The 142434-nt window shown below is 47.0% G+C and overlaps 5 protein-coding genes across 9 annotated transcripts in view; 3 read left to right on the top strand and 2 right to left on the bottom strand.

The window, feature by feature from the left end:
• Positions 1–4313, top strand: part of ADORA2A (adenosine A2a receptor) — a 35315-nt gene extending 31002 nt beyond the window's left edge. For both annotated transcript variants that reach the window (XM_026660541.2, XM_029913681.1), the window contains one exon: positions 1811–4313. In XM_026660541.2, coding sequence (XP_026516326.1) covers positions 1811–2777 — 967 coding nt within the window. In that variant the 3' untranslated portion in view covers positions 2778–4313. The remainder of the gene's footprint in view (positions 1–1810) is intronic.
• Positions 4314–33600: 29287 nt separating this feature from the next.
• On the top strand, positions 33601–79482 carry UPB1 (beta-ureidopropionase 1). Of its 3 annotated transcripts, none has more exons than XM_026660531.1 (11): positions 33601–33635; positions 37436–37606; positions 37907–38078; positions 40953–41040; positions 42565–42659; positions 48841–49002; positions 52825–52994; positions 58979–59060; positions 62453–62495; positions 69977–70131; positions 72203–73047. In XM_026660531.1, exons 2-11 carry the CDS (start codon positions 37506–37508, stop codon positions 72284–72286), a joined length of 1152 nt encoding a protein of 383 aa, XP_026516316.1. In that variant the 5' UTR covers positions 33601–33635; positions 37436–37505; the 3' UTR covers positions 72287–73047. The 3 variants fall into 3 exon arrangements, with proteins under 3 accessions (XP_026516316.1, XP_026516315.1, XP_026516317.1); XM_026660530.2 differs by lacking the exon at positions 33601–33635 and adding an exon at positions 76604–79482 and having other exon boundaries at positions 72203–72326; XM_026660532.1 differs by lacking the exons at positions 33601–33635; positions 37907–38078.
• On the bottom strand, positions 77293–87810 carry GUCD1 (guanylyl cyclase domain containing 1). Of its 2 annotated transcripts, none has more exons than XM_024197965.2 (6): positions 87611–87810; positions 84747–84831; positions 83064–83229; positions 82198–82289; positions 80106–80347; positions 77293–79597 (listed from the first exon to the last, which is right to left on the bottom strand). In XM_024197965.2, the coding sequence occupies exons 1-6, from the start codon at positions 87651–87653 to the stop codon at positions 79506–79508; spliced, it is 720 nt and encodes a 239-aa protein (XP_024053733.1). In that variant the 5' UTR covers positions 87654–87810; the 3' UTR covers positions 77293–79505. The 2 variants fall into 2 exon arrangements, with proteins under 2 accessions (XP_024053733.1, XP_024053734.1); XM_024197966.2 differs by lacking the exon at positions 87611–87810 and adding an exon at positions 86834–87079.
• Positions 87811–88287: 477 nt separating this feature from the next.
• On the top strand, positions 88288–93800 carry SNRPD3 (small nuclear ribonucleoprotein D3 polypeptide). The gene is made up of 4 exons (XM_024197967.3): positions 88288–88426; positions 90662–90811; positions 92178–92370; positions 93475–93800. The coding sequence occupies exons 2-4, from the start codon at positions 90686–90688 to the stop codon at positions 93534–93536; spliced, it is 381 nt and encodes a 126-aa protein (XP_024053735.1). The 5' UTR covers positions 88288–88426; positions 90662–90685; the 3' UTR covers positions 93537–93800.
• An 18947-nt stretch (positions 93801–112747) lies between these two features.
• LRRC75B (leucine rich repeat containing 75B) overlaps positions 112748–142434 on the bottom strand; it is a 33495-nt gene continuing 3808 nt past the window's right edge. The window contains exons 3-5 of the mRNA XM_024198037.1: positions 138857–138985; positions 130906–131018; positions 112748–113279 (exon numbers count right to left, since the gene is read on the bottom strand). Coding sequence (XP_024053805.1) covers positions 112748–113279; positions 130906–131018; positions 138857–138985 — 774 coding nt within the window. The remainder of the gene's footprint in view (positions 113280–130905; positions 131019–138856; positions 138986–142434) is intronic.

The raw sequence follows: 142434 nt of genomic DNA, 5'->3' as shown, positions 1-142434 counted from the left end.
GGTTTTTTTTAAAGCTTCACGTGCCATCCTCCAATCTCTTGTTCCCTCTTTGTGATTTTAAATATACATTTTGAAGCACAGGTATAACTCCACTCATGTCGGTTCGATCTGAATTTAAGAGTAACTCCACTTTTCTCCTCCTGGATAGGCAGTATTCTTGACACTTTCTGAGGATTCACACAACTGTCACCAGTTTCTAGAGAAACCTTCTCTATCTTCCAGATCTGGATTGAGTCCTCTCGCCAGCTTGTAGAGAAAAGAGTTGCACCATGCTTCTGTTTTTTCCCCCAGTCTCCCACTTTTTATGCTTTTGAAAGGCGATTAAAGAATGTCTGAATGATCAGCCTGCCCTCCCATCTCATGCCCAGGGGCTAAGAACACATGCCACCGCCCAGTTCTGTTCTCTGGCTGAGACAAGCAGCATCCCTCCTCCCCTTCCCTGCAGGACTTTAGTTCGCTTTAGGAGAGGAGCGTGTGTGGGAAGAACAAACCCATTGAGAAAGAGAGTGAGTTCTGGGTGGGTTTTTTTAAGTTTGTTTGTTAAAAGAATCCGACATGGGGAAAGAAGTAGTGCAACTACTGGAGAACATGGGAGCAGCCCAGAGTCAGATCACGCACGCACAGGGTCAAGTATAGTGTGGGACCCAGCAACGGACAATGTGGGAATCCTGCCATTCCCTTTCTGTGTGAATACTACGCGGGGAAAAGAGATTGTACTCACATGTGACACATTACTACAACTTACATTTTCAAAGCGTACAGCTGGTGCCTTCAGCTGAGGGCTTCCAGCAGCATGCTAGACCCATGGATCAGCTAATATTTGAAACAAACAAAGGCCTTTTGGTGGTGTGTCAGGTTCTTACTGCGCTTCAGTTTTTTCTCTCAAAATAGCTGGGTGGATTTATTGCCGAAAGCACTGGCGTGAGGGGTAGAGTGACATGTTGACCACAGAGTTCTGCCAGACCACAGTACGTCCTGTTATTCAGAGTCCTTGATCTTTCTTCAGCTGAGGCAGCCAGGCATGCTGAATCGGTTATTTTGGGAAAGGCACAACTGTCAGCGTTGCTTAGCTTGGTTATGGATCCCGTCTCCGTTGATCAGCTTTGGGTTGGCAATACTGAATTCCCTGTGACTGCCATCAAAGGCGTGGTGTGCAGCCTGAGCTCTGATACTGAGCTAAGGGTGCCCTTTCTCTGAGACCCTCATCTAAGCTCTATGACATTGGGCGACTAGCACAGTATCCTAGAGCTCTGTGGTACTGGGCAGTTGTACTGTACTTGCACTCAGATAGGGAGCAAGCAACACTACACTACAGGGATGCTCAGTAGCTATTTCTGCCTCTGGCAGTGCATAGAGATAAAGTTAGAGCGGCAGCTCTGGGTGTTTCCGTTCCCTGCGGGCGGAGGGGCAGAGCAGGACGGTTGCTTCCTCTATGCTTTGGCAAGCAGGCTCATAACCATGAGTGAGAATTTGTAAGGCAGAGAAGGGAATTGCTGATCGGCTTTATTTGTTGGGAGCTGACCGGTGCTGCTGGCACCCACCCTTCGCCGCCCAAGAGTGGATAGGATAGTTCAGAAGGGCTCCTTGTCCAGGTCCAACATCACTCTTGCCTTCACTGGGTTGAGGGAAATGGGCTCAGCACTGCAGTTCAGTGATGCTTCTGATAAGCACATTTCAGTGAGCTGGAGTATTCCCTGAAAGGCTTTACCTCCCCCATACCTTCCATGGAGAGGAGCATTGGGAAGTTACGTGGGCATCAGGTGCTTGTACCAGTTACACTGTTGTAATCCTCCTCTCCTCTGCTTTCCAGGTACAATGGTTTGGTGACCAGCTCGCGAGCCAAAGGTATCATTGCCATCTGCTGGGTCTTATCCTTCATCATCGGCCTGACGCCCATGCTGGGCTGGAACAAATGCTCCCAGAGGGAAGCTCAGGACACCAATAACTCCTCGCTCAGCAACTGCAGTAAAAGCATGGTAGCTTGTCTCTTCGAGACAGTGGTCACCATGGAGTACATGGTCTACTACAATTTCTTTGCCTGTGTGTTGGTGCCCCTCCTCCTCATGTTTGGCATCTACTTGAAAATCTTTCTGGCAGCCAGGCGGCAGCTCAAACAGATGGAGAACAAGATGGTACATGGGGAACGCTCACGCTCTACTTTGCAGAAGGAAGTCCATGCGGCCAAGTCTTTGGCCATCATCGTTGGGTTGTTTGCCGTCTGTTGGCTTCCACTCCACATTATAAACTGCTTCACACTCTTTTGCCCGGGTTGTGCCCGTCCTCCCCTCTGGCTGATGTACCTGGCCATTATCCTGTCTCATGCCAACTCCGTAGTGAACCCATTGATTTATGCCTACCGGATCAGGGAATTCCGACTCACCTTCCGTAAAATTCTCCGGCAGCATATTGTAGGCAAGAAGCAGTTCAAGACTGGTACTGCCAGTACTAGGACTTCCACTTATGGTGGGGATGGAGAGAATGCCAGCATTAGGATCAGTGAGTACGCTCTGAACATATACGCCAATGGGGAGCTGGGTGCTATCCACAAAGATACTGACATCCAGGACTTGAGTAAATGCAAGGCAGGTTTGGAATGGCACCACAATGGGAATTCACTAGACATGGAAATAAATGGGCATCTCCCACATTCCTGCAAAAATGGGGACCTTTCAGATGCATGCGGGAACATGGAACTTCTTACTGAAGAGCTAATTGGCATACGTGTCTCTTACTCTGAACTGGAGAATTCAACCTTGGCAGCAGCTGACATTTCCTGATGACTCTCACGTCTTCCCACTGGAATGAAATCTGTTGGGGGTTTTTTTTGTTTGTTTTTTTCTATTGGCTGCCTCTGCTATGGCAGAAAGGGAGGATGAGGGGAAAAGAGGAGTGAGGCCAGGTCACTATCACGTAGGGGGTCCCTACCCAGGACTGATGGGAAGATCCGAAGAACTAGACTGGAGAAAGATTGAGAGGCACCGTTTTGAACAAAGGAAGAGGAGGGACACTATAGCTATCAAAGGCCCAACTCAGAGACACAGAGAGAAGAGAGCAAAGGTCCAATCTGACATCTGAATTTTAACTCTGCTCCAGCAGGGTGTGTTATGACATTATGCTGTACTGTGTATCTGTGGTTGTTCATCAGTTTAGTGTCTTTACCAACAGAAATAAAGGTGTGGCTGAAACATTTACTACTTCATGAGGAGGAAGAGGGGGCAGGGCTTTTAACACTGTGGCCTCTAACAGAGGTAGAGGGTATAGCAGTGCCTACTGGTCAGGAAAGATGCCTATGCTGCCTGGAGAGTGAAGGGATTCACCTGGTGGGAACTTTCAGCATCTTCAACTGTGAGATTCTGTTGTAAAATCAGTTTTTAAAGCTTACTAGTGCAACAGGTTTCCTGATTTTCCACTCACCGCTAGATCAGTTATGAATGATATTACAGTGAGCTGGAATATGGACAGAAGGTTTTACCTCCCCTGTGTTCCATGGAGATGGGCCGCTGGGAAGTTACTTGTGCGTAAGGTGCTATTATGTTGTCAGTTATGAATGTATGCAAGAGAGGGTGGCTCTATCCAAGCCTACAGTGTCCAGCTATGTCCTGGCACGTTGAAGCAAACTGGTAACTATACTTCAGACCCTTCCATTTCACCAAAAGAACAAAGAGTATATATGATGATTTGATAGTTTTATTAGCCAATGGGACAATGGCAGGTGTCTGTGTGCTGTGGGTAACAGCAGGGCAGGGGCAGGTCTGTGTGGGAAGGGCTGATCAGGTAGTGATGGCAGGTTTTGTGAATTGCTGGCAGATGTGTTGGTAGCAGTGAGAGATGACCACAGGCTGGTACTAGGTCCATGTTTGCAATGTCTTTGTGGCTGGTGCTTTCCTCTGTCTATCTTTGTATCTCTGCACCTGTGTACGCAGAATGCCCATTCATTCCACAGCCTTAGTTACGTTTTCTCTAGAATTCCTCTTTTTGGTGAACTTTAATTTCTCATCTTTCCTGAAAGTAAAAATAACTTTTAAAACTGAACTTGGTTTTAAAGTCTGGAATTCATATGAGCCCAAGTTCATGAAAACCTTTTTTTCTATATTGTTTCAAACAACTCCTGGAATCTGGTTAACCGTGAAGCCCTGTGTTTCTGTAGCATGTGGGTGTGCATTACAAATGAGTGCGCATGCATATGTGTGCACCAGTAGAAGTGGGGGCATGTGAGTGCAGTTTGAGAGAGAAAGAAGCTTGTGTTTCGGAGAACTGGAAAACAACCACCAGTGCAGCCCTCCCCGATCTGTGTAGACACAGCATTAGCCTTGCCTCCCTTTCTAATAGACCACGATCTAATCTGTCTCTAATACAGGGTACATGACAGTGTGGTGTGTTACAAAGGGGTTTTACGTGTGTTTGGAATGGCCCCTTACTTGTAACTAGTGAAGCCACTCATCCTAAAGGAGGCCAATAAAATCTTTATCCAAGCCCAATCAGCTTGTATGCTGCATCTGCCATGTATGGTTACATAAAAAAAACCGATTCCAAAGCTCACCTAAAATAGCTATTACTGTAACACTGGTGTGGAAAAAAGTCTAGCACAGGGCCTTCTGGGGCTAGAGGCAGGTGTCGTCTGTCCCATTGGAAAGCTAGGAATCTCCCCTTTCCAGTGATCCATTCTTTGACCCTGAAGCATTTATATATCGCCACTCAATCCTGTCTCTGGTCCAGGTCTGAGCGTTGGCCATCCCAGACCTCAGATCAGGGTAACTTTTTTTGAGGGGAGAGATTCTGAAATTTGGGGGGAAGAGAAGGAAACCCAATGCTTATTCTTATTCATTCCTTATTGACAAGCTATTTAAAGGGAATTTCCTTTCCGTTGTGCTCCCTGGGTGAATGGGGATTGGGGGTTTTATTACTCTTGATCTTCCCTGGTGGAATATATTCCTCTATGCTATGTGGGGGATTGTGCATCTCCAACCTTCTGTAACCTTCCAGCAGTGGAGGAATACATGAAGGGCTTTGATCTTTTCAGAACTCAGTTAGGCGCTGAAATGCTGCTAAGAATAACACAAGATGACATCCTGCCTTCATAGCATAACAATTAGGTCCACACAGAAGCGGAGTAGGGAAGGAAGTGTGGGAAAATATCAGCATTGCTCATGTGCTGGCACACACAAGTGCAGATAGTGTGTGCTGTCACGTTCTGGTGGCTGTCACACAGGGATCTGCCTGATGCTATATTACATCAAACTTTACAAGAACCAACACAGGCTGGCTGCCTTCCACTACTCCCCGAGATTCCTCACACCCAAACGTGCAGTTTGGTTACTACAAGGACAGAGTTGATCTATGTGGGTTTAACAAACTTGGGAGGGTCCCACTGGAAAACTCTCCAGCCTAACTGGGTTGTCATGTAAGCTCACTTGGTCTTCAGCAGTCTCGGAATTGGCTCCAGTATTGCTGTTCAGGGCATTCAACCAGCTGTGTCAAATGCTCTTTCATTGTTAACATCCAGAGCTGAAAGGAAATGGGGTCCCTGTAGCCCCCAAAAGCTGAAGGGAAGCTGAGGCTGGGATTGATTCACGGGTTGTGGGCAGGACTAGGGGAGCTTGCACTAGATCGGCATCCCTTCCCCAGGCAGAGGGCAGCTCAGCCTGTAAGGATTTAGAGATGATGCAAGCTCCTCAGGGCAGGGACCTTCTTTTGTTCCGGGTTCGTACAGCGCCTACCACAATGGGTTCCTGGTCCATGATTGGGGCTTGTAGGTGCTATGATCATCATCATCCAGAAAAGATGACTAGGGGATGACATGGAGCCCATCAGATTACACCTGGCTGTCTTTCGACTGATACGTGTTAGAGAGAGACCTTTGGGATATCTTGCTGGGGAAATGTCAGACAAGCAGATGAGGGTTGCCATGCTCAAGTGTCCCTATGCTTACTGGACAATGTTCAGCGGGCAATCAATAGCTTTAGGAGCCAGCATTGCTAGCACATAGTGACACTGACCGCAAACTCCACAGACACAGTATTGGACTCCCTGTCAAGGTGCTGACAACCCCAAGCGTTGAAAAATCCTCAGTCAGGCCCCCAAATACTACGAGATTTTTAAAACCAGGGCATTTGGGGTTCTGTTTATTTGCCTTCCTCTTTTTGATCCTTTTTAGGGTTCATGTTTTCAGGTTTGTCTCCATATTTGTGAATTGGAAGTACAGATTTAAATGTGAGACTGTGACTCCAGGAGCTGGGGCTGTTGTGAGGCTCTTCATTTGATTGTAATTGGCAACACCGGACATCACCACCATAATCTGACTGTCTGAAAAGAGCCAGAGAAGAGGAGTTCTGTGCAAAGCATATCCTTTTTTCCTGACTCTTCTATCTGTCCTTTTCAACTATCTATCTGTTATGCCACTCTTCTCTCAACTACAAAAATCAGTGGTCAATACAAAGGTCAAAGATGATGTGCTTCTCCCCCTCCCACATCCTCCTCACTTCCTTTGCAGTGGAGAATGTTTAGCTGATGAAACACAGCTGTTCTGAAGAGAAGGGGCCTAGGTGTCCCTCTCCCCACGGAGAGAGCTATCTAGTGTCTGATTCTGTGTGAGGAAGATTCCATGAATTTCATCATTCCCAGGAGACTAGCGAATTCCAGGGTTTATTTGCCTTGCACAGTTTTAGATGAGGTTCTGCCTGGTTGCCAGGATTGACTTTATCAAGAGCCATTCTTTGGGCCTTTTAGTTGATAGTGCGCTGTCTGGTTGTGTGTGCGCAATACGTCACAATTTTATTTGGTATAGCATGGTTCAGACAGCCTGTTTCAAAATCCTTTGCAGGGGTGAATAGTACAGTTGTAGAGTTAAATAGCAGAAAGCTATGTATCGACAAGACCGAGATGTTTGAATGACAGATAATGTTTGAAAACTGGTGGAAAGAAACAGGAAGAGCTATTTCAGACAATGAGTGTTTACCAATGAAATTCTAATTTGTGCTGGTCAGTAAGTGAATGATTGTGTTTAGGGACAGGTTTGGAAAAAATAGGGAGATTTTGGAGGGCTCGGGGTGGGGGGACAGAAGTGTGCTGGAGGATTCTGGGGCAGTCAGGGGGCAGGAACATTCTGGAAGATTTGGGGAGATGCATTGCGGGTTCCGGGGGCACACACAGGTGGCATGGCTATCCTGGTTAACCCATGCGTCCCATATTTATGCTTGATTTCCCCAAGCAGGTGTCGCTGATTGTTCCCATCTGGTCATTATGTGGCAGAATAGATTTTTGGGCGGCTCCCCCCTCACAGATGCTGCTCATCTTCTTAGGATGTCCAGAAGTCGCAAAAGCCTTTCTTCTTGATCTGCATCTGCTGAGCCCTTATTTAAAAATAAATAAATAACCTAACAATATTCTACAGGAATGGCTAACCAAATAGCAGCAATGCTACTGAGCAGAGTGTGGTGTCACAGCTGCAGAATACTCCACTGTTCTTTGATAAGGACGCTGCCTAAAGATCAGTCCTCTCCATGGTTACCATTGGCAGGGGAATCAGCCCTGGCACCTCGCTCCAGTGCTGAGTGGAAGAGGTCAAAGGCCTGATTTTGATCTTCCTTTCACCAGCATGAATCAGGAGTAACTAAAACGAAGTTTCACCAGTGAGAAATTGGTGTGAGAAGCGAATCTGGGCCCCAAATGCTTAGAATGTGAGAATCAGGCCTGGATCTGTTTCTTGTACCTCCCAGCCTTACTTTGGAAGCTAGGTTAGTTCAAGCCACAATGTACCAAAATCAGGACTGGATCCTTTTTATCCCAGAGCAACTGTTGCATTCACTCCTTGCCTCCTTCCCACTCACAGGAGAATTTTTCCTCTTTCCTCTGCTTTTCAGAGCCATCGTCTCCATCTTGTATTACACCTTCCCGCTGCCCCATGGGGCAAGGGGACCCAACACCCCAGTGCATACGTGGTATCTCTTACCCTTTTAATTTAAATGTTTTATAAATGATTTATTGGCTGCTCCCCCTTTCCCTCTATCGAGGTCTATCACTTAGGAGTGGGAGCAGCGTGGCAGAAGAGGGGGTGGATTCTGTGCATGTAATTATATTTTAAGTGCATTGACCAATGGTTTAGAATGTGACGAGTCATCAGACAGCCAGGCACTGAGGAGCCCGCTGCTGGTGATGCTGCTGAGTGTAATGTCTTGGTTACATTTTTTTTAAATGAGCATTAAAATAATAAAATATATTTCTAAAGGAGTGTGAGTGCCTTTGTGTCCTGGGGTTGCAGAAGCTGGCCCGCCCTCTGGTTTTGTTTAACAATTATTGTGAGCTTTTCTGCTGGGCTCATCTTGGAAGAGCGTTTCCTCTGCCCTCTTCCCATTTCCGGCTCCTTCTGTTAGTCTTTCCCTGAAAATATTAACATGCTCCAAGATGACAGACCCAGACAGAGGCCAGAAGCCCTTTGCATCCCTGGTTCACTGGGATCTGTTATCCTGGCACCCGGAGGAATAACGTTAATGTGCTGTGTAATATCTGTACATTGGTCTGCCTGAGCAGCGCACTGTGGTTTGGCCAAGGTACAAGGTCTTGTCATGGCATATGGCAAGTTGTTAAATAGCCAGACACCTGAGTGGGGGAAACACCTGAACCATTATACAACCCTGCTGGCTGTGACTTTAGCATTCACTTCCTGTCTGGCTGGGTGCCCCTACTTTATCAGTGCACCTCATTGCTTTATCAGGTTTCAGAGTAGCAGCCGTGTTAGTCTGTATCCGCAAAAAGAACAAGAGTACTTGTGGCACCTTAGAGACTAACAAATTTATTAGAGCATAAGCTTTCGTGGGCTACAGCCCACTTCTTCGGATTGCTTTATCAGTACACCTTAGACCTCCTGCCTGCAGTGCCCTTGCTATTCCATTGCTGGATCCCCATATGGCTGTGTCAATGCACCTCAATCCTGATCTGCACCATCCTTGCCCTTTGCTAATGCTGGGAATTCTAGGGAGGGAGAGACCCCTGTTCTGCCTCTCAGGCTGGTGTGGGACAGCATTGACAGGCTGCAGAAAGAACTGTGTCCACGTCCCCTCCGCTGGCAGCCAGGAAGGGGGGCTTAGTGAAAGTGAATATGATTCATAACTTCAGGGAGCAGGAGGTGATGAAGTGAGCTGGCGTCCCTGTGGACTCAGGGCGAGCAAGGCCTGACCTGCTCAGTCAAGGGTGAATTGAAAATGTTTTTCATAAACACTGTTTTGTTCTGAAGCATGAAAGAGAGAGAGCTTGGTGGAACAATGGGAGTCTGCCGGAGTACAGCGGGAGTACCTGGAGGAAGAATGGGAGCCTGCCCAAGTACAGTGGGAGTACCTGGAGGAACAATGGGAGTCTGCCGGAGTACAGCGGGAGTACCTGGAGGAACAATGGCAGTATGTGTCCTGCAGGAAGAAAGCTGAGTCCTTGGGAGAACAAAGGGAGCACCCAGTTTAAAACACAATTGGCTTGCTCGGGAAATCTAACCTTCAAGGCCCACAGCTTGGCTCATTCATCCAAAGCAGCATAGGCAAAGGCAGAAAACAAAGGGACTTCACAGTGCTTTCATTGCAGTCCTGGGCTGAGATCTACCCCCGTAACAATTTACTGTGTTACGTGCTTTGTGAGAGACGATTACCTGCCCTGCGAATGGGGAGGCAAGATGATCTTGAGTGTTTTTTCCATCTCCAACCTCTGTGTGCCCAAGGTGGTGGTGCTGATATTAGCCAACAGCCAGCATCCTAAAGCTATCCCTAATGCAATTTCCCTACCTGGTTCTTCCCTGGTCTAGGAGCCCATTGATGGTTCTTTTAGGGACTGAACCCATAAAAGTCCAGAGCCTTCTCAGCTCCCCCTGATTTCAGACTGAAGTCTGTGGCAGTTGAAGGGGTTCAGCATGAGAAGTGGGTGAAATTTTTCACTCACGTAGCTTAATCGCTGAAAAATGCTGTTTTAATCGACCTGAAACTATTCATGAATTTGACCCGATTAGTTTTGGTTGGGGAAAACTTTTTCCAGGCCAGCAAAGTGTGTGTGTGTGTGTCCATTCTCCCCTCCCCCACTCCCCCTTTGGAGGACAGAGGTTTGAATCCCCACTCTGGAGCAGGGACTTGAACCCAATCGTCCCTCCTCCCAGGTGAGCATCCTAGCCCCCAGGCGACAGGTTGTTCTGGGGTGGGGTGCTCTCTCTCTGCCTGGTTCAGAGGAGAGATTTGAATCCACATCTCCTACCTCTCAGGTAAGTGCTTTAATCACCAGGCTATAGTCATGCTCGCTCGCTCTGGCCCACTGAACAGTCAAGTATTTATACAAAGCGGAACAGTTTCAATAGGAGAGATTGAGAGCAATGCACCCCAGACTAACCTGTAGCCTTCTCACTGGGGAGCGGGGAAGCTCTGAGTTCAAGTCCCTGCTCTGGAGTGAGGATTAAACTTGGGTCCATACACGGGTTGTTGACCTGGGTCACAGGCCGTGCCACTGTGTCTTCACTGCTATTGTTACGCTAGCGAGATGAAAGCATCCTCAAGCTTTGGAGTGTAGACGTACCTATAATGGGCAGTTAGAGGACCGTATTTTCCCCAGTCCCTTCTTTGACTCCCCTGAGGACAACGTGTGTGCAATGATGGGCACTTAAAATATCTGAGATTCATGTTCTCTCCTCATAAAATGGGGGGTGGGATTTTCAAAGGAGAGCTTATGGGAGTTAGGCACGTACTGCTCCTATTGACCGCCATGCCTAGCTCCCTTATGCGTTTTTGAAAATCCCAGTTTAAATATGCAGCTGAGGGGCAAGCCTCACTAGCCTGTACAGGAAGCAAGCTCAGCACTTTGGTGCTACAGGGAAGCAGTACTTCCTTTGAAAGCCATGACAGACAGACTGAGTTTGAGATCCACAACAGGAGCAGGATGGGATCAGAGGGCTGCAGTGCCAGCCAAGTAGGAACTGTCACTGGTAAGATCCTGCAGGGAGACGGGAAGGGAAGTGCAGCGCAAAATGTCCCTGTGAGAGCTGAGGATGCCCCAGACAGGTACTCCGAGATTCCGGTGAGTTTACATCTGGACTAAGGACTTGCAGCTGCATCCTTTGGGAGGGAACTGCCACTCCCTGGGCTGCAAATGTCTAATGTGTCTGTGTTTGGGTTTTAGGGTGGCGTCAGGCTCTTATACTTACCGTAATCTTATCCAAGAGAAATCTAATGAACCGAGAATTGAGCAGTAAGGATCAGCTATACAAGGAATGAAAAACAAACCCAGACCATTTAAGTGTGAGCTGCGCTGATAGTGCCTCTTGAACCCGTGTCCTGTTATTGTTAGTGTGGAACGCAGAGGCCTGGGCCAATGAAAATAAGGAAGGCATCCTGAGAGAGACAGATCTTTATCTTTTGAGATTCGTCGTGACCTTTCCTAGACTATAATAAATAAAATTGACTAGGGAATTGGCAAGTGCCCTATAACATGTAGTCCTGGTGCCAGGACTTGGCAGAGAATGTTCTGCTTAGCAATGTATTCTGTTTAGCTTTAAATGCCTATTTCAGAGGCATGTTAAAGGACTGAGCTGTGGTAGGTGCTGAAGCTGCCTTCTGTAGGACAGAGGCACTGCATTTGGTGTGTGCATGTGTCTGTTGCTTCTGATCCTGGATGGAGAAGGTTGCTTAGGCTCTATACTGATTCTGCCTTTAAAACTGAGCCATAAACAGAAACTAATGAACAAACCAATAGTTTTCCCAGTGGTCTGAAAGCTGGTGGGGAGGAGACCCTCCAGCCCCTGTGGCTGAGTCCAGTTCTCGAAATTATTGAAAGTCGCAGGTGCTCAGCAGCTTTGAGGATTAAACAAAACTCCACCATTATTGTTTCCTGCCTTCGTTCCTTCCAAACAGCCCTTCCCTTGCTGCACAATGGACACCAGTGATATTAAATCACTCAGTCATTTGGAAAAATTGGCTCATAGTAAGCAGCACGAATTGTAGCTTTGAGACTTGCTAGCTTTTGGATGAATTCCTGCCACATCCCGTCTTCTGTTAAATATTGGCATAAGTAAGAGTGTGCCTAATCTGTCTGATCCTAGACATGGTGGCTGGGGTTCTGATACATATGATCTTTATAAAGAGGGCTGGGAATCATATAATGAAATAGTGGAGCAGTTTCTTGATGCTAATTGTGTGTTATCCTTTTTGAGCCATAAGTGACCTTGTGACTGTTGTGTGTACTTAAAGTACCACTAAAGCCAAAGAAGGAGAGTTATATGGCTATTGCAGCTAACTCATGAAGACATTTGTCTCCAATACCACTGTCCCAGTGAAAAGACTTCTGGTTCCATCCACAGAATAAGCAATTTGTAAAGTCCGTAGATGTTTCTGGCAGAACTGAGAAGTTTGAACCAGCACTGTGAATCAGGAGCAAAGTTGGATGATGCTTTGGGTCACTTGGGTGTGCCCGCAAACATGAACCCAGACGGAAATGCTTGCCATTGGAGACTGATCTTGTGTTTTCCTGAAGTGTGGATTTGCTGTGTCAATGGAAACTGCAACAGAAGAAATGGAAGAGAAACTGGTCAACTTTTTAGCTACATACAGAAATGCTCCACACAGCAGCACTGTCTAAGCACCATCTGTGTTATTTTTTGGATGAACACTTCATTCTCGAATGGATTGCCTCAAACCAAAGATCCATTTGTAAGAAACAAGTAAAACAAGCTGCCAGTTGGCCACATAGCATCCTATGGAAATTGTACATGGCCACTGTGGACAGGAGACTTCCAGGGAGTCCAAAAATGGTCACAGTTAAGTTCCACGCTACACACAGTCATGTTGACCAAGACCCAGGCAGACACACAGATCAGTTTGAATGGCAGAGCCACCACCTACTCCAGGGGTGCACAACCTACAGCCTGCGGGCCGTATATGGCCCACCAGAGCATTTCATAAGGCTTCACCATAATATACTAACGGCTGATTCATTAGCGTTTTGTCATCATGTTTACATCACTTTAATTTACACAAGTGTGTAAATAGATTGTCTACGTACAGTGTTGTCTATCTAAATACATATGAAACAAGCTGAACTTAAAATATAAATCAATACAGGTCACTTTAAATCTTATTAAAATATGTAGACTCTGTTTGGCCCACACAAGGTTGTGCTTAGGTTTATGTGGCCCTCTAGTGTAATAAGGTTGGTCACCACTGACCTGATTTAACCAAACTGTTGTTAGACAGACTCCTTTTTTAACCATCTGCAGCACTGGGTGTGGAGTTATAAGTGAGAGATCCGGTGTCGGGAAGGGGAGCAACAACGAATGACACATTCCTGAACTGACATCAATCGCTATTCTCTTGACACTGCAGCAAGAGCAGGTGATCCTTGAGGAGAGACATGCTGCTTTCACTGTTAAATCAGAGGGCTCCTTAGCCACGCAGCTCAGGGAGGGTGCATCTAGGTAGATCGTACAGTGAGGCTCTGGGGGGCAATATGTTCAGAGAACAAGCATTGCTATGGGCAAGTAACCCCCACACACCTCTTTGATTACAATAGCCCAGAACATGTTGGAAAACTTCTCTGTATTTTGGGAAGCTGAAGACCTCATTGCGATGGGTAATCAAACGATGCTGCATTGGCTGTGAATCTACAGACACCGGTATGTTAACAAGCAAGTTCAGATGTTTGGCTGCATCCACATATGTCTATACAGCCCACTCCTCACCCAAATTCAGCCCTAGCACAAATGACCTCCCTTTCCAGTGATGACAATGAGAGTGTAACCACAGAGCTGAACTGGGATCTTCATGCCCAGCTTTATACCCAGGGGCCTAGTGCTAAAGGTGCTGAGCATCTCCTGTAAGGTGCCCTCAGCATCAGAGACTGATTTTGATGGGAGATGAGGGTGCTTCATGCCTGCCAAAGGGGTGCTCACACCTTGCAGCAACACACTCTTGGCTCCTTCATTACTAAGGTGCTTACCATTTGGGATTGGCACAATACTGTAGGTATTCCCTGCCTTTCTCTAAATCCCTTCTGAAGACATTTAACAGAAGGGGAGAGGGGGAGAACATCAACCCCTCCCAGAGACCCTTCTACCCTCCTTTACTTCCAACAGGAGACAATGCTAAAGGTCGCATAAAAAAATTCTCTTCTCCCATCACAAATAACTCAACACCATAAACAAAGTCTAAGGCCAGCTGCTTGTCCTACAGCTGTGTCTTTCTGCATTCATCAGACCCAACATCTTGATTTCCTTCCAAAGGAAATACACAGTAATATCTCTCATTCGCACTAAAGCCTGTCAAGCTGCAGAACTAACCAATGCAACATACATGTGTGTAATCAAAAAACAGGGTCTTGTGTTCTTTAAATCTGCCCCAACTCTGTGGCTAGCAGTTGTCTAAAAGGCAGTTTTCAGCTGGCTGCTGTCTCTTAACACCTGCTCCCCAAAGAGTTTCCTTTCCATACTGATTCCTGCGTTTTAAAATTATGTCAAAACTTAACGCTTTCCACAAACCAGATCCAGACAGCATAGCCTGTGTTATCAGAGATCCCCAGGATGATTGCACCTCTTATTAATGCTGCATGGCCTTCTTGATGATCATCAGAAACAATCTCACAGTAAGATTTCACTGTGCCACTCAAGTGTGAGATGCTGTGTCTGCATGTTGATGTCGCCTTCTGTTTCATTTCCCCCCCTGGGGATCTTCGATTCACCGCTCATTCTGGAAAATGGTGTATTCAGCATGGAACCCTTACAATGACAGATTAACCTTCTCTTCCCTTCCATCCCTGGGTCAAGCTGCTCTGGCCTTTGGGCCTGCAGGTTCTGTAAAACGCAGATAGCTCAGAACCAGTGAGGCTAAATGTTGAGGGCCTGGATCTCATTTACATTAAGGCCTTTTTATGAATCAGGCCCTGATAGAAGTACTACTCTGCCCCCAATACAGCCATGTTCTTCCTGTCTAAGAAGGGAGATCCCTAGGTGTTTAGCAATGCATTTGCTGTTTTTCCATTTGGTCCGGTGCTCCGTGTGTCAGCTATCTCAGTATTAAAATGTGTGTCCCCGTTTTTCTCCCTGAATAGACACAGCCGCTGACATCGCCTTCAAGATGAGGAAACAGGTTCCTGTGCATCTTTCAAGATCCACAGCCTTTGACTTCCCCTTGCTTCTACGCATCCTAAGGTAGGTAGAAGCTGCTTCCTGTAGTTCTTTGCTGATTTTTGGTCAGTGCTGCAGTTAGGGATGCAATGGCTTTCCAGCAGGTCAAACCTGACTCCCCCCAACCCCCGTCTGGATATTTGCACAAGAAAAATAAACACAGGACATAGCATCAACACAATCAAATAACATAGAGCTGGGACATACAGCTCTCTGCTATGAAGATACCATGGCAGGGAGCTCTCTGCTATGTCTTTATGCCTCTCAAAAGCCTTTATACTAGTGAAAACTGTCCAGTAACTCAGACTCACCCATGAACCCCATTCCCCTTGATGGGACCTGTGTGTCAGCCCAAGCCATGAACTCCCTCCCCAGGCTCTGTGGGTTTTTCAGACCCTTGATGTGATGCCAATGTTGTATTTGGCTGAGCATTTATCACTGGCTAGCGTTTGCTTGTTCTTCTCTGGTGCTCGGTGAGAAGATGGGCATGCCATCTGTGTCTCCCAAAATAGATTGCCTCAAACGGGGTGGGGAGAGAGGAGTGCCCCATGTTTCATAAGGAAGCTTTTGTTATGAAGATCTAACGCTGCAGTCCCAGGCTCTGCCAGCTGTGGAGAGGAACAGATGGAGAAGGAATATAAAAATAGATCTAAGCAGGCTCACTCAACTACTTTCCCTCGCTTGCTCAAAGTGGAATCTCAGAGGTTCTCTGCTTAAATGAACAAAGTGGAGAGCTGGGTGGTGTGCAGCTTGCTATCTGGAGCACATTCAGCCCTTGTTGGACTCAGGGACGCCATCTCTATTAGGGCCTGTCCACACCACAGCTGACGCATTGAACAATCCTGTTTTCTCACAGCTGCTGTGAGCACATTCCAGCTCAGCTTCCCCGGTGCGGCCTGGACAGCTGTGGTGGTTTTCCCCCAGAGACTCCATTACTAAACTGTGCTATATCCTACCTGTGCGGCAGTGGGGTTATACTGCAGCATGGATCTCAGGATGATAACTTTATACACAACAGCTAGGAAAACAGTGTTAGTTCCCTGCTAAAGACTGTTGATGCTAGTGTGCTTTCAGCCACAACATGGGCACAGTTTTAGACAATTAAATTAGAATCAGTGTTCATTATTTGCACGTATCTGGGAAAAGCAGTGGGGACTGGTGAAAATGTTCACAAATCCTCAACGTTTCTTGAGTTTTAGCACAAGCTGTTCTTCAAAAACTTAATTGCAGAAAGTGCAGTATTTGTTGTTCTCTAGTTTAAAGAGTTTGTCATCTAATCAAGGAACAGAAATAATAGTACGTGAATAAAGATTAGCAAATGGAGTTAGTGAGCTGAAAATTGTTCCTCCAAACGATCTGGGGAATATTTACAAATAACTACTGTGTTCTTGGAGCTTAGGATCTGTTCATGAACAGAAACAAGGGCTAAAGCCTACATTTTCAGAAGTGACTACTTGTTTCAGGTGCCTGGATTTTTGAGGGCCCAAATTTTCAGGATGTGTGAGCCACTCATCCTCTGAAAATCAGACCCTTTTGAGGTGTCTCAGGTTGGGCACTCAAAATCATGAGTCAGTTTTGAAAATCTAGCCCTTAATTCACAGTAACGAATCCACCCTTCTAATAATAGTGACTTTTGGCCTTTCTCCTTGGGATCCCAGTAAGGTCTCAGATAGTAGAAAAGTGTCAGCCAAGGAAGGAGTTGCTATGAAAACATCCGGGAAAGGAAAGTGATGTAATAGGAGCCACAGGCCATGTGTAGCTATCCTGGAGAAAAAAATGTCATTGGTCTATGCTGGCCTTGTCACGTGGCCACCAAATACAGACTTAAAGTAGCCAAGAACAAGCATGTTCTTTAAGAGTAATAGGGAGGGGTACTTTCACTGTCTCTTATCTCCCTCCTATCCCCTCTCTGAGAGTATAAACAAGGGTGAAAGCAGAAAGAGGTGATGGAGATTGGCAGCAGCAGCGTTTGGAAGATGAGATGACACCGTGGCCCAGAAAGCATATGTCTAGGTAGAACAGTGTCCCCCGCCTCTAGCTTGGCATCCACACTCTATCATCTCCCGTTAACTGAATAAGGATCAGATGGACATTTCCTGACTGTATTTTCATAATGCGTTAATTTGATACATTCTGAGCATCTTCCTGTAGCAAATGTTCCTGAAGGTAATTGAATGTGAAGGCAGGGAGGGGATGGCAGGGAAAGTAGAGAGCTGGATGGATCTGCATAAAGGGGAGAAGGGGATAGAGAACTAAATTTTGGCATAAATTGGTGGACAGGTGTGTGTTGTCCCCTTATACCAGATCCTGACAGTGGCTGCTGTCACTCTTTTTTCTGTCCTTTTCTCTCGTTTTTTCTGTTTTTCTTTCTTTTCTTCTTCTTCTTTCCCGTTTACATTGTGTTTTGCCACCTTTTGTCCTCTTCCCTCTCCCCATTCTCCCACTTCCCAGAAAGCTTCATGCTACGGGAGGTGAGGGTGTCTGTGGAGGTAGCCCAAGGCTGGGCTGAGCAGAGGAGAGAAGCTTGAGCTAGCTGGGTGCTGCTGGAGCCTGCACACCTGGACATGTGAGCTGACTCCACAGCTGCTTTTCTTAAGGATCATCGTGGGAGCAGGGTGGGAAGATGCATGGTTTTACCTGCAGACTCAGTAGCATGTTTGCTGTGAGTGAGCGTGCGTACGTAGGGCTGGATCAGGGGGCCTGCAACTTCCCCTCCCATGCTGTTCCCCTCTACTGCCAGTGGAGAGAGAAGAGACCTGAATGGAGAGAAACGGGGTCACAGATGGACCTGAATGGAAAGCAGGGAGAATGAGAACAGAGAGCACAGACACAGAGGATGTCATCTTTGAGTCAGACTGGTCTGGGTACATTTCTACTTGTTCAGTGCTCCTCTTGGTGCTTTGAGCTTCCTAATTCATCCCAGCTGAGGTCAAATGTCAAGGTTTGACTTGGTCACCACCGTTTGCTTTGTACTAGAATGGCGCATTCCGTCCAAAGAGCTCAGTGTGTTTTACAGATAGCAACTAAGGCTTGCTGATGCCCCCAGGAGAAAGAACTACCTTCCGTTGTGGCAGAGATGGACATAGAACCCAGAGCGCCTGATTCTCACTCTTGTGCTTTAAGCACAGCAATGATAGTTGTGTTCCTGTTAACTCTTTAATGTACAAGGTCTCATAGTCCTCAACATCCCACCCACATTCTCTGCATTCACAGGTCTGCTCTCCTGTCCATTCCACTTCCTTGTCACCTTCCCCTCTGCCCCCCATCTTTCTTGCATTCCTCCCGGGACTTATACCCTGAAGATCTTCTCCTCTGACACTTTTTATAGCTCGTCAGTCACTGCTTACAAGTTTCTTTTTTACATGCCCGCCGCCATGCCCTCTCCTCTCCACAGCATCATTCTCACTTACTCCTTCAGGATTTTTTGCCAGTTGTCATCTCTGCCTTCCCTTCCAGCTGCTCACACCACAGCTGTGCCTGTCCCATCAGCACATGACAGCATCAATGGAACCTTGTTTGAAAATTTGACCCTGAACATGAGTGATCAGGAACATGAGACAGGAATGGGACTTACTCCCATGAGGCCTCTAGGTGCTACCACAATATAAATGTTTAACAAATTCATTTTTCTTCTTACAAACCCAGTTGGGTTTGACCTGTGAAGAATCTATAGCACACACACAAACACGCCCCAGATCATACTTGTATAGACTAAGACACATACACTAGTGCACAGAAGATAAAACATGCACAAAATCCAGCCCAAGTAGAGTTTGTGTATTTAAAACCTCGAGGCTTCTTTTTTCAGAAGAACGTGAATCATGGTCAAAAAGTTGGTTGTGGGGGGGGGCCTGAGACCGGGGGAGATCAGCTCATCACTCCTGTGCAGGTTCCTCTGTTCCTCTGTTTAATGCCTTATTTCCGAACCGTTTAAAACCACCGTTAGCTCCTTTCTCTGAAGCCTCCAGTACAACATGTGGTGCCGGAGTCAGAATGCCAGGCTAGAGAACTATGCGTCTGTTCAGCGAGGGCAAATTCCATGTCCTTTTGGCAGGGCTCCTTTAGCTAGAAATAGGATTTCACAAAAGGTCAGGAGTGGTGTTAGTGGAACATTCTCTCTGACCAACACCTGCCACCAGGAACCCTCCACCCCGACCCTCCTGGGCTCAGTCTGCTTCTCTCTGAGTCCTGAAGGAGGAGAACTACTGGTCTGCACACAGCTTCAGTCCCCTGGTCCTGACTCTTATTTTAATAGTTATCTTTAGGAATCTTTTCCTTCTGTAAACAGAGCCATGAAACAGACTCTTAACTTGCTGGAGGGCACTCTCATTTGGACACTTACCAACCATCCCTCCATCAGCAGCAGTGAGTCTGCCACTGCTTTGATGTGCCCGTTTGATGTGCATTGTCAGGAACAGCGGAAAAGAGCTGTCTGAACCTGCCCTGGCTTTTCCTGCAGGGGATTTTCAAAAGTTCCTACGTGATTTAGGAGCACAAATCCCATTGACATAGGCACTTTTGAAAACCTAATGCCCCCACTTTACTCTGAACATTGGGCTCTTTGAGATTCCTAGCCAGTCATTGTGGCCTCACTTGTCTGAGTTTAACTGAAAAATTTGAAAATGTTCCCTCTAATTCAAGTGATCCGCCTCTCCCGGTGGCACTTACGATATCCTAAGGGATGAGCCGTTCTCCTCCTTTGCCTTGGGAAGGCCAGTGCGTCCTTTCTCCCAAGGAGGGAAGTGGCAAGGTAAACGTGCAGCTACCTCAATGAGAGCTTCCCCTTTCATTCTGGTCTCAGTCGTGGGCAGTTTTTCCAGATCTTTCTCTGGCAAGGCCGGACTCTGGGGCATGATCAGTGAGAAGTTTCCAGTCTCTCCTATAACACATTCAAATCTCTCTCACTTAGGCTGGGCCTCTGCAGTCTAAGTAGCTCTGAGATCGAAAGGGCCTTCTCTACAGCTTCCTGACACCTGCTGTGACTCTGCTCACTTATCTTGCAGCTCATAAAGGTGCCATTTTCTTCCCCTCAGTAGAGTTGCTAACATGTCACAACATGCACAGGTTGTGCTATTTTTACCTGGAGGCTCAACAGACCCAACGGACTGATCATTAAATAGGGTAAATCACCCTAATAGGTCTGGCACTGGATGGTTTTCAGTGCCTTTCCCCATCTTTTGTCATGGACTGGACAATAAGGTGTCATTGCAGGACAGCCCAATACATAAATAGAAAACGCCAGATTCCAGTCCTGTAAATGGGTCTGAGAAAAATGCCCTGGGTTCTTTCATGTGGCGGATTGTTGCTGAACTAATAAAGGGAGAGAGTCTTTACTGGTTAATCCAACTGTGTGTGTAAGAAGGGAAGGAAATGTATTAAACACTTGTATTGTGGTAGTACCTCAAGGCCTCAACAGTCTCGGTTCCCATAGTGCCAGGTGTGCCATAAACACAGCGTAAAAGAGCTTACAGTATAGAGACCAGACATGGTCGCTGAGATAGACAAGCAGGAGGAGGGATGGGGGAGCACGAGTAACAAGTGCTGGGATGTTTTAGCCCAGACTAGCGGTGTACAGTTTGTACCCAGTCAGGAGCAGTAATTCCCTGTATGCATTACGGAAGGTGTGCGCTCTGAGGAGGGACTTGGGGGAAGATAAGGTGGTGGCTTTGTGGATTTTGACTGGGAATGTGGGAGCAAATACAAAGGGGCTTGTGGGTGAAGCAGCCAAAGAAGTGATTTGAAGCTGGCAGAGCAAAGGCAGGAGTTAGCCTTGCGGTGGGATGGGAAGATAGGGCAGGGCTAAACTGTGGAGGGCATTGAAAGTCTGGACAAGAAGTTTGTGTTTGATGCACTGGAAGAAAGGGAGCCAATGAAGGGACTTAGGGTGGGGTTATCAAAAGGGCTCATCCTTGGCCTAACTCGGGTCCCACTGAAGACCATAGTAAAACATGTGTTGATTTCAATGGGAGCAGAGTTAGGCCAACAGTGAGCACTTTTGAAAATCCCACCTTTAAAGAACTTGTACATCCATCACTGTCCTCTCCCCTGAATTGCTCTGCCAGGAGGATTTCATGGGCTTCTAATGCGTCAGAAGCCCAACACTGAGAGGCTCTGACATCCTGAGGATGCATGAGCTGCAGCTTTGACAAATAGAGAGATCCTGTAGAAAGGCCATGTGGGTATAAAGAACAGGAGTACTTGTGGCACCTTAGGGTACGTCCAGACTACCCGCCGTATCGGCAGGTAGCGATCGATTTATCGGGGATCGATATATCGCGTCTCGTTAAGGTGCCACAAGTACTCCTGTTCTTTTTGCAGATACAGACTGACGCGGCTGCTACTCTGAAACATGTGGGTATATTTACCATTGGATTTAAAAAAAAGTGTCCCCCGCCCCCAAGGCTGAATACTACATAAATAGTCAATGTGTTTGATGCAGTCAGTAAACTGTGTACACACACTATATTCACGTACATGGTGCCGACAGTTGTGATGAATTACACTGCCACGTGGTACACAGCATTTACAGGCACCTTTGACTTCCTCCTCTAGGCACTGACCTCTAGTCCATCTCCTCTGGAATTTATTCTAACATTCCAAAACTCTCTAACCAGATTCAAACAGATGCTATTTTAAAATGAATTAAAGGGTTTCTTCTTTCTCTCCCAGCAGTGAATTTCTACCCCCATCTCTTCTCTCCCTTATCTAAAACATTGCACAGGGCTGCGGTGCAGGATGGGCAATTTTCAGTCTTGGTCCACTAATTCAAGTCTGATAGCTTGTGATTCATCAGGGCTAGAAATGTGCTTTTTATACCCGTAGCCAGGAATTCACCCCTTTCAATGATATAAGACTTTTTTGCTTCAAGCCAGGGTAGGGCACAACATTTCTAACTCACAACTGAAGTATCATGCAAAAAAAACCCTATTCTGTATAGTTTTTTGAGATTACTACCATAGAGGGCTTTTTACACTGGAAAATTCAATTGTGTTAGAAAGCAATCTTGAGGAACTCTGATAACATGTTAAACACTCAGAATAGACTAAGACAATAGGGTTAACCATGACAAGCTGACATGATGTTAAATATGACAGTTCCTGTCTAAACTGAGGCCCAAATCATATTTCACCTTATTTTAATTGCCAAAGTTCCTCATGATCAACACGATGTAATTTTCTAGTATTGACCAGCCCTTTGTTGTGAAAAATATTCTACAGAAGACTAGAAAATGTGGGCCCATGTCAAAACATGAAGGGGGTGAATGAACACTGCAAATAGATGGCTGGATTATAATTGTTATAATTTTCTTCCCAAGGCCTGTATCTGGATGTACAGTAATGAAGGGAGCTGAACAGCGATGGAGAGGAAAAATAGTACCCTGTGTATAAGAACTGAGGTTGGGCATGAGCCGAGTTGCAGAGCACTGTGAGATGCATTCTGGCATCCCCTAACGACAAGGACACCAACGTTGCTGACTGGCTCTCTTAGGAATTGTTGCTTGTGGGCAGCGGCTACTCAGTGTAAAACATCTTGGCTGTTCCAAAGCTGGATTTGCAGACACAGCCAGCTACGGGATCATCTGTAAATGATAATCCATTAGCCTCTCTCTCCACTACTATCCCTGCACTAGGAGCTGCCAATAGTAAACTCTTTCCCTTGCCACTGGTTTCTGCTAATTCATTAACTTCCCACGCTGACCCGTTAGATGCACGTTCGTTAACTTTTACCCATCACATCCCACTCTCTGGGGGAACCATGCGATCCCCTGCCTGTCAGGGCCATGAAAAATTCCAGCTGGAGTGAGTCCAGCAGCAGAGACCAGCAGCTCGGTCCTCTTGGGACATTCCAGCCTCTAGGTCCTCCTGGCAGAAGCCGTGTGTGTGCATGTGTCTTGCTTCTCCACCCCCACCCCCTGGCTCTGAGCATCAGATGGTGCTCTGCCAGTGAAGTGATATGCTGGGGTGAGGTGGGAGAACTGGGCTTGTGTGGAGAGGGGTTGTTTTTGTCCTTCAATTACTCTAATTATGTCAGAAGAAGGCTCCCCCCACCCCCGCCTCCGAGCCCAGGCTGGCTTCACGGGAGCATCAGGAAGATGATTTATGTTGCTCAGTGGCTGGAGCTGAGCTGATGCTGCTAGTTCTCATTATGTTGGGGCCAGGAGGAGTTTAATTTAATATCAATGTGTTTGTGGGTGGAGACATGGTCAACTGCCAGTTCCCTAATGTGGAAGGCAGGATAGGAAAGTGTGGCTAGATGGACAGACCCACTTATGAGTTTTAAGTGGCTTTGTCTGAATGATCTCTGCTGACACCAGCTGCATCATTGTCATTTGGTGCAGGGGCAAAGAGAATTCCACAAACAAGAAGTGATCTGTCAAGCCCAGCTTCAGGGTCAGGGAAGCCAGCCAGGAATGTTCTCTCTCACACCACCCAGGGGGACAGTGTGGGTTCAGAGGGAAAATAAAGGTGACCATTACCCCAATTTAAAAGTCATTGCCCTGAGTCAGGGCCATTTCCCAAGATTCTGTGCAATCAAGGCGGCAGTTCTGGAATATAGTTTCCAATCCTGATGGGAGGGATAGGGCGAGACCTTGAAATAATGCAGCGTTAGCAAATGGCCATCTGAAAAGATAAAGCAGCAGGAAATGTTCTTCCAGAGGCTTCGAGCCAACTAGTATTATTCATAAGATTTTATACATACATGAGAAATAACATAAATGTGACCTACTTAGTCAGGGAGCCTGGCATCGAATGACCAGAGTATCGCCTCTTGAGGCCCGAGCACAAGACATTGCATGGAGTGAGAAGTCACCTGTGCACCTTGAGATACAAGATCACCCAGCTGGTGGTCTACAGGAAGAGGATCTTCCCCAAGGGGAAGGGGAAGGGGTGGCAGTGCCTGTTGGATGCAGGGCTTCCTTTGCCTGTGACTAGGGGCTGTCTATCTCCAGTACAATTGATGTCTTAACAGCTCTTGAGGGAGGAAGGACATGTTCACCCTAATGGGATAATGGAATAATATGCAGAGCATTTCAGCATTGAGACAGGCCAGCTGGTGGCTACAACCATAAATAACCAAAGGAAAACAAATTTATATGTTTCAGGAAGCAGCACAGTGCATGGGTGTGTGTGTGTGTGTGTGTGTGATTTGTATATAAAGAACAAAACCCATTCTATTCAGCCATATCAGGGACGTCAAACTCATTCTGTGGAGAAGACCAAATTCCATCTTTAATGATGACCTCAGTGGCAGGCTATAAATTTAGGGCTATATTCCCCTCTGGACCCACAACAGAATTCCCACTGATGGCAATGGGAGGGCTGCACAAAGATCAAGGGTAGAATCCAGTTAGCAACTAAACCTTTAGTTATTATCATCCTTAATCATTTGTTCAGAACCTTACTAGCACCTTAAGTATCATTCGAAAATAGCCCTGGGCCTAAAGAGGAGGATCTCTGGCTTTTGTTTCTCTCTGTCCCCATTCTCCTTTCTGTGCTTCTATTTCCCTTCATCTTTTTGTGTCTCCTCTTTTTTCCCCTCTGCAGCTAGTTCCAGTTCCTGCCCCCATCTCTCCTTCCAAAAATGAAGCCATTAATGCTGGCATTTGAAAGTGTCATCATCAGCTTTTAGAGTTAGCATGCTGGTGAGATTTCTGGGTTGGGGAATTCACTCCTCCCAGAGGATTTGTTTTAGGCTGTCTACTGACTCAGACAGACAACACTGCGTTAGTTACACTTGGGTCACATTTGGAAGGTTGTCTTTGGAACCCTGAGGGCTAGAAACTTTTCTCTTTAAATGAAAGCTGAGGTCTCGGAGGCCACATAGATACAGCTAGTGTCTGAATGCTTTACCCTCTGGGCAATATGTGTCTCTCATGGTTTTATCAGCCCAGGGCCCCATGTATGGTTCCTTCAGATAACATGCCGGCTCCTGGGTGGTGACTGTAGCTGTTTTTATGTTACTGCTCTAACTGGCCAGATTCCAATCTCAGCTGCATGGCATACATATTAAATAACTCTACTTTTACACCTCTGTAGTTGAGACCACAATCTGGAACAATGACAAGAAATTAACGAAAAAGCCAATGATATAAGATGCCAACATGTCCCAGCCCAGGACCACAGAGAGGCCAATCTCACCCTTTTCTCCTTTCCATGCTGCTTGTTGGCTATAGGCTCATTCCCCTGGGTCTCATTTCCCCCTGGTTAGCTCATGTCCTGGCAGCCGTTCTCATGTGCTGGGGCAGAAGCGTGGGGAGAGTGTCACACTTTCACAAATGGAGTTTCCTTTCCTGTTTCTCGTTTACCTTTCAATTTAGCAGCATGTGCAGCTTTCATTTGAGGAACCGGCTTTGGGTAAAAGATACGTTGATGGAATTCACTCTGTTGAAGTTATTTCTGTCACTAAGAGAGCTGGAAGGAAGTCAGCATTACACATGTTACTGTTTGGCCTGGGAAGGTCTGAGAACCCTCTAAACTCTTGGCTGAGAATTGGCCCTCTCCTTTTTATCTAAAAGCTTTTTGCTTTCCTGTTAAGTTAATTAAGCTTCTATTTTGTCTTCCTTGTACCATGTTGCCAGCCCCTAGCCTTTTCATCGGGACATGGCTTCAATAAGCATCATTTACAATGTCAAGCTTAGGTGACTACTGTTTGTTTTCAGAATTCAGTCCGTCTGTTCAATTCCATGCGTTACTGTGGAGCCAGCAATATTAGCCTTAAGAAGCCAAAGGAAAACCTCACTGGGGTTAGCGAACATCCCTCACATGAGAATTGCTTTTAAAAAAGCTATCACGCTCAGTGTTTCTTCCACGTCTCCTAATGTAAGAGAGAAGGTATGGTCTAGTGGTAATAGCCAGAAAATTAGGAGTCAGGGTTCCTGCAGTTTTGGACGTCAACTCCATGGAGTTTGAGAGATTCATGAGAGTTGAACAGTTGAGAGTGGATGACTCTGGGGAGGTTTTTTAATCTAGGTGATTGAGAGGAGTCCGCAAAATGTTGCATCTTCCTGCAGGTCCATGCAATCTGCCATGGAGGTCTACACCTGAGAACCCATTTGTAGTACTGTGACCTTTTATTGGACACCTTACCGTATCTGAGAGGGTTGAGTGACACTGCTGTGGCTTGGGGATATAAAAGTTCAAGGGGGACTAGTTACTGCAGTTTGACTCTGTCAGTTCCAGTTGTAGGTAGGAGTAGGAACACATTGTTCTTTGGGAGTTGGACAGGCCCAAGATATTTTGTTACTGATTCCTTTGGTCACAGCTGAAGTGTCTTCTCAACAGTTCTGGGTGTCAGCTGATAAAGACCCTGCTCTCCATTTCATGCTGTTCAGTGGAAGATCAGAGGCTAATGAGATTAACATAGTCCATGATTTGATTATGGATAAGGCATCAGATGTTGCAACTGCAACCTGGTTGGATGCTGCTGCAGTGCCACGGTAGCCCAGATGTCATGCAGAGGGTACTCAGTTCAGCATGGTGATTGAGGAGGCAGTGTTGTCATGTTGGAGACAGTTGATATTAAACGTAGTCCTCCCACCCAAATCCAAATCTAATACAGCATGTTTAATATGTGGGATGGAGTTAAAATAGAACTGGTGCTGGTGTAGTGCCTTAGAAATGCCTGTAGATTAGATGTAAAGATCCCCCACAGCTCCAGAGTCTGCTTGAGCTGACAGTTCCTCTTCACAGAAGTAACACAGAAGCTCCCCAGAATGGTTCTCGGGCTACCTCAAAATTCCATGGTTGCCATATACCATGGTCCAAATGGTTGCCATGGGATGTGGAGGATCTTCAGAATTCAGTGGGTCCTGCAGTTTATCTTGTTAGACCACCACACTGTGTTATACTATGATCTAATCGCAGTAATAACAAGTAACCAGGGCTTTGGAGCTGTGCTCCGGCTCCGCTCCAGCTCCAGGCAAAAACCTGCAGCTCCACTGCTCCGGAGCTGCTCTGCGCTCCAGCTCCGGGCTCCACTCCAAAGCCCTGCAAGTAACAGTGAAAGTCGGCATTCTCCTTTGAGCAGTTCCATGCCATATGCCCATTGACAATCTTGCCAGCAGAGGTGTAGACTAGAGATCAAACAAGAGCTTCCCCCTTGAACTGAGCAATGAGAAAATGACAGAAAAACAGCTGGGATTGCGGGCTACCTCTAATCTCCTTTGCAGCATCACAGGATTCGGGCCACATTTAAGAGCTCAGGGTGCCTTCAGCAGATGACTGACACCCTTTTGGAGGAAGAAATAACACAGGCAGGGATTCTGGTGGACTGGTGAGCTGGATGGAGAATGGGAGTGGAGAGCACAGGAGGAAATCCCCAAACCCTTTTGCCTAACAGTAATGTAGATAGGTTTGATCCTTCATTTCTAATTACTACTCAACAAATATATGCAGCCATATGCTCAGCATTACACCACAGAACTGAAGAGCAAGTGAGGGGTGGGGAATCAAACTCACAATTTATATTGGCTACTGACCATCTCCAGAAAGGTCAGTAGTATACAGGATAACCCCAGGACTTGAACATCTTGGTCTTTCTCACTCCTGGAGGATGTTAAAAAGAAGCCAGCACCCATGTTACTGAAAGCAGCTTTCTAAACTCTGCTCAACTGAATGTGAAATTGCAGTTAATTAAAACGGGTATTTGAGAGCCCTCTGCTGGTGGCCACATTGCTGAAAACATCAGCTTGTAAAATATTTTCCATATGGCTTTAGCCAGCTGAAAACTGTCATCTCTAAATATTTGGGTTAAGTACAGAAGAAAAGAACTTTTATCCTGAGTGCTAAACACGCACAATGCTGCAGCAGATAAATAATTACAAACATGAGCTAATTAATTGTCATAGAACCCCTGTGGACTGTAATATTAGCCCCATTTTATTGATGGGGAAACTGAAATAGAAATTAACTTGTGGCCAAACCAAGGTCACAGCGAATCAATGTGAGAAATGCAATTACAACTAGTTTTTCTGGCTCCAATCGTGTGCTTAGACCGCTATCCCATGGAACCTCTCACTCCAGTTAAACAGAAATGTTTTTCTAGATAGAGACAAGCCAATGCAGTGTAAAGAAGGACCCCCTCAGAAGCTAGATTGGCACAAATTGGGGCCCACTACCCACTATGAAGACTGTGGGTAGGATTCTTACACCTGGCTAATCTGCAGGGCCTGTGGAAGAGAGGAAGCTGGCTTGAAGTCACTTTTCACTTCCCAATCCAGGGGCTGGCTGGGAGTTGGTTTGGTCCTTGGCATGCTTAGAACATCCCAACTTTTATGCCAACAGTAACGGTTTCCAAGGGACTTCAGCCACTCCTCTTCTGATCTCCAACATGCTGCCTACTCTGGCAGGAGACCAAGTAGATGGGATAAAGCCAACTATGTCAGGTTTCTGATATACAGCGCTTCCCCCAATGCAGCAGTGATCGAATCTCGGGCTTTACTGTGGTACATTATAAAGATAAGGGCTATCTGAAAAATTCTGATCTGGGTGGGTTCAGATTTTGAAACCACCACCATAAACCCAATTTTGGCCCTGCCCCAAGTTGGGCCCATCTCTAAATCTGACACAAATACTTCTCACATTTGAATAAAACAGAATTAGAAAGAGACCCATTCAACTGTACTGTATAAAAAAATCCATATAATCAACAAGAAGCCATGTTGTAAAGGGGACAGTTTAAAACAGAGCTAAAGGGAATCTTCCCACACCACAACTGCCCCACAGAAGTCCCCTAGATTGGTTTGTGAACCAAGGAGGGGCAGGAAAGAAGCTAGGTAGTGTTAGTTACACTTTGACTAATCTAATACAGCTAATCCTTTTCTCCTCCCCATGTTATTTTATAGCTGTCATATCTCTGATTTTTTCCTTTGCTCATTTGCTGCCTGCCCACCATCTCTTTTTAAACATATGGAATTACTGTGCTCAGAAATACTGTGTGAGGGATTTTTTTCATATCTGCATTAGAAGGAGTGGATCCTGCCAGCATATCTGCTATCAAATTCCATTTCAGTGGCACATTCCACATTGCAGCACAGTACTTTATTTTTTTCAGGTGAAAAGGGCAATGGCACCATAACATAGAAAGCAGGGGTGAAGTTAAGCATGAGCTTACGTGACCCCATGTGCAGTGAAATCCCTTTGCTGATATTAATAAAAAGCAGCATAACCCTTTGGAAGGTAAGAGGGTGTTGCTGGGTCAAGGGTGCCAGTTGTTAGCATTCTAGTCTCTTTGGAGAGATCTTTGTGGCTTGTTTCAGGGAAATGATGGTGAGAGAAATTGTTAGGAAACGTGATCTAGGAGAAAGCAACAGAGTCTTGGGAGGAACACAGGCATTCTGGGGGAGACAGGAATGTACATACTAATTATGCAGGAGGGAAGTCAGAGATTCTACTTTATAAATACAATCCTGTCTGCTGGTTCTGACCTGCAGCCATGTTCACCCTTTGCTTATGACTTAAATTACAGTGGAAAGATTGTTTGAATCAGTTCTTGTTTTTTTCCCAGCCTCGGCCTGACTTCTGGGTTTGCTTGGCCCTTAATTCCACTTGGTGCCTCGGGGCTCTGAGTGTCTCAGTTATGCTAGGGACACTAACCGGGAGCTTGTGTGGAATAATAAGCATAGCTGATGACTCCTGGCTATAGGAAACTACTGTTAGGAGAATCTTGCAGCAAAGAATCTGGACCATTTTAATCAGACTTCAGTTTTAGCACTGGAATGCTGTCTGCCCAAACGGGGATTTCAAACTGGGGCATGCAGGTGAAGAACTGCTTGCTGTACAGATGGCATCCAGGTGGTACCCAGTTTTTTACTCTGGAACCTGGCATCACTGGGTATTTACTTCTGCACCAGTCCTGTCCCAAGCATCTCTGACATCCAACTATTTAGTAAAAATATCGTGTTGATAGAAAGGAAGTGTGTGCACCCTTTAGAATTTGTTTTGAGGGAGTTGTCAACCATTTTAAATTATCCCCTTGGTCAACTATCTCCATCTGAGCTGATTACCTGAGCAACCTCCATTCATATCAAAGGGTTCCATTATTTCACAGAAGATTAGATGGTCCAGGTAATCCCGAATTGGATGCAAACCTCTTTCAGAATTTTGGGGAAGTTCTGAGTCAGTATTCAGAGCTCGATTCAAGCATCATAACTCTGATCTATCTTTGTAAGGGATTGAGTCGGGATGTTCAGATTTGGATCCAGGCTCTCTCTGTATTTGATATGCCATCATCTGGGGGGACAGAAATCATATTCCTTTATTAGGTTATCTTCCTGCTGAATTTCAATATTTGGTGCTTTGGAAATTTATGTTGGCCATTCTATTCCTTTATCTGTACACAGTTCCAGAGAAAGAGTCTGGTCTCCCTCCATCCCTATTACTACTTCTAGTTCTGTCATTACCCTTAGTAGCAATGAATAGGAATGTCTACATTGCCCGTGTTACAGCGCAGCTGCATCAGCGCTGTGACATGGGCAGTGTCGATACGCTTTATCGCCAGGGGAGAGCTCTCCTGGCAATAAAAAAACCCACCCTGAACGAGCACAGCTCCTGGCAATGAAGCACTGTCTATACTGGCGCTTTTCAGCGCTAAAACTTTTGTCGCTCAGGGGTGTGTTTTTACGCCCCTCCCCCCCGAACGACTAAAGTTTTAGCGCTGAAAGTGGCAGTGTAGACACAGCCTAGGCCTTTGTTGTATTGATGCAGGGTGGTTAGTCTAGTACACAGGAAATGTATTGTTTTTTCAGGTCTCTTCCCTACACAAGTATTCTTTTCAGAGGCTTCAACTTTATTGCTCTGAAGTCAATTTCCTACACGTAGTACACTTTAAACAAGGCTAAATTACAAACAAACAAGCCACCAAAAGAGAAGTCACTGTGAGTTCATGCTAAGATTAGAAAAGAAACTTGGAGAACAGTTCAGCTATGTGACCTTATTCAGGAGTTGGACACGGAACACACTTGCTGCTATGTTGTTCTCTATCGTTTGCAACGCGCACAGAAAAGAACTTGGTCAATCCCAAAACAAGGCCAGACCCTAATCAGTTTGTTCCCAGGATGGGCTCCAGCAATAGCACAGCTAGGAAATGCTTTCCCAGCTCACAGCCATGCTGGGCATTGACATGAAAATGAGCTGTGTGTCGATCCCTTAAAAATCCCCCTGTAGTTTCAGCTGGATACAACATTGATTTTCTGTTGTGCAGTGTTGTTGTGCACTGTTAAATACCTGCCACCTTCCACCCAAGAGGTGGATGAAGTGATTCTTTATATATAGCCTTTAAATCAGCTAGTAGAGCACTTTAGGATCTTCAGATGAAAGCTTCTATATAAATATCAGTCATTATTATTATCGCATTGCAGGAAAGCACTGGGGAAACAAATATTTCCTCAAAAACCAATTCTCCAGGCTCATGGCCCTGGACGTTCAGGTAGAACTGCGGTGATGTGTCTAGTAGGAAGGCTTAGATAAAATAGATAATATGCTAACTACCCTCTGTCTAAAGGAGTTCCTCCCTTCCCAAACTGTTCCCTTTTTTCATTTGCAATTTGTATTTGTCACCTTTTGTGTCACAGCATAGCACCATCCCAACTATTAACTAATCTTGAAAATTCCCCAAAAGACTAGAAAATTGGTTAACTAATTTCCTGTGTCCTACTTCCATGCCCCCTCCTCTACTCACACAAACATCAAACCAGTGCCTTTCCTCCTCTACAATTTGCACATAAGTAAGGCTGCGTGTCTGTCACGGAGGTCACAGATTGCGTAACTTTCCGTGACCTCCGTGACTTATGCAGCAGCTGGTGCGGCTGGCTCCGGGGTTGCCCGAGCAGATCAGGCAGCCCCTGGGCCAGCCACACCGGCCGCTGCTGGGACAGTTTGGGTGTGGGACGGGGCTCGGGGCTGGGGCAGGGGATTGGGGGGCAGGGTGGTGCTTACCTGGGGGAGGGGGGGCACTCCCTGAAAGTGGTCAGCAAGTCCCTGCAGCTCCTGGGTGGAGGGGCCAGGGAGCTCTGTGCGCTGCCCACAGGCATCGCCTCTGCAGCTCCCATTGGCTGCGGTTCCTGCCCAATGGGAGCTGCAGAGCAGGAGCTTGTGGCAGGGGCAGCACATGGAGCCCCCCTGGCCTTCCCTCCCCCTAGGAGATGGAGGGACATGCAGAACTGGGTAGGGAGCCTGCCAGCCCTGCCCCCACTCCACCCCTTCCCCCAAGCCCCCGTCCCGCCTCTTCCCGCCCCTGCTCCCCCCCATTCCACCCCTTCCCCCAAACCCCCATCCCGCCTCTTTCCAGCTTCTGCCTCCTCCCCTGAGCGACGCCAGGAGCTGGCGGGGCAGGCTGGGGCTGGGTTGCTTGCTGTTGCCAGCGCCAGACCCCCTGCTAAACTCCCAGGCCGCCCTGGACCCCACATCCCGAAGCGCAGGGCCCCCCAAAGCACGGAGCCCGGGGTGGTTGCCCTGGTCCATCCCGGCTCTGGTCACCAGCAAAGGTGAAAAACAGGTTTCCTGTCAGAGAAGAGCTGTATATCTATCTACCTGTTTACATGTGAAATGAGTACAGTAACTCCTCACTTTAAGTCGTCCTGGTTAACGTTGTTTCGTTGCTGATCAATTAGGGAACGTGCTCATTTAAAGTTGTGCAATGCTCTTACGTTGTTTGGCTGCCTGCTTTCTCCATAGCTGGCAGCCTCCCTACGCCCCCCCTCCCCCACCCGCTGGCAGACCTCGTGGATCAGCGCCTTCCCCTTCCTCCCCTGCCTCCTGCCCACGGCAATCAGCTGGCTTGCGGCGTTTAGGGGGCAGGAGGGAGGGGGGAGGAGCGAGGACTCGGCGCACAGGCTCCCCCTCCTTCCCCTGTCTCCCGAACGCCGCAAGCCAGCTGATTGCCCCAGGGAGGAGAGAGCGGGAGCCTGCGCGCCGAGTCCTCACTCCTCCCCCCGTCCCTCCTGCCCCCTAAACGCCGCAAGCCAGCTGATTGCCTCGGCAGGAGGGAGGGGGGAGGAACAAGGACTCGGCGCGCCTCCCCCCTCCCTCCCCTGCCTCCTGCCCGCGGAAATCAGCTGGCTTGTGGCGTTTTGGGGGCAGGTGGGAGGAGCGAGGACTCAGCGTGCAGGCTCCCCCTCCCTCCCCTGTCTCCCGAACGGGGCAAGTCAGCTGATTGGCCCAGGCAGGAGGGAGCGGGGAGGAGCGAGGACTCAGTGTGCAGGCTTCCCCCTGCCTCCTGCCCCAGGCAATCAGCTGGCTTGCGACGTTTAGAAGGGAGGGAGGAGGGAGGAGCGAGGACGCAGTGTGGGAAGTAAAGGGGGACAAGGTGGGGAGAAGAGGCAGGTCAAGGGTGGGAGCTTGGGGGAAGGAGGGAGTGGGTGGGCTGAGGGTTGAGCCCCCTGCCCCTGGTGCTTGCAGAGTAGGGGAAGCTGCCGCTACTGCGCAACGTGCTTCTCCTAGCCTACAGCACCTTCAGCCTCCTTGCCTGCCTCATCTCCAGTGCCAGTGGGCTGTGCCTGTGTAGGGTAAGGCAGTGGCACCTCCCAACTATAGTACTGTACCTGTATTAAATTGCTTGTTTAAAATGTATATAATGCCTTTTGTCTGGCAAACATTCTTTCCCCTGGAACCTAATCCCCCCTATTTACATTAATTCTTATGGGGAAATTGGAGTTGCTTAACATCGTTTCACTTAAAGTCGCATTTTTCAGGAACATAACTACAACATTAAGTGAGGAGTTACTGTATTGTCTTGTTCACAGTGGGTCTCCCAACACTAGTCTGAACTGAATGCAAATAAAGGGTTGTGGGGACATCAGAAAGAAACTAACAGAGAAAAACAGCTTGGGGGAGAGAATCGTATCTGGTGGTACAGATCAAAGATCTGGCTGAGTATATGTGGGCAATAGAGAAGACACTCAGGCAGCCTTCACTAAGGAAGTAAGAGGAAGACAGCAGTTGTGCTTCATGAAAAAGGGGTCTCAACCAGCTTTGGTTGAAAATGCTGAAGAGAACTTTGGGTGAGATTAACCTCTAAAGAAGTTTAACTGTTACTTAAGTTTAGTCTCTAGAAAGCAAGTTATGATTTTGCTTTATATGTAGCCATTTGTTTCCAATATTCTTACTCACTATTATTTGAATCTCTGTTATGATAATATAGTTATAGTGAAAACAAGAATAAATTTAACTAAGCAAAGTGATAGTCCTAAACTGAATCTTACAAGCTTGAGTGTACTGTTCCTTTGGGAACAGCAGGCCTGATGATTGTGTGAGTGTTCAGTGGATAAGGGGCTGGATGCTGCAGAGAATGCTCTGAGTATTCAGGGGTTGGTGTGTGCCTATCACTACCTGTACAGAGAGAGCAAGGCCTGGAAAGTAGTGTTTTGCTGCTAGAGGCTGGTGGTTTCAGGGCACAGACCCACAACAGGCGCAGACCAAACTATTTTGTGCTAAGGGCAAGCAGTGGTGAGGTGCCTCACAACCCTGGGTACTACCACAGGAGAGCATATGGGGGGGATCTGCAAAGGCTGCATTTCCAAATGCAGATGACCCCTGGATTCTTTTTGTTTAGATTAAAAGTTAATATAAGTTACTCTTCCCTTGCAAATATTTAAAGAGCCTTAATATTTAACTAGTTAACATTTGCTATTATCAGGGTTTTCAAGTGCTGTGTGTTGCCATGTGTCACGGACTCACAGGTCATGCCCACTCTTGGCCCCATACAGTCCCTGAAGGGAACCCCCTTTAGTGTGACAGCCCTTTTCAGGGGTCCACTCTCTCTTGGGGGTTAAGCCCCTCCACCTCTTGGAACCACTCCTCTCTGAGCCTTTAGCATGCCTGTCTCTTGCCGTGGGCCCCTTCAGGGAGTCCACTTGCTCTGGAACCCCGGGGCCTCCACTCCCACAGGGAATAATGCAACCCTGTTCTCTAGACCGGAGCGACTCTCATCCAGCGTAAAACAGGAGGGTTTACTGAGCGTCTGAACACAGCATAGGAAACTCTCAGGGACCTCAGGCCTGGCCTCCCTCAGCACAGTACATCTAAATCGCTCCTACATCCAGGTGGGCTCTCCTTCTCTCCCGCTCCAGCCCAGAGACCTCCTGCTTTCCAACGGGCCATCTGATATCACCTGCCCCCAAGCTCCGCCTCTGTCCTTTGTCTTCTGTCCAGGTAAACAGGGTCGCCTGGGCCTCCTCTCCTCTCAGCCATCCTTTGTTCACCACTGGCTGGAACCAGCTGGTCAGGTCACTGGGGTCCTCTCTCTGCAGCCCATTGTCCTCCCATTGGCCAGAACCAGCTGTGTCATCCAAGCTGGGCCTCCTGGTCACTAGGTCACCAGTCACTGGAGTATCTATTCTCCTGGCCATTGGCTGGGATCCCAAGTTCCGTCGCTGGGCCTCTGTAACAACAAACTTCCTCTCCCATCACCTCATTAAACCAGTAACACACTGGGAAACTGAGTCCCACCCCCTCTGCATGCAAACCCCTGAAAAAACCAAGAAAATCCCCCACTTTGTCACACCATGTCTTGTAGGAAACTTAAAGAAAAGACTCTAAAAGTCATAGTTTTGATCTATTAAGACATTTATAACAGTCACTGGACTCTGTAATCAGTCTTCTCATGGGAACAAAATGCTTACACATAATTCATTTCACAATAATACCGCAAAGCAGAAAGCATAGCCAGTAGTTATTGACTCTGGTGGGAATAATGAGGTTTAAACAGGATGGCCTCTTGGTACTTACTAAAGGAACTATCCTTTATTCATACCCACTGTTCCTTGTCCCAGATTGGTGTTTAAATGGAGGCTGGTACATTGCCTCCTTATTTTGTCTGAGCTGTCCTTTGTGTGGTAGATTGATTCTCTCTGGCTCTGGGATGATTTTCCAGTGATAACCTGGGGCTCAAAGCCAAGTTGAGGACTAGGTTAATCATTACTGTTTCTGGCTGCTGTGTGGTATCTTTTTGCTATTAAAAATGATACACATCATGAGATGCATGACATTTTGTGTAAACTGTGATACTCCCTCTTTTCCTCCCCTGCCCATACTGTGGCTTTGCTTACTGGGCATCTTAAAAGTTCCTAAGTGTGTGTTATGCCCGTGTGCTGGTTCTAGGTTAGCCAGGGATTAGAGGCTGAGGGGGTCAGATGGGACCTTCGTGACCATCTTGTCTGACCTCCTGTATAACCCGGGTTATAGAACTTCCCCCCCAAAATAGTGCCTAGAGCAGATCTTTTAGACAAACATCCTGGGCATGGCAGGGGCCGTCGCCCCTTAGTGATTCTAACAGGAACAGGGGGTAAGCGGCGGGCCTGCACGGCTCCAGGGGGTTGGTAGGAGATGCAACCATTCAGCGCTGGGGGCCGGTTCCAATCCAGCGCAGGCTGCTTTCTACTCAGCGACAGGCTAGACCAGAGGGGCACATCCCAACCAGCCCTTGGTGGGTGACCACAAAGGGGTGCACAGGCCAGGGAGATGGATGGTGCCCCCACCTCACCCCTATGGTGGTGCTACCCCTAGGGCGCCGTGAGTGGCAGGTTGGCGGGGCCCTGGGGGCCAAGCTGGCACTGCTCCTGCCCAGGCTGCAGCCAGTGAGCCAACGTCCCTGTGACCCCACCAGGCCTCACACGTCCAACCCCACAGCAGGCCCCTCCCTAGCAGGGGAACGTGCCAAAATCCCTCTGAGGGGAAGAGGCGGGGGTGTGTCTCGTGGTCCAAGGGTCCCCTTTGGGGGGGCGTGTCCAGGCTGGCCGCCAGGGGAGGGTAACTGTCACTTAGCCTCAAGAGGTGAAAGTAAGCTGGTACGCCCCAGTACGGCGAGGCGGCAATTTAAAGGGCCTGGGGCTCCCAACAGTGGCTGGAGTCCCAGGCCCTTTAAATTGCTGCCAGAGCCCCACTGCTGGAGCCCTGGGGTAGCGGCAGCGGGGCTCCGGGGGTAATTTAAAGGGCCGGGCTCCCGCTGCCTCTACTGCCCTGGGCCCTTTAAATAGCCGCCGCTACCCCAAGGCCCCGGGGGCTAGTTAAAGGGCTGGGGCGGTAGCAGCAGGGGAGCCCCACTGCCGGAGCCCTGGGGTAGCAGCAGCAGCCGGGGGCTCCGGCAGCGGTTTAAAGGGGCCGGGGCAGTAGCAGCGGCGGCGGAGCCCTGGGACCTTTAAACCGCTGCCGGAGCCCCTGGCTGCTGCTACCCCGGTGGGGGGGCCTGGCTCTGACCCCCCCATCCCCGCCCCTTTTGCCCGAGGCCCCGCCCCTTCCGGGGGCCAACCCCGGCCCCAACCCAGCCCCCTACTGGTAAGTCCCTATTTCTACTTTCACCCCTGCTCAGCCTGTCCGGTCCCGTGCAGTCCGCTCAGCTGTCGGCCACCGCTGCCTCCCTCGTCCTCGGCGCCGCCGCCATGGCGGGGGGTCTAGATTCGCTGGAGAAATGCCTGGAGCGGCACCTCCCCCCCGAGGAGCTCGGCGAAGTGAAGCGGATCCTCTACGGGAACCTGAGCAGGTGCGGGAGGACTACAGCTCCCAGCAGCCCCTGCGTTGCTGTGGGACTGAGGCGGCGTTGGGGGGGGCGCCTTAGCTCGGTCGGCTTTTGGGGGGGGGGTAACCTAGCCTAGGGGGCGTGGCCATTGCTGAAGGCCTTTGGGGCGCAGGTTCGCCCGAGGCGTGGCGCCCTTGCCGTGTCCCGCTGCTGTTGCCCGCCCTGGCGGTTGGCAGGCGCGCGGCGCTCGGGCTGCCGGGGGGGGAAGGCGCGCGCGCGCCCTGTCCCGCGCGCGCCCTTGATTCCGCTCCTTTGCCGTTTCAGAAAACTTGCCTTGCCGGCTGCGGCTCTGTCGGCCGCGAGCCACAGGGCGTTCGAGCTGCAGGGCTGTGGATTTGGCGCTGCGCCCGAGCAGCTGAGGCAGCCCCGTGTTGTTCGAGTGGGGCTGGTTCAGAATAAAATCCCCCTGCCCACAGACACGCCCGTGGCGGAACAGGTACAGTCACCGGCACAGGGGGCTCTGGGTCAGCCGGCTACAGCTCGTCTGTTGGATCAACTCCTGTCCCATGAGCCTGGCGGCTTCAATGCCTAAAACTCGGACACTGAACTCAGGGACTCTTGGGCGCCTGTCTTCACTCCCGCCCCACATTGGCACAGCTGCCTCGTCTGGTAAAGACACAGTGTGTGGCAGGAGAGTGCTCGCCCATGGAGGTAATTGCTCCACCCCAATCATAGACTATCAGGGTTGGAAGGGACCTCAGGAGGTATCTAGTCCAACCCCCTGCTCAAAGCAGCACCAATCCCCAGACAGATTTTTACCCCAGTTCCCTAGAGAAGTGGAAGCTATGTCGGCGGGAGCTAGGTTTGCCAACTTTGGTTGGTCCTGTTCCTGGAGGTTTTGTCACGTAACATAATCTTTTAATTAAAGATTAATCTTTAATTCCTGGAGACTCCAGGACAATCTTGGAGGGTTGGCAACCCTAGAGGAGAGCATCACATCACACCCCTGAGCGGTGTAAATTATGACTGTAAAAAGTGGTAGTGTAAATGAGCTGTTAGACTGAGAGGCTGGTCATGTGTCTCATTACAACAGTATGTAATCTCTTAACACTTCTTTGTCCAGTGATTGCAGAGGTGATAATTGTGCACATCATCCTGAATGGTCTCTTGCAACATGTGTTAACTCCTCATATTTATCAGTCTGTTCCACTTTGTACTGAGCTGTGACACTGAGCTGAGGTCTATGTTACAGACCTATATCGGTATAACTACGTTGCTTAGGGGTGTGAAAATCCACACCCTTGAGTGATACTGATCTACAATTCCCCCCCACACCGTGTAGACAGTACTGTGTTGACGGGAGAGCTTCTCAAGGAGGTGGATTAACTACGCTGCTCTCTCATAGGCGTAGGAACATCTTCACTAAAACGCTACCGCGGCATAGCTGAATTACTGTACGTGAGAACAAGCCCTGAGTACCTTTCCCAGACCTCTGCGTCTCTCAAAGCTTGTCTCATTCACCAACAGTGTCACACTATCAGTTGTGCATTTCTTGTGTTGTCCGCTATCAGTTTTAGGGCCTATGTTACCTAATGGCCTTGGATTTGACTTGTTGAATGGTAAATTGCCAAGAAGTCTTGTGACTCAAAGTAGAACACGCAGCTCCATCAGAAAATCTCATTTCTATTGTTTACTTATTTATTTGCCCAACCTATTTGTAGTTTTCTTGAAGCTAAATATTTAGTTGTTGGCTTTCTAAGCTAAAAGCCTTTACCTGTCAAATAAACCAGAAAAGTCTCATGTTCAGAGAATTGAAGTCGATGATTGCAGAATGCAGGGTTGGTGATTTGTATAAATTCTACCCTCTAAAACTCTTTATACCGCAGTAAGTCAAAGGTCTGAGGGGAGTCTTTCACCAAATGAACACCGGCGTGTCTGTGATACAAGATACACACCTGAAGGTGTGTATCTTGTAAGTTTTATGTAAATCTATAAAGTCTTTTTAAAAGCAAAATGAAGGTGAATTTCACATTTGTGAAATATGCTGGACTGATAGTCCGGTTTATCCACAGGGCAGAAAGTTCACTCAGACACTGTGTTTTGGAGAGAGAGAAAGTAGCTCATTCTCTGTGTTAGTCAAGTTCTTCCTTTATCTGTGCGGTCTGCCAAAAAGAGTGCCAGTTGCTGCCATTTGTTATGTGGATGCCTCTCCACTAGAAACTGGCCCGAGACCACCAAGTCATTTTGCATAACGCTACACAGCTGTTATATCTGTTTGGTCGGTATCCGTCTGGGTTGGATTTGAGATGGGTGTGTGTGTGTGTGTGTGTGTGTGTGTGAATGGCTCCAAATCTCATTGCCACTGCCCCTATGCCTCCTTGTAACTAGAGTTCTCCAGTGAGAAGAGTTCCTGTGTAAAGTTTTTTAACTAATTAAAGAAAAATACAAACTGTCCATCACTGGTGCACTGCTTGGTTCTTCTTAGGGATGCACTAAAACATGCTTTGAGGGTAATAACGTGTATATTGCTGATTGAAGCATGTTTACTAACTCTGTGTGTGTGCGCGTGCGCATTTCAAGCCTCAGAGCATGAGCTTCTCTCATTAGACCCAGAGCATATGCCAAAAGGAGGAGCTTGTCTGCATTTCAGAAGTAGCCAGTCCATGGCCATCCCTGCCCCCGATCATCCCATCTCTCCTTTATCCAAACATAAGCAACTGTCCCATGGATAACCATAGGGCCGATGGCCTAACTTCTAGTCAAAGAACTTCTGGTCGAAGTTGTCAGATGTATGGGGCTCAAGAGTGAAGCAACATACTGCTCCAACAAGCATTTTGTCAGTTCATAGCTCTGCTAGCTCCAGGGCTGGTATTTTAGGGGAAGTTCTGGAATCTACATGTGCTTGTAGGATGTACAGCTCTCTCTAACCTCTAGTGGTGGTATGCTTACTCATTCACATTGCTAAGTGTCACATCTCAAAACCGCATCAGCAAGGTTTTTTGTGTGTGGCTCTTTTAAGGTTTATAGATCTCTAATGCACATGTAGGGACTAAAGGCCAGTTTTTTAACTGTATCTAGAATAGAATGCCTAAAGTTGTAGATATGTGCTTTTGAAAATCCCATTATGCACCTATCTGAATGTTTAGGCACCTAAATACCTTTAAAAATGCCCTAACTCTTTAGGGCCTAATTCTGCAACCATTGCTTTTGTTGAGCAGTAACTTACCCTAGAAGTATTCTCACTGAAATTAATGGGGCGAAGTGCCAAGCAAGGTACTACTTAGTGTGAAAGGTGGCAGAACCAAAACCTTAATGTTACAAGTGAATTATGATGTATGAGTTTTTATAGAGTCAAATTTCTTACAACCAGGTGGCTGCACTGCACAGGCGAATAGAGGAGATCGTGGAGGTGGCTGCAATGTGTGGGGTCAATGTGATCTGCTTTCAAGAGGCTTGGAGTGAGTATTTTCTGTAGCCTCCCCAAGTCCAGATTCTTTGCCTTTAAAATGCTTAAATTTCTGAAAATAGCCAATTCCTCTCCATTTAACAGGTACCCTATATTTAAAAAATGTTCCACCGCAACTATGAAACAGAGATTCCAGGATACAATCCACTGATCATAATCTTAAAAGAATCCTTGTTAACAGAGCTGAGTGTAGGTCCCATGTAGGTCTGCAAAGGCAGGGCCTGCATCTCGGCGATGCTTTTAGTTATGCTTACTGTGTGTTCTTTCACCTGCTCTTCCCCTTTTCTTCCTTGGAAGTTTTGTTTGATTTTAGGAAGATTCTCAATAGCAGAAAAATAATATTTAAATGAAAATGGAGGATGTGTGGGGTTAGGACTGTGGCCAAAACCAAAATTGAAGGACCTCTTGTGAGACTTTTGGGGGGAAATACGTCTTAGTCATTAATTTGTAGGTTTCTTCCTCAGACACTCCTTCAGGGGATCCTCTGCCCCGTGTGAGATAGTGGGTAATCTTCCCCTCTCATTTCACCTATACTAACTTCACCCTCCTGATCTCTAATCATAACCACCTCTCTTCTGGCCAGCCAGTCCTCCCATTTCAAATTAGTAGGGACTCAGCCTGGCTTCTTAATTGAACAAATGTTGGCTGATGACAAGATGCTGTCTTTGCTCCATAGTGTTGAGTGATTGTGCGACACTTCTTGTCCTTCCTGGGCTGTGGAGTGTCACGGAGTGTGGGGGGACTCAGGGCCCTGCACCTCCGGCTTCCTGCGATTCACCATGACTCTCAGCCATCCAGTAAAGCAGAAGGTTTATTTAGACGACAGGAATACAGTCCAAGACAGGTCTTGCAGGCGCAGACAACAGGTCCCCCCTCAGTTAGGTCCATCTTGGGGTCCTCGGGCACCCCAGCCCCCCTCCGGAGGTCAGAGCCCTCCCTGCCTGCCAGCCACCTCACCAACCAGCTTCCCAGACTCTGCCTTCAGCGACCCCTCCCACAGCCTTTGTTCAGTTTCCCGGGCAAAGGTGTCATCTGGCCCCAGCCCCCTCCTGGGTTCTCATGTTACATGCTCAGGTATTCTCCTTCGGTCAGTCTCCCATCCCCCAATGCAGACCGTCCCAGCCACACTCCCCTGTCAGCATTCCAAGACCACAGTAAGAACAGTCCCAGTTCATCACATGGAGTAAGAGGAATTTAGATCCTGGTCTGCTGCATATAGAGCACTGGAATTATATGTGGCTGGTCTTGTCACGGTGTCTCTGTGAGAATGCAGCCTAGAAAATCTAAAGTTTAGAGACCCCTAAATGACACATTCTCAAGAATCAAACTCCTTTGTACAAGGAGAAGGAGATAGCAGTACCATATTCAGATGTGGTCATTATTTCTCAGTTTTCACAAAAGCAACTTCTGAACACATTTCATTGACCTGTTTTATATGAGTAAAGCAGAACCCATCCCATACCAGCTCAGTGATCTGAAGCCTTTGTATTGACTTCTCATGTTGGTATTTTTCTAGCTATGCCCTTTGCATTCTGTACAAGAGAGAAGCTTCCATGGACTGAATTTGCTGAGTCAGCAGAGGATGGTCTGACAACAAGGTTCTGCCAGAAGGTAAAAAGCTGAATTCATGCCATTGTGTAGTGATCACTTTTTGTATATCAGTCTTATATGTTGTAAGAATTAAAGAACCAAAAATAATTTTCACTGTATTGTGAGAGCTAGTGAAAATGCAAATGGACAACAACACATGTGCAATATGAAACAGTTTTAAAAAAAATCTTACTTTACCCTTATATAGTGCCTTTTACCCTGTAGGATATGTGAGACTTCCTATCCTGATTTTTTCCATATTTTTACAAGAAGAAAATAAGCTTCACAGCCAGTCACCTTTAACTTCTAGTCAAGAAATTCCTTTTGAATGGAACAGACTATGCATTAGCAAAGCATTATACAAAGAATATTAACTGATGAGTTAACTAATGTTCTGAAAAGGAAACACTCTCATATGATTTTTCTACATCCTTCTTCTGACATGTAACACAGAATGCCGCTTTCTGTGCACCAGAGGTGACCTTTTATTAGCTGGCAGTCATTTGGCCAGGGATCGCTAAGTGAAAGAGTGATTGTGGGATAATTTTCACCTTCTGCCATCTTAAATAGTCTACAGCTCTTTTGTTTTATAAGGGACGTTGTATTTTTCTTTATTAAATGATTCACTGACATGATCAGGTTTGTTGTGGGCCTGAATCTATCCAGATGTGATCTGACCTACTAAACATGTATGTGTAACGACCTTACAGCTTCAGTCTGACTTGGGCCAAGTGTGGGGCACTTCTCAATATGGGGTTAATGACCTAAGGGCAGATCCTGAAAGAAATATTCAGACTTATGGAAAAGTAAAATGACATGAAGGGAAAGAAGAGAAAATGTCATTTAACCAAAGATTAAATAACTTATCAGTACTAAAATTTAGTGCAAAATATTCTTGCTAGAATATTAAAAGGTACTGTGATGCTATGATTCCTGTGGATAAGGCAGCACCTATACTTTTTAACATAAATGCATTTACATGTGTGGATCCACTACATACTGTATAACTACAGTAACTCGTTGATCAAAGGCTTTCTTATATTTGATCTATTGCAATAAAGAGCAATTTAGGCACAGGAGCCAGCAAACAGAGCTGTAAACAGGGGAGTTTGAGTGGGAGTTCTTAAGGGGAGTTTGTGGGGAAGACTAGGACAGACAGGCTAGTGAAGGGAGTGTGTGGTGTTCTGGCAGTGTTGTGGTGCTCGTGGGGGGTTTGTTTTGCTGTGGGTGGTGGTTTGGTTTGTGTTTCCCGGACTAACAGGACTTAGGTGGAAAGGCTATGACAGATACAGAGGCAGCAGTGGTAGTGACCCAAGCAGTGGAAGACACAATGAAGATGACTGGATGTGGAAGCTGTGGTATCTACATGATCCTGGAGGGGGTACCTGAAAAGAGTTTTGTTTGCATGAAGTGTTGCTTGATAGAGCTGATGGAAGAAAAGATCGGAGGACTGGAGATGCAGGTGGAAACTCTGGTTGAGTTTAGAAGGGGGTTCGAGCAGATGATGGAGCAAAGACATGAGGAGGCTGAAGGGAAAAGCTCAGACTTGCAGATGGAAGCAGGACCAAAGAACTCTGAGGGGAGACTGCTGGGTGAGGAAAGTGGACAGTGGAAGCATGTGACTAAGAGAACCAGGCAGAGGAAAAGATGGGCTAGTGAAGGAGAAATAGAGCTCAGGAACAGGTTTGTGGAATTGGAAAATGAAGACGGGGCACAGCAGATGGTCACTGAAGGTGAGAGGGCAAGGAAGAAGAGAGGAGCAGCTAGTTCTATAGAAAGAGGGGAAGAGTCAATGGAGATAACAACACCAAATATGAGCCCCAGGAGGATACAGGCTGGGTTACAAAGGATTGCAAGGGAGAATAGAAATCAAGAGGACTTGCAGCCAGAGGGAACAGGGGATAGACCAGAGAATCGCACCATCACCAGGAAAAGGCAGGTCTACATTACTGGGGACTCCTTACTGAGAAGAATGGATAGGCCTGTAACCAGAGCTGATCCAGAGAACAGAAGGGTGTGCTTTCTGCCGGGTACTAAGATACGGGATGTGGACCTGAAGCTGAAGGGGATCCTAACGGGAGCGGGAAAGAATCCACTGATTGTCCTTCATGTGGGAACAAATGATACAGCTAGATTCTCACTGGAACGTATCAAGAGAGACTATGCTGGGCTGGGGATGACGCTTAAGGAAATCGAGGCTCAAGTGATCTTCAATGGGATTCTGCCTGTTCCTAGAGAAGGATAACAAAGTTGTGACAAGATTATGATGATCAACAGATGGCTCAGACAGTGGTGCTATAAGGAGGGCTTTGGGATCTGTGTCTAGGGTTTTTGATTTCAAAAGGGCAAGCTTTAAAAAATTAAGGAAATTAGTTAGGGAAGTGGATTGGACTGAAGAACTTGGGGATCTAAAGGCAGAGGAGGCCTGGAGTTACTTCAAGTCAAAGTTGCAGAAACTATCAGAAGCCTGCATACCAAGAAAGGGGAAAAAATTCATAGGCAGGAGTTGTAGACCAAGCTGGATGAGCAAGCATCTCAGAGAGGTGATTAAGAAAAAGCAGAAAGCCTACAAGGAGTGGAAGATGGGTGGGATCAGCAAGGAAAGCTACCTTATTGAGGTCAGAACATGTAGGGATAAAGTGAGAGAGGCCAAAAGCCATGTAGAGTTGGACTTTGCAAAGGGAATTAAAACCAATAGTAAAAGATTCTATAGCCATATAAATAAGAAGAAAACAAAGAAAGAAGAAGTGAGACCGCTAAACACTGAGGATGGAGTGGAGGTTAAGGATAATCTAGGCATGGCCCAATATCTAAACAAATACTTTGCCTCAGTCTTTAATGAGGAGCTTAGGGATAATGGCAGGATGACGAATGGGAATGAGGATATGGAGATAGATATTACCACATCCGTGGTAGAAGCCAAACTCGAACAGCTTAATGGGACTAAATTGGGGGGCCCAGATAATCTTCATCCAAGAATATTAAAGGAACTGGCACATGAAATTGCAAGCCCATTAGCAAGAATTTTTAATGAATTTGTAAACTCAGGGGTTGTACCGTATGACTGGAGAATTGCTAACATAGTTCCTATTTTTAAGAAAGGGAAAAAAAGTGATCCGGGTAACTACAGGCCTGTTAGTTTGACATCTGTAGCATGCAAGGTCTTAGAAAATTTTTTGAAGGAGAAAATAGTTAAGGACATTGAGGTCAGTGGTAAATGGAACAAAATACAACATGGTTTTACAAAAGGTAGATCATGCCAAACCAACCTGATCACCTTCTTTGAGAAGGTAACAGATTTTTTAAACAAAGGAAACGCAGTGGATATAATTTACCTCGATTTCAGTAAGGCATTTGATATGGTTCCACATGGGGAATTATTAGTTAAATTGGAAAAGATGGGGATCAGTATGAAAATTGAAAGGTGGATAAGGAACTGGTTAAAGGGGAGACTACAACGGGTCATACTGAAAGGTGAACTGTCAGGCTGGAGGGAGGTTACTAGTGGAGTTCCTCAGGGATCGGTTTTGGGAGCAATCTTATTTGATCTTTATTACTGACTTTGGCACAAAAAGTAGGAGTGTGCTAATAAAGTTTGCGGATGACACAAAGCTGAGAGGTATTGCCAATACAGAGAAGGACCGGGATGATCTACAGGAAGATCTGAATGACCTTGTAAACTGGAGTAATAGTAATAGGATGAAATTTAATAGTGAAAAGTGCAAGGTCATGCGTTTGGGATTAATAATAAGAATTTTTGTTAAGCTGGGGACTCATCAGTTGGAAGTAACAGAGAAGGACCTCAGAGTATTGGTTGATCACAGGATGACTATGAGCCGCCAATGTGATATCGCCATGAAAAAAGCTAATGCGGTCTTGGGATGCATCAGGCAAGGTATTTCCAGTAGAGATAAGGAGGTGTTAGTACCGTTATACAAGGCACTGGTGAGACCTCATCTGGAATACTGTGTGCAGTTCTGGTCTCCCATGTTTAAGAAGGATGAATTCAAACTGGAACAGGTACAGAAAAGGGCTACTAGGATGATCCGAGGAATGGAAAACCTGTCTTATGAAAGGAGACTCAAAGAGCTTGGCTTGTTTAGCCTAATCAAAAGAAGGCTGAGGGGAGATACGATTGCTCTCTATAAATGTCAGTGGGATAAATACCAGGGAGGGAGAGGAATTATTTAAACTCAGTACCAATGTGGACACAAGAACAAATGGATAGAAACTGGCCATCAGGAAGTTTAGACTTGAAATTAGACGAAGGTTTCTAACCATCAGAGGAGTGAAGTTCTGGAACAGCCTTCCAAGGGGAGCAGTGGGGACAAAAGACATATCTGGCTTCAAGACTAAGCTTGATAAGAGTATGGAGGGGATGGTATGATGGGATAGCCTAATTTTGGCAATTAATTGATCTTTGACTGTTAGCGGTAAATATGCCCGATGGCCTGTGATGGGATGTTAGATGGGGTGGGATCTGAGTTACTACAGAGAATTCTTTCCTGGGTGTCTGGCTGGTGAATCTTGCACACATGGTCAGGGTTTAGCTGATCGTCATATTTGGGGTTGGGAAGGAATTTTCCTCCAGGGCAGATTGGCAGAGGCCCTGGGGGGTTTCGCCTTCCTCTGCAGCGTGGGGCAGCAATCCTCACTTGCTGGAGGATTCTCTGCACCTTGAAGTCTTTAAACTATGATTTGAGGACTTCAATAACTCAGACATAGGTTAGGAGTTTATAGGCTGACCAGATAGCAAGTGTGAAAAATCGGGACAGGGGCTGGGAGGTAATAGGTGCCTATGTGAGAAAAAGACCCCAAAATCGGGACTGTCCCTATAAAATTGGGACAGCTGATCACCCTAGGGGTTTATTACAGGAATGGGTAGGTGAGATTCTGTGGCCTGCGTTATGCAGGAGGTCAGACTAGACGATCATAATAGTCCCTTCTGACCTTAAAGTCTATGAGTCTAATTTAAATTCCTATTCAAAAAAGGATTTGCTCTTGGTGCACAGTGCCATGGTTCTATACCTAGCATAATTGGGGATCATCAAATTGTGTAATGTCTTTCTGCTATGTTACTAACACTAAATTTAATGGAAGGAAGAATACAAGGACAAACAATGCTTAAATGATGAGCAGCCAGTAGAATCTGGGACTTAGTTCTAGAGTGATTCCTGAGACATCCTTGGAAGACTCTGCCTTGCCTGAATCCTTTTGTTCCCAACTGTTGGAGTTCAGTTTCATGTGCCTCTGTATTGGTGCTGAAGAGAACCTGAATGCTTTATCCCATAGCTAAAAGCCAAACATGAGATGCTTTGCAAAGAGAATAAAAATGACTAGTAGGTCCAGACTGATTTAATAAATGTCTGCATAGAGTTGTCCACTTTCCATACTGTGACTTCACATGTCAGGCATTCGCAGGAAGGCCTTAGCAAATGCATTCATTAATCCTTTGCTCCGGTTCTCTGTAGAAGGCATCAGGAATCAGCCCCAGGGTTTATGGGAAGCTTTAGAATCTGAGGCTCAGGCGCAAGTTGTTAAGTAGAGCTGGTCAAAAATTCTGAGGAGAAACATTTTTTCAGCGGAAAATGGCTATTTGAATGAAAGGAGAATTTTCTTGGAAAATTTGTCACTGGAAAATAAGGGTAAAACAAAAATTGAAAAAAAATTCAGTTTTCTGTTTTGTTTTTTTGTTGAAAAACTGATTTATTATTTTTCAGAAAATAAAAAATGTTCTTTTAAGCATGTCCCATATTTTTATTTTTTTTACCTTTTTTCAACCAGCTCTTGTTACGCAAATCCACTAAGCAGTGTACCAGAATGAAGGAATGAGAGCAGGATTACACCCTCTCCCCCTGCTTATTTCTCAGCGGTTCCTTATGCCCCTCTTGGGTGTGGGTGGATCTGGCCTACAGGTTAAAAACTGCTGCTACAGCAGAACTCATCTAACTGGAACTCGATGCTTCTGCTAGAAGGATTCAGACTGGAAAGTTTTCACTGAGGTATCCCTCTCTAAACAAGAAAAAGGTTGTAACACTAGAGTTCCAGTACATCATATATTCATCACTAGTGCTTAGCTGAGGTCAGAATAATGCACAGAATGAAAACCTCTCCTGTATTCTACTTTGAGGGGAAAAAGATGAAAACAGAGTTAATCATAACAGGCTTTTCTGTAATAGAGATTTTCTATTCATTTCTATAGCTGGCAAAGAAGCACAATATGGTTGTGGTGTCTCCAATTCTGGAGAGAGATGATGTACATGGAGGAACTTTATGGAACACTGCAGTGGTGATTTCAAACTCTGGATCTGTCCTTGGGAAGAGCAGGAAAAATCACATTCCAAGGATTGGAGATTTCAATGAGGTGAGATGTAGCATTGCTTATAATAAACTGTCCTCACTTTGTAGCTCTTGCTTGTCTCTGTATGGTAGAGTGTTGGAAAGTGTACCTGCATAACTGTCCTGTCCATTTTGTCAAGGTAGAATTGTGTGGCTATGATGATGCCACTGAGGGGTTTCTGGTGCGCTCATAAATCACAAGCATGGAATATGATGCCACCAGAATCCCCAAGATGCTATTGTAGCTTTGATTTATTTTAAGTTATTTTCTTTGTTTTATAGTATTTCCCCAAAATAATCTGCTCCTCTCTATAGGTTATCAACCCAATGGGCTTTTCTATACAAAGCAACTTCACACACGGGGGGAGGGATAGCTCAGTGGTTTGAGCATTGGCCTGCTAAACCCAGGGTTGTGAGCTCAATCCTTGAGGGGGCCACTTAGGGATCTGGGGCAAAATCAGTACTTGGTCCTGCTAGTGAAGGCAGGGGGCTGGACTCGATGACCTTTCGTCCCTTCCAGTTCTAGGAGATAGGATATCTCCATTAATTTATTTATTTAAATATTGAGGAGCTTTATAAAAATTGTGTAATTCATAGCTATGGTGTGTCAGTTGTCGGGCACTGATGAAGTCATACTCCTGGTGAATTTCTTGTAAGCTGACGAGCCTTGTATTATATGGTTCAGGGATGAACTGTACCTGTAATCTCTTTGTATCTCTCCATGGGCGCTTCTTTCAGGTGACAGGCCTATACCTGCACTTCTCTAAGTAAAATCCTGCAATTCATCCCACTTTTGACTGGACCATGAGTTTACAGCACCTTTATTTACAAACCATATTACCTCCAGCAGAGCCAACTGGGTTTGACCCCGATCCAGAATTCTCTCAGGGAGCTGTAAATGCAAAGACAGAGAGCAACTTGTTCAAAACAGAGTATGATTTATTTATCTGTAGGAACATCACAAGCAGAGAGAAAAGGGTTAAAAATAACAAATGCCTAAATGCATATTGTCTTACCTAAACCTAACCTTTCCTTGCTAGTTTAAATAGATTCTGCTTAACCCAGGCAGCCCCAAAGCATTGGGTTGCACGAAGCAGGCTGCACGCCTGCAACTATTGCCTCTCTCATAGTCAGCCCTCCCCCACCATCCCGTCAGCATGCTGTGTCCCTCAAGATCCAAGCTGCCTTTTATCCATGTCAAAGTTCCTTTGTTTGAAATTTCCCACCCAGAGATCTCCTGATGTTTCAAGCCAAGCCCTGGAGCTGATGAAAGTGGTGTATGCATTTCTCCAGAGCGGGTTGGAGGGAGCCTTCAAACAGTGGATTCATAGTATTGTCTGAGCACCAGGCAACTGACTTCTGTCTTCAGTGATTGTTTCAGGTTCCTGAAAGATTTAACCCTTAGCTGCCTTTTAGCCAGCACTACAGTAACCACGAAATACTCCCCCTTCCCTACACACACACACACACACACACACACACACAAACATTCATAAAAATTAATACACATACCTTCCATGTCCTTCACACCTTATTTAACAGTTAAATCCATACATAATAAATACCATGTTCATACTGTATGGGCCTAGAACACTCTGTCTCAGAGGTTCCCAAACTGTGGTCTGTGCAGCACTTGCTGGTTGCATGTTTCTCTTCGTTTCCAGCTGTGAAACTGCAATGAAAGGCAGCTAAACTATATATACATATATATGATAAGTACTTTCACTTTTCTATTCATGCAATTGCTGCAGTTGCCACAGGGATGTTATGTGATCACCAATGGGAGGTGGTCCATGTGATCATGAGTGCCAGGAGAAGCATCAAAACAATCGATTAACATATTTAAACAATTTGACAATTCCTACTCTATCAGCTTCACTGTAAAGGGTAAGAACACCCCACCTTGTTAAAAAGTGTTGATCCTGCTTGGAAGGGGTTAAGGATATTCTGCTGGTGACTTGTTACTCTGCCTGGATATAACAGAGGTGGTCCTGGCTCTCTGAAAAGAGAGAGACAGACAGACCTGGGGTGAGGGCTGAGCAGCTCAGACTAGGAAGAAGGATTATTCCGATCTTTATTAACAGAGAAAACAACAATAAAGTAACAAAACCCAAACCTGAGGAGGGCAGTGAGTTGGACTTCTCAGACTGGGTGGACTGTCTCTGTGGAGCAGGTTGGGAAATCTGCCAGCTTGCAATCATCCATGGCAAATCAATGAGAACTAAATGTAAAGGGGGAAAAAGATTGGTTTCTAACCTTTTCAGCCCTATGTGGGAGGGTGTATAAATAAACAAAAATCAATCCTCCTTGAGACATCAGTTAGTTGCTGTGGAGATGATTATGACCTCTGGTGAGGAATAAAGAGCAAGAGCTGATGAATTCCCTCAAGCAATAACAATCTTGTTTTTCTTCTCCAATCATAGTAGAAAAAACAGAGGACTGAGAAATAAAAATAAATTAAAAAGATACAAAATAGGCAGATCTGTTTTGAAATAGAATTATTTATTAGAACATAACTGCCATGCTGGTCCATCTAGCCCAATATCCTGTCTCTGACAGTGGCTAGTACTAGAGCTTCAAGGGGAATTTGGGAATGATTCACCTTGTCTTCCACTCCTGTCTTCTGGCAGTCAAAGGTTTAGGGTTGCCTGGAGCATGGGGTTGCATCCCTGCCCATCTTGGCTAATAGCCATTGAGGGACCTATCCTCCAGGAATTTCTCTGTCTTTTTTGAACCCAGTTATCTTTTTTTGTCTTCACAACATCCCCTTGCAATGAGTTCCACAGATTGACTGTGCATTGTGTGAAGAAGTACTTATGTTTGTTTTAAACCTGCTGCCTATTAATTTTTTGCTCTTACCATTTTGGCATGGAGGGTAGGGTGATCAGGTTATAAAGTCTGTAGAGAATGCAGTATTGCTACAGGAACATGTGAAAAAGCCAGGTGGCACAGCACTTATGTCCAGCAGTGAGTAAAGAGAAGTAGAAATGGAACTGGAATTTAATCTTTACAGCTCAAGAGAGCCATTTCTGTTGGATCTGTACATACAGTGCAGGTATTTAGTGGCTGAGGGGTATTGTCTTTTCACATACTGTTTGTGCCTCAGAGATCTAGTGAATTTTAAAGGATGGTAGTGGGGGGTGGGTGAACTTGGAGACAATACCTGAAGACACCTGTGTGACGAAGTGGGACTGTTCTTAACGTTTCCTCTGAATACTGTGTGGGTGCCTCAGTTTCCCCCATGCATTTCTTAAGTCTCCAGTGTGCATAAATGGCTGACGCTTTGTATCCTGGCAACAAATGGCTGGGGCCCTTCCCCTCTGCAAGGGGATAGCGAAAGGTGAACAAAGATCAGGTGATCTCCTGGCCCGGGAAAGAGACAAAGGTCAGAAAGGAGGGGCTGGAGGGGGTTTCTGTTTGGGGCTGGCTGAGTGAGTGCAGACGGGGTTGTCTGGCTCGCTGGGCCCCAGAATGGACCTGGCTGAGGGATCCCGTTCTCTGTACCTACAAGCTCTGTTTTAGACCGTGTTCCTGTCATCTAATAAACCTCTGTTTTACTGGTTGGCTGAGAGTCATGTCTGACTGCGAAGTTGGGGGTGCGTGCAGGACCCTCTGGCTTCCCCAGGACCCTGCCTGGGTGAACTCGCTGTGGGAAGCGCACGGAGGGGCATATGCTGAATGTTCCAAGGTCAGACCCAGGAGGTGAAGCCGTGTGAGCTTCTTGCCCTGAAGACAGTCTGCTCCGAGGGAGAGGAGGCTCCCCAAAGTCCTGACTGGCTTTGTGGGGAGCAATTCCAGAGCATCGCCCGGGGACTCTGTGACAACCTGTTTGTGGTTTTTTTCCTAGTCTACTTACTATATGGAGGGCAACACAGGGCACCCTGTGTTCCAGACTCCGTTTGGAAGGATTGCTGTGAATATCTGTTTTGGGCGCCATCACCCCCTGAACTGGCTCATGTACAGTCTAAATGGAGCAGAGATTATCTTTAACCCTTCAGCTACTACTGGAGAACTCAGGTAAAGTACAAACAACTTGTGGGCTGTCCATTGCTTGGGATGAGCTGTATTGTGGAGTGAAATACCTGCTCGTCCCATGTTTCCTGAAAGAGGAAAACCATACTTGTTTTTCCTAAATGTTTCTTTTGGACAGCAACATTTTAAAAATGTTTTGAATTACACTTAATTTTTTTTGGGGGGGAGGATATCAGTTTGGAGTGGCTCACAACGGTGAGTGCCTACAACAGGGCAGACTGTCAAAAGCAGGGCAGACACCCCAAACTGATGTTGTGTTCTATAATTAGATTTCACCAACCTAGTAACAAATGTGAACTCCTGGATCACTATATCAGTCTTACCATAGAGTCACAGACAGTCCCCTTAGACTCTCTAGTCTATCTTGCCACCCAGACAAACTGGACTTTCTGATAAAAGGTCACTTATACCAAAATCACACCAGATTCAGGTTGCTCCCAGTCCCAAGAGAACCATCACTTACCCCAGATCAATTGGTATCCTAGATCTTACACGAAAGGCAACACTGGTAGCCAATTCTAGAGTAAACTAACTAAAGGCTTATTAGCTAAGAAAAGGAAATAAAAGTTTATTGAGAGGTTAAAGCAGGTAAAATATATGTACAGGTGAGACACAGTTTGTGATTCCAAATGGTGGTAGTGATGTAATAAATTTCCAGTTTCCCAAAAGTCTTTTCAAGGTACCGAGATTGTCTCTAGGGATCTCCACTTTGCATCTGGTATCCTTCCCTGTAAGAGTCCAAACACTCCAGAGATGAGAGATCTTTCCCTGAATCCATACTTCTAGCTTCTTCTCATAGGAAACAAGCGACAGGGTCACTACCCACGTGGGCTCTTTGGGGACGGAGAGTGAGGAATGCATTTAGAGTCTTTGATCTCCAATCACCACATAAAATGACCACTTGATTTGAAATTAGCACTTTGCTATTAAAGTTCTTCATTTGCATTCCATAAGGCTTCTTTCTCAGATTGATGGGTTATTTAGTTACAGGGGTATAGACGATGTAAATATTTGCTATTACAATGGGATACAGATAAGTTAAAACAGTGCATGTAACATCCCATTACTTTTTATGACGTTTAAACACCGAATACACTCTCATACATTTAGCAGTCACTTTGCTCTATACTGCTACACAAGTGAATTGGCCTGGTTTCCAGCTATGCATTTGTAAGCCTTCAGTGAGGCCTGGGGCTTTGGCATGAGCTGGCACATGGTCTGCCAGTATCACAAGTGCATCTATTAGCTAAGGTCCAGTATTCCAGAATGTGTCAATGTATCATCTTGACACACAGTATAGTACATGTACTTTTTCATTTATCCAAATGACAGTGGAGTCCGAAAGAAATCCAGTTCTGTAGGATGTACACTCCTCTACTAGTAAGCAGTGTTGCCTGACCTGTTGATTATGTATTTATTATATTGATTATACTCAGAGGATTAGTAGGTTCTCATCCCAAGATCAGGCCCAGTATTATTAAAATTACTATCCAGTTGGGAGCCCCGACATGCGTGGTTCCAACACTCACACTTAGGAAAACCTTTTGTATTTGTAATAGTTTTATTAACACAATTAGTAAAGTTACAAACCCTCCAACCCAGCAAGGTAGCTAGAGAGAATACAGAATGTGCATCTGAACATCCATATACTCATACCATTCTTTGCAAAAGGATCCAAAATGTTACTCATCACCCTCACTGTCAGATTCACTATCGCCAGTGGCCACCATCCTGGCATCTCCCAAGCGTCACATCACCCCAAGGTATGTAGGCTGGGATACAACTTTGATAAAGTGTTACGCTGAAACCACTATGCCAAATGTATATTCAGTAGGGGTTTCATTCTCTTTTCCTTATTTGTATTTCCTCACCCTACTAATGTTGGGGTGCCCTTCTCCTATAGTTACTAATCCTTTTACCTCAAGTTTATTAGCATATACATCAGTTAATTACTGTGGCACTTTGGTGGTCAGCCATCTGCTGATGTTCGTAATTTAAAATATACCAAGCTGGTATAAATTAGCATCTTATAGTTAGCTTATCAGCAGTTTAGTCATTCTTGCATATTACACCATTCTATCTTGGGATATCTTGTGATCTAGGGATACTCTTGGTTAGCTGTTTATGCTAAGGCTTTTTGAGCCTTGTGCGTTGATTAGTTTAACTAAGCTATTCTCTTACAGGCCTTGAGGTTTGGGGGCTCATTGCAATACTATCTTAACTTAGACCTATGCCTTATCTATTGGCTACAGATGGTGTGATACTGTTTTATGCTCTGTGGTATAAATGCAGGTATTCAAATGTGCATTTTTTTTTTTTAGGAATTTATACCATATTATCTTTTTTCTGTTCCCTTAATGTTGCCCTTTTTATAAAGATGCTCCTCTGAGTGGGAAATTCACTAAGCTTTATACCAGGAATCAAGTTATCAAGGAGGAAGTTATATGAATTAGTTATTTTGACATAATGGTCACAAACAGAGTTAGTGGATTCCTTGAGTCATCTTCCCTGCCCTACATCAGGTTCTTAATTAGCTCTGTTTTGATGCTAAGAGTCAAATGGGTTAAGTTAAGTAAAAGCCGAGTTCAAACATATATATTTCTGGGGCAGGAAGTGTCTCTCACTCTTTGTTTATAGAGTGTCTAGCATAGTGAGGCCCCAATTTCAGTTGGTATCTAGGTGCTAATGTAGTACCAATAAGAAATAATAATAATGTTACCATTTTTGACCTAAGCACTTGTTTCCGTTAGGAGCAATTGATGATGGAGTCAGGTGCAATCCTGTTTATTTACAAAGAACGTACATAAAATCCTGTTTTCCTGAATGCACTAGGAATCAAACAGCAGGAGGCAGTTATTTACTCACAGTTCCAAGCCTCTTTCCAGCCAGCACTCTACCCAAATGTGCTCTTTCTCAGTGTCACACTACAAGTGCTTCTCTGGCTGGCTGGTAGGCTTCCTGGCTACCTTTCCTGTGTGCTTCTGTTGTGTTTGTACTGCCTCTCTGCCCCCTTCCCACACCCTGCAATCAAATCAGTATCCCATCCCTGTGTTTGTGTTCAGACCCCCATGAAACTCCTTGGCCTAGTGGTCTAGTCCTTGGGCAGTGGTTTCCATTGCTTCAGCCATCACTAAACAAAGGGGCATTTAGTTTCCCCCTCATTTAGCCTGAATGGAAGGCAACTAGTATAACATGCCTAACAATTTCATCAAGGTGGGGTGATTGCCCAACCCCCAGCATAACAATAATATTAATATATTCAGTAATGCTGAGCCTGTTTCAGAAGCTCACTCCTTCCCTAGGTGAGGAGCTGTTCGATAGAACATTTTGTAGGCAGCATTAGAGGACTCTAATAAGTTAAGCCCCAGTAATGCAAGGAACTCTATAGGGGTGCAGAGCTCCTGGCAGAACTGAGACCATAGTGCTTCCTGTTTGAGGTAATAACCACTTCCTGGGCTGAATAAACTGTCTTTGAGTCTGTCAGACCCAGAATATGGCTGTTATCAAGGTAACAGGAAGCCCTGTTGAGTTGTTTTTAAGCTACTGAAATTTTAAATGTAATATTCAAATTGAAAGTGAAGGAAGAAAATCTTACAGAAGGAATCAACTTCTCTAAACTAACTGAACCCCCTTTAGGCCCCTGCTTTCCCTTTCTCTGACTCAGCAGGGCTTGTCTGTCCAGAATAATTGCAATATATCTTTGCTTTCATTGTCTTTAAAAACAAAGAGGGGACAGGCCTCTCCCAGTGTAAACTGTGTAAACATAAATGTATGAGTTATTCTGGGAACAAGAGCCCTGCTGAACGGAACAGGAGAGAACAGAAAAGTTTTAAATCATGGAGAAGGAATTCATTTTTTAAAAAGTTTTGACAGCCCCATTTTCTGTGCTCTCCGCTGGCTCCCCTTCTCTTTCATGTAAATTTGGAATTTTTCTGCATCAGCCGAAGGGATTGAAGCAGCGAGGCCAATCTTTGTTGCTGGCAAACAGCTTGAACATTCTGAATACGTGAGCCACTCGGAGTAGGGAGATTGCAGTAGCCAGAGAACTGTGATTATGGATAAATAAGTGCATAGTGAATACATAAATCACGCACCCACAACCAAGCCCAGTACAGGGAATTGTATATTTGGAGTGGTGTGGAAGGGAACTATAATTTTGAATCAGTAAGTGTACAGCATCCTGTCACTCAGACTTCCTAAGGCAATTCTGTTTCCCGATAAGAGCTGATAGCTGCTGATTTAGGTTGTTTAATATTGGAAAATGTCCTTCGAAAAGAGTTTAGTAAATACAGAGTCACTTGTAGTGGGCTTTACAAATATCACCATTAAAATAATGTTTGTGATGTTGGTCCATTTACAGCCCATTAGGAGGAGAGCAAACAGAAATTACACTGCCTTCCTGAGGCACTTCATTGCTTTTCTGGGTGCTCCAGGCTCTCCTGATTATTAGCTTTCTTCTCTTGGGTGCTTTTTGAGGGTATAATTTTTATTGCAGGAAGAGGACTCTTGAGTCCCATGCAGAAAAGAGTCCTAGGAAAATGGAAGAAAGCTGTTCTGTAGTAACCTCTTGGCTATACTCTCTTTTCCCTCAGTATTTCTCCTTCCTTCTGTGAAATTGTAATTTGCAGGAGCCTTTCAACAAAGTCCCTTTTTCTTAGAAGTGCTGGCAGGTTGGCTCAGCAGTGGGGGGGGGGGGGGAGGAGAAGAGCGGGAATAATAAACCAAGTCCTTTCAGTCGAGCCAATGAGCATCTTGTAGGTGCCTGAGTCTTCTTGAGATTTACTTATAACAGTCATCCACCCACACTCTCCCCTTGGAGCTCAATATTGGGCAGCTACATGCTGTTGTGAGGGTGATTTTGCAGAGGAGTGTACACCCAGTCACTCGTTTTTTCAGTGCTGTAGGTACTGTCAAACCATATCTTCTCGAATGATCTGATCCCTGTGTCTCACTATGCTTAATGAAAGGAAGGCTTCCTGCGTTTTCAGTGAGACAAGGGGAGTGAAGTAATATCTGTTATGGGCCCAACTGCTGTTGATGAGAGAGAGAGAGAAGTTTTCGAGCCACACAGAGCTCTTCTTCAAAAGTTAATCTAATAAAATATATTACCTCACACAACTTGTCTCTCCAATATCCTGGGACTGACATGGCTAAAACTACACTGAGTTTTCAGTGTCTCCAAAATTGAATCCCAGTTTCAAAAAGGCCTGAGGGGTTAAGGTGGAGGAGGAGGAATTCTTTCACATTTCTCAGTTCTTGGTTTTCTATACAGTGTGGAGACTGGTTTAATGGATAATGATTGAAATGTTACAGGGCTGCTTTTGTCAAGCTTGCTCTTTTGTTCTGTCAGCCCAGCACAGGGGAATGACTTGTTGAAAATTTCTATGAAACCTGCAAGCAGAAGGGGTGGAATTTTTTTTTCTAGCTTTCAGATAATCTAGTTTCCCATTGCCTGCCTCAGAAACTGCTCCTGGAGAAAGGGGGAGGGGGGCAATTAGAGCGAGAAACTTTCTACACTGCTGCAAAATATTATTTGGATTCCTGAAAATTAATGTATAAGTCTTCCAGACTGTTTTGAAAAAAATTTCTCCCAATAACTTTAATGAAAGGTGTATATCTAAATTCCCTGGACTGCTTGAAAATCTCAAGCCAGGCATTTAAAACTCTCATCATGGTGGTCACCATTAAAAGTCAACATTTGCCATGTTACCAGATAAAATAGCCTCTCCCTATATGTGGAATGGAAATAATGTTGGTAACTATGCTGAATCTGGTGGAAATTGCTGACTATTAATGGTGACCACTCTTTGTGATCCAAGATCATTGACAGGAGTTGGCTGTAGTTAGCTTTGGTTTCCCTGATCGAGAGGCTCAAGATTACAGGTGTCCATAGCCCATGAAATATCCAAATTTATCTATGAGCCATGCAAATAAACAATAACCACCACCTTTTTGTTACTATTTTGCAGCGAGTCACTGTGGCCAATTGAAGCAAGAAATGCAGCTATTGCTAACCACTGCTTTACATGTGCCATAAACCGAGTTGGAACGGTAAGTATTTGAATACTTTGCTTTGTAGCCTTAGTTTCAGAATCTATACGTTTGAGCACATTTTAATCCTAGCTAATGAATTGTATAGTGCTAACTGGGTTACATGGTAGCACTAGGACACCTGGAAAACTCCTGTATTCCTCTGTATAGCATGAGACCTCCTCTCTCATGAATGTTTGCAATGTGCTTTGAAGATTGAAAGTGTTGCTATGATACCTAATAAGCAGGGAGAGTGTGAGCCACCTGTCCTGCTGCTGGCAGCCTGCATTCTGCTGCGGTTCCTTCCTATTCTTGACTTGTTCTTTCTCTGTGGTGAAGGATTTAACTAAGGACTTGTTTACCCTTACTGGGGGATCAACGAGTGGCGATGGATGCATCGGCGGTTGATTTAGCGGGTCTAGTGAAGATCCGCTAAATCAACTGTAGATTGCTCTCCCATCGACTCCTGTGCTCCACCGGATTGAGAAGAGTAAGGGGAGTCGATGGGAGACCGTCTCCCGTCGACATCGCATAGCGTGGACCCTGCGGTAAGTAGATCTAAGCTATGTCAATTTGAGTTACGCTATTCACATAACTCAAATTGCGTAGCTTAGATCGACTTTTCCCTTTAGTGTAGACAGGGCCTAAGATGAATGCTCCTCCCCTTCTCGCTAATTCTCCTAGCTCCTATGCAGAACCCGGTGTCTCCTTCACTAGGATTATTGAAAATGAAATGTGTCCTTGCACTTCTGTAACAGCTAGTTCCTGCTAGTCAGACACCTTCTCTCCTTAACAACTGAGATCATGGAACCAATTCTACTTTCATGTGCAGTAGGTGAGGCCTGTCTTCAGACCTAGTGACACAAGGTGAATGAGGTGTAATATATTGTATTGAACCAATTTCTGTTGGTGATGGTGACAAGCTTTCGAGCTATGCCGAGCTCTTCTTCAGATCTGGGAAAGGTACTCAGAGTGGTGCAGCTAAATACAAGGTGGAACAGATTGTTTAGCATAAGTAGTTAGCACATATTTTAAGGGACCATTTAAGGGAAGTTGTGGTGGAAACCTGTAGGGAAGTTTAGATCATTTGTCCAGAGGATGAAAATAATACCGATATCAACCTCTTTATGGGCCACCTTGAGGAATTTCTGGATAAATGCACCATGAAACCAATATACCTAAGATACATCGATATTATATTCATCCTCTGGACAGATGACCTAACTTCCTTCTGGATTTCCACCACTACTTCAACCACCACCACTCATCCATCAAACTCTCTCTAGAACACTCTCTCACAGCAGCAACAACTTCCTGGCCATGATTAGCTTCAACAGTGGAATCTTACAGACAACTGTATACAAGAAACCCCATGGATGACCGCACTTACCTTCACAGATCTAGTAACCACCCCAAGAAATCTGTTATCTACAGCCAGGCCCTCAGCTACCATAGAATATGCTTCAAGGAGAAAGTCTGGGATACACACCTTAACACATGTAAAACCACCTTTACCAAACAAGGATACTCCACCAGAGAAGTAGATCACATCATGGAATGAGCCACCCCAAAATCCCAAGAGACCCTACTTCACTACGGGGGGGGGAACCCTCCGACCACACTCCCCAAGTTGTCACCTACCACGCTATACTGAAACCGGTATGGGGTATCTTTAAACAGTTACAACCCATACTCGATGGGGAGCACCTCCTGAAGAAGTCTATCCAACCCTCCTCTTCTGGCCTTCAAACAACCCACTAATGTCTCCAGGCTCATTGTCAGAAGCAAGCTCCCTACAGACCAGTACCCACCAACTCAAAGCGGCACGAGACCCTGCCATAAAAACAGATGCGAAACCTGCCGACGTATCGCTACTGCTACAATGGTCAATATCTGCCACAACACACGTTTCAAGATGTATGGGTCCTACATATGCCTATCACAACATGTAATGTACCTCTTCCAGTGCACTAAATGCCCCAGTAACAACTATGTGGCTGAAGCCAGACAGTCATTATGCTCTTGAATGAACGCACAGAAAAATGATAAAAGACAAAAATACCAGATCATTCATGGGCAAATACTTTTCACAAAACGATCACTCCACTCCATATCTGACCTATCAGTCCTCATCCTCAGAGTAAACTAGCACAATTCCTTCAAAAGATGAGCCTAGGAATTTAAATTCATAATTTTGCTGGACACTAAAAATCATGGTTTTAATAAAGACAGTGGATTTATGGTTTATTACAATAATCTGCAATCCATTAACCCCCTTTTTTGTCCTATGACTGGAGGAGTGTTAATGGACCACTTCACCATGAATAGTTCCTTAAAACGTGTTAGTTACTAAACAATCTTGTATTTAGCTGTGACACTCTGAGTACCTTTCCCAGACCTGAAGAAACGCTCTGTGTAGCTCAAAAGCTTGTCTATTTCACCAACAGAAGTTGGTCCAATGAAAGATTATACCTCACCAAAGTTGTCTCTCTGATATCCTGGGACCAACATGACTACATCAACACTGCAACATTCAGAGCTAATGCACATGCAAATTCTTTGTTGGGCACCTTAGTGTGTATATTTTTGTAAGGTGCTCTCCATGAATCTGGCTTTGTGTCCACCTGCTAAGACCATATGTTCTTCCTTTCTATTATTTGCAAAGACTACCTCATTTAAATCTCTCTTCTCCCACCCCCATACCAGAGCTGTCCTCTCCTTGGATCTTTAACTTGTTGTGGTGGAGGGGCTTGTGTGTCCCAATGACCCTCAGAACTATGTCGTCCAGAGTCTTGTACTCCTGGTAGGATCACTTTTGGCAAACAGTTCTGAGATGAAGTTCCAGATGAAGCACAGTCCAGACCTCTCAAAACCCCAACGGTGGAACAGGTGTATTTGAGGACTTGTTAGTTCTCTGCGGCTGTGAAGGCGGATGAGGGCTGCAGCAGGACAGAGACCTCCAGTTGTCTCAGACTCCCCTGCCACTGGGTCCAGGGCTCCTTCCTGTCAAATTTCATGAGGTTGCTGCCTGCGCACCAGCTCCCCCACATTAAAAGATTTCATGCATAGGCCTCTGCCATGACCAGAGTTGTGACACTCTAGTATTACTACTCATATTCCCCAAAGTGCTGTGAATACAAGGCTGTCACCCAAGCAAATGCCTGTCTTCCAGGCTAATCCATCCTAAAATTCTAGCAAGACAGTCACTACCTTGAATCTAGAAACTAGGTGACACTGAAGATTCCCTTCTACAGGCAATGTTGACGGTAAGCCAGACAAGTCTTAACAGATGTATGCCAAGCATTAATTAATATGTTAGTATATTAAACATTGTATTGCAGCAAGATTCTCTTGCATGAAATGAGATTATAGTGCCATCTACAGCCTCATTTCAAACGGCCTTTGTTTCACAGGAATACTACGTGAATGCATTTACATCTGGAGATGGTGGGAAAGGTATGTTCAGCAAATACCTTCATGTGTTGCTAATAGTTGATTTTGAAGCATGAAGAGTTATCTTTCCGGCTATCTGCCTGTAGTTTCCATGACAATGGTAGTATCTAAGAGCAGCCTTACTTCCCAGAAATGCCACTGTCATAGAAACTACAGGCAACTAGTAGGAAAGATATCCAAAGTACAGTGGCATATGGTCATTGGAGGTGCTTATATAGGGCTGTTATATCCTTCCTAGGGACTCCAGTCTGTCTGATCCCTGGAAGCTTGCAAGGCAAAACCCCATAAATTTGCCCTATGTTGTCAGTGAGGTTTATGATGATGCGTTAACCTTCATGTTCCGACTTTAAATCCATGCTAGAAATTATCTTACCAAGTACTGTTGCTACATACACAAGTTAATGTGAAAAATGATTAGCTTCATATAGTCCATATCCAGACACACAGATGATCTATTGAGTCTCATGTGTTTTTGTGAATGGTTTACATAAAGTAATAGGTTCTGACATGCCGAGCCACATGATGCTGAAGATGGGGTGCAGAGCTAAGACATACAGGAGACTCTCTTACTGGACTTCTTGCATTGGCCATTTTACTGCTTTATAAAACGTTGCCTCTTTATAACAATTGTCTGAGTCTGATGTGGTTATAGCAGACTCCCAGAACCTTCCTTTAGGCTGTCGATTACTCCTGTTGTAATGCCTATTCTATAAATAGACAAATGTGCAATTCCCAACAGCTATGTCTTCACTGCAGAGTTAAGGCTATGTCTACACTACAGAATTAGGTCGGATTTATAGAAGCCGGTTTTATAGAAACCGGTTGTATGCAGCCGATTGTGTGTGTCCCCACCTAAAATGCTCTAAGTGCATGAAGTCGGCGGACCGCGTCCACAGTACCGAGGCTAGCGTCGACTTCCGGCGCATTGCACTATGGTACCTATGCCACAGTTCCCGGAGCCTCCGGCGCCCATTGGAATTATGGGTTGAGATCGCAATGCCCGGATGATGCAAAGCAGTGCCGCGAGGGGTTCTGGGTACATTGCGTCAGGCCCCTCCCCCGCCGTCACAGCAACGGCAGACAATAGATTCGCGCCTTTTTACCTGGGTTACCTGTGCAGACAACATACCACGCCAAGCATTGAGCCCGCTCAGCTCAGCTCACCGTCACCATATGTCTTCCGGGTGCCGCCAAACGTGGGACTGCATTGCTAAACAGCAGCAGCAGCTTACTGCCTTTTGGCGGTAGACGGTGCAGCATGACTGGTAGCCTTCATTGGCGATCTGGGTGCAGGCAGCCGTGGGGCTGGCAGCCGTGGTGCTGCATTGCACCAGCCCCTTGCCTTTTGGTAGAAGATGGTATATTACGACTGGTAACCGTCGTTATCGTACTGCAGTGGCTGTCGATCATGGGCACCCGGGCAGACAATGATGGTTATCAGTCGTAGTATGCTATTTTCTGCCAAGTGCCCAATATTGTCTGCTAAGCACCCAGAAGAGGCCGAGGGCTATCTGGGTGCTGGCAGACATGGGGCTGGCAGCCGTGGGGCTGCATTGCACCAGCCCCCTTGCCTTGATGATGATGGTTATCAGACGTATTATGCGCAGGATGGGGCAACATTGCTACACAGCAGCAACCCCTTGCCTTTTGGGCAGTAGATAGTATATTACGACTGGTATCCATCGTTGTGATACTGGGTATCAGATCGTGCAATAGACCTGAAGGCTAACTGCCAAGCGCCCAGTATTTGCTGCCAAGCACCCAGAAAATGCCAAGGGCTATCAGTCATGCTGCACCGTCGTCTTAAGATGTAAAAAATAGATTTATTCTGTATTCATTTGCTTCCCCCCCTTCCTCCTGCTAAACCCAGGCTTTTGAGTTCAATCTTTGGGGGGGGGGGGCATTCTGTGTGACAGTTGTTTGTGTTTCTCCCTGATGCAAAGCCACCTTTCTTGATTTTAATTCCCTGTACCTGTATGCCATGTCGTCACTCGCCCCTCCCTCCCTCCCTCCCTTCTTCCCCTGGTCCGTCAGATACTACTTTCGCGCCTTTTTTCAGACCAGACGCCATAGCCAGCACTGGGATCATGGAGCCCGCTCAGATCACCGCAGCAATTATGAGCACTATGAACACCACGCGCATTGTCCTGGAAAACATGCAGAGCCTCCTGGACATGCCAAAGCCAAACCAGGACCAGCTGAGGAGGAGGCGATTGCAGCGCGGCGACGATAGTGATGAGGAAATTGACATGGACCTCTCACAAGGCACAGGCCCCAGCAATGTGGAAATCCTGGTGTTACTGGGGCAGGTTCATGCCGTGGACCGCCGATTCTGGGCCCGGGAAACAAGCACAGAGTGGTGGGACCGCATCGTGTTGCAGGTCTGGGACGATGCCCAGTGGCTGCGAAACTTTCGCATGCGAAAGGGCACTTTCATGGAACTTTGTGACTTGCTTTCCCCTGCCTTGAAGCGCCAGAATACCAGGATGAGAGCAGCCCTCACAGTGGAGAAGCGAGTGGCGATAGCCCTGTGGAAGCTTGCAACGCCAGACAGCTACCGGTCAGTCGGGAATCAATTTGGAGTGGGCAAATCTACTGTGGGGGCTGCTGTGATCCAAGTTGCCAGGGCAATGAGAGACCTGGTGATATCAAGGGTAGTGACTCTGGGAAACGTGCAGACCATAGTGGATGGCTTTGCTGCAATGGGATTCCCAAACTGTGGTGGGGCGATAGACGGAACCCATATCCCTATCTTGGCACCGGCGCACCAAGCCACCGACTACATAAACCGCAAGGGGTACTTTTCAATGCTGCTGCAAGCCCTGGTGGATCACAAGGGACGTTTCACCGACATCAACGTGGGCTGGCCGGGAAGAGTACATAATGCTCGCGTCTTCAGGCAGTCTCTTCTGTTTCGAAAGCTGGAGGAAGGGACTTTCTTCCCAGACCAGAAAATAACCGTTGGGGATGTTGAAATGCCTATCGTGATCCTTGGGGACCCAGCCTACCCCTTAATGCCATGGCTCATGAAGCCATACACAGGCAGCCTGGACAGCAGTCAGGACCTGTTCAACTACAGGCTGAGCAAGTGCCGAATGGTGGTGGAATGTGCATTTGGCCGTTTAAAAGCGCGCTGGCGCAGCTTACTGACTCGCTCAGACCTTAACGAAAAGAATCTCCCCATTGTTATTGCTACTTGCTGTGCGCTCCACAATATATGTGAAAGTAAGGGGGAGACATTTATGGCGGGGTGGGAGGTTGAGGCAAATCGCCTGGCCGCTGATTACGCGCAGCCAGACACCAGGGCGGTTAGAGGAGCACAGCAGGGCGCGGTGCGCATCAGAGAAGCGTTGAAAACCAGTTTTGTGACTGGCCAGGCTACGGAGTGAAACTTCTGTTTGTTGCTCCTTGATGAACCCTCTGCCCCTCCCCCACCACCCTGTTAACTCTACTTCCCTGCAAACCAACCACCCCACCCTCCCCTACTAACCTCCCCCCTTCGAGCACCACTTGCAGAGGCAATAAAGTCATTGTTACTTCACATTCATGCATTCTTTATTAATTCAGCACACAACTAGGGGGATAATTGGAAAGGTAGCCCGGGATGGGTGGGGGAGGAGGGAAGGAAAAGGACACACTCCAATTTAAAACTTTAAAACTTATTGCTATGGAAATCATCTTGGGTGGAGTGAGTGGGTGGCCAAAGGCCCCCCCACCGTGTTCTTGGGTGTCTGGGTGAGGAGGCAATGGGACTTGGGGAGGATGGCTGCTGGTTACAGAGGGGCTGTAGCGGCGGTCTCTGCTCCTGCTGCCTTTCCTGCAGCTCAACCATACGCAGGAGCATATCACTTTGATGCTCCAGCAGCCGGAGCATCGACTCTTGCTTTCTGATTACAAGTTGACGCCACCTCTCCTCTTCAGCCCGCGTTTCAGCACGCAACTTCTCATCTTCAGCACGCCACCTCTCCTCTCGCTCATATTGGGCTTTTTTAAAATCAGTCATTGACTGCCTCCACGCATTCAGCTGTGCTCTGTCAGCGTGGGAGGCAGTCTGAAGTTCAGTAAACATTTCGTCACGCGTCCTTCGCTTCCTTCTTCGAATATTCACTAGCCTCTGCGAAGGAGTAAGATTTGCAGCTGGTGGAGAAGGGAGAGGTTGTTAAAAAAGATACATTTTAGAGAACAATGGGTAGACTCTTTCACGTTAGATTTTGCTGTTCACAACATCACACAGCACATGTGCTTTCGTTACAAGGTCGCATTTTTCCTCTTATATTGAGAGTCTCCTGGTTTGCTGTGAGAGATCACTCACGCAGTGCCAGGACACAGATTTCAGCTTGCAGGCAGCCATGGTAAGACATATAGTCTTTGGGCTTTTTTAACCTTCTTAACATGTGGGGATGGTTTCAAACAGTTCTGCCCTCATTTCCCATACCAAGCACCCGTGCCATTTAAAATGGGTTTGCAATGTAAAAGGAGGGGCTGCGATTTCAGGTTTAACATGCAGCACAAACCCAACTAACTCCCCTCCCCCTCACACCCAATTCTCTGGGATGGTCACTTCACCCCTCCCCCCCACCGCGTGGTTAACAGCGGGGAATATTTCTGTTCAGCAGACCAGGAAGGGGCACCTCTGAATGTCCCCTTAATAAAATTGCCCCATTTTAACCAGGTGACCGTGAATGATATCACTCTCCTGAGGATAACAAAGAGCGATAAGGAATGGATGTTGTCTGCATGCCAGCAAACACCGGGACCATACGCTGCCATGCTTTGTTATGCAATGATTCCAGACTACGTGCTACTGGCCTGGCGTGGTAAAGTGTCCTACCATGGCGGACGGGATAAGGCAGCCCTCCCCAGAAACCTTTTGCAAAGGCTTTGGGAGTACATGAAGGAGAGCTTTCTGGAGATGTCCCTGGAGGATTTCCGCTCCATCCCCATACACGTTAACAGACTTTTCCAGTAGCTGTACTGGCCGCGATTGCCAGGGCAAATTAATCATTAATCATTAAACACGCTTGTTTTTAAACCATGTGTAATTTTTGCAAAGGTACACTCACCAGAGGTCCCCTGTGTGCCCTCAGGGTCTTGGGTCAGTTCGGGGGTTACTGTTTCCAGGTCCAGGGTGACAAACATATCCTGGCTGTTGGGGTAACTGGTTTCTCCGCTTCCTTGCTGCTGTGAGCTATCTATGTTCTCTCCATCCTCATCTTCCTCGTCCGCCGAACCCGCTTCCCCGTTTGCAGAGAGGGACTCATAGAACACGCTTGGGCTAGTGGTGGCTGCACCCCCTAGAATGGCATGCAGCTCCACGTAGTAGCGGCATGTTTGCGGCTCTGCCCCGGACCTTCCGTTTGCGTCTCTGACTTTGTGGTAGGCTTGCCTTAGCTCCTTAATTTTCACGCGGCACTGCCGCGCGTCCCTGTTATGGCCTCTGTCCTTCATGGCCTTGGAGATCTTTTTCTAATGTTTTGCCGTTTCTTTTACTGTTTCGGAGTTCGGCGAGCACTGCTTCATCTCCCCAGATGGCGATCAGATCCTGTACCTCCCGTTCGGTCCAGGCTGGAGCTCTTCTGCGATCCTGGGACTGGGACTGGGACTCCATCATGGTTACCTGTGCTGATGGGCTCTGCATGGTCACCTGTGCTCTCCACGCTGAGCAAACAGGAAATGAAATTCAAACGTTCGCGGGGCTTTTCCTGTCTACCTGGCCAGTGCATCTGAGATGAGAGTGCTGTCCAGAGCGGTCACAATGAAGCACTGTGGGATAGCTCCCGGAGGCCAGTAATGTCGAATTCCGTCCACACTAACCCAATTCCGACCCCCTAAGGTCGATTTTATCGCTAATCCCCTTGTCGAGGTGGTGTTAGGAAACCAGTTTAAAGGGCCCTTTAAGTCGACAGAAAGGGCTTCGTAGTGTAAACGTGTCCAGGCTTAAGTCGATTTAACGCGGCTAAAGTCGACCTAAACTCGTAGTGTAGACCAGGCCTAAGATGAGTGATCAGCACCTGGATTAATCTAGCCCCAGCAGGGGGAGTGCAATACCTGTGTGACTGTGTCCTCACTGATACTGCATTCACTATGTTGCTATGACTTTTGAGGGTATATCCCATCGTTCTTTGTGCTGCAGTAAGCTGAGACACCCTATGATTCTTTCCCAGTGAGTCGTGGTAGAACTTGTCTGTCTTGGGCACATGGGAGAAATTGTGGGAAGCCATTGGAGGTGTCAGTGCATGAGTGATTTAGCCTGCATCTTTACTGCAAAGTGGACGAGTTGCCAGCCCAAGTGGAAGCAGCACAGGAGCTCTCCCCTATACAGCCAGCCAGCCTGAGTGTAAAGCACCACCAGACCCAGGAGAGAGGCTTTTGTGTGAATGGAAGTGGGGTGAGGGGCAACACCTGACTAAGAGCCCAAATGAACTGCAGTGAAGACATATCTTAGAGGGGTTTCACAGGAGCAAACCAAAATATACTTGGCCTGTTTTATTCTGTTCTTTAATTTATATCATTATAAATGGTGAGAACATGACAGGCAAAAGCAAACACTAATTATAATTCAGAAATAAGAGAAGAAAGAAAAGAATAACCTAATGCATTGTTGTGTTCACTACAGGCTTGAACAAACGGATAAGTTATAAAAATCAAATAAACTTGTACTCTGTCAGATTCCCTGATTATCTATTCAGAAATCCAAAAGAAGTCTGAGATTCTGAACTGCTTTCTCTTGGGGTAGATGTAACCCACCAATATTCACTTGTAACCTCAGCATTTGTCCTATGGGAACCACCATCTTCTCTGTTTATTTTCTGGCCTCAGTCTGAGTCTCAGCCAACTCATTTGCTACAGATCCTTGTATTGGCCTGACATTGGAGCTCAGTATTAGCAGCTGCTGCATGAAGGTGGCTAGTGGTTGCTATCACTCACTTTGATTGCCCCCACTGAGCAGTGCAGAACTTTCGAGGTGTCTGATGCTCTTGATCTTGTGGCCAATCATTTGATCCTGTTGAAGATATTTGCATTTTTAATAAGATTTTTCTTCCTCCTATCTCAATGTTTTATACTTTGGTCCTGTACTGAAGAGCTAATGCTGTGAACTCTGTCAGTTGCTTTGAAACACATTGCGATGTCACAGTTAGCATTTACTTGATTGTAGGCTAGATGGGAGAGGGAAACAAAGCCCTTATTTAAATGCAAATAGTTTTAATAATTAGCAAGCACAGTAGTCCATTATGAAAAGCCTATGAAAGTTGTGTGGATTCCTGTTTGTCTATGTGAAAGCTCTCCTCTGTGGGAAAGGTAACTAATGGTTAGAGCTACAGTTTTCCTGTGGCTTCACGAGTTAAATGAGGGCACAGCTGGGTGAAAAAATAGAGGAAGTTATCCTGAGTTTCTCAGGGGAAACAACATGTGAGGTTGCATACTTATTTGCCCATGGCATTCTATGTTGATTATTATTATTATTATTTATTTTATTTATTAAGCCCACCATGACTTGGGATATTTTTATGGCTCGAGTTATGTGGCTGCGCCAGATGGCAGTCGGACACCTGGACTGTCTCGCACACAGGATGGGCTTTTGGTGGCTGAGGTGGATCTAAATCTTTGCAGGCAAGTCGGTGACAAATGGAGTTTTAAGGTAAGTCCTTATTCTCTAAAGCAGGGGTAGGCAACCTATGACACGTGTGCCAAAGGCGGCACGTGAGCTGATTTTCAGTGGCACACTCACTGCCCAGGTCCTGGCCACCGGTCCGGGGAGCTCTGCATTTTAATTTAATTTTAAATGAAGCTTCTTAAACATTTTTAAAACCTTTATTTACTTTACATACAACAATAGTTTAGTTATATATTATAGACTTATAGAAAGAGACCTTCTAAAAACATTAATATGTATTACTGGCACGCAAAACTTTAAATTGGAGTGAATAAATGAAGACTCGGCACACCACTTCTGAAAGGTTGCCGACCCCTGGTCTAAACTCAGACATGGTAACAAAGAATTTTAGGTCTTTATCTGTACAAAAATACATCCAGCTTCCTTGCGTTTTGCTCTTGCATACGCCTGTGCCATATGGTCTTATATATTCTGTGACACACTGGACCTAGCGTCTGTGGAAAGGACTCTTGGTGGCTGTGGTATACTGGTACTGAATTTTACATCCTCAGTAAAATGAGGGGTCATTTCAGCAGAACGTAGATCTTGGTCATCAGAGAATACACAAGGGCCCCTCAACTGTAACAGCACATTTTAGATGCATTCAAATGTGGACATTTTTATTGCTGTATGAAAATGAGTAGTACAGTATCCCTTGTGCTGTTTTTATATTTGGTTGTTTATTTTATCTGCCCCCATGTCTTCTGTTTCCAGTGTGCTGCAGTTTTGTATTGACAGTGCAAACCGGCATTGCTGGAAGTTTTGGAAGCTGAGTAGAGGACAACGGGGGCTTTTGACAACCAGAAAGGAGTAGGAAGCAGTTTACATTTTTGTCATTTGATGGAAATACAATATCCCCTTTCTACGGCTTGACATTTGGGGGTGATGGGCATGACCTTCTTGCTCCCCACCCAGACAACCCTTGACAGCAACCACATATCCCCATAACTTGCTCCAGGATCTGCCACTGCATCCAGAAGCAGTGGATAAGGACGTTAACTGTATGTTTCTTCTAAAATTATCAGCAGTGAAATAATTAACCATCGTCCTCATTACATTTCAGAATTCACTCTATTGCTGTGAGAGGAGCAAGTTCACTCCCCTCAAAGCTAATGTTTCAGGCTGCTTGCACACTCAGGAAGACAGCAGTATCAAGTCACATTTAGAAAGCTTTCTTCACAAGTATAATGGCTATAAACTTAGTGTGAAAAGTGACTGTAAAAAGAGCAGCATGGAATTCATATTTTATATGGATATTTTTTACACACACACTCACTCACTCTTCTTTCTAACTATCATCCCTGAAAATTCTGCCTGGCATCTGAAAGTCAAGATGGGTTCTTCCCTTACTGTGCATCATCACCAGATGATCATGCTACCACAATGGGAGCTGTATAAGTTCCTACATAGATACAGGTTCTGCAGACCAAATGCTACAGTGACACCTGTGCAAACCCATTGAAAGCAGTGGGGTTTTCAGGTGTGACTGGGAGCATCATGTGAAGACTTCTCACTTGTGTAGTTCCACTACCTTCATTGGATGTACATTGGTGTAACTGGAATTCAGTACATAATTCTATCAGTGCACAGCAAAGAGACTCCAGCTCTCACACTCACCTGTGTTAGCCCTGCAGAGGTAACACAGGTTAAAAAAAAGCTGTAAGAATTTATTTTTGTCACTTGTCAGCAAATGTGACTCTGAACACAAACACACACACATACACACACGGAGTACATGTGCTGAGCAAGACGGTGCCAATTTTACATAGTCACTTTGCAGCATAGAACTCCATTTGTAATGTGTTTTTAAATGAGAGCTTAGCTTTTGCAAGAGACTGCTTGTGCCAGGGCATTGGTAATTTTTGAAGATTGATGGAATTAAGACCTTCCATTTCTTGGTAGTTAATGTTTCTTTTTTTAAAAGTGATGTAAATCAATATTTTCTATTGAAATTCCTTCCACTGATCATCTGTAATCTGCCCTGGCAGTGGGGAGGAGAAGGAGCAGCTAATGGGAAGTTACTGAAATAGGCTACAGCTCTGCTTTTCTTTTCCAGATGACTGGTAGATACGAGATGTATGCAGAGGAACTCATGAAGGCTGTCCAACTTAACTTTGCACCCAATATTATTAAAGAGTAGCTGTGACGGTGTCCTCTGGTAGGAGAGCTCTTACACCAAGGTGATAGCATTTCCTTTACAAAACAAAAGTGATCTATGTATGTTAGTATGCAAAAGTCTCCATCTTCTATTATCTTACAGTTGGTACTGCAACTGAAACTTGGCAAGTGCAGGTGCAGTCACTGCCAGTCAAAACTTACTATACATTTTTATAAAGTACTTACTGCAAAGCGATGAGCAAATGATAGAGGGCTGGGTGAGGAACTCACCTGGTCAGATTTAGCTTAAATTCTGAAATGTGCATTATACTGTATGAGTGTTGGTGAAAAGGTGATATAGCATATACAAAACCAATCTGGCCCTGAGGAAATGCTAGTGCACTTTCCCTACATGCTTTGTTTCAGTGGGATAAAAATGTCAACACTTAAAGGCTTTGTCTGAGACCTTCTGACACATGTCTCCTTTTCTTTGGATGCCGAATCAGTCCTATCGTTCAGAAGAGTATCAGGAATACAAGCATTGACTCTTGGTACTTCCCAAAAGGAAGCGCTAGATAAGGAACTAACTGTATTTCCCCTCACTTCACATGATAACTTTACATTGTTACAAGTAGCTGAACGCCCGTGCTGTCACACAGGTGTAATTTGTTAAGTCATGTTTATGAAAAAGCCCAAAATTGCTCTAAACAAAAACTACCATCAGCTATTCTTGTAGCTGTTTCCATTGCTTCATATTGCTGCAGACGGGGGGAGGGATAGCTCAGTGGTTTGAGCATTGGCCTGCTAAACCCAGGGTTGTGAGCTCAATCCTCGAGGGGGCCATTTAGGGAACTGGGGTAAAAATCTGTCTGGGGATTGGTCCTGCTTTGAGTAGGGGGTTGGACTAGATGACCTCCTGAGGTCCCTTCCAACCCTGATATTCTATGATTCTAAGCTTCAGAGTGGTGTTTGGGGTTAGTGGTGTGTGCTGGTTGTGTCTATTTGTGTGGGTTATATTGTGCTAGGAGATTTATGTTGATTTTTGTGGCTGTGGCAATTGGGCCAGGTAATCCAGCATCTGTGCAGTTTCCGTAGTACAACCAAGGAAATTATTGCATGCAAATTAGTTGTAGAGTAAGGTTGGTTGCGTTACCTCTGATATCACAATGGTCTAGAACTCTTGGCATAGCATAGAGATGCATGCCTTACTATAGCTGTACACCACCCAGGTGTAATACGTAAGGTCAAAATGGCTGAGAACTTAAAAATTGGATGGTAGTAGGCCATGAAACCCAGTGATGATGGAACCTGGTAATATTCTAAACAAACAGAGCTTTCAAGCCATGCTTGGACCTGTTTCCATTGTTTCACACTGACTCAACAGACATTTTAGGCTTCAGAGTGCCATTCCTAGAATCTTACTATATGGATGCTGCCACACTACGTATTTCAGCTTGTGGACATTGTACCTCTTAGGTTATTTATCTTACCGGGGAGGTAATGACCTTAGCATTGCTGTTCCACCATCTGACTCCTTAGAGCCAGGGTACCCAACATATGGCCCATAATCCTACACAGCCCACCAGAGCATTCATAAGGCTGCAGCGGGGCTCGGACTATCAGCCCCGGGTGGCGGGACTCCTGCTGTCGGAATGAAATCTTATTAAGATATGTAGAATCTGTTTGGCCCACACAAGAGTGTGCTTAGGTTTATGTGGTCTTCTAGTATAATAAGGTTGGGCACCATTGCCTCAAGAGAATTGGTGTATCTAAATTGGTGGTTTTAAAAAAATGAACTGCATGTCCCATGTACTAGTTTTACAGGGGAAAATACGGAAGGAAAAGGTCTGGCCAAAAACAGAGTGGTTGAAGTTAGGATCTTATGTCGGTGCCCAAATAAGGATTTAGGAGCCTAATTTTTGGCAACCATTTTTAAAAGTCTTGGCCTCTGTCTTGTGAAAAAAGATTTAAAATGAAATGTGTATGGTTTGGCTTGACTTAGTGAAGATAAAAGGGGCCTGGGAGCTATTGAAAAACCTTTGAAGGATAAGTAATTATTTAAAGTGAGCCAAGGGTCTAAAAGTATAAAGGATGGAATAAAAATAAGAAAAAGATTTGTTTGTAGAATTCCCAATAAAAAAATTTAGTGGTAGAATTTCCTTAAGAGAATTGGTGGAAGTTCCCTTGTTTGGGACACTTATGACAAGTGATCAGTAAACAGTGTGAGAAAGTAATCCTACAACGGCAAGGGGTAGCACTGGGTACTTTGTCGACCTTTTCCAGTGCTAAAACCAAACTTGTCTGTAATGCCAGAGTAACTCCATTGAAATCAAAGGCATTATTCTCTTTAATACTAATAAATTTTAGTTCAGAATCTAGCTCTTAATATCCAATTTGTATCTTAACCATCTTAATGCTCTACAATTTAAAAAAACTCAGTCAAGCAGGATTAAATGCTACACATTCTATTAGGGCTTTAATCTAAACTCCATGAAGCTATTATGAATGTTGCTTTCTAGAGCATTGATTAATTTGGCCGTGAAGGACAGACAGCTTTGTAGCGAGACATCTTTTTAAATTACAGCCAAGCCAAAAAGAACTCTAACACATTCCATTACAAAGTACTGAACACTATTACTATTGCAGACTTTCATAGCACTTCAGGATTTTGTTGTCTTACGTTCCTGTAGCCAGTTTTTAAATACAGGAAACTAAAGCTTGTAAGCAGGGCCCCAAATTACATGAACAAAAAAAAGTAAGAAGGCTGCCTAGGAAGTTTTTTCTGTAGTATAGGTGAGTAGCTTCCAACCTTCAGTCCGGTGACTGTTCCACCGGAAATACAACCATTGCATAATCCATGGGTATAACAAATGATAGTGGAATTCATTCAGTATCACATGCAGGAACAGACCATGTGATGTGAGTGGGGAAAAGGGGGGGATCAGTAGCGAGAAAGAAATGTAATATTTTTAAGCTTTGTTTGTAACATGCATTGGATCTGTCTGCTCGCTTTTACTTTCCTGTCTCTTCCCGTGTCACACCCACAGTAAGCACTTAATCCAAGCAGCACAAGAAAGCAGGGAACCCCTGCTCTGTGGCAAAACAAACTGCCTGAAATGCTTGTAAGCAGCAGGCCTGGTTCTCTCTCTGCAGGGGGGTATTTCTGCCTATCTTCTGTTCTCTCTCTATATACCACTACCTCCAGGTTGAGATTTGGCCATATTTATTTTTTTTATACAAATTAACTGTAGAGTCTGGGATTTCATTGCTTTCTTTCTATTGTTTTGTATTATAAAGCATTTAATACAGCCCACCTAGAACCAGATAGTGGCCCCCAAACAGGACGTGACCTATTAGTTGGGAATCATTGGTGCAGATAAGGCTTCTGTGTATTGATCCCATTAAAAGTATGTAAACACTAACAAAGGAAACTATTGCAAGGATGATACGGTTTATCACATAGTTTGACCTTGCAGCAGTTTAGCACATATACCAACCCCATACCGTACCACCATAGTTGAGCAAATGCCTTTGGGTACTCCTGTAGTATCCAGTAATGGTGCTAGAGGCACAGAGGCTTTTAAGGAACCTCCAAAAGCCCAGCATGGCATTGTGAGATGGAATCAGAAGGAGCAGCTGAATTGGTGCAGCAGTTGCAATTCTTGTGGCTTCTTTCAAACAATGCAGAGAAATTGGTGTAGATTGCACCAGTGCAGAGCTGAAGATCTCAACCAAAGAGTTGCACTCAGCTAGGATACCCACTGGTTGTGTGGATAGCAATGGTACATGGAATGCTTTGAGCTTGGAATGTAACCAGTTTTGCTTCCCTTTTTGTTTGCCCAGTGTAGTCTGATGATGTGATGTGTCTGGGAAAAGTGAAAGGAATACGAACCTAAATCCTAATGACAGCATACCCACAGCTGAAGTAAATTGTCTCTTAAGAGTTTCAAAATGGCAGTTTCAGCTAATTGTATCATTTCTAGTTTAATACATACTTCTTTTAAAGATCTTCACACATTTTTGCATAATAAACTGGTTGACAAATACAGCTGCTACACTGTGCTATGGGGTTCATTTAAAACCTTTATTGAGAATGGCTCAATTACAGACAAAATATATTTATGTATAAAATTTCTCTGCATGTAAAATATCCCTTTCTTTGCTGTGGACGATATGAATAAAACAAGATATTACACAGAAACACTTTCAGGGTGAGCTTTTTGATAAGCAAATTTCTAACAGAAAAAAGATAAGACATTCTTTATTTTTGCCCAATTAACTGCTTTCTTACCCTAAAGTTTGACTCGTGCCTACTCAATATCAGCTCTACTCAAATATGGCCTTCACCTCTTCTCTCTAGGCTCATCTTCCAGGGCAGTCTTCACTTGTTTTCCCTGCCTGTAGGAGATCCTGTGGCAGTGAGGGGCTCCTGTTTTCTTCTTTGTCATTTAATCAGCTGTAATTTAATCTTTAAATTCAATTTAACTATTTAAAACCCAGCCACCCAAATACTTATTAACCCAACAGCAGTAAAAATGATTACACCCATATATCTGCTTCCATCATTTACATTAGGTATTCTTACAATGAGACAAGATTCCATTTTGCCTTTGAGTTGAATACATGCAGTCTAATGTCTGCTCCCAAGTTGGTTCAAGACCAGGATCTGAGCACCAGAACCAAAGCTGTATGGCAACATATTATTACTCTTAACCCCACTGTAAGAACGATTTTCATTGGGCTAAACACACCCCTTTCAGAAAATAAATTCCATGGTGCTTAAATTATATTGGAGGAGTTATGTGATGGGAAAAAAAGCACAGATTAACAAAAGCTACTGAATAGTTAGTTTACAGATGTATTGTTAGTAACATACCTAAAAATCCTTCACAGTGAAGCATTACACACAAATGGACTTGGACGTACAATTCTCTAAGTCAGTGGCCAGCTGGTAGCTTAGCCAGTTTTGTAGGCATTATAAGGCAAAACCTGTTACTGGTTTTGGCCACAGGGCCTCTGCAGTGATTGTAATGGAACTGCTGATGCTTCTGTTCTGTCTGCCAATAACTTGTATCCTAATTCCCAGCCATCTTCACATGCAGCAGGTGCCCAAGTGCATTCCAGCCACACCTGCTGTAAATGAGTTCTGATTGAAAACACATTTCCATCAAACTCGTTTTTCAGATTTTGCAAAGGAACTGCATTTCTACTCACCTGCCACTGTATTTCAGGCACTGAAGAAAGGAGCACTCTAGATTGTATTGAACATACCCCATCAAGTACTTTTTGGGTACTCTCCAGTGTTTGCAAGCCACCTAGATTAGAAAATGTTTTTCCTTACAACTTTTATCCTTTAGGGTATTGCTAAACACTGACTCCCTGTACTGTTTTCACCAGAAAGGGTGCCTTTTATTTACTATCCGCACCATCAGGGATTACAGCTTTAGGCAATGGGTTTAAGATGTGTCATCTCCAGCTGGTTGTCTAGGTACAAAACATATCATGTTACAGTGCTTACATAGATAGCAACATTTTTTCTTTTGTTTTTAAAATCATTTTGGAATTTGGAGGTGAGTTCAAACCAGTTATAATTTTAGAGTAGACCAGATTTTGGGCCCAAAGTATTTGCCAGTGTGACTTTAAGTCAATTGTACATTATCTGAATCCTCAGCTGAAAAGGCTAAGTATAAAACCAAGCACATTTCTATTGTAGTTAAAGTCATAAAGCTAAATTTCAAGACGCGATGAGACTGGGAGTCAAAATTCGTAGTAAGTGTAAGGTCAAAGCTGAATTATGTCCTACACTTCAGTGCTTCTCTGCCAGGCAGGTGATCCCAGATAATATGTTAAAGGGGCTGCACACAGCCTGCTGCAATCTTACAGTTTAGCTTAAAGCATCAGAATGCAGTGAGGACCCTGCTGCTTATTCCAGAACACAGCTGTAGAGTGAGAAGAGGTAGAAAGTCTGGGCTCCTGCTATAACATCTTTGGACTTCAGCCAAGAGAAGTTTGTTCTCCCTGCCTTCTCAATTAGAAGCAGAGTTCTGAGCCAGGCTACTGGCAGTATCTGTTCCTGGGAAATTCCTCAATAAATCTCAACAACAAATGTTTAACCTCAAATTACAATACAGGCTTCGCGCAAAATCTGTTCTCTCCTGCCAGACATTTAAAACAACCCTCTGCACACAAGGCATAAACCCTCAGTGCTTGGGTGACTACTTAGTGTATTTGCTTAATCAACAGTTTAAAAACTGTACCTAGACTTGATCCCTGGATACTGCAGAACGTTGTGGGTGTGGGTATGGGCGTGGTGTAGTGGGTAGAAAGATGTTTCCAAGCCTTTGCACACAGACTTAAAATTTCTTAGGCCCAAATAAAATGTCACCAGTCAGCCTTTTGGGACAACACAGAACTTTGGCCAAGCCATTCCTAGAGACGTTTTAACTCATGCAAGATAACTCGGTAGGCAAAATGACACTAGGTGCTTACTACTTGGAAGGAGTAGCCTATAGCCCTTAGCAGGAAGACTGGTCCTCCGCTGACAATAAGATCAAACTGCAAACTCAATTCCCAGGTACATGTGGTGAGAGCAGTCAAGCTGGGTTTACACAAGAAGCTTGCTTTGTAAGTGGTATTTCATTCCCATTATGCAGGCAATGCTGATAGAATCTGCCACAGTATGTCAACAGCTGACAAGTCATTTTCTTCCTTGAAAAAAAATAATCATGGGTCAGGTTAATCATTTATCCTATCTACACCCTTCTGACCATTAAATAACTAAATCTAGAGTGAAGATCAGCTCTGGCAGTTTTGAAGGCAAACCAACGTGTATTTCCTCTTTCTTTTCTTGCTTCATGTAGCTGAACCTGTGCACAAATTCCCACGTGTAGACTAAATTCGTGTACTTGGTGTGTTTTATTTCAAGTCTTTAATTCAGAAACAAGCTCACAGCCAACTGTAAGTGTCGGACTCTGAGGGGATTGCATTTTGAAACTGCTCTCAAATGTGCAACATTAAAATTAAAGTGTGTGTGTGTGTGTGTGTTAGATATTGCAACATCAGATATTTCATCATCAGGAATAAAAAGATGAAGACAACACTGCAATATAAATGTCTGAATGTCTATAAAGCATCCCTTGTTTAAGATCCCACTGCAAATCAGGAGTTAAGTCTCTGCAGTAAGAGTCCTGAGACAAGCAGCCAGCTGCCATGCAGGTGCTGGGCAGACTGCGCCAGAAATGACAAAGCAGCAATCTTGGATGTCAGCTGTCCGTGTAGATAAACAGGATATCCTCATCTGTGCCGTAACTTGTCCTGGCTTCCTCAAAGTTACTGATGCTGGTGCTGCATGTTCCTGTGGGACAGGAGCAGAGTGTTAGTCAAGCTGAGCCAGGGGAAGAATTTGCTCATGAACAGCTCTTAGCCTGCCTTTGGGTAAACAGAACTAGATCTCATGGGCTTGATCTTGCAGCCCTTACTCGCTTGAGAGGTCCCATTGATGTCAAGGGGAATGCTTATTTGCATAACCCCTGCAGAAGTGGGCACTGTATAATTACACACCATTTTGTTCTTTCTTCAAGATACTGAACGTGTATAGTTTAGCTCTCCTAAACTGTGTCCCTCTTAATAATCATAAGGCTTCTGCAATCCTGTCAGAATATATTTCCAATGCTTCATCTGAATCGCAGCCCAGAAAAGAATGAAATCATTGAATTCTGTAAGAACAATCATGGGCCAATCAGCTGGTGCCGCCTGACTCAGATGCCTGGTATCAGGGAAACTCCAGCTGGTTTTGCATTATGCACGTTAGTAATGAGGAGATGGAGAATCCACACAGAATGAAGCAAAGTTCAGCTACTCACGGTCAGCATAGGCAGGGTTGTTGTAGTAGACACTCCCTGAGGCTTTGTTGTAGCCACACAACACAATGAAATGACCCTGGTAGTCAGGATTCCTGCAGAAGCACTTCTGGCCAATAGGGAGGAAACAGCAATATTTGACGGGACTTGAGCAAAGTTCACACAGCAACAAGACTGCATTCACCAGGACAATGGCTACATGACCTTGGGACAGGTGCTCCTGAATGTCCTGGACAGTCACTGTGCTGCAGAAGAAAATTCAGACATTCACAAAGAAGCCCAGGAGAGAGATCTGTATTCACTGGATTGGGCTCTCCCAACCATGTGAGTGTGGATGATGTCCATCTCTGTTATGTGATTGCTATGATTATTTTACATATCTTTGTTGTTGAGGGCTCTACTGCAGCCGCAGACAGTAGTTGTTCCATTCAAGTCTATTATACCCTCACTGCCAGTGAAGAGCAGAGCCATTCTGGCTGAAGTTCTATAGAGCATGCATTAAAATGAATGGAATCTCAAGATGTCCCAGATGCCCTGGAGGAGCAGTATTTTTGTCAGAAGTATTTGACAACCATTCAACACTAGGGAGATTAGTTTATTTATGGGGCAGTTAGGGATGCTGTAGAATCCCATCCCACCCACCTGGAAGCCCAAATGCAGCTGGTCTCTAAAGCACCAAGTCTTTCTCAGCTGAGGGATTGGATGGCACAAGATCCCCAGTCATCTTGGTCTCTGCATCCTAAGATACCTTTGTCAGGTAAGAATAGTTTCCCAATTATAAAGTTGCATTGTCTGGCTCTCTATTCTTGCCAGGATTGTTGTTCTAATATTTTATTGTACCCAATTTCGAGCATGAAAATCACCCATGCCCACCTGGTAATCCCATTTATTTGAGCTGAAGTTCTTCATTCAGAGACACAGACAGATGGTGTGTTCCATACCAGTCTGCACTCATCCCCTGGATCAGATCCAAACATTCAGGCTGTGTGCAATGCCTCACTGAACTGATGTCCTTTTTAATCTCTTCCAGCACTGCTCTTCCCCTTTGCCTTCTCAATCCTAGTACTGCACAGGCGCATATACAACTGCCTCCCCCTCCCTAATGTGAGCCAAATCTAGAGCTTTGTTACTGTGCTAGATATGGCCTAGATTTTTGCCGCCTCCTCCTCCTCCTCCTCTTCCCAGGTCACAGCACTAGGTGGATAGATGCTGCCATGCAAACTCTAAGTACATTAACAGGACACTAAAGATTCTGGCAAATGCAGGTTTAAAAAAGCATGTAAAAGCACAATAAGGCCATTGTTTCCAGGCACAAATAGTACCTTCCCTTTCTTCTCTTGCTACTACTCATCCACCCCAGTAAACAATATACAGAGTCAAATGCAGCCCTGGTGGAAGTGGATGCAATTCTTTTCAGTTTATACCCATTTAGAGTCAGATTGAATATGACCCAGAGTCTTTTCTCCTCTTCCAAATTTTGCTGTCAACAATAAGGTTTTAAGCCGTGTGTGTGATTTTTCTCTCCCCCATGTTTGTCTCTCTCTCCAGGGAGGTTCCTTCTCCTATGATGTCATCCTTCATTTGGCAAATATTGTAAATTACAGGGTTTCCAAGGGAGTAAAAGCACGCATGCCTGATTTTGGTTTATTTCTCTCAGCCGTGGCTGAGCAGTGTTAGCACAGCTCTAGGAACAGTGGGTTTTGTGCCACTGCAACATTCGCTTCAGCACTGATGGCAACTTTATTTAATAAAAGCTATTTAGAAGACAGAAGACATTCCCCACTAGTTTATCTTAATGGAAGACCAAATTTTCAGCCTAAATAAATAGCCAGTTTCCCGTCAGCAAATCCAAAATGCTGCTTTTCCCCTTTCGGGGCTCCACTTTTCTGCTCTTCTTCCCAGTCACCATTTTGCTTCCTCCCTCTGTCTCAGTGGAAGTGAAAAGATATGGGAAATAAAGAGGGGGTGGAGCCTGAATTCAGTCTGACTTACACCACCACAGTCAGAAGTAACTCAGTGGAGTTACACAAGTGTGAAAGGAGACTCAGGCCCCTAAAGTGTCCAAAGGGAAAAGGAGATGAAATGACAAGCTCACCACTTCTCCACCAGCACCTTGCTGGCTTTGGCCTGGGCGAACAGCTGGTTCACTCTGTTCTCTTCCGTGTCAAAATGTTTCCTGTAGAACGACTAAGGGATAAAGAATGATTTATCAACAATTCATCAGAATGAAATTCACCCTAGTAAAGTGAATCTTCAATTAAAAACCGGTTAGAGAGGGACTGGGTGGTTTAGGGGATTGATAATGGTTAAGGTGTCATTCTCCCACAGGTTACCGGAAACAGGATAAGAACCTCTCCTCTAGTTCATCGGTTCAAATTCAGTTCAGGTCTGTAGTTATTGCAGTCTCCGGCTGCTGGCTATTCAGCTGCCTATGTGAAATGAATCTGGTCGTATCAATTTAGTTCCTAGATTTCAGGACTCCACGTAAGAAAAAACATAACCACTACTGGATCGAATTGGCCCTTTTGTTGGCAATATCAACAGAGGCCAAGGATTGAATGGACATGGAGACTGAATTCCCCTCTCACCTCTAGAGGTGGTTCCTCCAGGTCAGGGTTGAGGCACGTTGGCGGGGGAAGTGTAGTGGAAGCTAGCACTGCTGCTGCCCCGGCTGTACCTGTTCTGTAGATAAATAGAGGGCTTCAGTCTCCAAGGCTGTTAAATAGGCTGGAACCTTTCATGAACACTGAATTCATACTGTTTTTTTAAAACGCAAGCTGGAAAATATCTGGGACCATATCTAACCTGGGTTTGGAATTGTTTCATGGACAGTTTGACAATAGGCAAACCTTGCTTACAGGAATGGTGGTTAACCACATCAATAACACAGCTCCACCAGCATGGCCCTGATGGATCATGATGGAAAGTGCCTGATATTTCCCAGTGAATGAAGATGCTCACCTGATTTTTATAGCCCTTGTCCACTCCAAGTGTCTGTGTGCAGAACCTATGCTTAACACCAAAGTGCCGCATTAGGTAGGCCAAGTCAATGGTCCAGATACTCTTTGTTAACCGGAGTTCCCGGATGGCTTTCTGAAATTCCTCATCATTCAAACGATTCAGGTACCTAGGGTATTACAGGAAGTGGGGAAGCAAAGACGTTAGCAGAAGGTGTGTCTAACAGTCCAAAACCTCTTAATATCACAAAAGGGAAAACCTGAAACATTAGGGTTTGGTTGAGAAACAACCAAAATACAACCCACAAATGAACCACAAATTCCAAAGCAAGGGAAATGGGGTAGGGAGCATTTCACTGGATTTATCACAGGTGACTGTTTCCCTTTTGGAAATTTAGTGCTGTCTTAATTATTTTATCGTTCTAAAGATGTACAGGACGCTGTACAAGAGGTGAGCTGTGCTAAACAAATTATGGGGCTCTATCCTGAAGAGTTTACAATCTAAAAGCACGAATTCAACAGCAGGAAGGGGTATGGCAACTATAGCTGGATTGATTCATGGAACAGGTATGTTTCAGAAGGAGTTTTTTGAAGGAGGAAAGGAACTTGGTAAATATTCAAAGGAAGGTTGCCTCAGGCACCGAGGGTGGTGTGAATGAAAAACAGTTGAGGAGACGCGGGAGGTGAGGGGGAAGGTGATGTGGGAGGGCAGAGATTTATTCAGAGACAAAGTTATGGAGAGCTTTGGAAGTGAGAAAAAACAAACTATGCAGAAAAAAAGAAGGAAGCCATTGGAATTCAAGAGGCAAAGACACAAGGTCAGATTGGCAGGGTAAGAAGATCGATCTTGGCAACTGAGGTTTTGAATGAAGTGGAAAGGAAAAGAGGTGAGGGGGGACGGAGAGGCTAGAGGCAGAGGTTACAGTAGTCAAGATGGGAAATTACCAGCGCACGGACTAACGTCTTGGCAGAAGGGATGGAGAGAAATGAAAATCTTCTGCTTCATATCTACTAAGTGGACATCTAAATAGGTATTTCACTCTCCTGCACCTAAGCTCGTGTTCCTCTGTGGAAGGAAAGACTAGTTCAGCAGGACAGCTAGTAGGTTAAAGAAAATGGGCAACACAGAGAATAGCTTTGAAACTCTCATATTCCTGGAAAACATTTACCCCACAGAACGGATGCCCAACTGGACAGTGGCAAGATACTAACTCTTATAAATACAGAAGAAACCTGCTGGTCATTTGAAGACACACAGAAAGGAATTCAAGTGAATTGCTGTGATAAGTAACAGTTCCAATAAGAAGCAGAGAGAACATTCTATCACACAAAACATGCTAATCTGCAGGGATAACATTCTATTGGGTTAAACATGCTAATCTACAAAGTTCTTAAAGTTAATCAGATATTTTGTATATATCAAGAAACTTGGTTAATTATCCTTCATCTGTGTTTTCTTTTCCTCCTGCTGGAATACTGGTGCTATGCCCAGCGAGGCAACAGTAATCCTTAGCGGGGCACTGGGGAAAATATGGTCTGATGAAGTTGAGGTTAGTCACATCTGCCCCACCCAACTTTTCTCCTTTGACATTCGATCCTGGTCTTAGGAAGGGTCCCACAGTGGGGATAACATTCCCAACTCCCTATGCTCAAAACCCACCCCTCTGAACCAAAATCAGTTACTTACTGCAGTGCCATCCTGGAGGAGGCTAGCCCACAGTCCCAATGGTACAACTGCTGAATAACTGGCACTTGCAACTGGACATAGTCAGCTGTAGTAAAGACAACGCATCATTAGAAGAGCATGATAGGTGAGTTAGCCCAGATATGTGTATACTTCCACACATTAGTATTAGCAGTCCTCTTGCTATCACAGTTAGTGTTGTACTGGGGTACTTGAGAAACACTTTTTATTTTGTCCCTTTAGCAGGTTATGCTTCTCAGCATAATTTTTTTTTTAAAGGTCTTTTTCCAAATTGTAAAAGTAAGTGAACCATCAAGCGTCTGTTTTAACCTGACACTCCCTCTTTGCTATAGGTATGGCCAATTCTGCAGCAAATTCATCCTCCTCTTCCTCCCTAACTTTTTTCCGGTCAGATCTACCTATTCTGGTCATGGCCTCTGTATGATCATGAAGAGGTAATCACACCCTAAGAGAGATACCAGGAGAACAACAGACTTTCATCTTTTATTGTGGTGTGTCCAAAACTGAGTCTCTGGGTTTAAACAGATTTTGTGACTGTTGCAACCTTCTGTGCAGTCTGACCATCAAAGATGTGCCAATACTTGAGTGTTCATCCAGCAAAAAATACCATGCCACAAGGAAGTGCTAATTGAGCCTGTGATCAACAGGAACAATGGGAGGACTTGTCTCCTCAAGAACACTACACTGAGTTACAGCAAGACTGTGAGAAGTTGTGTTAACGCAATGTCAACTGTGTCTTTGCAGTCAGTGTAAAGACAGGGACAAGATGTGTTCAACATTATGTGGGCTAGTCATGGTCAACATCAACTCCTCAAGGTTGTGCTCTAACTTGATGTAATTTTCTAGGGAAGATATGCCCAAAATGCTTTTAGCAGAAACAGGCCTCCATGGATTTTGTGGCCTCCTTCCAAAATTTCTCACTTTCCTATGTATTACATTCTTTCTAGCCTTTCCCGTGTGGCTTTGAAAACTAGTGTACCTGCTGAGGACATCAAGTCTCTTTAGTTAGTCTATGTCTGGCCAGTATAGATCAATGTAGTAACTCATTATACTAAAGGAAATGCTAATCTCCAAAGCCTTCTCACATTAGGAATTATAAATCATTTGTCATAAATTCCTGTTGGTGGATTATACTAACCTCATTTTCCACTAAGGACTCTACCCCATTAGGTCCCAAGAAAAGAACACATTTTCTACATCATAATCTCAAATAGTAATAACTGAAGCCTAATGTGTCAATTAATTTCCTTTGATTTATTGAGTTGCCAGCCATCCTGCCTTGCCTTACACATCCTTTGCTGCAACAACTTCATATTACTTTTCAAGCTCCCTAGATGAGGATGATTGCCAGCAGTCCTGGAATAAATGAAGTGAGAAAGTATGTTCCAGCAATAAACTGAACTGCATGATCATCGCCAGTTTGATAAATACAGTACTCAGTGTGACAGGTTTACAAAAAGCAGCCACTAATTTCAAATCCCTAGGGGACAACACTACCCTCCTCCTCAACATGGATCTTAGGCAGGTTGGTACAATCAGTATCCCTGATCTGATAGACCTGGAAGTGCAGGGAAGACAGATCCTTGAAGGACCTGCCGCGAAGACACCATATCTTCCTGGAACAGTGGCATCTTCCCAAACTGAGTGCCCTAGTTCCATCGTCTGTCCAGAGTGATAAAAATTCAGTCTTAGGACTCCTTTCTTTTCACTATACACTCAAAAGCCCAGAATGTTCTGTTGGAAAATAACGATCTGGTATTTAAATTATACCCAAATCCTCGCACTGAACCCAGTTCAACATGAAAAGCACAAGGTATTGGTTATAGAAGACACTGCAGAACGGTGCTCAGGGAAGCAGACATAGACCCCATCTTAGCTGTTTAATTCTAGCCCCCCACACCAATCATGCAGTTACATTCACCGGCAGCATCTGATTTCAAAATCCCATCCATGCGTCTGTGCAGAATCAGAGCCTTAATATCCCTGGGGTAATATCTCTTATAGGGACTGGTAATTTTTTCTGGATTTCCTCAGGCCTTTAAAATACTGTTTTAGCTCTGAATCTTCACTTGCAGTATTAGTGATCAGAGTGTGCACAACAGCGGGTGTGTAGAGGACTATTGCCGACAACGGCTGCAGACCAGCCAGGGCCTGTGAATGCCTCAAATTTCTCATGAGAGAGTCAAGGTAGGCATCTTTTATTGGACCAACCTCTGTTGGTGGAAGGTACAAGCTTTCAAGCTACGCAGAGATCTTTCCTCAGGTCTGGGGAAGGAAGCAGAGACGCTGAGCCAAATACACTTTGGGACAGATTGTCAAGCAGAAGGGGTAATGCATGTTGGAGGCAGTCGCTTGAAATGAAGTGGCCAATTGGGGGTTAGTGTGTTATGCAGAAAGGGTCTGAAGTGGGCAACAAGGAGTAGCAGCAGGCACCATGTTCTCATGACACCCAGGCAATAGAGGGTGCCCAAAGCAGGAGAGCTGTGACAAACACAACCTGGCAATGGCAACGAGCCTTCTGCTGTGGAACGGAAGGGGGATCAGATGAGAGGCAGCTCAGATCCCTGGGGGTGGGGGTCCGAGGCGGCTCGGATCCCCCCGGGCAGGGCGCCGCGAAGGGGGGGAGAGTCTGAGGCGGCTCGGACCCCCCCCCCTGGGCAGGGCGCCGCGAAGGGGTGGGGGTGGGGTAAGGCGGCTCCGATCCCCCCCAGGCAGGGATCCGAGGCATCGGGGCGGGCTGGCTGCCCGGGCAGGGGCTGGCGAGGGTGCCCTGGGGGCGTCACTCGGAGGCGGCTCCTTTGCTGGGCCCCGAAACCCGTCCCGGCCTCGCCCGGGGACACACTGACCTGAGGGCGGCTCCGAGTCCGCGGCCTCCTTGGGGCTTTTCATGGCGGCGAAGACGGGGCCAGGCCGCTCAGTGGGCGGCCGCCGGGCCCGGGCCGGGCTGCGGGGCTTGGCGGGGCCGGGCCCCGCTCATGTCTCGGAGCGGCGCTGCTCCTGCCGGCCCCGGCGCTGCTGCCTGGCAGAGGCGGGGCGGGGCGGAGCCCGGCGGCGGGAGCTGCTGATGCGGCGGGCGGGGAGCGCTGCGGCTCCGGGCCCAGCCCCGCACGGAGGGGACCGCGGGAAGGCGGAGAGAGGGGAGCTGGCCGCGCTCAAGACGGCATCGCCATGCCCGCCCCCAGGGCAAGGCTCCTTGGGGACTATTTCCGCCTCCCCCCGACAGCTGTCAGCAGCGCGCTCCCCGGGGCGGGGGGTGTCGGCGAGGCAGTCCCCGCAGGGCAGGCGTTATGGGGGGGTATCTGCACCCCGGTCACATGCCCTAGTGATACACGGGGGGCGGGGATGGCTCGTCACTCCTGCCCCGGGGCCGCGTGTGTTCAAACTCGCAGCGGCGGAGCCATGCGGCATTGTCGCTTCGCTCCCCGCCTCGTGGGCCGGGGAAGCAGGCGGAACCCTTGTTCCGGGCTGGTGTATCCCCGGGGGACGCCCTCTCCTGAGGCCCGGCGGGCGCACGAACCATAGAGTTGAAAGGCGAGAGGCGCTCGCTCTCTGGGCAGCGAGGCCTTTCCGGATCCGGTGCGCGGTGCACGGCGGGATACCGGTGGAGGCCATTAGAGCGCTAAGGCTGAGCCCACGCTGAGCAGAGACGTGCCTCGCGGAGCGTAAGTGGCGGGCGGGAGCGCGGCCCCTCACCGGCGCGTGGGTGAACTCAGGCCGCCCTGTGGGCGGGGAGCGGGGCTGGAGGCTCCGGGGGGTCTCGTCTCCTCAGCGCGCTCCCCTCCCCCCAGTGACCCGCGGGCCCGGGCTCCCGCCGCCGCCCCCGGGACACTGACAGGGCCAGGGCCGGTATTTCGCGATCAAGTAACGCGGGTGCCGTGAGCGTTGCAGATCGTCTGGTGTTTGCTGCTCCGGACGCGGGTCTGTTTTGATACCGCCCCGTGGCGTGTCGGGGTCTCTCCGGGGAGCGCTGGTTCGGTTGGACGCTTTGCGTTTCCCGGCCCAGGAGACTGGCAGGGTATCACTGAGCGCAACGCTTGGCGGCTTTGTGCGTCTGACTAACCTGTCCCTCTTCAGAGGTCCTCTTCGAGTTTTAATAAAACAAAAAAGGGTTAAAGTTTAGAACTGCCTTCAACGGAGCATAGAAACATCCCCCTTCACACCCCTCCCCCCACACACACACCACATACCCACACCCCCACTCACGAGTTTCCCACCATCTTTCTTCCTCTTTCATCACAACAGCCCTAGTTACAATGGGGAAGGGATGGGGTGAGACGAGACCAAAACAGTGAAGTGTAGCTGCCAGGCGAGTCCTTCATCTATTAAATTAGACACGAGTGGGGTTTTTTACATAATTCAAAACATATCCTCTAGATCAGGGGTTCTCAAACTAGGAGTTGGGACCCCTCAGGGGGTCATGAGGTTATTATATGAGGGGTCGTGAGCTGTCAACCTCCACCCACAAGCCCTGCTTTGCCTCCAGCATTTATAATGGTGTTAAATATCTAAAAAAGTGTTTTTTATTTATATGGGGGGGGGTCGCACTCAGAGACTTGCTATGTGAAAGGAGTCACTAGTAAAAAAGTTTGAGAGCCACTGCTCTAGATCTTTAGTACGAATTACTTAATGATTTTTTTTTAACTCACATAAATAGTTTCCTTGAAGGCCATGAATGCATAAGTAAGGATTTGCAGTATCAGGCCATAATGCACATCAATCGCCTTGATATATCCTTTTAATAGGCTGCTTAGCCATTTCTTTCCAATTCAAAGCGGTAATATCTCTTGTTATACCAACTTCTGTTAGTGAAGGAGACAAGGGTTCGAGCTAGGGTTCTGGAGACAGAGCTCTTCCATTAATAAAGATATTACTTCACCCACTTTTTCTCTGTAATGTCCTGGGACCAACACGGCTATAACAACTCTTTCCTGTATGGTAAGGTAATTCTTCTAGTGGAGGCCAAATATATTCTCAACCTCAGGCATTTCTGAAAGGAAATAACTCTTGTATCAGAAATGTCACTTTAAGTCACATTGCTTCTGTGTCACTTTAACAGAAAATGTGTGTACTAAACAGTGCTCCCAAAGCTTGAGAAAATCCCCTACATGGTATAGAGGCCTCCATCACAAGCTTGTAAGACACACTAACGTCTATATCTTGGGGAATATCCAGCATGTTGTATGTTTTTAATATGATGCTCGGAAATACAGCAATGTAATATGGAATGCTCTTTATGTAGTTCCATCAAGCAATGAGATTCTGTGAATACACTGTGTGAGAGTCAACATCTCTAATTGAAAGGAAAGTAGTATTTTCTTTTGCTAGTAGCAAGCAAGCGTTTTGGCACTGCTGATTCCTCTGCTTTGGTATTCTTACTCTGGTTTCATTTCGCTGGTATAGGCCATCCCAAAGTTAGTTATGTCTACTTACCTCTTCTAAAATTATTATAAAAGAGTCTCTCACTCTTTCTTGACTAACCCATCAGATTCCTCAGTAATTCTTCTGAAAATGTAGAAAATTTTGAAAAGTTTTTCTTCCCCATCCTCCATGACTCTCTGAGTTCCCCATTTCTTTCCCTGCTACCAAGATTTTGAGACCAACATGGTCTTTAAAATAAAACTATCTGGCATTTACGTAGCAATTCAATGTGCACAGAAGCCTTAATCCTGATTACTATGATTACTTGTTCTGGGAATAGCTATGGTGACAGAAGTCCTGTTTATCAGGTTGACACTTTTTAAGGGCACTGAATTTGTAGAAAAATAAAAAAACAGGAGTAAGTAGTTCTTTATTTTCTGGACTAGAAAAGTTTGTTAGGCTTCTAAGAAAAAATCTGTATTATGTAGGCAGAGCTTATGGGCAAAGAAACTTACGATGCTATTCCTCTTTGGTCCTAGGTTTAGAGCTGTACTGCTGCAAAGATGTCCATCGGAGTGCCAATTAAAGTGCTGCATGAGGCAGAGGGCCACATCGTGACATGTGAGACCAATACAGGGGAAGTCTACCGTGGCAAACTCATTGAGGCTGAGGACAACATGAACTGCCAGGTATGTCTGGGAAAAGGGGGTGTGAATGGTGTATTTTTGGAAAGGTCAATCTTTGGCTGATTGTGAGCTTTACTTAAATATTGACATTTCTACTCAGAGATAAAGAAAGATGAGTTATCCTGCTTCATAGCTTTGCCAAAATGACACAGTCTCACTTGTGACATTCTAGAGAAGGGGACAGCTTAAACTTTTTGGTTTATAGGCAGGAGCGCCTGTTCCTACCAGAAATTCTTATGTATTTTTCAGAGCTGTGTTCTGTGACTAGTTTGAGATAATGGCATTTCTGCTAAAACCATTTGTTATTTCAACAGCTAGCTTCTACTCTTTTGACTCATTAGCTCAAGATATGTTTTCTCCAAATCAGTGTTTTGAAAAGCTTTTTCTTAAATATTTTTTTTAAAAGCACACACAAAGCCAGGTACTTGAATACGGTGTAATTCTAATTGATTTTTAAGACTAGGGCTACATGTTCAAATCGCTCTCATCTCATGAGAAATTACTTTTGTTAGAATAAACTAATATAATATATGTGATACTACAGAAGGGAAGATATTTCCCCTTGTCAGTGAGTTCCCAAAGCTTATTTTGGGTTAATGTGGTGAACAACTTTAGGAATTCGTTACTAGAAATACAACTCTGGGAGTGATCAAAATAGCCTACTAAATCCACAGGATTAGTAAAATTCAAATAGTTTAAACTGCATTGTCTCTCACAAGCAACTGCAATTGACAAAGGGTGCCAGAGTTAACAGGCCTTCTGAGTACTGATTAAATAGTCCTTGGTAGTATTGTTCTTTGTGTACCACGCTCCATAGCTTATTCTCTTCTTTCTCTCCTTTCCCCTCCACCCCCCTTCGCTCAATCATGTCACACACACACACACACACACACACACCCCACCCCCAGTCTAATTTAAATCTGCTCTGTACTTATATGCTGATCTGATCTTGAATGTTGAATCTGAGTTTTGCTGGCTAGATTACTCTAACAAACACTATGCACACAATTAAAAGGCAAAACTTATGTAAGGCTATGATGTCTTTGAAAGATTCTTAGTGATCTTGCTCTGCTGTTTCAATGTATTCTCTTAATTGGGATTCCATTTACATTAGTCAACTTGCTGCAGCTTCTGAAAAATACCAGTCCATGTTAGCACAAAACAGATGAAAACTTCTCTCAGAAATCAGTTTCAAAACAGTCCTGGAAAGCTATTCTGTTGAACACATGTTCATGCTATTATTTGGCCAGACAGCTTTCTGTATTAGAAAGAAGACTTCCTTGAATCAGAATTCAGTAGCCAAAACAAACTGGAACACTTCACTATTTAAGAGGCTGTTATAGGCACTGATCAGTTTCATGTCTTCCAGATGTCCAATATCACAGTGACATACAGAGATGGGCGAGTGGCACAGCTGGAGCAGGTGTACATTAGGGGTAGCAAGATACGGTTCCTCATTTTACCAGATATGTTGAAAAATGCTCCTATGTTAAAGAGCATGAAGAATAAAAACCAGGGTTCTGGGGCCGGACGAGGCAAAGCAGCTATTCTCAAAGCCCAAGGTGGGTACCTCTGTGTTTGGTCATTACATTTCCTGTCAATTTGTTAGGAAACTGAAGCGGGTGTCATCATCAGGAGTTCTGCAGTACAAAGAGTTTGGTTTATTACATCACTTAAATATGAACATCACAAGGAGTAAGAGGAGTTTATTTGGCAGGCAGAGGGGAGAGTTAAATAATTGTGAAGTTTGCACTTTATTTTCCTTTTTTTTCTTACCTTGATTTTATTGTAAAACTTCAAATGTCTAGTGCTTTAGAAAATTTAAAAATAGTAATATTCGTTCAGAAATAACTAGACACTTAGCTTGGTAAAATCTCTACTCAACCCTCCCACATAAATATCAAGATCTTAGTGTTCCCCATGTATATGTGTGCAGATTCTGAAGCAGCTATTTGCATCACTTGGATCTTATATGCAGTGATCTTTTTCTGGGCATTGGGTTAGTCAAATCTACTTCAGTTATTACTGAAGCATTAATTTAAATATAAAAACGGCACTTAAATACACAAGGATTTGAACTTAAAAGCCAGAAAAGTCAGACTTCCTTTATCTTTGCTAGGCCTAAATTATGCGGCTTGATGCATAATGATTAAGAGCAAATATTTTGGGTCTGTTTATGCTTATATAGATTACTTTGAAAAGGTTTTTGCTCATAGGAATTAGGATGTTTGTAGAGCACTTTGAAATCTGTTCCAGCATGGTATGTAATAATGGTGATGGTAAAATGTTATTAAAAAAATGTCTCTGGCATGGCACTGACTTTTTAATACAGATCTCCTGGGCTGCAGGTTTGTGCCACTAAATGGAATGAATACAAAATTTTCATTTTGTTTTACTGTCAATCCAATATTAGTTGCATTTGTTTCATGACTAGAAGCATGTAAACATTAGCTTCTGCTCCCCATCACAGAGCACTCTGGGAATTAGAGAAGTACATCACCTTCTGAACTGTACAGGGTAACCTAGTTTCCACACTGCTAACTCAGCACAAGAGGCTAGATACTATAGTGATTGGCACCACAAAAATACCTTTGATACAACGTATGTAGATTCTTATAAACATGCGGTTTATGTCAGATCCACATGATCTATTTTTTTTTCTTCAGTGGCTGCAAGAGGAAGAGGTCGTGGAATGGGCCGTGGCAACATTTTCCAGAAGCGAAGATAATTTTGGACTTAACTTACTTACATTTTTTTTTTTTTTTTTTTTTTTTAAGGATTTAATTTACTACTGGTGCAGCAGTTAGGGTTCTGTTTAAATAAAATCTGTTTCTGACAAAATAGAGAGTTGTGTGCTGTTGTATGTTGACAGGTCTTGCTTGGGACATATCTGATGAGGTGATGGCTTTTTGTAGTGGGAAGAGTATTGCATATTGATAATAGAGCAGATTATTTCTAAATCCAGCTTGAAATAGAGAGACTGGTACCTGGATTTGTGTTCTTTGTATTTTTTGTTACATCTTGAATTTCAAGAATGTCTTTGTGTCCCTCACTTTTCTCACTAAATCCTGTTGCCATCCACTCTGCAAAAAAGAGTTAAGTCACTATCTAAATCGGAACTGGGCAAGCGTTTTGGCCTGAGGGCCACATCTGGGTGGGGAAATTGTATGCAGGGCCATGAATGTAAGGCTGGGGCAGGGGGTTGGGCTGCAGGAGGGGTGTGGGAGGGGGCTCAGGGCAGGGGGGTGGGGTGCAGGAGGAGTTTGGGCTCCGGCCTGGCGCCACTTACCTCAAGTGGCTCCAGGGTGGCAGTGGCGTGCAGCGGGGCTAAGGCAGGCTCCCTGCCTGCCCTGGCCCCACGCCGCTCCCAGAAGTGGCCAGCATGTTCGGCAGTGGCTCCTGAGAGGGGGGTGGGGCGGGGCAGGCGGCTCTGCGGCGTGCTGCCCTTGCCTGTGGTACCACCTCCTAAGCTCCCATTGGCCATGGTTCCCTGTTCCCGGCCAATGGGAGCTGTGGGGAGCAGTGCCTGCAGGCGAGGGCAGCGCACAGAGCCCTCTGCCTGCCCTCCCCCCCCCCCCCCCAACCGTGCTGCCGGCTGCTTCCGGGAGTGGCGGGGGGCCAGGGCAGGCAGGGAGCCTGCCTTATCCCCGCTGCGCCACAGGGCTGGCAATCCCGTGGGCCGCATCCAGCCCGTGGGCCGCAGTTTGCCCTCCCCTGATCTAAATGCATATTTTTAGGTACGAGAGGATTCATTCTCAACTGGCAGAGTGCTTGTGTCCCATGTGGAGTCTTTCAGGGGGTTGCTGTGGCCTTAAATCTCTCTGTGACCCAATACAGGATCTTGGTGAGGATGACTGATTCGTTGCTGACAGTTCTGTAAGCGCCATCTCTTGACTTTTGCTCTAAATTACCAAGTGAGCTGTTGAAGAAGCTGCTGCCTCATTTTGCAGTGCTGTTAGCAGTAGGGAGGAAGTGAAGGAAAGGCATGCAATAGATCATGGGGAGGACAAGAGAATTTGGGGACTGGCTACCTTATTGGGTCATAATAATATGATTGAATAAACAGCTGGATGGCTGAGGATTTGCTGCCAAAAATATTACACTACGTTCAGAGAAAGGGCCAAACTAAAAATAGATCCTTGCATCTTACATATTGCAGTGAGAATGCATCTGGAATCTGAGTTGTGATTTTCTCTGTTGAAAGATGTAGATAGCATAAGCATAGTTTCTGACTTTGCAAATATGAAAGGTTTGTCAGTCAGCATCGTTTTATAGTTCCCTCCAATCAATATTTCAGTAAAGTGAATTGGTGTGTCTGGAGAGTTTAAAATGAGACTGTCATTGCTTAGTTTCACAACTGCTACCACCTGACCTGTAGTCATAAGAGGTTAAAAGAATCATTTTGATTTGCTGTCAACATAATTTTTAGTGGTTTACCAGGTTGAACTCGCATTCAGTTCTAAACCCATAAGTATAGGTGAAAAATCTCCTTAATTTGCAGTCATATTTTGCATCTTGCTGATTTATTTCCAGTGATCGTGTGATAACATTGGCAATTTTTTGTGTACCCTTCCCATTAGCAGGGGACTATGACTTTAGTTTACAGTTGCTTTTTTGTAACTGGAAGCATGTCATTCCGGCTGTCTGTGGGAAGCCTGCGAGAAAAACAGCATCTTTTAGGGACAGGCTTGCCAGCAGGGGAGATGGGCACAGAGAAGTAGGAACAGGAGGTTATCATCTGCAATCCTGGAAAGGGCAGAACCCAAGCACAGGCTCCGGCCCCAGGGACTCAAAGCACTCTCCAGAAAGACCTCCAAGCCCCACTGAATCTCGCTGAGAATGTCTATCCCCAGAGAGACCCTACCCCTCAATCCCACTGAACCTCATTGGACCCCCTACCCCAGCTGTGCCTCCTGGCTGCGGTAGACAGACTTCCACTAGCTCGTCTTGAGCTAGCACACTAAAAATAGGGGATGTCATGGCGCTGGCCAAGACTCCGACTAGCCACCCTAGCTCAGACCCAGGGGTCAGGTGCACTTGAGAACCTGAGCTGAGGCCCAAGCTGCAATATCCACACCACTGTTTTTAGCATGCTAGCTCGAGCTGGTCTACCCAGGGTCAGAGGTTCACTTCCATGGGCGGTGTAGACATACCCAGAGAGAGCCCCAACCCCACTGACTCGTTGCACCCCAGTGATGACAAGGCCAATGAACAATTCATTTGCAAACTAACACCATTAATTTGGGCTTGAATATGGACTGGGAATGGCTGGCTCACTACAAAAGCAATTTTCCCTCTCTTGGTATTGACACCTCCTCATCAATTATTGGGAGTGGACCACATCCACCCTGACTGAATTGGCCTTGTCATCACTGGTTCTCCACTTGTAAGGTAACTCCCTTCTCTTCATGTGCCAATATATTTATGCCTGTATCTGTAATTTTCACTCCATGCATCTGAAGAAGTGGGGGGTTTTACCCACGAAAGCTTATGCCCAAATAAATCTGTTAATCTTTAAGGTGCCACTGGACTCCTTGTTGTTTTTGTGGATACAGACGAACATGGCTACCCCTAATAAAATATAATTTACTCTCTGAAAGCAGTATTTTTTAAAAGGGCATTTAAAGGAATTTGCCAACTTCCTCAATCACTTTCACGTCACAGACTGGGGTGGTGTAAATATAGACCCCACAGTCAAAGCAAAGAATCTTAATTTGCATACAATCCTAATGCCCTCAACATTTTGCCCCCAATTGGTTGGAACACACTCCCTTTTGATTTGTGACAGTTCTGTTTAAAGCTCTGTAGGGTAAAACTGTACCAGTGTGTTCACTGGGGGTGGCCTTCCTGATCAGAGGTGGATGATGCAGCTATTTTGCCTTTTTTTAAAAGCTGTTTAGTAATCAGCCTCAGCGATAATGGTTTTAGTGTGGAGGAGAGGCCATCTGCTGTCTTCATGGCTTCCCTTAGCAACAAAGACCTGAGTTTCACAGAGACAATCCTCACAGGAAGATTGTAAATTTAAAATAATGCAATTTAATTCAGGTTCATGTTTTTTATGGGAGGGCAGCCATGCTGCATATTTAACCGCAGGTTAACTTTGGGATTTTAATAAAGGGAAGGATCCTATGCCTTGGATAGTAAAGTTTATTCATAGGTAAAAGCTAGGTGGTGGTTGAGCCAGCCACACCTTACTAATACACGCCTTGGATGGATTCAGCCAGGCTGGCATTGCATGTGGCTGTTGGATGACTACATCCGAGAATGAAGCTGATTTGTAAGTATGTAGCGCCAGGTGCTGTACAAACAGAATGAAAAGATGGCGCCTGCCCCAACGGGCTTATGATCTACGTGGGACAGACATTATCACAGAGCAGGCTCATTTTGTCCTTTCGTTTATAGTCTCTTAGCTGACTCTGGCTCTTGGTTTGTGAACCCTTCAGACCTGTGGGAGGCTGGACCAGTCAGAGCCCTTGCACCGTGGAGCTGGAAAATCGTGGTGTGACATATGCTGTTGTCAATGGATGAAACAAGGCATCAGGAGCCTCGGTAGCCTGTCCCACCTAACCTGCGTGACAGGTACTCCTCTTGACTTCTGGAACTGCCTTCCTCTTTCTAAGGTAAACAGCTGCTGAAAGCCTTAGCTTAGAGCTGAGTCAGCAGGTTGCCTTATAACTAATTTCATACAGGCTGCAGTGCCGAGCTAATGCCTGAATTGAGAGTCAGTAGGAATTCGTCTTCTATTTTAACGGAAAGAATGGCAGCTTCCCTGATGCCGCTAAGGAAGGGTGTGCCGTCAAGGAGGTGACAACTGGCTGTATCACAGCGGGGTGTCCGTTGCTTCACTTGGTCCCAGATGAGACAAGATGGCTAGTATCAAGTGGTTTCAAGGTAAATGTTCCTCTTCACATATAAAGCTCTTTTAAGTAATCTTGGTCCAGCCTCTTTTTAGATTCCCTCTGAGCTCCAGGAGAAGCGAACACTACTATCAACTTACTAGCAGTCAGGCTAACCAAGACATCATTTTACAATGAATCTCAAAGGCTCGTACATTTTCTCTGCCAATCAAAATTTTGCTTCCCTTCCTTTTTGGTGAATCACTTTTAAATGGTGTCAGAGTGACAGCCTCAGAAAAGGGAAGTCAGTTGGAGGCGGGGCACTGATCAACTGGTTTTTTGAAAGCAGGCTCAGCATGTTGTGTGCTGAGCGCTTCTGCAAATCTGGCCCTTGGAATGAAAGATGGAGCTAGAGGTGAAAGGGCCTCTCACTTCGCATTTTGTTCTGAAATAGTTCATCTGAGGTTGAAGCCTCTTGCGGAAAGGAGAGGGAAAATCAAGGCCAGCTTTGTGACAACAGCTAAATTTACATTGGGGCTCCCAGGCTTTATGACTCGCAGCAGCTCCTTTAGGCAGAAATATTTGGGACTCTGGTAGATATCCCCAACAGTCTGGCCTGCCTTGCTCAAAATGCTACTTATCGGCATTGCCTTTTAACAAGTTTCTGGGTTTTAAGTTGTCTGAAGAAGGTTTTGTGCTGAGATTCTAGGAAGAGCTCAAGTTGGAGGCAGATCATGGTTGATGATTTACAGGAGGATGTTGGGGAACGGCAACAACATAAAAGGCCAAAAGGAAAATCCTATAAAGGTATTAAAGAGTAGGGACAGATTGGGAGCTTCCTGAGCCCTCAGCCAAGCCTAGAGTATGTTTCATTGATTAGCAGAGATGTTAGTCACTGATAGGAAATCAGAGGGTTAATTAGGCACTGAAGTCTTTCGTAGATAAAGGTGTGATGATGTACGTGCTACTGCGTATGTTAATGGCAATGCAATTCATCATGTCTTCATTCTGACAAATGATTGGCCATCCACTAGGTGGCTCTGTGGCCAAAAAGCCAAACAAGCGAGGAATCCAGTGCAGTGTGTGTATCTATCTATATCCTAATCTAATCTACATTTAAAAAAAAAAAAGAAAAGAAAAGCAAGGAATGGATTTTTCTGAGCTCAAATCCATAAACACAATAGTCTCCATCCAGAAAACAAGGTTGAATTTCAGAAATTCCATCTCAGCATCAGGTGAACCGAAGAACCCCTGTATGTGAGTCAGAAGACTCACACCTCTGCAGGGCTAGTGAGTGGGTGCAGGTCTTTTCTCTTGAGACTTCACCCAGTAATTCAGTTTCACCTGTTCTTTTCCCTCTGGTCTTGCATCTAGACCTCATCTTCACTGGCCACAGAGCTGTTTACATGCATATAATTACAGCAGAACCTGTTTATAAAAACAGCTTGGCTGGCCTGTGTGGAAAGGGTTTAAACTAGAGCTGGTTGGAAAATGGTGAAACTTTTTTTATGGGACAAATGTTGACCGGCTCTACAACTTTAATTGAAAACTTGAAAACATCTACTAGATCTAGTTTGCATGCTAACCTAGTGCTTTTGAAAAGCATGCTTAGAAGGGGGGTTAACATACATGTCTAACAAAGATGTCTTCTAATAAGTGTGTGACGTTGTAGGTAAAGTAGTGGAGTGGGGCAGCTTTAACCATGCCCAAGAAGTATGGTTTGGTGTATTTTTTTATTACTTTAGAAAAATTTATTTTGGTTTCTGCTTGAACAAATTGCGAAGTGTTCTAGGACACTAACCCAGGATAAGCTCTCTGGATTGCCAGAATAAATGTGTTCTCAGGTCAAACCATTTTTAAATAATAATTTAAAAAATACAGGTTGGTACTTTTCCCCCCCAACTGTGAATGTGGCAGCTTGTACTATTTACTAAAAGCCGTCCTAAAAAGTGAGGTCATCATTAATGGATTATAGCAGGATTGAGATCTCTGTTAAACTTTGCAGCCCTCTCCCCTTAAAGAAATACAAGTATACTCCCATTCTTACCTTCTGTGTTCTCCTACCACCTCACCGTATGCACAGAAAGAGAAAATATTTTCCCATAAAAACTTAGCAAAGCGGTAATGCAAACCTGGTGTGTAGTTCTCCCCCTTCTAAATAAGGATTAAGCTTGCACCTCCAAAGCCCGTGAAGTCCATTAGAAACTCGAGCATACTAACCACTTGGCTTTCCAGAAGAGCGCTAGAGAGAGAGAGCCCTGGACTTTGCAGCTGCTGTTTATTTGACCCCTGCTTTCCTTGCTTTCAGCTCAGGCTTTTGTATTTCTTTTCATTCTTACAGTTGTCAGTGGCTTTTCATCAGTGCTGGCTGATGGACGTTTTCCTCTTCCATAGGCTCCAAGTAAATTCCCCACATAATTCCTGATGACGGGAATAGGCCATATTATTGGTATGAAGTTTCAACATGGCTGGTACCAAAAGGATGAGTCCATGTGGATTATACTGACGTATCAATCTGTGGGCCATAGAGGCTGCAACACCGGCAGCTGCAACTGGATATGAGGTGGTGTGGGGAAGAAGCTTGAGCAGAAACTCATCCAGGCTTCTAGAATCAAATAGGGGGCTCTGCCCTGGGGCACAAACGATGGAGGTTTTGAACAACAAAGAGCAAAAGGTTGTACGGTGGGGGATTTTCAATTTTCAATGCAACTTTTGCAAAGAACTTGATGTTTCTTCCTCATTGACCCAGATGTGGGCCAGCTGCAAGTCAACCTCAAAGCAGCACTGCTGACGCTGATTGCTCTGAAGGGAATTTTCACTCTCTCTCCTGGCTATTTACAACCTAGTGCTCTCAAAACTGTGCATGTCTCATTCCTTTCCCACTCCCATCCATACACACAGCCCTCCTCTCAATGTGCACACCCCCGCCTGAAAGTCATAGGCTTTATATGATCCTGAATTTTACAACACCCTGCCATGCTTGTACTCAGTCCTGCTCCACAAATGTACTTCTCTCCACTGTGTGTGTTCTTCACCGGGCACAATGAGAAGCATTTTGCTATGGCTGGGAGGAGGCAGCAGGGAATGGGTGGCAAGCTACCGCATCTGTTTTGTTAGTCTAATGATACACCCCAGTGTAAAAGCTACTTCCTGGTTGGTGATAGGCTGTGGCTTACATACAGACTTGGATGGCTGTGGGACAATACGCAGCAGTCTTTAAACCCCTCCCCACTCCTGTAATATCCTTGATAGCCCAGGGATGTGATTCCAAAACCTCCGGTGCTTTCTTTAGGAGTCCATCCTGGTCCCTACCCCTGCTATGCATAGCTACCATATCATGGGATCGGTCACAATATGCTAGTAGATGGCACTGCCAAAACGTCAGTGGGTCTTGCCTACTCAGCCAGACCAAGCTGTGTTTTAACTGTCTCGGGTATCTTGTCATCTGGTCCTGCAACACAAGAGCGTTTGGTAGTGTAGATGGGCCTCAATCAGATGGATTTAACTGGACTTGGTTTTCTTTATTAAAAAGAAAATCCAATCCCAGCCTTTTACTGATGGCTAGAATTAGCAGAGAAGAACAATAGAGCATCTCTGACATGGAAGCTGAGGAGGGTATGTTGTGCATGACATTCAGGGTTTCTTGTCTACCTGCTTTTTACATTCTAATGAGAGAAGTCTGTATTTTTTGTGTATTAATTGCCTGTTCCTCCTGCAGACAGATTATTAGCCATGGCTCACGGCCAAATCCTTGCACAAGCTGGCATAGTGCAGCCTTCTCCTGCTCAGCAGAAATGTTCTCAAATAGGATTCCATGAAGAGTGGAGGTTTCCAGCATCAGTAATTAGATGGAGAATTTTGCAGCCCTGGCTGATAAAGGGGTTTTGTAAGTTGTATGTATGTGTTGAGGGAAGCTAAGAGAATCACAGGAGAGCACTTTGCTGCTGCTGCTGTTATTGGATTGTATGCACTGAGCATTTAATTAGTTTTTTCACTTTACCTTGCCTTGGGACAGGGCTGAGCAAGCTGGTGCTTGGGGCGGCAGATTGTTGGAGGCGGCATTCCGCCCAATCCTAGGGCGGCACGGACGCTTTTGTTGTTGTTGTTGTTCTTGTTCTGCTCCGGCCACCCTGTAGGGGGCGGCGGCGCAGAGAACCAGAGCGCCCTGCAGGGCAGTCTCTTCCTTCCCTCCCCGCGGACCAGAGAGGAGCCCTCGCGGCAGGAGGCGGCGCAGCGGGAGGGGCCGCGTGGCAGCGCCCCTGCTGTAGCCCTGGCCGCCCCCTTCTCTCTCTTTCCCGCCCGCTCCCTCCTCCTCCCCCCCCTCCCCAACCGGTCCCCCTGCACCCGCGCTCTGGCCGCGCCACAGGTTTATTTTATTTATTTATTTATTTTTTGCTTCATGATGGCTGCCCCGTGTTTTTTTTTTTTTTTTTTTTTTTTTTGGCTTGGGGCGGCTAAAAAGCCAGAGCCGGCCCTGCCTTGGGGCTTAAAACACACTGTCTGCAGTGATGATTTCGCCTGGTTTCAGCTCAGTAGCCAGACTCTGGTGTAGCTGCACCAATGCAAACCTCCAGTGTCAACAGAGAAACCACTATAAGCTGTGATTTGCACAGGTCCTAGTGGTTTTGCCTGTCTAAACCAATGCCTATCAAGCCTTTATTTATTATTTGTATTTTAGTAGCACCCACAATGTGCTGAGCACTGTCTACAAATGGAAAAAGACAGTCTCTGCTCAGAAGTTTTGCAATCTTCAGTAAAGATTTATTTGATTCCACCTAACCCCAGTGAAAGTAAGGGTCAGAGAGGCTGTATGGTGGAGCGGCAAAGGGCACATTATGGGAAAGTCAGTGTTTCCTGAGGAGATACAAGCACTCATTTTTAATATCGATCTGCGTCCAGATTGGTTGTGTAGGCCAATTAGATGGTGTTTTAACGCCTAACAGATTATTTTGTGTCATACTCTTATGGCCCCTATTATGCTATCTGAGCATCTCGCCACCTTTAACAGATTCTCTCTCAAAGCCCATGTGAGGCAGAGAAATACTATGATCCTCTTCTTAGACATGGAGATCTGAGGCAGAGAGAGATGAGATGACTTGCCCGAGGTGTCACAGGAAGACAGTGGCAGAGCAGGGAATTGAACCCCAGTCTCATGAGTCCCAGGCTAGTGCCCTAATCACTGGATCGACACTGCTTAGCGCCAAGACCCTGACTTCGCAGCCGTGGTCATTTACAACATTGAACATTCATTGCTAGCATCCTGGTTGGGAAGGCCCCCAGTCTAGAGTAGGCTGCTTGTCAGAGGGCTGTTAGGGCTGACACCTTTCAGGATATCCAGGTCACCTTGCTGGATGTCTCTAATCAGTCTTTCTAAAGCTCAGTTTTTTAAAGGGGTCTGTTGCTTCTCTTGTAGCTTTACTTACCTCTTCTTGCTACTGGGTCTGATTAGTCAAGTTCCCCGGAAACAGCCATTGATCTTCCTTGTTGGGCAGTTTTGTTAATGTACATCAGATCTGCTCTTCCTTTGATTTATTGCCTTACCTCTTTTTGCCTTTATCTGCCTTAGTTTTGAAAACTGTTGGCAAGTGAAAAAAGGAAAGAGTAAATTTTGTGAAAGATTCCAGGGGTAGCTGGATATTAACTAGGTGCTGGCTACTGTTTGATCCAATCCTGATGCAGAGTCCTGTTCCGCTAGTGAAGGATTTCTGTCTCTTACCTGGGAGAGGCTGGAAAGGGGGTAAATAGAAGGAGGATAGTCTTGCAGGAAAGATGCAAGACTAGAAATCAGGAGATCAGGGTTCTAGCCCTGCCTCTGACATAGACTTCCTGTGTGACCTTAGGTGAGTCGCATGTGACTGTGCTTCATTCCCCATCTGTGAAATGGGGATGAGAGCACTGCCCTCCCTCCTGAGGCTGTTGTGAGGATAAATACATCAAAGATTGCAAGCTGCTCCAATACCATGGTGATGAGCACTATAAACATTACTCTAGCCAGATGAAATTGAAGACTGATCAGAGGATTAGTTGATTTATAGCCTTTCATTCAAGAGGTCTGATGATTCCTCGGCATAAACGACTCACACGACCGACCAGGCATTGTAGCAGAAGCAGGCAACCTTCCAGAAAGGGAACTTAGGCCACTTCTTGAACCGATACTTTTCTGATTTGAAGTCTCTTTTGAATGCTTTAAAGCATTCAAAAGAGAAGAGATGTCCTGGCAGAGAGTGGGCACTGACCACTTCCTAGAGATTTAGGTGCCTGCTGCGTTTCCTGGCACCTTGTCCTTTGCTGCTAGGGACGTAAATAGGGGTTGAGTGCCCTTCCAGTGGTCATGGTGGCCAGTAGATGTTAGAATATCTGAGTTCAATCCAGCCTAGATCAAGGCCACCTTACTAGCAATTTAGACCTAGTGGCTCCTAAAACGTTTGAGCTGCTTAGATGATAATGCAGAGATACTCGGAGGCTTCTCCAGACCTTTTGAGGTTTGCTCATTGTGAAATTAACCTAGCATTTCAGAATCCAACATAGCCTGCAGGCCAACCAGCTGCTGTTTCTTTTCCTTACACATCATTCCAAGGGAGGGGTGTGGGAACTGGGTTTGGTTTGGTTTTGTTTGCCATAACTTGCTTTTCAGCTGCATCACATGTAAACAGGCCCCTTCTTCGGGGGATCTCGTGTTCTTAGAAGAGCTGTGCAGTTAACTAAGTTCTCTCTGCCAGGTCCAGCCATCAGCTCACAGTCAGCTAATGTCTGAAGGATACCGTATAAAAGAGACTGAACAACAGTTAACTATCTAACTAATCCTCCCACAATGCCCCTGTGACATAACCAGATACAATTATCCCCATTTTACAGAGAAGGCAACTGAGGCAGAAGGGGCCTCAGAGGGAGTCAGGGATAGGGCTGATTTGTCCTTTCTGGGTTGTCTGGAACAGAGCTCCCTTCTAGTTCTGAGCTCTGATTCAAGCCCCAGTTGCAGAAATGTGTAGGGGGATATGGCAAACACAACAGCCTCCTCGCTGCTGGTATCTTCCCCACGCATCTGGTTCTCCACCCTGACACATCATGCTTATGCCTCCTCCGAGGAGCTGTACTGACTAGCCATGGAAATGTGAAGTTGCTTTAGAGGCTAGGTGCCGCTAGGGCCAATATTCTAACTAGCCAGGAGCCCCGGTGCTGCAAAGTAACTGTGCATGTAGCACCCTGTCCATGCAGGCTTTGGTATCTGCTATACACCTGTAGGTCTGAGTAAAGCACAGTAGCAATGGGCAGGTGCAACATGGCCTGAAATGATTTGCAGCAGTTGCCTATTCCAAGTCTAAAGTCCCTTTAGTCTTTAGAAAGCTGGGCTTCAATCACGGACGTTCGGGTTCCAAGCTTCCGCAGCACCCTCCTTTGGAGGTAAAACACTTGGAGCCAGGCCTTCCCCTGGCGTTCTGGCTTCCACTGAGCAGAGACGCTGGGGCTTCCCCAAAAGCAGCAGCTGCTCTGCAGTTGATATCCTAGCTACCAGTTCCCTGAACGTACAGGTGTGTTTCCATTGGAAGGCCAGGTGGCTGGGAGGGAACGTGGTGGTCTCAGCGTGTGTGTGTGTGTGTGTGTGTGTGTGTTTAATGTAACACAGCGAGGGCTACAATTGAGTCTCTGAGCAGATGGAATTAAATGACTCCTTCAGTGTTGTTTGGCTCACGCAAAAAGGAGCTTGTTTAGGCTGTTTCCCGTCACGCTTTTTAATAGTTGCTTCACAAAGCATGAGAGTGAGAGATGAAAATGCCAGCAGTTCCAGCGGGTAAAGAATGGTTGGAGAGAGATGAGTAGGTTCTTCGTAGAGATGGGTGCAAACCAATTACCTTCCTTCCCCTTCCTGCCTAGCTGAGCACTCCTGAAACTTTGGCTAACTTACTTAGGTCTTTGGTTTGGAGGTGGGGGCAGAGGAAATATCACCTGTAAGACTAGTGATGGTCCTGATTATAACTGAATCCAGCAGCTCACGCGAACGAGGAAGGATTAGCCAGTGGTTAGGGCACTAACATGGGCCTTTTCTAGGTATCTGTTAGGAGGTGTTGCTTTATTTTTCTTAAGCTTATAATTAGTTAATGGACCAAATTTGCCATGGTTCTATTCCAATGCACTCAGGAGATTCACAAAGTCTGAATATGCAATACAATGGAAAAGCAGAAGCCTAGCAGAGGTGAAGAGCAGGGAATAGAAGCATATAGAACTATTGGAATGGTGTAAACATGAATCATGGAGAGAGTTTATGCCTGCATGTTCCACCCTAAATAATCTAAGGGTGAAAGGGAAACGTAGGGTAAATAGCAGGAAAAAAGCCTAGACAGTGCAGGGTATTTAGGTTGTGGCTTAGGCGTCCAAGGGAACCGGTGAAAGCCTATTTGCATGGCTTGCAAGTGCTGGAGGCCTTCATTGCTCTCTGGACTAGACAAAGCGCGAGCAAATGTTCTGGCAGGGGAAGAGTTCTGCCCTGGATGTTTTCTGTCTATCTCTTCCATCCCTAACTTCTTATGCGTGACTCTCTGCCTCCCTCCTCAGTTACTATATATAATGGCAGGCTGCCCTGTCACATTTCTCCTCCCCTCTGTGTGTTTCCCAATAGACAGAGGGGTCAGTTGGTAGCATGGATCTGACCCCTCCACGTTAAATGTCTTTGTTCTATTGGAGACAGGATAATAGATCCCTTCATCCCATATTGCTATTGCATTGGTACACAGGCAAATGGGGAAAATACCAACAAAGCCTGGCTATCTGATTACCTAAGAGATTGAAATGTTGCCGACTAGATTTCATTCCATTTACCAACAGTTAAATTCACACAAGAATCTGTTTTCAAATTCTCTGTCTAGTTTAGGACACAAGCTCCCAAATTCCTATTTTCGGCATCCACTGCAAGTGCTATTTCGAGGCCTCCAATGTCATGCTGGGATGCTGTGAAAGAGAGGCCTGTGCCTGAACATTGGGCTCACAAAGATTCCCCCTTCCAAACCCTGAACAATTCCTTGGCAATTATCCTTTAAACTGTGATGTCTCTTTGGAATATATTCTGCCTCAGGCAAACAGATCATTCACAGCATCAATTATAGAGAACAAATACCAGGGGAAGATCAGATCTTATGTTCTTCTTGGGGTATGTGTCAGTGTGGATTCCACACTAGATGTGCAAGACCAGAGACTTTTGAATAGCAACGCCCAGTTGGGGCCACACGTTTGCCCTTTGTGTCTTGAGGCTCCTAGACAAGGGCATAAAGATGGAGCAGTTACACCCCTCCCTGAGGCCTAGTCTACACCTAAAAATTAGACCAACCACCTAGCTACCTCACTCATGGTTGTGAGAAATTTCACACTCTGTGCAGGATAGTTAGGGAAGCCTAATCCCCACTGTAGATGCAGCTAGGTTGAGGGAAGAATTCTTCTGTCAACCTAGCTACCGCCTTTTGGAGAGGTGGATTAACTACAGTGTCATAAAACCCCCTTCCATGGATGTAGGACTCAGCTTTGCTGCTGTAGCGTAGACATACCCTCAATTCCTTTGCAATTTGATGTCTGTGGTAGCTAAGGGCTCTGAGAAGTGGGAATGGAGGGCACGTGCTGGGATCTGCCTGGACTGCACCATCTTGAAGAACCACAGGGTAGGTAACCATGCTTTACTTCAGCCCAATTGCTGGCTCTCTGGGACTTTATAAAACCTGTGGAAAACCATATACTAATTCTAGACTGTGCTCACAGCCCTCGTTTACAGTCAGTGGAATCTATTTAAATCATGTCATTCTATTTCACAATTGGCTACATTTTGTCCCTTGGTAATATTTTTTGTATTGTGGCTATAAATATCTATTACACAGAAAGTGTGCCACAGTCTATGGACTGTGCATTACTAGTGATGAGGGCCATGGGCCAATTATTTTTATTTGTATTACAGTAGAGCCAAGAGAGCCTTCCTGAGATCAGAATCCCATTGTGTTAGGCATTGCACAGACATATAGCATGGGACAGACCCTGCCCCAAAGGGAGTATAGTCTACATAGGCAGGATAATGGTGGAAAGGGAACGGAGGCACAGAGAGAGGGAAAGTGACTTGCCCCAGATGACATAGCAGGTCTAAGACAGAGCTTGGAATGGAAGCCGCCCAGACAAAGTCCATGTTTTGGTGGGTGTGATGGGATCATCTGTCTTCAAGGAGCAGAAGCAGTCCAGTTCCCAGCTGCACTCCGCTAAGTACTCAGATGTGCTCTCCTCCACTCCTGTTATCCCCTCCCGTCTTTAGGCCTGGTATGTGCTGTGATGTCCTCTGTGAATTCTTGACAGCCCTTGGGCTGAATCTCCAGCCACTGCAATGCACAAAAAAGGGGGCAACTGGTGTAGGACAAAGGGCATCACTGCCCTTCCCAAAATGGAAGGGATGGTGAGGTGTAGAACTAGAATTGCTTCAGAAACGGCAGCAAACTGGCACTGGCCTCTGTGAAAACAGGTGGGGTTTCAGAGAGAACAATCATGCACGGCAAGGAAGTGGGAGCCACGCTAACCCTATATTCCTGCCAGGAAGCCGATTGGTTGGACCAGAAAGGGAGATGAAGCTGGTTTGTCTCTTCCCTGCCCCTCCCATCTGTGTGTGACTCCATGGACTTTAGTGGAGTTACACCAGGCATGAATTTGGCCCATGCGGTTTCAATCTATCTAGGGTCTCATATGCCTCCCATCACTGCACTATCCACACCCCTATTTAGTTCACAGCAGGACACTGAAACTAGGCATGGGCAAAGCATTAGAAAGGGATTGGAAGGAACAATGCTGTCTAAACAGAGAAGTGACTGGGTGGATTACTGGCTGCAATAGGCCTCTTCCCTCTCTGTGGGCCACAAGGCACTTTTTCTCCACCAGCCCTATGACACATACAAAAGCTGGGTGTCATGTGAACATACAATGCCATAGTGAGGATTTGCACAAGCATAAACTAGATCAGATTCTGATCTCAGTTAATAGACTCATGGAAATGTAGGGCTAGAAGGGTCTGGGAGAGATCATCTAGTCCAGACTGTGTGCTGAGGACCAAACATACCTAGACCATCCCTGACAGGTGTTTGTCTAGCCTCTTCTTAAAAACCTCCAAATGCTGGGGAATGCATGACCTCCCTAGGTAACCTGGTCAAGCTCTTAGCTAGCCTTAGAATTAGAAAGTGTCTCCTAATATCTAACCTAAGTCTCTCTTGTTGCAAGTTTCCCTTTCTGAGTTTCCTGAAGGAGAACAAAATAGTTCACTAAAATATCCCTCAGTGACTCACACTTCAGTCAAGATGTTTGATGCATTTCTGATTTTCCAAAGAGCTGGCCTGGCTAATAAAGCACAGAGGATATTTTTAATAGCTACCTAGCTCCATGCAGCATCAGCCTGGCCTATCCATTTTCTGCCAAGGAGCAAATATTTGGTTTCATCCCAGAGAAAAACAAATTCCATTTGTCTGTTAAGAATCATCCCTTACTGCCTAGACAGAGCTCCGATTGCCGGGCTCCCAAGCAGCTGCCATCAATGGCTGTGCTGCCACCAGTATATTGCAATGACAAGAGGATACAGTCAAGACCGTGAGAGTCAGACTAGACTTTCCTTCTTATATCTGTTAAATGTGTGTGATTGACTGGAGCAGGAAGGGAGGCCGCATCCAAAAACAATTAGTTTCTTTCTCCCTTGTTTATTATACAAAGAAACAAATGGAAGTAGAATTGGCGCCTTTAGAAGCAACCCTACAATAAGAAACCAGCATGCCTGCCCGGGGAGAAAAACAGATACCTCCCAACTACTTGCTATGAAGAATGAATATAAATAAATAACGTTTTCAATGTAGGAAAAATACCTGGACAGGTTCCATTCTGAAGTACATTGTATAAAAATACATTGTACAAGCTGGTGCTTCCAGCTGCTCGCTGCGTTCTTACCTCTTGGAAATAGTTCCTCATTATTTCTACAGAGCCACAGGTGTGTATGGTGCTTTATAGCATGGGCCTATGCCAAGGATCTGACACCCTAGACAATGTGAGAACACCTACAGCTTTCTAAACTGAAAATTGTACAGCCTGGACCTAGGGGGAAGGTGCAAAAGGGAGGGCATCCTCAGGACGGGATTCGCCATTTCGGCTCAGCAGAGATGGGCCAACTGCTCCGGATCCAAGAAGAGCCGACTTTCACCTGGGCCTGAACCCAAACACAATTTGGTAGGTTGCTAACATCTTATTTGCAACTTTGTTACTTCTTTGGTATCCTGCTCCTGTAAGCTCCTCTGTCCCCTCCAGCTCTGAGCACGTCTTTACCTGGCTTTGCACTGCTCCCCATTCCTAGGGCTCATGGAGGTGTTTTTGAGGGGCATGCTCTCTCCTCTCCTCATGACCCGGTCGGTACTTATGCTCTCAGCCTGCCGCAGCGTTGTAAATCCAGAGGGACTCTGCTGGTGTCAGTGGATGAGGCTACACTGGCATAACAGAGCTCAGGAATTTGCCCAGTGTGCTCCATCCCACAGGGGGTGCCTCTGGGTTACATAGCCAAGGGATAACCTGGGTGGAGTCTGTCTGTCTGCTTACCTTCCAGAAGACACCAGCCTCTGCTGTGAGTGAGTCACCCTCTGCGTGGGTGTGACAGAGTGCAGAGCTCTGACAGCTGGGCCAGCACTCAGATCACTGTCGCCTCCATTAGTTCCCCCAGTAATGGCTGATGGAATAATTAGCTAATCAGGAGAGGCTGGGGAGGTAAGGAACTAATTAGCCCTCAACTGACCAGCCTGCCTGGAGGGAGGTGTTACAGAGGAAGAGGACAGGGCTAGGTGAGCTGGAATGAAGAGTGAACAGGAGCTGTGCCTGCCCAAGTGCCTTTCCTCTGCGGGCCCTAGCAAAGAGGAGCTGAAAGAAGTAGAGGTTAGAACTGTGATGTGGCACTGGATGGGTGTTGGTGGATGGGTCTGGAATAAAATGTAGCCTGCCCACAAGAAGGAAGTGGGTCTGAGCAGCTTGTGGGCCCCAGAGCCCCCTAAAGATTTGGCCCTTTATCTTTACTGGGCCATTAGCTCCCTCTCTATTTTGCTCTCACCTGTACGCAGGCTGGCCAGCCAGATCGCCACAGGCAAACACCAGATTTCTCTGACGGAGCAACCAAGGGCATGTCTATGAGCGAACATCGCTCTGCCCTGGCTCAGACAAATCCCATACTGAGGTGTGAGTATCTAGAACTATTGGGCCTGCCGCTGCCGCCATGGATCTCCTGGTTCATAGTATAAGACCCAACTAGAATCAGGAGGACATTTCCCCTCTGGCACAGCATTGCACGGTGAGGTGCATTAGAGGATTTTACGCACCTTCTCCTGGAACTTTAAGTGGCCACTTCTGGGAGAGAGGAATTGGACTAAGTGGATAATTGATGTGGTCCAGAATGCTGATTCTATGCAGGCAGCCAAACAAGGTGGTATCAACAGCCCTGATAGACTCCCCTTAGCCTGCTTTAAGGACATAGGTACAAAATCTAAGAGATCATTAGATTCTGGTCACCCTTCTGGGTGATGGGCATGAAGTCCCTACGCTTGGATGCCTATGACTACTTTTGAGGTTTATGAGAAAATTGGTTGACCCACAAATGATGCTGAGTTAAAGTAAACTGGCGTACACAAGCTGAAAGGCCATTCAAGGTCTATGAAAGATGAGCTTGTAGATTAGTTCTATGATGTTAACAGAGGTGGCGTTGTCTAGTGGTTCAGACAAGAGACTGGCATCTTGCACAATGGGGCCCTAGTCCTGATTAGGGCACCTGGGTTCTCCCATAGTATGAACCAAAGTGCTGCAGTGTGCTAAGAGAATTGCACTGGTGCTATTCATGTAAGCAGTGCCCACCAGGGCCTCTCCTGGGCTGCCTGGGCATTGTGACAGGACCACTGGGCTATATTTTGCAGCCAGCGCACTGCTAGCTAGAGGCACAAATAACCCAGATGCTCACACGCGGCGTTCGTGCTTTACTCTCATGTCCAAGAGAACCGTTTATTGTGTTCACATACAGCATGGCAACGTGGAAAACACTGGGAATCTTGCATCGCTGGTTGGGTTTCCTGGATGGTGTTAGTAATGGTGACTCGACCGTTCCCATCATAGCTATAATATTAGGAACCCTGGCTACAGATGGTCAGATGCACGGCATGTCTAACAAGGAGCAATCCAAAATTCTGCTGCAGTTTGGGCCGGGCCCAGCGGCTTTGCCACATCTCGCCCCCTAGCCCCCACCATAATGGACTTTTCCGTAAGCTTCCCCCCCCCCCCCCTGTCTTTTGGTTTTGATTTGTTGGTTTTGTACAAAGCACAGTTTGTAAAACTGATCATGTTAATCCACAAGGAATGGCTATTCCCTCCCCTTGTCCCCCGCCCCTTCCAATCAACACCCCCACCACCCTTCCACCAATGCACACACATACCCTGCCCCTAAATATCCTGACACTGCAATTCCATGTCACGTGTCCTCCCCGGCCTGCACACTCTGTTGGGCCTCTGATTGCAATTCCCTTTGTTTGGACATTAATACAAATCACACAATGGAAAAAAACATATTGAGCCAGGCTCAAGGGGAAGACACGCTCTGCTGGGCTCTGACTCCAGTCTCTGATGCATTCAACAAAGCCCGACAGACCCTCGACCCTTGGGGCAGCTCCCACCTCACAACTCCAGGTCTCAGGCCCCAACAATGACAGGACAAGGAGGAAAAGGAAGAAAGGAAAGAACCTAGGAGGAGACATTGCTTTTTGTTTAGGTTTTTCCTCCCCCACAACTCCCCTCAATAGCCTCTGGGGAATATGCCGAATCCTACAGCTCAGTTCCCATCTTCAAATGAGATCCTGCTCCGAGGCCAGGTTCGCTGTGAGTATCCGCTTCCTGTTTGGAATGGGGGTGATAGGTTTGGCAGTGGGGGAGGGGGAAGCAGGCTTTCACTGAGAACACGGCAAGTCTGGGATGTCAGTGAAGGCAAGAGAAGCGCCAAAGGAAGCCGGTGAAGCCGGCCTTCTGCATTGTGTTTGTACTCCGAGCTCTCCTTGCCACGGCATCAGTCCGACAGCTAAGGTCTGCTGCTGAATCACCTTTCGCAGCACTGTTGGGGGAAGTCACATGGGGTGTCCTTGTCTTCAGCCACACATCCCTCCTCCTCCTGGCAGCTGGCCTCGTGTCCACCGGACAACTCGGCGTCACAGTCGAGGGACTCGTAGATGGTGGGCAGCGTGGTCTGCTGGCTGAGGCGCTTGCGCAGGCCCACCAGCAAAGGCTGTGGCATGGAGGAGACGTCCACATTGTTGCCGAGGTCTATCCAGGCCAAGCACGGGAACTTGTTCATGTCCTTCATGGTGTCCGTCAGCTCCTTCGTGGTGGCTCGGGTCAGCCGGTTGCCGTTGAGGGAAAGGTGAGTGAGATTGGGCAGCGCCCAGAAGAAGGGCAGGAGCAGGCGCACCATGTCGTCGGTCATCTCGGTAAAGCTCAGGTCCACCGCGGTGAGGTTGTTCCCGTTGTTCTGTAGGTAATAGGCCATGCGGTGGACATCCCGCATGGTCAGGGGAATCCCTGATAAATCCATGGAGTCCTGGCTCAGCTTCTTCTGCAGGCTGGTCTTCAGGCTAAGGAGAGGGAGCTCGTTAGAAATATGGACACAGGGAGGGGAGGGAGCTTGGAAACTGAACCCAAGTAACATTTCCTTGGACTGAACTTCCCTTACTAAATATGTTGCTCTCATGCATTTCCTCTTGGCCAGTCCTAGCCACAGGCTTGCTGGGCCACTGCACAGAGCTCCGTGGGGATGATGGGGTGGGTGGGTTTTGGCTGGGGGGGGAGGATGTCCAATAATCAGGTTCTAAAGTGACTTGCATCTCGGATTCTGCTATACAAAAGCACATTAGACATAACCGTGGTGACAACCCTTAACAAATGGACAGGTCTGCACTGCTCTGCGTCTGTGGGTTTGCTGGGTCCCTAATCAAGTGCAAAGGGCTCCCAAGCCTCGGGGCTGTCCTTGGAGTCACCTGCTGTGGAGCAATTTCCCCACTGTAGGGCCCCGATGGATCTAACTTGGAGCACACGAGTAGCACCGCTGAAGTCAACGGAACTATTCGCATGCTTCATAGGCACCTTGCTGAATTGGGGTCTAAGAATAAGCAAACCATTTCTAGCGCCGCCCCTCTGCAAGCCTGTTCTCAGAGCCCATGCACACCTCGTTGCAAAGCTGTTCAGAGGACGCAATGGGGATGCAGAGAAATGCAACCCGCAGGAGGCAGGACCGCCACAGTGTTCTTGGAGCTAGCAGTAATCCTTAGGCTGTCACACCAGCTCTATAGCCCTGCTCCATAGTCCAGAGCTGATGCTGTTATCCCATGTGCTTCAGTCTATAACAATCCCCCATGAGCAGATATATGTAAATGTGCATTAATGGCTACGTAACACCCAAAGGGCACACGGGATTCTGGGATACTCTCTGATGCGTCACAGAAATATGAGCTGGAAAAGGCCTGCCAGGACGCCCCATCCGTCTCCCTGCCCATGAAAAATTAGTCCCTACTCGACACTTACTCGTGTTTGTCTGGTCTAGTTTTAAATGACTGTGCACTTCCCTGGGAAACTCTCCCCCACTAAGGCCTACTACGGAAAGCTGTGATCTGAAATGTCAAAAGCCTGCTGTGCTAACTCAGTAATAATAATAATCTTACATTCAAGTGGCGCCGCTCAGCCTGAAAGATCCTGAAGTGCCTTACACACTATATTGTGTGGCCTTGGTTACATGCTGTGGGACTCCCTTGGTTGTGCAGTAGGTTTGCAGAGGGTATGTATGAGGGCTGGCTGACTGTGTGTCTACTCCCACAGATTATACACACACCCACCCCCCCCAGAGACCCAGTACTCCATGGCCTGACGGTGACTTGTGGCGTCATTTGCACTTGTGCAAAGAGGGTGTCAAACCTACCATATCACAGTGCTCTGCTTGCTTGCCCCAGTGCGGGTATGTGACACCCGCTTCGTACAGGATCAATGACTATGAGGTACCAGGCCATGAAGAATCAGGAGCACAAATTGCAGGGCCCCTTTATGGAAATGCAGCTGCCATTGAACTAATGGTAGGAATTCAGATGGGCAGTGCATAATCCTCCGCATTGGGGTTTGGCCAGGTCCCTGGGGTAAGCCTCCTACTCTGCTGAAAACTGCCAGGTGAGATTTAAAACCCCCTCCCCCCCCCCAAGTGGGTGCGACCCTGGTTTTACAGCTGTCCTGACAGAATCACATTTGTTTAGTCCGTCACTGACAATGCCGTATAAGATTGGCAAAGGTAGGACAATGCTCTTCCCATGCAGAAGATCTGATCTGGCCTGGGGATGCTGTGTAAGATCTCAAACACAGAGGAGGATGAGGCATTTATTGACGTTCTTTAAGTCCTTCAGCAATGCTGGGTATTTGGCTGAGCAGCAGATTTAAATGTTTGCCCGAACTGATCATCAGACGCAGGCTAGGGCCAGGCACACTGAGCTGTCGGGGGGGGATGCACCAGGGCCAAACCGGAGGGAAATCTCTCTTGGACGTGCTGGATTATCGGGTCGCATGGGAAGAGCGCAGTTCCCAGGTTCAATGGGTTGGATGGGGAGAGGCACCAAGTACACTGGGCTGGAGAGAAGTGATAACATGATTGATGGGGCTTGATTCTCTGGTGTAAATTGTGAGTGGCTCCAGTGGTGTAAAATGGGGGTCAGTGAGGGCAGAAGAAGAGGGTATAATTTAAGAACTAGATATTCTGTGAGGAGCTCGGACGGGCCAGGCTTCTCCTTCCCCTCTTGCACAGAGTCGTGCATCAGACATCCATTACAACCCCAGTGACTCCCTCAGTGCAAACTGCAGCAATAAGTCACGGATCCCACTCTGCCTGAAGCAGGTACCTTCTGTCTCGCCCCAGCAACAAGCCAAGACCCAGAGGAGGCCTTAGCAAGCAGATAAATTATCTTCCCAGAATTGACTCTCCAGCCAGGGCTGCTGCTGGCTGAATTCACTTAAGCCATCCTCCCTCAGTCCCTCCCAGCCTACAGCTCTTCCCCTTCTCTTGCCCGCAGTGCCTGTCTGCGTCTTTCACGGTGGCGCTGAGTTTCCTTGCTTCATCCCTCTGGATTTCAGAGGCTTCAAAGGTGCATCTGCTCCCTCCCCCCACCCCTTTTCCTGTGTTGGAGTCTCCTTGTTTGCTTTAAACGGTGCTGTGGAAGTGCAGGTAGAAGCGTGTGCTTGAGCTGCTGCTGACACAGCTCTCACCATACCCAGCTGTTTTAACAGGTGCTTGGCTACGTGCCAGGCATGGAGCTCTCTCTCCCAGGGCCAGACTTGGAACTCCTTGACCGTGAGGAGCACAGAGTGACCTGCTCACAGGTGTCTCTTCCCCACCTGCCCCGTCCTGAGAGACAATGGAAAAAAGCTGGTTTACACCAGTCGGTTCTGGGCTTGGCTCCAGTTTTGCTCATGCACCCTCCCTTGCTGTGATTTCTGGAGCGTACAATCCTGACACCCCTGCTGTAACGCAGAGGGTGCGTCAGAGCCCAGCCACAGCCCTGCGTTCACCTCAGGCTTTGCATCGTAATGCCCAGACCGAGCCCGGAATGCTCCTCTCCTTGTGCAGCCGAAGAGAAAAATACCAGGTTATTCCCAGAGAAATGGGGCCTCTATTATCTCCTAACTTCTTAGTAACAATGGCCTGAAAATTGCAACCCCTGAAAGCTTTTTGTGAGACAGAATAGGTGCATAATCACCATGCTTTCCATTCCCACAGCACAGCGCTTTGGCAATGGTAGGCCAGGTCCTCCGCTGGCGTCGATTGACCGAGCTCGAGTGAAGTCAATAGGCCCCTTCGCACCAGCGGAGGATCTGCCCCATTAATACAGAGATGGAGCACGCACTTGTGATCTCTGCAGCAGGCTGGGTGTGAAAAAACTCGCCCTCCCTCCTTTCCCAGCTGTGGAGCGGCTCCCTTGGGGGGCAAAGACTGCTGGAACTGTGCACCTATTGGCCACCCTGCTCCCCCAGCAATCCCTCCCCTGTGCCTAGGCCTGGGTTGCATGACCCTGGCACGGCTCCCAAAATCTTGCAGAGAAAAGTCACACTCCCCTGAGCAAGGAACACAGGCAAGAATGATCAGCTGCCTGGGCAGGAGAAATCAAAATGCCTTCTGCCCTCAGTGGCCGAGAGCGGGCCTGGGTAGGTGATGGCGACACGCTTGCCAGTCTGACAAGCACCATCCAAGCCACTGTGCCCTTATATGTCTCTTCTCCACTGTGAGTGGCCTGGCTCTCCCCAGGACCCCATTCGGAACCCTGGCAAAGCCCATCCCACAATCCCTGGGGTCTCACTCCCTGGGAAGGCCCAAACCTGCTCCCACTGAAATCAGGGGCGGTTCAGTCAAGGGGAGCAGGCCCTTCATATTGTTCCATTAATGGGGGCTGCTGGTCCACAGCCACCCCACAACCTCTGTATTGGGTACTGGTGCGACCGCTGCTGAAATACTGTGTCCAGGCATGATGCCCACACTTCAAGAAGGATGCTGATAAACTGGAGAGGGCTCAGAGAAGAATCAGGAGAATGATTATCACTACAAGGCAGGTTTTCTAATCATGTCGAGTCAAGTAGCCCAATCAATTTAGCTTAACAAACAGAAGGTTGAGGGGTGACTTGACTACAGTCTATAAGTACCCACAAGGGGAACAAATATTTAATAATGGGCTCTTCAGTCTAGCAGAGGAAGGTCTAACACCATCCAATGGTTGGAAGTTGAAGCGAGACACATTCAGCCTGGCAATAAGGTATAAATTTGTAATGGTGAGCGTAATTCACCAGTGGAACAATTTACCAAGGGTCCTGGTGGACTCTCCGTCACTGAGCATTTTAAAATCAAGATTGGACGTTTTTCTAAGAGATCTGCTCTAGGAGTCATTGCGGGGCAGTTCTCGGGCCTGTCTTCTACAGGGGCTCAGACTAGATGATCACAATGGTCCCTTCTGGCCTTAGACTCTATGAATCTAAAACTGTCCCACCCACAAGATGACTGGTGCTGAGCTCGCGCTTCAGCTTGCGTTTCCCAGATGTCTCCCTGGGCCCTGTCCCCCCCGCAGCACTGCAAACCTGGCTGTTTGAAACTCCCATCGCCCCAGGCACCTAGCTTGATGCCTTAGGAACCCAGGAAACCCCAGGACCAAGTGTAAACATCCTCCCTGCGATGTATGTTGCCTTCCCCTCGGACAGGAAAACAGGGCACACTGGCCAATAGGGGACGAAGCAGCATGCTGGGCGTGCCAGCTCCGGGGCATCGATGCGCTCTGGGGGAGGCAGCCAGTCGCGGTGGAAAGAATACTACAAGAGACAGGCTTCAGCATTCCCCCTTCCTCCCCCTGGCTAACAAACAGCCTCTCTGCACACTGCCTCAGTCAGAGCTCCGGCTTCCTGGAAACTGGTGCTTAACTAATGCAGGAAGCTTAGCAGCTGTCGATGAAAGAATCCGCCAACAAGTAATTAAGTCTTGTCTACCAGGAATCAGCAGAACCCTGTCTTTGGGACCCGGCCCACTTTCCCTCGGCCTCGCAACGCTTTGGGTCTATGAGATTGGCTTGGCTCCTTTCCAACAGCGCTGAGTCCCACCACTGGCCCCTGCTCAACTCTCCTCTCTCGTCAGCTGCACGCTTTGGCAGGCACGGTGCAATGCCGCAGCGGCTCAGCTGCACGGTCACAATGTGAGGATTACAGAGAAGCCCTTTCCCACAGCTGCGAGGGCTCAGAAGGGCTTGTTTCGTTGGCGCTGACTTTGCCTGGCTGAGGGCTGCCCTGTAGCTTGCCAGAAGCCTGAGGCTCACCCCGGTTCCGTATAAACTGGAGCACGCTGCAACCTGAGAGGTGGCCAGTGGAGAAGGCAGGCCCCAGCATGCAGTTTCAGCCCACCTGACCTGTGTTGGGGACAGCAGCCTTTCTGCTAAGGGGGGTCTGCATAGGATTTCATGTGGCTCCCTAACGGACGTAGGGGCTGCATTGCTGAGTGACATAGGCCATGCCCATCCCCCCCTCAGCTTTCCCAGATGGACAGAGACTGTTGATAGAAGCCAGGTCTAACCATACACCCCACCTCCAAATCCATACGCTGCTTGGGCTTCTCAATCCCTTTGTCCTGCTGAGCCAGTCCCAGCTCCCGGCACAGCCCCTGCCAGCTGTGATTTCAGCTGCCAGAGGGCCCCCGCTGCCTGGTTCCCTGGCTAATTACCAGCCTGCTCCTTTTTTGCCTTTTATGTTTTTGTCCCCTGCATCCACAGCGTAAACATTTCACAATATTTCCCTGTGCTGCTGCCTCCCGCCAGCACACAGCCGCCCTTGGTAACGGGAGCCGCTGCCACAGGCTAATTAGCTGAGAAGCGCGTGGTTTTGGCAGCTCCTCTGCACGCAGAGCCCAACCAAAGACCCATATGAACTACTCCTCTGATTCCAGGCATGGTTCAGGGGAAGGACGGGGCCCTTTTCAGTCGCCTCGTTAGCATAATCTGCCTCCCTGGGTTCCCAGGCGCTGCCCCGTGGGCAGTTCTGTAGCGGCATAGGCCAGGCACCAAAAGGATATGAAAATGAGCAGAACTAACCCAACTGCAGCCCCGCGGGCTGGCGTGTCTCTTCCGTGGCTGGGCCCTGCTTTCCCCAGCTCGCTATCGGCACATGAGAAGAGCCAGCATTTAGCCCTCACCATCCACCTTGGCCCCATTTCCAGCCCAACGCCCAGCCTGATTCCATCAAGCAATTACCTTCCAGCTGCTCTACCTGGCCCTGGGGAGAGCCGTGCGATCCTGGCCGCAGGATGAGGCTTGGGAGCACAAAGGTGGACTTCTGCCCTACCTTCCCGCCCCACATCGCAGTTTGGCAGTAGCCAATGCCCCAGCCCTGGACCTTCCCCCCTTGGCCCTCCCTGGCTTTTCACTGCCCTCGCCGACTGAGAGAGGCGTGATCTGTGAGCCAGGACCATTCCTCCTCCTGGCTCTGCCACCAACTCACTCTATGACCTAGGGCAAGTCCCTTCCCCTCATTGTCCGAGTCTCCCCTGGGGGATAATGACACCGACCCCACAAGGATGCTGCATGGATCCTTGGTCACGTAAGAGCTTTGAGGATGCAATTCCCTGACTGATTCCCTCTTCCGCCTGGCACCCCACTCCCCACCCTTTAACAACTGGCCCTCTGGCTACTCCCCCACTTTCTTTGCCCCCATGGCAATTTTTGAGACTTGTCTTTGTCTGTTGATCCCTGCCAGGGTATTTTGTCAGGAGCACAATGAACGTAACCTGCCACTAGCCACAGCCCCTCTCAACCCGCCCGGTAAATGCTTTCCCTGGTGCATTTTGTGTGAGACTCTAGTGACCCCGGGGGTCAGTGTTCACAGGCGAGATTCCCCCAAGCCTTGTGTCCTAGTCACAGGGGGCACCTGGAATTTGGGACTCTTCTGTGCTTTAAGGTGGAGGGTCAACCCCTGCCCTCACCCTGCCCTGCAGCAGCAAATGCTGCCTCTTCCCATCAGCCCCTCTCCACCTTGCTTTGGGCTGGCTGACATCCGGGCCCATGGGAGACAGAGTATCTGGCGGAATAAGCCCAGGGCTGGGCATCAGGAAGGCCTGTATTCCCATCCTGCCTCTGCCACCGAATGGCTGGGTGGCTTTGGAAAACTGACTTCAATTCTCTGCCTCGGTTTCCCCATCTATAAAAGAGGGTTACTGATCATTCTTTTCCCTGCTGCAGAGGGATGTAGTGAGGATGCTGTAGTTAATATTCACATAGCACTGTGTAAGTGTTACGAATTATTCTGATCAGCCAGAACTGTCATCCAGGGCACTGAGTGATGCTCTTGGAAAAATACAAAGATTTGAAGCCCCTAGGAGCTGTTTTCTTGCCTCCCTCTTCCAGAATCTCTCTCTCTCTCTTTCTCTTTCTAAAGCGCTTCTAATACTGCAGCATCTGGGCACTGCAGAATGATTACAGAGAAAGAGTGAGATGTATCCAGAAGGGACAGTCAATTCTCCATCCGACGCTGGTTTAGCAGAAGTGGTTCAGCATGAAGAGTCCTCTAGTGGGTGCTCAAGGTACAATAACCAAGAGGAAAGAGCCAGGCTGCATTTTCAAATACTGATGCACTGCGCAGTTGTGCACATGCAAAAGCAAATAGCCACATCTGCAAAAATGCATCTGCACTCGCAGAACCAGAAAGTGTGCGTGCAAATACCCGTGTGTTCACAATTACCCATTCTGCAAGTGCAAATTCTTACTGGCATGCACCACTCCCTGCCTTGTCACTTGCTTATTTTATGGATTAATTTAGTCCTTCACAGTCCTGAAAGCAAGACACAGCCAGAACCGTCCAGAGCTGGGAATCAAGCAGATGGCTGCTACGCAAGCTTCCCTTGCACAACTCTGCCAAGGCAGCTCAACCTTAACTTTCAGCTTCTCTCTTACATTCCTGGGTCCCATTCAACTCTGCCCATGCACATCGGGCTGCGGTTCCTGCAACGTGCTGCCAGTGCAGTGCACTCCTGAGCTGGAGCACCTCGGCTATTGGAGATGCACTGGGGGAAGAGCACTGGAATATCCGTGCAGGTGGCTGTTCCAGCCCCACACCCCTCCTAACCCAGACTGCATGGTGCTTCTAAATTAACAAAGCCTTGAAACCTCTGAAAACAGTAATGAATAACATGAGAAAATTCCACATCTGTCAAACTGCTCTCTCGGTGGCGCTCTTATCACCCAACATCCCCCGGTACAAACCTCCGGGAGAAAAATAATTTCTTGATCTATTGCTCTTCTTACCATAACTTTCAATTTAACCACCAACTGAAGCTAGAGTTACACAATGCCCTTGAATATATTACCCGCACTCAGTGCTAGTGATAACACAGGCTGTACAAACACGTTGCTATGGAGGGATTTGTACTGGGTTATAGCACGTCCCATTCTTCGGCGGTTGAGCTGAGCTGTCTCGTTGTGGTTCGGTAAGGCCGGGCTTTTCCCTGGTGGTGGAATCTAGTGCTGCAGAATCTAAGCTTTCCGTTAAAAACAGCAGCAACCTTCCAAAGGCTCTAACGCTCATGGTGGCAAAGAGACACCTTCAAAATGTGACTCCGATGTAAACGGATGCAGTGCTGTCTGGAAGTCGGGGAGAAGTGCGAACCAGACAATAGGTCTAGGAGACGTATGAACAATCCCATGACATTGCTAGGATTTTGCCGCTCTGAAGCCTAACGATGACAATTCAAATGTGAACAGTGGTAATGATTTCACTGCGGATTAAGGCATGGAAGAAAGCAGAGGGACACTCGTGTTACAAAGCTCTACACGAGCTGTTGTGAGTTGGAACTCAAACTGATGTCATGGGTGGGGGGTGGACCCTGGAAGAGTACCACCACCCCCAGTGTGACCCCCGATATTCTTCATGTACTAAAAGCATAATAATAATTGGAACACTTACTGGGCCTGGATCTGACCTCCCATATACCAGCTATACACCACTGCCATGCCATTGATGGCAGTGGAATTACTCCTGATTTACACCCGCATGAGTGAAAGCAGCATTAAGGCCGTTACCTTGCAGTGAAGCAAACCTGGCTAAACATGAGATGGGCAGGATCACATGTCATGGCTACTCTCTCAGCTGGGTGAAACGGCACAGGCCCATGTGCTGCTAACCATTCCCTGAGTCGGGCAGGCTGCCACCCGCCGCAGCAAGTGTCTATGTCCCACTGGAGTGGGAGGTGGGGACCTTCACCCAGCAATTTCCATAACTGCTTCACCAAGCACATAACCAAGATGTGACACATGACATGAAGAATGGGCGGGGCATCCCCCATGGTGTCATACAGATATCAGCTGCTGCTGAGAGGCCTTTGGACTGAAGTGAGCACTCCGCTTCTGTGTTTCTCTATCTACTATGCCGCAGGCTGGGGGAGCGCAACAGGTAAAGCCATGGGCCCTGCTCCTGAGTGCTGACCACGCCCACTGACTCAGGGTCAGCTAGCGCATTACAAGCACCGTCCGTTAGCTGACCTCTAGATGACAGAGCACTGTCATTGCGTTTAATTATCTACTTTAGCACCTATGGCTATGCAGGATTTCACAGCAATGCCTTAGAAGAGAAGGCATTTACCCCACAGAGCAGAGCACTGTGTCCATCCATTGTATGGCCCACAGCACGTTGGCTCATGGCTAGGGCCTACCAAATTCACGGTCCATTTTGGTCAATTTCACAGTCATAAGATTTTTTAAATTGTAAACTTCATGATTTCAGCAATTTAACTCTGAAATTTCAGGGTGCTGTATTCGTAGGGGTGCTGCCACAAAAGGAGTTGTGGGGGGTCACAAGGTTATTATAGGGGGTGGGGGTGGTACTGCTACCCTTACTTCTGTGCTGCTGCTGGCGACAGCGCTGCCTTCAGAGCTGGGCAGCTGGAGAGTGGCAGCTGCTGGCCGGGATCCCAGCTCTGAAGGCAGAGCCGCCGCCAGCAGCAGCACAGAAAGAAGGATGGCCTGGTATGGTATTGCCACCCTTACTTCTGCGCTGCTGCCTGCAGAGCTGGGCCCCTGGTCAGCAGCTGCCACTTTCCGGCCACCCAGCTCTGCAGGCAGCAGTAAGGGCTGCATGGCATGGTATTGCCACCCTTGTGCGCTGCTGCTGGCGGGGCGCTGCCTTCAGAGCTGGGCGCCTGGCCAACAGCCGTCGCTCTTCAGCCGCCCCGACCCCCCCTAAAATAACTGTGACCCCCCTGAAACTCTCTTTTGGGTCAGGACTCCCACTTTGAGAAACACTGGTCTCCCCCATGAAATCTGTGTAGCACAGGGTAAAAGCACACAAAAGACCAGATTTCACGGGGGAGACCAGATTTCACAGTCCGTGACATGTTTTTCATGGCCGTGAATTTGGTAGGACCCTACTCATAGCTACAGCTCATGTTTGACCAGGTGAGTGTGCTTTATGTCACAACATGGGGCTCCCACGGGAGTCAATGGGAGCTTTGCCTTTGACTTCACTGGGAGCAGGATTTGGTCCTTAAGGAAGATGAAGTCCAGACTGAGAAACGTAAAGCTCCGACGCTCCTTGCATGACAGAGGTACTTTACTAACATAGTATGTTAGCATAAGTATTTCACTGGGTTTTACAACGGCATGCTTGATAGCCTGGGTAACGTCTCACTGTTCCTGCGAGGTAGAAGTCTGATCCATACAAAGAAGGATTAAACGCTCCCAGCCTTGCTGTACTGAAATGGTCTAAAAAGATACTTCCCCGTTACCTTTGGATTTCCTGGTAGTTCAGTGTGTGATTTACTGGGCAGTTTGGAGTGTTTGAGGACAGGACTGTACCTGGTTCCATTCCGACCCATTGGTTTTCTCCTGGAGATGAAAGGCTGGTGCATGGACCCCCTGGAATGTGGCAACCTCCATTTCATTTCCCCTCCCCCCACATAACTATATTTCCATAACAGCCCAAACATAATTAATACCTGGCAGATGCTCCCAGTTCTCTCCATGGCAGGGCTTGTTAATGATCTTCCGGGCCCATCTGACTTGCTGCCAGAAAGCGGAAATCGCATTTCAGAAGAGAACGGGGTGTTCTGCGTCTGCTCCATGACAACCAGCAGCCAAAGAGGGCAGGGGACGGGGAAGGCAAGAGGAGAGCTCATCCCTGAATGTGCTTTCCCTGCCCTGATCTTTCCCAGCTGCCCTGGGATCTGCCTTTGAACTTGATTCAATAGAAGCTGACACTTCCCCCATTTTGTTCAGTGCAGCCATATGGTAGGAAGGGCTTATGGCACCAGGAATACACTGCAGAGGGGCAGATTCTGCACTGAGGGGGTGACAACGCTACCAGCAGCATGAGGGAGGGAGTGGAGCATTAGGTAGGGTTTTACATGCACTCTGCACAGCTGGAAATGACCAGGCAATGGGGAACCAGGCCCGAGGTCTGAAAGGGAAGTGGGTATTTCTAAGTCTCCTGCTCCTGGCACTGTCTGTTTTGCTGAAGTGAGCTCGGACCCCAGCTCCAGGGGAGTCTGCTGGCACAGTCTGCAAACCGGTTTCTATCCAGCGTCAACACCGGTTTAAACACCTGAAGTAAAAGCTCCTTGTTTGAGAGTCTGTCAGTTATTTCATGCCTCCTGGCTTGGCCCAGAGGCTGGAGAGCCTGGAGCTAAATCAGCCCTGATTACAGGATGAGCCCCACCTGAGAGGAATCAGATGAGTGCAGTATGCAAGGAGCAGGAAGTTGCAGTGAAGGGGGTACGCTCAGGATGCTGTAGCAGAGTCTGTAGGGCCTGAGGAAAGCTCTTTAGGCGGGGAGGCCTGTGAGAAGGAAGAAAAACCTTGGGTGGTGTGGACTTGGGAATGGACTTTGGCTTGGGGTTTTATTTACAGTTTATTTGATATTAATAAGTCTAGTCCCCAAAGAGGGGTCTCTCTGGACCAAGAAAAAACTGTAAGTTTATTTGAAAAAACCAGGTGTTTATTTGAACGGCCCAAGAGAGGAAACTGAGGCAGGCTGCCTCTCATGTGGCCCTAAGCCATGAGGGGATGCAGAGGAGGCAACCAGCCTGGTTAAAACTGGTGTAGCCAGCAGGATCCTCCAGGGCCCCTCCTATCAAGGAGAGAAACTGAAGGTGTGGGACAAGTTGAATGGAAGAAGTCGTTTGTTGGCAGACCAGCCGCAATGGATGCAGGCAGTTCCTCAGCGGGAGCAGAAGGCACAGTGAGCCATGCAGCAGAAGGTACAGATGGTGGGGCTGGGGGCCCAGATGCCTGGGAGGGCAGGGACCTGGAGTAAGGGTCCACCCAAGTGTTTTAGAGGTGGAAAGGCCGGGCACGTTAAGAGGGCCTGCCCCTTGAATATTGAGGTCTGGGGGGAGGGATAGCTCAGTGGTTTGAGCATTGGCCTGCTAAACCCAGGGTTGTGAGTTCAATCCTTGAGGGGGCCACTTAGGGATCTGGGGCAAAATCAGTACTTGGTCCTGCTAGTGAAGGCAGGGGGCTGGACTTGATGACCTTTCAAGGTCCCTTCCAGTTCTAGGAGATGGGATATCTCCATTAAAACTGAGAGGGCGAGTCAAAGAGGAACAGTCTGTGTGTTTCCAGAAGGGTGTTGGCCCTGGCTGCTGGAGGTGAGGGAAACAAGTGAGGTGGTGCTGGCCACAGTGATCCCTACTGTGACTGAGCGGAGGAAGGAAACAAAGCCCCCGTTGGCTGTTGGGAAAACATGACCCAAATGTGGGGTGGTGACAGAATGGCAGAGTTGTGTTCGTGTTCGGGAGAGGGGGCCAACACTGAGGCTGCAGAGAAAGTGGACATTGCAGCCAGGGCAGCACCTCTTACAATGAAACTGCAGGTTCAATAGCAAGGATTTTTAAGGCGTCTGTAAACTCAAGGGTCATGGCCTCTGGTTGGAGACTTGTAAATATAGTGCCTATATTTAAGAAGCGAGAGGGAGGGAAGTGAGCTAGGAAACTACAGGCCTGTTAGTTTGACCTCAGTTGTATGCAAGGTCCTGGAACAAACTCTGAAAGAGCAAATCGTTAAGGACATAGAGGTAAATAGTAATTGGGATAAAATACAACATGGTTTTACCAAAGGTAGAACGTGCCAAACCAAGCTGATCTTTCTTTGAGACGATAACTGCATTTCTAGACAAAGGAAACGCAGTAGATCTAATTTACCTGGATTTCTGTAAGGCATTTAATACAGTTCTGCATGGGATATTATTAGTTAAATTAGAGACGATGGGGGATTAACATGAGCCTTGAAAGGTGGGTAAGGAACAGGTTAAAGGGGAGACAACAGTGGGTCATACTGAAAAGTGAACTGTCAGGTTGGAGGGCACTCACTAGTGGAGTTCCTCAAGGATCGGTCTTGGGACCAATCTGATTTAAAACTTTCATTAGTGACCTTGATGCACAAAGTGTGTGAGCTAATAAAATGTACGGATGACACAAAGTTGAGAGGTATTGCCGATACGGAGGAGGACCAGAACATCATGCATGAAGATTTAGATGACCTTGAAAACTGGAGCAATAGAAATGGGATGAAATGTAATAGTGCAAAGTGTAAGGTCATACATTTAGAGACTAACAACAAGAATTTTTGCTTTAAGCTGGAGACATATCAGTTGGAAACAAGAGGTGAGGAGAAAGGCCAGGGTATTGGTCAGTCACAGGATGACTATGAGCCGCCAATGTGATGCATTAGCCTTTTTCATGGCTGCAATCCTAGGATGTATCAGGGAAGTGCTATCACCATTATACAAGGCACTGGTGAGACCTCATCTGGAATACTGTGTGTAATTCTGATCTTCCAGTTTGAATTCATCCTCCTTAGACATGGAACAGGTGCAGAGAAGGGCTACTAGAATGTCCAGAAGAATGGAGAACCTACCTTACTAGAGGGGACTCAAAGAGCTTGGCTTGTTTATCCTAACCAAATGAAGGCTAAGGGGAGATATGATTGCCCTCTATAAACACATCAGAGGGATAAACACCAAGAAGGGAGAGGAGTTATTTAAGTTAAGGGCCAATGTTGGCACACGAACAAATGGATATAAACTGGCCATAAATATGTTGTTAAGCTTGAAATTAGATGAAGGTTTTTTAACCATCAGAGGAGTCAAGCTCTGGTACAGCCTTCCAAGGGGAGATGTGGGGACAAAAAAAAATTTAACTTATTTCAAGACTGAGCTTCATAAATTCATGGAGTGGGTGGTATGATGAGATTGGCTATAATGGCATATGGCCCGTCCATGACTACTATTAGCAAATATCTCCATTGGCTAGAGCTGGCACACTAGATGCGGAGGGCTCTGAGTTGCTACAGAGAATTCTTTCCCAGGTGTCTGGCTGGTGGGGGTCTCCCACAAGCTCAGGGTCTAATTGATCACCATATTTTGGGTCATGAAGGAATTTTCTCCTAGGTCAGGGTGGCAGAGACCTGGGGGGTGGGTGTTGCCCTCCTCTACAGCTGGAGCATGGGTCACTTGCTGGTGTGAACTGGAGTAAATGGTGGATTCTCTGTAACTTGAAGTCTTTTAAATCAGGATATGAGGACTTCAGTAACTCAGCTGGAGGTTATGGGTCTATGATAGGAGTGGATGGGTGAGGTTCTGTGGCTGTGCTGTGCAGGTCGTCAGACTAGATGATTGTGATGGTCCCTTCTGGTCCCTTAAAGTCTGAGTCTGTGCAATGCAGCGCTGGCAGGAGGGGCTAGAGAAAGTCTGACCTCTCCGGCAGAGAAGCCAACAGAAATTGGCTGCATTGGAAGAAGCCAAGGAGCTGGCCCTGAGGGGAAAAGAGCGAACTTGAAGGAGAGCTAGAGGGTTTGCAGATGGAAAACAGTCCGGCAAGCTGTGAAGACCTCAGTAATTAGGGAAGAAAAGACGAAAAATTCCCTCAAGTAGAAGTTGCCCTGGGGTGGGCAAGGTTTTCAGTGCGGGGTTGGGTATGTAACAGGGTGGCTTACTCCAGGGCTGGCTTAGCTCCATGCTCTCTAGCCGATGATTACAGGATGAGCCCCACCTGAAGGGAATTGGGTGATTCCAGTATCAAAGGAGCAGGAAGTTGCAGTGAGGAGGGAGAGGGACGGGGCTGCGCTGGAAGCTGTAGCAGAGTCTCCAGGCAGGGTGGCCTGGGAGGATGAAGAGAAATCTTGGGTTCTGTGCACTTCTGAATGGACTTTGTTTTGGGGTTTGAAGTTATTGTCAGTGTATTTTGTATTAATAAGCCCGGTCTCCCAGGAGGGGTGTATTTCACCTAAGGAAAAAAAAATGAAGTGAACTTTATTTGAGTAATCTGGAGGGGAAACTGAGGAAGGCTGCCTGTAGTGTGACCCTAACACCACCTAGCTATACCTGATTGCAAGGTAGCGCTGCCCATTTCGGACCTACATACATTTCCCTCCATCATACACAATCTAGCTGTTGTCTCATTGCTTATTCCTGTGTGTTACTGACCACAGAAGTGCTGCAGCTGGAAATGGAGGCTGTGGAAAACGTCAAGGCCTGCAGCTATGTTTGGGCTTGGATCCTCCAGGTGACCATGCCTCTTGGGAGATTTTAAAGCCCCATTTACAGCTGTTGTTGTTGTTGTTGTTGTTCTAATTTCAAACCTGGGTTGTATGTAACTGCAGACTTGTACAAGATTCACTGCCCCTGCTCTGTTCGTCCTGTTCTGCGATGCTGTATCGGATGGGATGGTGCATTTTCCCAGTTATAATCCTTGTAGAATTCCAACAGAGCCGAATCAAGCGCTGATGTTGGAGTCTAACGAGGAAACAGCTTCATTGTGTCTCAAAACTGGGGCTCAGGGGAGGTTTCACACTGATATGTAGAACCAGGCCAGACACACCAGGTTTCAGATTCCTCTCCAAAGTTTTTTTTGCACTGGAATCTGGCCAGTCTGCCCCTCCATAGGCCCCTCCAACTCCACCTGACCCATAACAGCCCCCATTGGCACCTTCACTGACCTTTAGGTCTCTTCAGGGTAATGGCAGTGGCCTGCTACTCAAAAGTGGTTTGGGGAGACAGCTAGCCTCCTCCCTCCCCCTCTACCTCTTCAGGTGGTTCCCCAATTCCAAGACCATGCGTATATCTTCTGTAGCCTTTCAGTGCAGACACTCACTACCGTGCCAAGGGTTGTTCTTCCATTTGTGTAGGTCATCCACCTCCCCGAGCAGCTGTAGCTAGGCTGACGGAAGAATTCTTCCATCAAACCTAGCCCCGTCTACACTGGGCGTTAGGTTGGCAGAGCTACATCTCAGGGGTGTGGATTTTTCATACCCCTGAGCAAGACAGCTATGCTGATGGTAAACTTCCAGTGTATACCAGCCCCCAGTTTGCTGTGAACTAAATGTTAGGCTAAAAACCACAACCGCGTCAAAAAGTGGGGTTTCCATGTTTAACTCTGGTTCTTCACGTTAAACTACAACGGGTAACGGAAAGCTGCCATTTAGTGCTCCGTAGTGGGATATATTTTTCATTCATGTTTCGGAGTTTGGAAAATCAAACATCTTTCCTAAATTGAGGTCAACTTAGCCCTGTCTTTTGACTAATGCTGAAGTCACTTGGTGCCATGCGAATGTGGCAGAAGCCAGCCCAGGCTCCTTTTATTTATTTGTCTTTTCCTCGGCATCCCGAATGATTGATATCAGGGCATGGCTCTGACACCAGGGTGAGCGGTGAAGTGGTGGGTTCTCTTAACGTCTGGAGACAAACCTTATCGGGTTAGGAAAGCTCTCAGGAGCCTCGAGATGTTACTAGGATAGGGAGCCCTTTACGGTGAAGCTGTTGGTTTAAATTCTGCCTGGAACAGCTGTAGCTAGAAGTTGTTGCTGTCTGATGGCTCTTTGGTGGCCCATGTGAAATGAGTTTGGTGGTGTTAGTCCCCTTCCCCAAGTGTAAGTGTCCACAGCATGTCTCAGACACCTATTCCCTGGCATCAGTGCTTAGATACCAATGGGAGCAGACACCTTTAGAAATACTGAGAGAGATCACACAAGTCCACTACCAAAAAATGGCATTACCTGGCTACCCTGTCTCAGCAGAGCACTAGAAGCTGGTCTTGGAAAGTCATGTGCAGTCCCAACAGGGTGCCATGGTTACTCCGTGGCAGACTGTGTAAATCGGGAGTAACTTTACTGAAATGGATGGAGTTGCAGAGGGGTAAAGCTGCTGTAACCAAGATCAGAATCGGAATAGCTTGTGGCCAGCTATTCCTGAGCTGCAGTGCAGCGGAGGATGTCACGTCAGTCCCCAGGGCTGCCCGTCTCGCACCTTTCACCAACACCGAATTCATGCAAAGTTACAGTCCTGGAGCTTTCACACACACCCATCCTCCAGGAAGCGTTGTCTGTACTGCAGGAACTCAGGAGTTATTGGATGGAATTCCCCCTGGGCGGCTGTGGGAACTTTAAGGCCTAAGGGGCCGTAAAGAAATAACAACAAATGAAGCCTGCGAGGTCATCATAAATTGGCCATGAACAATTTGTCTGAGGTACCTTTAAGAGATCCAAATCAAATGAAGCATTCAGTAGCCACCCAAGTGTTTTCAATGTGGTTTTTCTCTTGGCTCGTGAGGGTGCAGAGAGGGCTGGGCTAGCACACACCGTGGCAGTGAACAGAGGCCTCTCCCAGCTGGTTGTGACCGAGCAGATCCCCTCCTAACCTCCCCTTCCCTTTCCCAGCTGAGCTGCTCACCATGCTTGGGACTTCCTGCGGGGCATGCCGTGCCTGTGCCACGTGGAGTGAGGGCTCAAGTGGTAAATCAGCTGCCTGCAGATCCTGTCCGCGGACTTCCAGGGGTCGTATTCCTGGAAACAAAGGGACAGCTCAGCCTCCTGCTCCGCGACTCTGGCGCATCCTGGAAACACTCCTGGGCCACCAGGAGAACGCGGAACCTCTAGAGAGCCTCCGAGAGGACAGATGGGATGGGGAGGTGAGATAGAGACAGGAACAAGAGAGAGGGGTAAAAGCAAAGATGGGGCAGTGGACTGGGGCAACAGGAGGTGAGGTAACGGGCAGGGGAAAGGGAGTGGGAAACAGAAGAGTGAAAGGAGGAATGTGAAAGGGGGAAGCAAAGGGAAGGGGACAGAGCACTAGTGACAGGAACTCCAGAGCTGGGAGTTCGGCTTAGGAAAGGGAACGCCCCCGCCCCACCCTCAAATCTGGAGAGAAGGCTTGTGGCTCCTCCCCTCAGGTCAGGCTTGAGACCACTGTAAACTCTCTCTGCAGTGCCTCAGGGGTGCCTATGGTTCCCTACAGCACGTGGCCCGGGGGAGCAAGGCTGGGAGTCACCCTCTTGTCAGGGGCTTCCTGCCCAGCAGGGATCTGTTTTAACGCTCTGATCGATAGTTCCTGCTCTGGCTGTGGAGTGCGGGTGGGTATTTATATTTTAACCCCTGGGCGTGCTCTGGGATGGGGGGATTGTTGGATTTTGCCCTCTTCAGACTGGGAGGGAAACGTAGCAACTTAACTACAGCTCTATACATGAAGCCTTCTCGTCCCTTGCCATCCATGGAAAATATTTGCGCCTTCAAACACTGCACAGGCTAGAAGATCTGGAATTGAACAGCTCTGGAATCCAGCCAGTTCCCTGCTCCCAGGTGATCCTGTATCACTGGCTTGTCCCACCCCCACTTTAACATTGCACCTGAAAACGTGCAAAAACGTACACAAAGTTCAGGCTAAAGACTTACTAGGAGACGATAAAATCCCATTCCCCGGTCACATCATTCACTGTAGCCCTCCAAGGGTCTCCATCTCGAACATGCCACAGCATATGACATTACTCACACCAGAAAAACAGCATATGCTACTGGCTACACAATATAGTTAAAACTATAAATGGGCAAGCTCAGTCTCCATTTATGGAACCCCGCAACAGCTTATGATCAACATGTTTCAGGGCAACAAACAGAACTGTATATTAACTTATTCTTCTACTCCACCACCCGCTGAGAAAGCATACAGAGCTGTGACCTCACTGAATGGGCCGTGGGAACGGAACTCTGCAATCAGCACAATACATCCAACAGCACGGATCCATGGCGGAGCAGAACAATGGGGAGATGGTCAGGCTGGGGGGATGGAAAATGGTTTTTCAACTAAATGGAAACTTTCACCAGAGAAATTCCCTTTTCATTGAAAACTTGGAGGCTTTATAGAAGAGCCAAAAAATTTCCATTTTTGACAACCAAAAAATGAAAAACATTGGTTTTCCTGAGGCCGAAATTGGGGAAACTTTTTTCAGGTTTTGGTTGCCCAAAACCCCCACAATTTTGGTGTTTGGGATTTTCTGTGAAAACATGACAAATTTCAAAGAAAACTGTTTTCCTGACCTGTTCCAGGGAGTATAACTTGGGGCTGGGGTGGGGAAAGGCATTAGCCGAGCTCCCCTGTGGAGACACTTTCAAAATATAACTCTTTTTGAACGTGTTTTATTCTTTCTTTTTGTATAAGAAGCCATCCTAGAGCGCAGAGTCTCACACTAAGCCCTTTGTGATGGGATGAACCATTCTGAGACTTGAGCAGCGTGTGGAGAGGGATTCTTAGCAAGGGCTTTTCAGAATGAAATCTGTGAAGAACCCCTGCCCAAGACGGTCCATCCCGACAGGCTGAGTGCTCCAGGGGAAGGGATTGCTTACGATCTCTGTGAGTACTGGATACCCATGGTGGAACGCCACGGTGATTAGATTGTAAGGCCCAAATTTGTAACGGCATGTGGATGTTTCTCTGCTCAGTGTCTGCAAGGCCCAAATGACATAGATGGCGAACTCCCCTTTTGAGAAGTGATTCAGGGCTTTGAAAGTCAATGGGACTCAGGCTTCTATGAGACTGAGGCTTGGTCTACACTATCAGTTTATGGTGGGATAACTATGTTCCGAAAATCCACACCCCTGACCAACCTAGTTATACTTCCCTAGCCCCCCATGTATACAGCATTGTCAACGGGAGGGCTTCTCCTGTCAACATAGCTACTGCCTCTCGTGGAGGCGGAGTCCCTCCGCCGATGGGAGCAGCTCTCCCGTTGGCATAGACGGCATCTTCCCTAAATGCTACAGCTGCGCCACTGCAGCACTGTAAGCGTAGACAAGCCCTTAGGCTCCTAAGTTACTTAGGCCTTGCCATGTTGAGCAGAGCAACACCTAAATAAATTAAAAATCTGGGCCCAAGCTCCTCAGAGCGAGGATCTTGCCTTATTTTACTGTCTCTAGAGCAGTGGTTCCCAAACTTGTTCCGCCGCTTGTGCAGGGAAAGCCCCTGGCGGGTCGGGCCAGTTTGTTTACCTGCCGCATCCGCAGGTTCGGCCGATCGTGGCTCCCAGTGGCCGCGGGTAGCTGCTCCAGGCCAATGGGGGCGGCGGGAAGCGGCGCGGGCCGAAGGACATACTGGCCACCGCTTCCAGCAGCTCCCATTGGCTTGGAGCAGCGAACCGTGGCCAGTGGGAGCCGCCATCAGCCGGACCTGTGGATGCGGCAGGTAAACAAACCGGCCCGGCCCGCCAGGGGCTTTCCCCGCATAAGCGGCGGAACAAGTTTGGGAACCACTGCTCTAGAGAATCAGGCACATCTGGTAGTAACTAAATAATAAATGGCACCCATCAGGCTGGCTGTGCTAGGAGTGACTCAGAACAGGGAGGCTGTTTGCAAAACACCAGGGTATGAAGACCGTAAATAATTAAACTGGGCCCTGCCCATGGAAGCTGGAGACAGACTCTCGGGGCCTGATTCTCCATTGCCAGGTAGGTGGTGGAGTTGCTGACATCAGGGCAAAGTGGTTGTAAGATGCTCCCACTGATTAAATAGTGTGTTATCCCCCACTTTGTACAGGTGACCAAGGTGCACGGCAGTGGCGAATCGATCCCTGTGAGTGTTCCCAGCACACAGGGACTGTGCCATATCCCTGTCCTGGCACAGCCACTCTAGCCCTGTCAAACTCCACCCTCCCAGCTGCGCTCGGCAGGTTTTGTGTTTGTTTTAAATGGGAGGATCATAGAGCTTTGGTTTCTGCAGCATCACTGAGGACCAGATTCTGCCCAGCCTTGGGGCAAGGAGCTACCCCCACCCCTGAACACCTGTGCAGAGGCTGGCCAGCATCCCACCTAGTGCCCATGTCAAGCAGTAGCTATCTGAAAAGAGCTGGGGGGGGAGGAGGGCCCATGGCCCTGTTTCTGTCCCCACCCCCTACCTTGGCATTGGCTTGTGGAGGTGCTGTGGTGTGGAGTGAAAAGCATACTGCACCCCTTTCCAAGGGAAGCAGGGCTACCGCCCTGATCTATGAACCGTGGAAACCTGCAGGAGGAATTCTGGGTCCAGCAATGCAACCCCTTTGCAGCCCTCTCTGGTGCCCTGAGTGTGACTGTCTGCATGGGGAATGCAAGGCAGAGGTTTGCAGGATATTTGCAGTAACTGCCCACAACAGAGTTGGGTGAGAGAGAAGAGGGGGCAAGCAGTAGAAGATTTCCACCTCCGCCCACCTGTCTGTCTCCTGCACAGAGGCATCTGTCTGACAGGGCAATTTCCTGCAATATCTTAGGAAGACCTTACTGTATTACATACAATCCTGACCCACAATGATACATAAAAGTAACCTCTCGGGGGGCAGATGTGACAGATGAGAGACATGGGAATTCAAAAGACTGTACTACAAATGTGCCAGACAAATCTGGACTTTTTGGACAATAAGTGGAAAGAGGATTTCCTGGGGAATTCCTAGGGTGAGGTGAATGCAAATTTCTCATTTCAATTATGCAAAAACTCAGCCTTTCAAAGCTGTGCCCTGAGGAGAGGGTCCCTGTCTGATGATTACCTTTTACACAAGGCCAAGATCAGCTCAGGCCTTTGTATAAAGAAATGGCTGATCTGCGCAGTGTCTGGTCCGGTGCTGGATTTATGACAGATGAACTTGTAACCAGTTGTGGGGTTTGAAGGACTAAAACCTACCAGAGCCACAGGTTGATTTGAAGTGATTTCTGCTAAACTTTCTAGTGTGTCTTTATTGTTGCAATGCTTTCACCTTAAGAATAAAGGTGCTTGCTTGGAAGGAGCTGTATGGTAACTTATAACTTTGGGCAATACATGGGTCATAGCCCTCAGAGAAAAGCAAAGTGCAGGCACTGGCCTATTTGGACAGTCTGGCTTGCTGGGGATGTTGCAGTGTAATCCATGGAGCTTTGCAGCCTTAAAACCCCTGACAGGGGATGGAGTGAGACGTGGGTCTTCACCCAAGATAGGTGACAGCTACGAGCTGGAAGTCTAAAGCGCCTACCCTGGAAGGACCACAGAGGGGGAATATAGGTGCAGTCGCTCTGAACTGTGACAGTGTCATGGGAACATTGTGGGATTATCAGGGCCCAGTGCTCAGCAGCAGGTATGACGGGGAAGAGGGTGAACTACTGGCTGGTGGAGGCTGCACATTGCATAACAAATGGAATTGATTAAATGACTTGATTTTTACCCAGGGAACGGCAGGGGAGTGTGAGTGTGTGTGTGTGTGTGTGTGTGTGTGTACATGGGGCGTTGAGAGCTGCCTTCATCCCTTTGCTGCCCTCTTCATTAGTAATCATTGTAATGATCTAGGTTCAGGCCAATGTAGGACATTCCGCTTGAGTATGGACAGAGAAATTCCAGGATGACTGCCATAGTTTTACGCAGCCAGGCTAAAATTACCCGGATAGAATATTTCCCAATCCCTAAATCAGATTATTATTGTGATTTATCGTCGGTCCTTCAGGTACTGCAAGCTCAACAACCAGTACGCCTGTCCCATTGCCTCCCGCTGGGAGGGGCTGGAACTGGAGTATCTATGAGCTCCCCACGTTCCTGCCGTGACTTCTGCTCTGGGCCACTGGAAAGAGTCCTGCTGCGTTCCCCACAGGCAGTGGTCTGATGTCATTCCCTACAGTGATTCCCGCTGATACAAGATGGCACCGAAATAACTGAATTTGCTTGCTCGAGTTCTTCTTTGCACATGCTGCGGGATGAATGACGACGGGCAGAGCTGAAAGCGACGTGAGTGCTTAGAGAGGGCCAGGCTGAGACAGTGTCATCAGGTGAGGATTCCCAAATGTCTCTGTCTTGTCTGAAAAACCTTCACGGCTGCCTGGCTTCCCAGCCCTTAGCTGTGCGACTGCAACGCAGTGTGTGTAATTCGGAACTCTATGGGTAAAGTTGTCAATAATTACGCTAATTTCGTTCTTTATGGCAAGTGCTTGGAGCACCACGCTTCTGGGCACCGTAACTTTGCTAGGAAGCAGCTGAAGCATCCCAGCTCCCTCGGGACATGGGGCACGTGTAATGCCAGCATGTGGCTTTACAGCTATTGCCTACTGTGCCATTTACAGCCAACAGCTGGTCGGGGTGCACTGTGGACACCTGCTCTGCTGCAGCCCTCCCCATTGAATCCCACTCTGACTGGCAGGAGCCCTGCGGTTTAGGATGCCCCTGCTTGCGTCTCTGCAACCCGCTGCTGCGCTGGCTGGGATTGGGACCTACGCCGTCTCATACCATGTTACGTGTTTTCCAAGCTCCTTAGGCCTTTGTGTTTGCCTGCTTTCATTTTATAGCCTAGTGCAGTTTGCTGCAGCCGTTCCTACAGCTTAGACCCTGCCTCCGGATCCTTAGGTGTCCCTGTAACTAGAAACCTGATCTGATTTTAACTGAGATTGGAAATTGTGCACCGCCTTCCTATTACTTGCCTAATGTCTATAATCCAGAGTTTTGTGCTGCTGGGTACCCATATGGGAAACAGAAAGACGAGCTCAGCCACCCGCCTTGTTTCTATTTATCCCTTTATGTGCCTGGGGGTCTGATCCTGCGGGGTGCTGAGCCCCATCCCCTCCTCAACTTAGCTCCCATTGACTTCCAGGGCCACTGAGGTGCTTGGCATCTTCAGGGTGTGTAGCAGAGTGGAGGGGCATCGATTGCACTCTGTGTATCTACCTGCTAAGCAATAGGCCGGCAGAAGAAGGTAGCACCATATCCCCACCTCCCCTGGAAGGCAGTGTGCTTCGTGGGGTTGAAGAGGCAGTCAGCGTGAAGTAACTTAGAACTTTAAACCCTTTCATTGCAACCCCCCATTTTTAGATGCTTATAACCTTTGGAAAGAAATTACCCCCTGGGTGGGCATTTTTCATGCTGCTTCTCAGCCCGTGGGGGGTGTTTACGGTTTTCCCAACTGTTGGTTGGCTGATAGTGAGTTGGCTGATTGGAGGGGCAGGATGGGAGTGGAAGGCTTTCTGTGAGCTAATGGCCTACCACGGCTAACCCTTCCTGACCTGAGGAGCCTCCATGTCCCACTGACACCAATGGGACGTCTGACGAGGGAGGGTTTGCAGGGTCAGGCATTCAGGAAATGGTGCAAGTACCTTTTGGGGCTTGGATAACTGAACTGTCCCACGGGGGCTGGTAGGAAGAACACTGCCTTTGCCCATCCTGCATGCAGCAGGGTGTGACCCCCAGCACCGCTAACTGAGCTGAAGCAGCACCTTGCGCGCACGCTGGACGGGGTTTTCCTTAACAATGTAAGGCCCAAACTTGCGAAGTGCTGCGTGCCCTCCACTCCCACTCAGGTCACAGGGGCAGCCCGGCGCACTGCAGGAACAGGCTCTACTGGCCAGATTTTTAAAGGAGCTCAGCCCGCTTACTTGGGGACAGATTTTCAAAGAGCTCTAAACGGCTGGCGCTGGGCTCTTCTGAAGATCTGTCTCCGAGTGTCCTCATGGGAGACGCCGGGGGCGAAGCACTCCTTAAAATCTGGCTCTTTTTCAAATGAGGTTCGCTCCCATTTAAATATCTAGTCCAGTAGGTGGGTGCTGAGCCCTTGGAAATCTGGCCCTGAGCTCTTTCAATAACCTGGGGTCCCAAGAACCCACTCCTGCAAAGGAAGCTGGCTGACTTAAACGGGAGTCGTGCACACAGAGGGCTCGCAGGGTATCAATCTAGAGGTACCTGCGTTTAGCTAAACGTCTGACTGATTGCATGTGCGCACAGGAACACTGAATCTGCAGAGCCCCAGAGATATTCGGGAGATTGCAGAACTATAGCTGGAGCCCCACACATCTGCCTCTCACCACCCCACCGTACAATACATTGTTCAGTCTGATGTGCAGTCATTTGATTTTTCCTCCCCCTTAAATAAGGAACTCTAGAGTATCCTGCTGGCACTAATGCAGTGGTAGGATAGGCACACAAATCAGAGGGCTTCATCCTCCACTCCATTATACCAGTTTTACATGGATGTAGCTTATTTGTGTGGCCAGACCATGTTAGTGAATGCATGTCAAGGGCCCGCATGATGAACGCTGGCCTGTAATCACGGGTGGATTTCCTAGATGCACCTGCATTTGTCCACCCATTTGTACACAAACATCCATGCACATTGTGGCCGAGTTTACTATTGCTGTGGGAGGGAATTTCCTGACTTCTCTGCACTTAACACACACACTCTTATATAGAAGTCATTAAAAAAAGCATCATTAATCTATGGGATTATTTATGTGTCACTCCAAGGGAGTAGGTTAGCTGGTTCTAGAGAACTACAGATCCTAAGCCAAACCCAACGGAGATGGGAGTGGCATTGGTCAGTTCAATAAGCTCATTCCTGGGTCAACTTTTTCTCCCAAAGGGATCATTGTATTAATGGGCTTCACCTTTTTGGGGCACTGCAGATCTCTAGCGAGGTTCATCAGCAGGTCGTGGGAAATGGGGTCCACCAAGTTGAGGAAAGTAGCATTCTTGTAGAGCACTTCACTGAGGCACGTACCTTCCAATCCCAGGTCCTAGGAGAGAACCCAGGCAGTTAGACTCCATTCTTCAGGGCCCACTTACAGTTGCTACGTTTTTAAAAAAACATAGCGTGAAAGCCATAAAACAACCATGCTAGGGCCCAAGAAAAACAGATTGAGTAATGGAGGAGGCTGCCTAACAATGGTGGAGCAGAAATATATTGGATACAGGCACTATTGTGATGGGGGCCCTTTAAGTATCTGGATGAATGGCTGGATAAAACAGATTGAATGGACAGAGCTGGGTTGGTCTAGATCAGGGGTTCTCAAACTGGGGGTTGGGACTCCTTGGGGGTCACGAGGTTATTCCAGGGGGGGATCGTAAGCTGTCAGCCTCCACCCGAAACCCCGCTTTGCCTCCAGCATTTATAATGGTGTTAAATATATAAAAAGTGTTTTTAATTTATAAGGGGGGGTCAAACTCAGAGGCTTGCTATGTGAAAGGGGTCACCACTACAAAAGTTTGAGAACCACTGGTCTAGATTGGAGATTGTCTGTCTACCGTATGAGGGGTAGAAAAGGTTTCATTCTATTAGCCAAGGAAAGGTGAGTCACTCCATTCCCTGCGGGAGCCCACAGAAGCAGAGGCTATAGGCAAGCTCCCAGCTACTCCAGCTCTGCCCTGTCCCAGCAAGAGTCCCTGAGAGAGCTGACAGCTAGTTCAGCCGCAGCCCTTTCTGGGGGAGTGAGTGCCTGAGTCAGAGGCTGGACAGGGCTACCTAAGCAGCAGCAGTGAGATCCTTAAAACTGTAGTGCTGAATCTATTTGTAGTTTTGTCCCCTACAGCTCTCGCAGTATCAACGGGGAAGCAGCAGCCTGCTTCTCTCCTCTCAGCATCCCTGGCACAAGCCCTGGTCGGGACGATGGTCCCAAAGCTCACCTGTGGGCTTAGGGTATCCTGTGACGCTAACCAGGGACATCAGGAGAGCCTGGGAGACTGTTTGCAAACGAAAAGTCTCCTGGGTGGTGGTGGGGGTGACAGGATGAATCATGTGACGATCCACAGGACCAAGCTTTGGGAGGCTTTTCTATGCTAGGAGGGAAGGCGGAAGTCCCAAGGGAAACTCGGGTATGGCAAAGGTAAATAGAGATGCCATGAGGCACCGGGAAGGATGAGAAACTGAGGAGAAGAGAGGAAATCTGGCCAGGAAACAGAGGCACTCAGCAGAACATGCTCTGAGGAGGATGAAGGGAGGAGTGGCAGGGAGCTGACAGGGAAGGGGGAGGAATGAGAGAAGTCCCATGGGGGAGGGACGATGCTGGGGTTTGGTTCCATCGACATGGAGGATTCAGATGAAGGAATAAACAAGACATCTGCTCAATCTGAGCATTGCTGCCAGGAGACATGAGCCAGCAAATGGGTGTCCCATGTGCTCTCCTTACTCTGCTGAGTCTGTGCTTAATACAGCGCAGGGTGAAATCAGCAGCCCTGAAGGAAGGAGCTGTGTGCGTGCACGTCCCCAGGGGGACAGAGCCATGGGAGAACTGGTGTATCTTGACCCTAGACCGCAGCAAGAGAAAAAGCAACGCCCCTCCCCCACCCCCTCTCCCCAAGCGGAGAGCAGGATACAGAAGAGTCACTGGCTCCAAATCCAATGAAGAGAGGAAGACGAGATCACGTGCACTAGAGACGCAGTTGAGTGCATGTTAGCTCATCTTCTGTGCATCGATGATTCATACAGGAGTAGGATATCCCCAAGCAAACTGAGCAACATCATTTATGGGTCAACAACATAAGAATAAGCTGCCACACAGGGCTATTGATACGGACACCTAGGCACGGGCTAGGAACGCAGCAGAGCATCATGCCAGCACCTGGCTTGACCATAACACTTAGGGGAAGTTGGCACAGGCTCTGTAGTCCTTTTCTCACCCTCCTAAATACAGCGTGAAGTACAAAGCTGTGGGAAGGGGGGCATGGCTGGAAACACTGCGGCCGTAATAAACACTCACGTTCAGCAGCACCCTTTGGAGCTGTCCAGTTAAAGAGGAATCTGCATTCCTGGTGAGAGGCTTGGAAATAACGTAGCTGTAAATAGTCCCTTCAGATTGAGAACCGCTGGTGTAGACTATCAAACTGTAAGTCGGGACCCCATTTTAATGGGGTCGCCAGGGCTGGCTTAGACCTGCTGGGGCTTGGGGCTGAAGCCTGAGCCCCACTGCCCAGGGCCAAAGCCGAAGCCCAAGGGCTTCAGCCCTGGGTGGTGGGGCTTAGGTTACAGGCCCTCTGGCTGGGGCTGAAGCCCTTGGGCTTCGGCTTTGATCCATACCCTGCGCAGGGAAGTGGGGCTCGGGCTTTGGCTCCCCCACCCGGAGCAGTGGGAATCGGGCGGACTCAGGCTTCGGTCCCCCTCCTGGGGTCGTGTAGTAATTTTTGTTGTCACAAGGGGGTCGCGGTGCAATGAAGTTTGAGAACCTCTGGTCTATACGTTTTCAGCCCAGAAGCATTTGTTAGTCGAGCCTCACCCCTTGCCCCCTGAATATATTGTTTTAAAGAGTTTGGTTTGTGACTAGCAGACAGGACAGACCTATGGTTTTGACCCATTTACATTTTTATGTTCTATTAACTTAATTATAGTGGGCCTGATCCTTGGCTGGTGTCAATCCCTGTAGCTCACCTGGGCCCGATCCTCTGCTGGTGTAGACTGGGGCAGCTCCCCGACGTCAATGGAGCCATGCGCATTGACACCCGCAGAGGAGCTGGCTCCTGGTTTTTAAAATGGCAGCTTGCAGTGGCTAATGGAGCTGTCCCAGTGCTGACACCCAAAGCCCTGCTTGGCCTGTGTCATGGTAATGGAATAGAGCCAGTCAAAGCACTGCCCACCTCCCTGTGCACGTACTGGCCCTGAAAGTATAAAATTACAAAACTGCCAGGTAAACATCCAGGCGTAGAGCATGGCTGTCAGAAGCCTGCACTGGAGGCAGGAAGGGGTGGGCACACTGCAGCAGCAGGAGGAGAAATAATTACCCAGGAGGCTCTGGGGGGGAAGGCATCTGCTCCCTCTGCCCTGGCTCATCTCTGCTGCTCAGTGCCCGTGAGGGGGCGGTCACAGCCACCCCCTTGCCCTGTCCCCTTTGAGATGGCCAGCTCCAGCACCCCTGCTAGGCTCCTTGAGCTGCCCCATCTCCTTGCAGCCCAGCACAGGGACAGTTTTTGTAGTTCCAATATAGGGTCTGAAATGAAGTTGAACCCCTTAATAGTGGACAAGTGAATCTCCCTCCCTCCAAACAGCCGCCAGACCCCCACCTGTGCCCATCGCTCTGTGGCTCTTGCGTGCCTGTTGTTGTTAATGTAAGCCCGTCTGTATAATGTGGGATGTCCCGTGACAGACTGGAGCTGAGGGTTGTAATATACAAGGTAAGGAAGGTGGAAGCCGATGCTTCCATGTGCCACACCCATTCAGGGCAGGAAGAGAGGAACGGTTGGAAGGGCAAAGCAGAAG

The sequence above is a fragment of the Terrapene carolina genome, unplaced genomic scaffold (assembly GCF_002925995.2).
Source record: "Terrapene carolina triunguis isolate 2854851 unplaced genomic scaffold, T_m_triunguis-2.0 Scaffold790, whole genome shotgun sequence".
Classification (NCBI taxonomy): Eukaryota; Metazoa; Chordata; order Testudines; family Emydidae; genus Terrapene; species Terrapene triunguis.
Note: the sequence above shows the minus strand (reverse complement) of the source record. Positions and strands in the feature narration are given on the sequence as shown.

Bases quoted from the DNA above. Each gene is read 5' to 3' on its own strand.
- GUCD1 (XM_024197966.2), bottom strand. From the start codon at position 86,939: ATGAGAAATTTGAGGCATTCACAGGCCCTGGCTGGTCTGCAGCCGTTG. The intron at 84,832-86,833 runs GTGAAGATTCAG...TCTTTACTACAG, and splicing joins TCTGATCACTAATACTGCAA to CTGACTATGTCCAGTTGCAA. The intron at 80,348-82,197 runs GTGAGCTTGTCA...TTTCTTCTGCAG, and splicing joins AAGGTGCTGGTGGAGAAGTG to CACAGTGACTGTCCAGGACA.
- UPB1 (XM_026660530.2), top strand. From the start codon at position 37,506: ATGGCGGGGGGTCTAGATTCGCTGGAGAAATGCCTGGAGCGGCACCTC. The intron at 37,607-37,906 runs GTGCGGGAGGAC...TTGCCGTTTCAG, and splicing joins CTCTACGGGAACCTGAGCAG to AAAACTTGCCTTGCCGGCTG. The intron at 38,079-40,952 runs GTACAGTCACCG...TCTTACAACCAG, and splicing joins ACACGCCCGTGGCGGAACAG to GTGGCTGCACTGCACAGGCG.
- SNRPD3 (XM_024197967.3), top strand. From the start codon at position 90,686: ATGTCCATCGGAGTGCCAATTAAAGTGCTGCATGAGGCAGAGGGCCAC. The intron at 90,812-92,177 runs GTATGTCTGGGA...CATGTCTTCCAG, and splicing joins AGGACAACATGAACTGCCAG to ATGTCCAATATCACAGTGAC. The intron at 92,371-93,474 runs GTGGGTACCTCT...TTTTTTCTTCAG, and splicing joins AGCTATTCTCAAAGCCCAAG to TGGCTGCAAGAGGAAGAGGT.